Source organism: Galleria mellonella, unplaced genomic scaffold, assembly GCF_026898425.1.
Source record: "Galleria mellonella isolate WM207_F2 unplaced genomic scaffold, CSIRO_AGI_GalMel_v1 utg173, whole genome shotgun sequence".
Classification (NCBI taxonomy): domain Eukaryota; kingdom Metazoa; phylum Arthropoda; class Insecta; order Lepidoptera; family Pyralidae; genus Galleria; species Galleria mellonella.
Genome location: NW_026442016.1, coordinates 6,684,804 through 6,805,917, shown reverse-complemented (window position 1 = coordinate 6,805,917; position 121,114 = coordinate 6,684,804). Strand labels below are relative to the sequence as shown.

The window sequence follows — 121,114 nt, the reverse complement described above, 5'->3', positions numbered from 1 at the left end:
CTGTAATTTGATAATTATATATATGTAATTATATAAACCAGGATATTTTCGGCAGCTTGACATCTAGTAATATAGTTGGATATTTAAAGTCATACAGATTCAAATTGTTAAGTATTTGCGTGCCGGAAATATTTTTCTTGTTCGGAATCTTGACGTACAAAATCAATTCAAAAAAATCAAGCTATTTTTTTTATGCAACTTAGAATGGCAAACAAGCTGACGGCCCACCTGATGGAAAGTGGTAACCGTCGCCTATAGGGGGGAAAGGGATTGTTAGTAATGGGGTTTAATAAACCCATTGCTAGCAATACACTATCAGGTCGACCTCCACGTGGTTCCCCCTGGAAACCATCGTGAACAATTCTTGTTGAATTTGTCACGATGGGCTAACTGACCTGCTTGATCCTCACCTGTCATCCCTCACTGGTGCTCCGCCAACGTATACCGATAGCGCAGGCGGGGTTATCATTCCATTTTCACCCATTACAAAAAAAAAACCGTCGTCTATTGTCATGAGCAGTATCATGGACATAACAGAGTATACTGTTTTGTCCATGTTTTGCCCATGCATTAGGTGTTGTTCCTCCGTTTCCTGTAAATTCACTGCCATATCCCACTTTTCAAATCGAAACACAGCCATGCATGCAAACAAAACTGCTACATGGTAGAAACACGAATGGGAAAGAGGTGTCCAAGCAAACGACTTTTGTACAAAGTCTCTCTCTGGTGACTTATATATAAAATTTACTATACCAACACATAAAATATCACAAATTTAAATAAAATAGTGAACTTTATTCGTTTTTTTTTGTCCATATACATATTATTGACATATTCTTTTATAAATTTATAATTTTATATCTATACTCTAAATTTATATTCTATACTTATTAGTTTTGTTCTTACTATCTGATATATAAACATGTATCAGGTATGTATGATAATATCAGTTCTCATACACAGAGGGTAAATAATAATATTTTCGATTATTTTATTATTTCATAGTTTTTTTAATAAAAAAAAAGTGGAAGTAAGTACAATATTATTTTTATTATTTACACACGCGAACAGTTTCAGGTTTCATTTAATGATACGTTTATTAGTTATCATGATATATAAGTTGAAAAGTTTTTTATTATTTTATACTTGCTATGTAGAGTTTTATTTGGTAACAGTAAGAATTAGATACAATAGTTTTCTATTTGTAAATAATCTTGAATTTTATACTAAGGCACGTGAGATAAGAAAAATTGTCGTAAATTCTTAGAGTACATTCATGTTTTCATAACCGCAAAATGAGGCTAGTCAGAACAAAGATAAGGAAATTCAATTTTAAGAAGTGCCTTCAAAGCATTTCCTGCCCAAACAATCTCATTAGATTTCATTTTCATTTTTGTGTGGCTTCTGTGACTGATATTTTGTAAGTAACCGTTTTTGAATGAACAATATTATTTTCATGTAGGTACGAACATTAAAGACCCGAAACGGTCAGTTTCAGTTCCATAGTAGCCATAAAACCTCTGCTTGAATCCCAATGAGTTCACGGTGCTACAATGAAATTGCTAAACGGTTCTTAAATAAGTTATTTATCGACTCTACTCTCTTAAAAAAAGGACTACGTAAACGTACATATTGGGAAGTTCTTTAATAATATTAGTAGCATTTGTAAATAAGTAAATTGGTTTATTTTTTTTTGTTTAGGTATTGGGTAAGTATTATTATTTCAGCCGTTAACTGTCCACTGCTGAACATAAGCCTTCCCCATAAGCGGAGTATTGGCAGTAGTTGCCACGCTTGTACGACGGGTTGGTAACCACAGCTAGGCTTTTAGAAATATTTTAAGACGGACGCTGCTGCCCGTCCCTCGCCCTCCTTTAGTCGAATCTTACGACATCCACGGGAAAGAAAAGGGATGCCGGAACTACACGGCTTTTGTAATTATTGTAATTGTATTGTAATCATTGTGTAATGAATATATGTAATCTATAAATTAATAAAAAAATGGATCTTTTTTTAATTATCTACTTGTACTTTTATTTTTGAATAAATGGCTCGGGGGGTTTATATATATTTTAATAAAATTTATCATTAAACTATTTATTTAAATTAAATAGTATTCATTAATTAATGCATTAATTGGATCTTATAATAGAAATTTGTTTAATGAAAACAGAGTCGTGGAGAAATTACAAAATGTCTAGAAAATTTGTTATCCAATAAACAATAACGTGAAGACACAATTCGTGTGGATTGTTCACGGATCAAGCATACGAGTGTAATAAATGATAATAGTCTTTGTAGAATATAGTTTTGATGACCTAATTGTTTATTATAATATATTGTCGAAATTTTAATAAATGGTGTCGTTAAAACGATATATATAATATTAAAAATATTTAAATACAAAACTATAGTAATTTACATGTATATTGTGTAATCCTTATTGTTATTTAAAGTATTTCTTGAAAGTCTATTAAAATATTGCCAACCTCTCATCAAAGTCGTGAGTGGCCTATTTTCTAAATCACTTATTGTTCTTACTGCAGATTCATGAAACGTTGGTAACTTTTCTTATAGGATGTCTGATCATGCAGTCAAGGGACTCGTAAAATGAGATTGGCTCAATCGACGGAGGTTTATTGACTTATTAAATCGATCTTTGCGTCGACGAATATTTGTTGTGAATCGTGTGGAGGGATTTCAATTTTGTTTACAAACTAGAAGACTCTTCATGTCTCAAACTAAGGTCTCGAGGTTGTTTGCTTTTATTAAACTTTACTATTTCGTATATTCAACTGCATATTTTAGTTATTGGAAATTTCTGACAAATGTTTACATCCACGGAATCTTTGTCTGTGACTTTTTGCACAGAGTAACGAAACTTTATAAGTGCATGTGTGATAAGTTTTTGATTGGATACAACTGCAAGTAGTACATGGTATAATGACGATCCTATTTATATACCTATGTTATTTATTTTCCTACTGCTGTTAACATATACTATAATACTCTAATTGAAATTGCTCCATTTTTGCTAAGACTGTCCAATTAAATTCACCATCTTCTTCATAGTCTCTCGATATTAGTTTTTAGTGGAGTATTGAAAACATTAGGTATATGCATGTTGCGATATATACTATTAAGAATATAACCATATAATGCTTGTTTATCGATAATGTAATTAGTGGTTGGGATCGTATTGGCTGGAACCTTTTAAAAGCAACATAACTTTTTAACTGCTTGCAGAATTTTAATAGGGTTCAGCTTGATCCGGCAATTTTTCTGTTATATCCGCCCAGGGGACGACCAGTGGCTGTAGTATGTAGCGCATTATTAATTACCGTCTGCCCCAAACATTTAATATTTTACCTGAGAGCAGGATCGTTTCTGACCGCTTGAGCCTTAATTCTCACTTAATTATCCATATTTTGTCGTTTTTAACATTTATCACTAACAGAAACTCATTTTTTTAATTTTAATAATTTTAACTAAATTAGTATATACTTAGGTATATGTATCACTTAGTGATTCTTGTGATTCATGTAAATTAACGTTTGGAAACATACTCAAATGTAGATTAAAACTGATTGATATTTTATTGAATGTTGTGTGAAAGAGGTACAGATATAGATGAAGATATATAAAATAATCTGTATAAAAATTTTGAGTGTCATAAATTATTTAACATGACGTTGTATCTATTAAAAAAAAACTATTTATTGATTTTATTAATCATATAGGAATTTCGAATTAGGTATAATTTAATCGGGATCATATTAGACGCTTTTCAGTTAGTATATGTTAAAATAGCTATATCTATTTAGAAATGGCCGTGTGGTCCGGCGTAGAATAGGCCACCCCTTTCTTTTCCGTGGATTTTGTAAGAAGTGACTAAGCGAACTTAATGGTCGAGGAATGTGCAGCAGCGTCCCTCATAAAACATCTCCAACGTCTAACTGCGGTTGCCAACCCTTCTGCCAAATATGGCAACTACTGGCAAAACCTCTCATTAGAGGGAAGCCTATCACAGTGGACAATTAACAGCTGATATGGTATATCTATTTAAATACATACACACCTGTCGAAGTTACGAGTAGTATCCACTAATTTAGAGTATTTAGAAACGAAAGTAAATTTATAAAGTTTCCTTCTAGTTTAAAGAAAAGAAATGGTACTTGTAATGGTAGATTTAAAATTTTACGTAAACTATATTGAAAAGTTTATTATGATAGTCATATGAAAGTAGTTGTTCAAATGAAAATCATTAGTATATAATGTTTATCGTCAATAACATTCCACGTACAGCTTGACGGTTTATTTACTAATATACATATAGAAATCAGTAAAGGAAAGCTTGGCTTGTCAACAAGTTTTATAATTTTCCGTAGTAAAAAAGTCAGCATATTTTTTTTTAAATGGAATGTATCAATGTTTTTTTTAGTTTTCTTTTAGCGACATATTATATTTTTTTTAAATAAGTACTTAATATATATATTTAATGCTATTAAATATTTTGTGGTAATATGTAGTATACTAGCTACTGGGTGTAGCTTGCACGCGTGGTGTCGTATTTCGTCATTAGTTATATATTATATTTAAAAAAAAATTTGTTTGTTTCATACAATAAAACAGTCGATTTCAATCGTGGCAAAACCAGTTATTTTTATTTAAAAAGTAAATTCCTGAACCGATTTTAATAAAATTTCTGTGGGATCATTCTGGAAGTATAATATTCTTTTAGTAAACAAAGATTTTAGAAATCAGTTTATAGATGACGGACTTATAAGCTAACAGACAAAAAAAATTACAACCGAATTAAAAAAATTCCCCTTTTTCGAATGGATTAAACATACTTCGTTGGGTTATGAAATATATCTGTTCCAAATTTCAGTTCTTTTAGACTTGGTAATTTTGGCTGTGTATTGATAGTCAGGAATAATGATTAACAATATAAGTATAGATAAATACATATGGGCTGTAGATTAAGGATAATATTTGATATGGACATATAAACAAATGGGTATACATTATTAAATATGATTAACATGATAAATAAATCTAAAATTATTAACATGAGATTGCTGAACAAAATGCTTAAAATTTAAGAATAAGAAGAATAATAATTTAAGATAATTTATTATTGATTTTGTCAATTATGTTACTAATATGTATAGAGCAAAAAAAAAAATAGCAGAAATAGACGCATAATGTAGCAATAGTTTACATTGTATATATCGATCTAACTGGAACAGTCTCGAATGCAATATCCGCTTTTAAACGAGTTTTGGTTCAAAAAACTATTCGGTCTAATACACGAGTAAATGCTAGATGCATGTTACGATGTTATAGTTACTTTATTTATAATTTTAGAAGTCGTTAACAACTTGCTTCCAAAATATTTTACGGACATATATGTTCTCTATAGAAATTAAAACTTAAACGTTGACTAACAAAGACACCGCACTACTTCACAGGTTGTTAAGAAAAATTAGTTTTTGTCGTACAATTATGAGGTAGATGTAATATTATGTAGAATACTATAAGATAATAATTCTGATTTAGCACAAGCATCCATACAAGGTATACTATCAGGTTGTTATGTATTATACATATTATTATTTAATATGTATATCGATTATGGTTCAGAAACATTAATTGATAATTTTATGACCGAATCAAACTTTTAATTTCCGTTGTAACATCTTTTACATAACAGTAGAGTTATTGATTTTATATACTGAATGAGACTGTATAGAATAATCCACATATAAAGCATTTGCCATAAAATTGTTACTTCACTGCTGCTATTTAAATCTTTTGGCAACAATTATAATTTTTTATTAGTTTATTAATTTTTTATTTTAGGCTATCGACTCCTTTTTCTTTCCAGGCCGCATAAATAAATTTATCTATCACTTTTATTGTAAATACACAACATGATTAATTTGTTATTACTCTATAATTTTCGAGGACTATCACCAAGCGCTAAGTGGTGTTGGGCTATAAAATAGATGCAAGTCTCTGTAACGTGTAGGTCAGAAAGATCTCTTTTTGCGAAGCTTAGGTTGTATCTACAATATTTGTTGTGCCTTTCTTTGGGGATTAATTATTGGTATATTCGATAAGGTAATTATTTGAGTTATAGTCGTTAATTTTATAAACAAGACCATTATAATAACGCCCAATAATCGACGCAATAACTACAACCCATGTTGGTTATGTTATATCTATAAAATAAAATTATATGTCATTACCAATGTCGTACTACGTACGTGATTTTCGTGAACGTTTTTGGCTCAACATAACCGCATTTTTTTATTGTAAGTAATATTGTGGTGTTGTAAATGTATTTCATATCAGGATATTGAATATACATACATGATTGTGCTTTAGTGTGTGTAAATTGATGGTTAGTATCCTATGTGTTTTTTTTTAATATATAGGTATATTGCTATATTCCATTCAATAATACTTCTTATGATTCTTAGTAATGAAGTTTAATATAAGATGCTTAATCTTGTAAATACATTTACACATTATATAATTGAATAAATTAGAGATTAAATATTAATTTATATTTAATAAAAATATATTATAGTAAATAAAAAATAATGTAAATAATATCATTGCCATTCCAATATTTTTTATACCTGTGACATAAAGTTACCTAGTAATTTTAATAAGGGCATGTTATTGCATTTCCAAACGACGCAATCGTCACGGCAGACAGTAATTGCTAATGAACTTTTACAAGTACTTAAGTATCGGAAGGGGACTGTTTACTGCCTCATTGGTGTTTCTCTTGACGTGTGATCGTAAATTTTTTACGTCACGATTGAATGGTCCACTCGCCCTTAACTAAAACAGGGTATAAACTTTCATGATTCCGCTTTATGGTACCATTCGTGTTCATTTTATAAATGATGTGCTTTAACATTGCCCTTTATCTCTTGTTTTATATTGTTACGCGCTTGTTTAATTGACATTGGTGTCAATAAACACCAATTTATATATCTTCAGTAGACCGAACAATTGATTGTTGAATAACTATGATCCGTCCTAAGAATCTGCCACATTTAATATACAGATTAGTTTGATATACCTATACATCGCCTTTGACGGGCAGGATCTACAAATATACTTTTACCTACATATAATATAGCAAGTGAAACTAATTAGGTGTATGTACATCCTTTAGAATCCTGTGTACATTTCGAGTAAAAAAATAACTTTCAAAGGTGAAAATAAAAAAAATAAAACACATTAATACGATAAACAATATTACAATTTAATATTTTGTTGTGTAAATACTGTTCTTTATAAGAAAAATTAAAACATTTTACTCAAAAAGAGTGAAGAAACCACGTAATAAATACAGTAATAAAAAAAATTAAGGAACATTGAGAACCTCTTGTTTGAAGACACCTAACAATTTCATAGTATGTACCTATATATTACAGATTTACATTGTTCATATATAGCCAGCCATGTTCATATATTACAGTTTAGTAGATGACCTATATGTACTCGTAGCTCATAGAATCAGAACTTTTAGTTCTTATATTTAGATATAAATAGACGTATATTGCAGACACAAAATTCGTTTCATTGGACATCCCTTGGTACACATGTTAAATTGCTAAGATTTATTGAATATACGCCTAAAAAGTATTTATTTAATGGAACGTAGGTATCACGTCTTCGGTTTATTACACGTTCGTTTCGTTATTCGTGACTCGGTGTTCCGATATACGTGTTCGACTGACCGGGTAATGACTGCTCATGCTGACCTATCTGTCGTCCCGAGATTGGAGATGCAGGCATAAATAATACAGTAGTCATCGATTAAATGAAAGATTTATAAAGGAAAAAAATATATAATAAACATATAAAATTATAACTCTTATCTTACTAATAAAATTATAACTGAACGATGTCTATACGTGGAAGATATTAAAAAAAATGGAAGCCAAAACAATAATTTTTCTAAACTTTGTTTGTCTGTATGTTTGTTCCGGCATCATGCAAAAACTACTGCAGCAGAATGAATACGTTTTTCACTGTTAAGTTTCTGAAGTGTAACTTAAAAAGTAGAGTTTTTGATAATGTTTTATTTTGATACACCATCTAGGAGTGATTTATTTCATTGATTTTCTTACTTCTGGAATCCACACGTATGAAGTAGCGGACAAAAGCTAGATATTATATTATGTTTAAATAAACATATTAAACCTATTTAACTTTCTTTGTTATCTGTTATCGCCTTAACAAATAATATAAAATTTGAAATACACGTAGTATTTAAAACGGAAAAGGACCATATTCTTATTTTGTTACTTGAGTCAAATGATATAAATTTTTCACGCGGACAAAGTTGCGAGAAGAAGCTACTAACTATATATAAAAGGAAAAATTTCGTTCAACTTTATATACGAGTAAATTGTAGTATTATAATAACAAACATATAACATTGAAATTGTGAAACTCGTTAACTACTTAGGAATATATAAAATTAGGTACTCGAAATAGGCAAGTGCTATTATTACAAATTACACGTGTCTATAAAATTGCCTTTGCAAACAATCTACATATAAGTTGAATAGTAAATCTTAGAGCTTTTTATTTCTCTCCGTCTTGTGAAAGCCCGTCTTCTCTCGGGCATAAAAGCTGTTTTAAATATTGCGTCCCGATTTACCCCACTAAAGCCTTCTTACACATACATTACTAACCTTACATGAGAATTACTTCAGGGAAATACAACATTTTACATTAGGAAGTGTTTCGCTTTGTATAGTAAAGTCCCATGGGTTTATTTACAAGTATATATGCTATTATATCATATGAATGTTTTAATTCTGTTAATGTATATTACTATACCATTTACGAGATTTGCGATATATAAGACAATTTAAGATTGTACTCTACACAAAAACCGACTTCAATTATAGCAAAACCTACAAAACTACTTTAATCTAAAAATTAAACTACATACAAACAAAATTTTTATGGGCCCAATTTGTAAGTATATCCTTTCAGATAAAAATAAAATCCAAATTGGTTTATAACTGACGAAGTTATAAAGTAACAAATATAAAAACATATAATAATTTATATTGGTTTACAAAAAATTCTGTTTATGGCATGGGTTTAAGGGAGTCGATACAGCAATGTATTAAAGAATCTAATATCCTCACTTTTGCTTCTTAATACATGTATGACAGTATTATGTATGCAAGGAAAAATATTACCACTTTTAAAAAGTTTGTGATTGTACTGATAAAAGCTTATGCAATAATCCTAAATTAATATTGCCAAATGCCGTTTAACTGAAGTTAGTAGTTCTTTCTGTGGGAACTGTTTAAGACTTAGGTACAACAAACTACCAGAGTCTGTTCTGAATTTGTCATAGAAAAATATTTAAATCTTGCATAAAACGCATTCTTTGCATATTATAGGTTTGATAAGTTTATAAATGATAGCAATATATTAAAAAACAATTTTTTTATATTATTTTTTAATTTGCTACCAACATTATTTTTGTTATTATCATACTATTAGAATTGTTAAATTAAGATTGTGTCGCTCTTTTAATTTTGACGTGTGCATACTGTGACTGTTATGTATTCTGAAATTATTTTAATTTGATTTTGACGTGGTTGGGTACCTTAAGTAAGTCATGCTCACTAAAAGGTCCAAACAGATGGTGGCGTGGTGGGTCGGTTATTGAGTTCCCTAAAATATAGTTAATGGTGGTTGGCTCATCTGTTATATAATATTTGTGAAGAAATGTTACCTTTGAGGACTGGCCTACTCTATATATATATATATATATATATATATATATATATATATATATATATATATATATATATATATATATATATATATATATATATATATATATAAAACTGTAGGGTCTCATACTATTTAGTAGTTTATATAATTTTTGAAAAAAAAAAGCAACATCTGAATTTGTTGCCCGTTCTTCTTGGCTGAAATTGCATTCAGAATGAGTGGTAGAATAATGAAAAAATTACTATTCAAAAATGCTTAAATCTATTTAAATAAAAATATTTCTTTCTTTTATACAACCGAATTGAGAACCGTCTTCTTTTTGAAGTAGGTTGAAAATATAAAAAATAGTCATTATTACCATTTTAAATCGTTTTTGGATAGTAATCTAATTCATCTACATGTATATTTCTTGATTTCAGTAGTTAGGTAAATTCCACATTGACTTTACACAATTAAAATGGACTAAAGAGTAATTCAACATAAATAAATTGCATAAAACGAAACAGGGAAAACCTCTCTCAAAATAATAAGAGTTAATTAATACTTGTTTTTATCTGTTTAACAGGTTGTTATGTTATGGTCTGTTTTACGGTGGAATACAATTGTATTAATAATACGAGTAATAAGCAAGGACTTAGTTAATTTCAATTCAATGTTACCTGAGCAATATGATACTAGTTACGTGTCAAGTTTTAGAAATGAATTTACAATGGGTTAACAAACGTTTCTCATCGTCAAACCGCTAACAGTGAATGGCATATTTCAAATCACATATAAAAACGATGCTTTATTCAGGTATGTAATGTACACACATCGAAAAAGCAATATTTATTTAATTATTTATTTATTACGGCAAGTATTTGACTTGGTTATAAAGTTTTATAAACCTATTTTAAAATAATACAACTACATTATTTAGTGAAAGTACTAGTATAATATTATATTATCTATGGTGAAAGTCTAAATAATTACTACATACGAATATCATATTAATCTATCAGTACAGCTAAAAGATGTTAACAGCTAACAGTTTAAAGCTACCTTGGGTAACATATTGGAGTAAACAGTATAAAAAGCAGATAAATTTATTTGAGTCAGTTGGAATTCTTCATCAACACATTTAGGTACGTACCAACAACAATTTAATATAAAAGGCGTCGAAGTGACGCCTACAAAGGGCGATTCGGACGGTTGTGCGTCGAGGCGAAAACAAATTAATTGCTATCGGTTACGTTCAGTGTTGTAATTGCTTTGTACTCGCGCGGGCCAATCGATCAAGTGAGAAAAATTAATTAAAATGCCTGACGAACCCATAGAGAACACCAATAGAATGGCCTGGTCATTTCTTTGAATTCGATTTGGAAAGAAATTAAAAAGAAATACACTCAGTATTTTATGTAATAATTTTCGAATATTTAAATTTGTGCTGCTCAAAAAGCTTATTTATAAATGATATATAAATAAAATGAAATAAAGTTTCTTAACGCGTACTTACCTATTTGAAATTTTAGGTGTTATGTAATGATGCCATCGCTGGCAGACAGTAAAGTTTGTAGTCACTGATTTATTATTCTATAGCTTGTTTACTTTTACTGTATTCTGAGTGTATAATATAGCATTGTTCTGTGGTAAACCAACTTTACGATAAGTATCGTAGGTGTCACTGTCTAGTACTAGAAATCTATATATTTCTTTGCCTAACTGTGTGATATAGAGTCAGTGGCTCGAATATCGAGTTATGTACATAAGCGATTGCTTACCTACGCAAATCACTCGTTGAATATGCAACGACTAGTTTAGGAACTCACTAAGCACATGCTTAGACTATTAAGTTCCTTCGTCTCTATACATTTTCATCTTCATCCTTACCCTTAATCTTGCCGATACCGACACATACGCAAGATTATTTTAAATCTGTATAGAGCATATTATTATAATGTATCTCTATTTGTGAATTTTGGAAATTATTGGCATTATATTGGTATATATATTAGTAAAGTAAGACTCTACGTATTTGGATTTAATATAGTGTTTATAATTCCTTACTTATTTACTAATCACTCTCTCAAGCGACTCTAATACCTTTTCCCGGTAAACACAAAAATCATGTTCGCACAATCTCTACTACTTCCGATACTTGACTATGCCGACGTCTGTTTTTTGGATGTGACTAAGGAGCTTCTAAAGAAGCTGGAACCTTTACAAAATCTAGCTATTAGGTTCATCTTTGACCACGTGTCTGCCTTTCGAAACCAGTTAAAGTGGCTCCCTATCCGACTTCGACGTGATATGCACATCCTTTCTTTCCTTTATACTCAATGACCCCAATTCTCCATTATATTCAAATATCCTCCGCTCCCGGTTTAAATTATTACCACCACCAGTCTATCCTAAACGCTCCTGTCAAGTTTAGTCCAGGATGCTCGAACTCCCTTTGTGTAGGACACATTTTATGGGCAACTCTGTTTCGTATCGAGCTGTCCAATTATGGAACAAACTCCCTTCCAAGAAAACTCACTTTACTCTATTACCTCTTTCAAGAAAAGGCTGAAATCACATTTTCTTTCCCTTGAGTAATTTTTTTTTTCTAATTGAACTGTCAAATCTTAAAATCATTAAACTAAATTTCTAATGTAAGTAATATATTCATTTATTTTAACATTTGTTATAAAAGTAGGTAGGTATTATATGTATTTATAGTGTATGTATTTATGTAATATTTTATTATATATTTTAATATTTTATTTAACTGTATATTGGTTTGTGTATTAATTTGTAGCACTTCAGCTGTCCGCTAACGGAATGCTTTCTTACTGTACTGACTGGAAGAGATTTCTGTCAGAGATAAGTTCACCCTTGTTCACAACATTTATAAATACATTATTTTATATGTAACTTACAAGTGCAATAAAGAATATATATATAATTGGCGGTGGAGTTTATCCATATTACTTATATGTAATTTTATTATTTATTGCAAAAAGTGATTAAGAGGCAATAATAGCAAAACAATGAGGTTTGTAAATTAACCATACAAATCTATTTAATACCAGGCAAACATTGTGCATCTTCCTGCTGCCACCTGTGGGATAAAAACGGTTTATGTGGGAAAAAGAAAAATGGGATTTGACGTTTTTCTGTTCATAAGAATCTGTCTTGGATTTCAGAGAATATTTAAAAAAAAAATAGTCGAATTCATCTATCTAAAACTACTGTTTCCCTTTATGTATGCTTTCTTATATTAACATATTTTTTCCTCAAATTTAAATTACATGTAAAGAGAAGTTGTTTTTTTCGATTTAAATTTCCGATTTAATGAGATGTTCATTGACTGAACATCTGATAAAATCGGAAATTTAAATTGATATACAATTTTTTTTGTTGGTCGGAATTGTGTTGGTAAAACTAAACTAAGTCACTCTTAAAAATACAAATATATAATACTATACCATAGGTGAATTCTACATGCGCAATAATATGAATATTTGCATTTTGTTCTCCTTTCAATTTGAAGCCACGTTAATAACATATGAACTTGAACTTCCTTCTAGTTACCATATAACTTTCGTACTTTGGTGTATAAGCGCAGTTTCAGAACAGGGGTTGTGGAGAGGGAAGTGGGGAGGGGCCAAGGAAAATCCAATTAGTTGGATAAACATCCGATTAAACTATAGGTACACTTGAGATAAGCTCTATTTACTTATTGAAGATTGAATATGTCGATATTATGTTCATGTTTTAATTGTTTTACTCTGATGTTATTTGTTTAACTACGATAGCTTTGAACAACCGACTTTAAAAGGAAGAGATTCTTTATCTTTATTTATATTTATCTTTATTTGACTTTATTTTTTCATATGTATTATAAATTTTGTATCGTATGGTTTATAGTATGGTTACGCGATATATTCGTTAACAATGAATCGAAAATTCTTCTTTAATTTAAAGAGTTTACAATGGGCTTGTTTGCTACGTGACAGAATCTGAAATAAGTACATCCTTAAATGATAATCTTAAATAATTGGTAGTGGAAAATCATTGATTGAAATCATGAGAATAAATATAATTATAATAATAGATTGTTTTGGTGATAATTTAAAAGGGATGCTGCTGCCCATCCCTTGACCATAACATAAAATCCCCTAGTCGTTTCTTACGACACCCATGGGAAAGAAAGGGGTGGCTTATTCTATGCTAGGATCTATATGGCGGTTTGTTATTATTGTTATTATGATTATTAAAAAAATGCGTAAAATTTTTAAATGGGTTTGCTATAGGCCTACCCAGTGATTCCCATATTGGCGAATACATGTCTTCACAACTCCATTATTGCTGTTATATTTTTTAAATATTATTGTAAAAATCAACTGGACAAATATTTGGGTGACAAATTAAAAGAGAGGCAGCTGCAACCACCCTTGTAATATTGTTTTATAAAAAGAGCAAAGCTTATTGTGTGCGCTTTTATTTATTTAAGTATATATGTTTAGTATATGAGGCTCATAAATATGATGAATTAAAAGACTGGTAGTTTGATTATTTATCGAGTTATTTAAAAACATAATTAAGGGAACAAGGAACACCAATCGTTTATTATAACAATCTATTACATTCCACCGTTGGGTATAGATTTCTCTCTATAAGATTAAATACTCGTAAATATAATATGATTAGATTTTTAATAATATGTATTATATATAATAATACATATTATTATTATATGTATATATTTGAAATACTTTTATTTTGTTCCATTTTCTTTAATTAAAATAATTACTATGGGTTAATGTGTCAAAATTACTGTGCAACTACTGCCCTGACTTGGTACCTAGGTACATAGTTTTATTCTCGTAAGTTATTGTCTTGTACTATTATACTTTGTATCATTAGATATTTTCTACGACATCCAAGGGATGGAGAAAACTGACATATTGTTATATAGTATATTATACTACGTGTGAATGGAGGACAACACAACATTTGGTCACTAGAAACTTCTTCTGTTAGACCGCATTCAAAGTCGGGCAGCTCGAATTGTTGACGATCGGCGTCTTACTGTCCGGCTCGACTCACTAAAACTGCGTAGAGATGTTGCATCTCTGTGCATCTTCTACCGAATTTATCATGGGGAGTGCTCTGAAGAATTGTTCGGATTGATACCTGCTGCAGATTTTCACCATCGTATAACCCGCCATAAACTAAAATTTCATCCCAACCATCTGGACGAGTGGCGGTCCTCCACCGTGCGTTTTTCAAGGCACTTTCTCCCACGCACAACCACTCTTTGGAATCAACTTCCAGCAACAGTATTTCCGAACCGATACGACAACATAACCTTCAAGAAAAGAGCATATTCCTTTTCAAAAGGCCGGCAGCACACCTGCAATGCCGTAGGTGTTGTCGGTGACCATGGGCGGCGGTAGTCACTTACCATCAGGTGAGCCGCATGCTCGTTTGCCCCCTGTGTTGTAAAAAAAAAAAAATTAGCACTGTATATTAAACTAACAAAAAATGTATAAAAAATGTATATATAAAAAACACCGACTGATCATGTTGCCAGCAATATGATGACTATGTTCTTATTCCGTTACACATGATTTACACATACGCCCATCAACATAGTCACCGACGTATTGCTCAACCCGTCGATTAAGTCATTTACGTAGAGTCTGAAGAGGTGTGGTGAGGTTAAGTCTCTTTATCTCACCCTACACTTCAGCGTTTAAGGATCAGAAAATTTACTTGCTCACTTGATATTGTGTACTTGATTCAATTCAAGAATATATTGTGTAAAAAATTTCCTCCAAATTGCATCAGCTGTTTAAGCATGATTGCGTAGTAGACATGCAAACATCAATATTAGAAATATATTTACAAATTTTCATATCTATTATAGGGGTAGAAGTAGAATTAGTGGTGAGATTCAATGGATCTTTAAGTTATTGATGAACAACAGTAAGCTTCCTACATCAAATTGATTATATGTTGTATTGTTTACTACTATCATCATTTTCGCCTTAATATATCATCATTATCATCATAATAGCCTTTAACTGTCCACTGCTGAACATAAACCTTCCCTTTGGGAGGATTTGCCAGTAGATGCCACCCTCGGCTGGCGGATTGGCAACCACAAATATATATATATATATATATTTATTTATTTATTTAAAAAATTGCTGTGTGGCCCTGGCATAGAATAGGCCACCTTTCCCGTGGGTGTCGTAAGAGGCAATTAAGGGAACATAATGGTCGAGGGATGGATACTACCTTTTTTAATATCATCAATGCAACTACTGGCAAGCCTTTTCAATAGGGCCTACGTTTAGCAGTGGACAGTTAACAGCTGAACTGGTGACGATGATCATAATGTTAATATGACTTTGTAAAAAAGTCCAATTCGAAAAGAGATTTAAAAGGTGTATTTCTATTTATTTATACTTTTGTATACATTAAAATAAGTCTACAGGGTGGACCTAATACCTGATGGCATTCTCTACTAGTCAACCGTTACGCAAGTCAACTCTCTCAAAACAGAGGAAGTAAATGACGGTGCATAGATTTAAAAAAGTTGCAATTTAAATAAATATTTTGAGAGATAACAACAATTTATTATAAATAAACATACAAACATATAGAATAATATACTTACAAAAAATATACATACATAAATCACATACAATAAATATATAAATTAGTACACAAAATACATATTAAATTAATAAATATATAAATCATAACTATAATAGTCCAGATTGAGGCTTGTTGTGATAAATTGAACTAATGTTCACGAAGGGACTTTTTGAAGAAAAATTTGGTTAGGGACTTTTTAATATCAATAGGCAGTGCATTCCAAAGGTTAATAGCTGATATGAAAAAAGATTGAGAGAAGTTTCAATTTTTGAGGGTTTAAAAGTAAAAAAAAAACTACTTTTTCACAAATTATTGAAAAACAAATAAACGAATTAAAATATTTAAACACTGCATAACATTGTAGCTGAAGTAGTGAAGTAATTTTGCACTTTCAGGTATTTCTTTTAACATTCTAGATAAAAAGTTTTAAGATAGGGTATTTTTACGCACTATAAAGTGCGAGCGAAACACTCCATACGAATTTTCATCAGTCAACATTTTAAAAGTACCGTTACTTTGTCATTTATTAATGAATTAAAAAAAATCTCAGATAGTCATTTATAATGTTTTCATTAAATTTTTTGTCTGTCAAATCTCTGTGTTCTTTATGTAATGTATTATATACCTTCACTATAATATAGTAATAGAAAATGTTTTGATAATGAAATACAAAATGTCACGTAATGTTAGGTAAACTTCTCTTTTTTGAATGAGTGACCTTATCTTTTTAAATGTGAATGACAAAAATTTAATTCAGAATTTGCTTATTACACTTATTTTTAGTTTTTATTTAGTTATTTTGAATAGCGAGAATATATTATTAATTAAATATTTATTACTTATAGAGATGTATTTATTTATATTATGTCGTTGTATTCCTTTTAATAATATTTATATTTGTTAGTTATATATAACTATAGTTACAATGTATGGTGTGTGTAAATATAGTGATTAGAGATAAAGATATATTTATAAATCTTAATCCGAGGTACAAGTACCTATACTAAATCCTTTTTAAAAGCATACCATTCAATACCTGGCAAAGGTATGCGGTGATTGATTATGAATCGCGTATGGATTATTCGAGGCAAAATGGAACATCTCCACTCCGTATCAGATATCCAACTTCATTCTCATGTTATTCTTGTTAGTTGATACATCCGCATGGAATGTAAGACCCTCGTCAGGTTTTACCAAGATGTAATTCAATCTAGGCCTCGCCATCAATCTGTGAGTTCTCACGCATATATTTCTGTTGATTTGACAAATGAGAAGGGTGTGGCGTCTATGCGATGTGGATGAGATACGAAGGCGTTGGACTGGTAAAATATAGGTACCTGTTGGTTTGTGAGTTAGGACCGCACATGTCAATATCGGTGAACGTAGGGTTAAGCTTTATATTCACTAGGGGCTTGTGTTCTGCGCCAGGGACATTCGATAATGTCGAGTAGATATGAAACATCAAATAACCTAATCTACATCTAACGGTTCGGTAGCTTTTAGGTGATTAAAAGACGTAGTTAAACTTGGCTGCCATTGGTGAAGTTAGTCTTTGGCTAATTTTGTCACAGATAGATAGATATATAGTAGCATTCATATATGAAATGAACCTAGCGGTACTTTGAGTTCAGTTTGAGTTAAAATTATATTTAAGTTCATCGCTCCATATATTTGGAGGCAGGGGGCTGTCATAAAATACACAGGGTAAAATCGTTTGCATCGTTTTAGGAGTGTGTTTTATTAGTGAAACTGTAAATTTTTACTAACGAATAATAGGCGAACATCAAAAATCTTGAAGTTAAGACATGTTTTTCTTTTTATTGCTTCAAAAGCAGTCTCGTTGACAAAGAGAAAGATATCTTTTTGTAAATGTTTTAGATAGGTATGTCGTTTGGCATGAATTTGTACTTTTACTAGTCTTGAGTGATGTATTTTATGTTTAGGATGACTGGTTTGTGTTTTTCTTTTATGGTGATAGTTTTATATGTATAAACATGATATGGTTATAATTTGCTATGTGTGCCTCATTAAAATAAAAATAAAAAAAATAAATCATAATCAAATAACCCCCCTCTATTGGCACTAAAAATCTATGGAAAAATGAAACATATGTAAATAATAATATATGATATAAAATGATCTTCTCATTATATTTTTATATGAAATATATACTTTATAATTATTGTTATTTAATTTAGGAATTCCGCCTTAAGTTAAAAACCTGACTGCAAAATAAGTTTGTTTTGGAGGATTCTTTAAAATTCTCATGAAGTTGTAATAGTTAGAATCATCATTTTTTTCTGTAATATTCACATACACTTTTATAAAGTGTAATTATCAAAAAATTTTCGTTTCACAAACTTGGAAGCTAAGAAGGTGAATGTTTTTTCTCATATTTTCGATTATCTATCAATATTATAGAGTATAAAAGTTGATGAAAATTAGTTTTAAAATGTACAATAAAAGATCTTTTATACAATACTTATTACTACTAGTAAGTCTATTTTGAAAAAGAAATTTTTGAGTACCCTTTTTGGAGTTTAGTTTTTATTGCTATATATTTATATTAAATCTATATATATATATATATATATATATATATATATATATATATATATATATATATATATATATATATATATATATATATACACATTAAATCCACTTTTCGTTGTAATTTTATAACTCAAGAACGGGTTCACCTATCCAAACCAAATGTTTAGGCTTTGTTCAGACTATCTAGTAGATGGTTAATGTGAAGTTTGCACAAAATCAGTCGAGTGGTTCTTCATTTATCACATTTGTTGTAACAAATGAATTCAATAAATGGCGGATCATTTTGTTAATGGGGATTTTTGTGTCAAATAAAAAACTATTTTTAAGATGGGGATTGTGCTGTCAAATTGAAACTTTTTTCAGTGTTGAGAGTACAAGCATGTTGTTATGTCATTCATGCGATCATATAATTTTTTTTTATTATTTCACTTTATACGTAGCGAAGCACGTACCGGGCCGCTAGTACTTTATAATAACAATATGTAAAATTGTTCCAAACTTCAAGTTGATAGCATTAGTAGTTATTGAGATATATTGCTATGATAGATGGATGGACGAACTGACGGATTAAGTCGTACCATTAGGGTTCCTTTACGCTTTTACATTAAATACTCGACTCCAATCATATTTTGTTCTACGATATTTACCTACTTTTTTTATTTCAATTAATGATATTTTAAGTCCAAATTTTGGACGGGAATGGAAATCTTTTTTTTTCGTAAATTTATATTATGGGAACGGGCCCTACATTTCATAACGATAACATCGACGAATGTGAGTACTTACTCGTCAGTTCGGAAATCGTCGTTTAATGTACGCTATAGCCCAGAAGTTTTTTCCATCAAATCTAATGGCCGACTTAATTTCGACAAATTATGCGAAAATTTACTTTACTCTAACAAATAGCTTTTTTTTTTAATTAAAGTATATAGTAGTAGGTATATAAAAATGATATACACACTCAAGCGACACTAATCACATTCCTCATAATTTTTATATAATTAATAAATTCGTCTGAGGATTTCTAATCTCAGATGAATTATTAATTATATAAAATTATGAGACTGATGTTTGAGTTTTATTAATAGTCATTTTAGTTAATATATAAGTTCTATAAATTTTAAGTGATAGTAAAATTATTAAAGATATTGCGATAAAGAAAGATATATTATTATTAATAAATATTTCGTTAAATAATATAATCTTTTTAAGCTGCCATCTCCTACCGGAGGTTGGCGATCATTACGGCGATCTTTACTTTGTCTACCGTCATCCTGAAAAGGGACCTAGTGTTCGAAACCACTGTCTTAAATTTTTTAATCATGAGGTTCGGCGTGTTCCCCTGTGTTATAAGCTGCAGAAGATTGTATTTTCTATTCTGCATTATGTGTCCTAGGTACTGACAACTGGGAGAACAACTGAGAGATCGTCAGATAGTCGCTAGATTTTTTGGCACTATCTGTTTTTGGCAGAGCAATGAAAGTGAATTTTAATCAGTCCACTGATATATTTCCTATTTTGTAAAAATTGAAAAGTTGCAATAATATGTTAATAATAACATAATTGATAGGTATATACAAGTGATCCTTACCATATCAGAAACTAAATAATTAACAATCCAAATCGATAATCAAACAGTAAATTTATTTCTTGAATTTCTTTAGTCAAGAACGAATACAAGACTACATTTAGGAAAAGAGAAATTATTTAATTGTTATGCTACATGTGTTTTCAGTTAAATCTAATAATTTTTAAAGTTAAAGAGCGATACACAAGTAAAATTCAAATACGAGAAAATCCGTAAAAAAATTTTTCCTGAATGGCGTTAATCGAGAATCAATTCAAAAGAGAATGTCTCATCGTCACGCTACATGTCCCTTCAGTTGAACCTTTTATCTTTTCAGTAGTAGACAAAAATCCTATATTTTTGTTGCTTAGTGAAATATATGAGTATTCATATATTTAAACAGGTTAGTCACCTAACTGTATAAGAGCAAACACGCGTAAAAACTTCAAACAGTTGCGCCCGAGTTCATAACCTCCCCTGGTCGCAATATACGGGACTCACCCTCATTACCGCGGCCGCCCAGCCGTGGATGATACGAGGGTGAAGGGTTCTGTCTACGTACGAGTATAACCGTAACAACGTTAAAAGTGGCGGGTGCAGTATGCAGTTAACGTCAATACGCCGTTCCCCTACAGTCACTGTTGTATTTCAAATCGCAAACTATCACTGTATATTTATATTACAGTTTAAGGAGTGATAAATACTATATTTATATTTTCTCTTATACTCATAAAATTGGTTTGCATGCATTTCCGAGCATATTGAAAATTAACATCAATCATGCAGAGTTTACAGTCTATTACGGCCATACGGATTAATTCTAATAATCTTTACGTTAGTCGATCGATAGTAATTTTCTAAATCGTAAATAATCCGTTAACATTTTGTTTAAAAAACACATCAGCATCATTATTTTAGCCATTAACTGTCCGCTACTGAACATAAGCCTTTTCCATAAGGAGAGTTTGCCAGTAGTTACCACGTTTGGCAGCCGGATTTGCAATCGCAATTAGGCATTTATATTATTTATATTATATATATCAGATATATCAGATATATTAAGGGAAGCGCTGCTGCCTATCCCTCTAACATTAAGTTCCTTTAGTCGCCTCTTACGATATCCATAGGAAAGGAAGGGGTGGCCTATTCTATGCCGGGAGTACACGGACGTTAAAAAACATATATTTGTTTATAATTGTGATAAAACGAAAGTAATTCACATCAATAGCAAAAATAATTATTAGAATTGGTGAATATACTAATATCACAAGTTAGTACATAAAATAATACCGTTAAACTGAGAAACTCCTTTTTGAAATTGCTTAAAAAGTACGGAACCATCACAATATGAGATCTGTACTACTTAGTCGTATTTTTTCTTTATCAATTAGGTATAAGTAGGTATAACTTTTCTGTTAAAAATTTTATGTGTATGTCGTAAAGTTTGATTGGATGTGACATGACAATTCTTCGAAAGAAACTTTGTGAAGTCTGTTGTCAACACGTGAGGCAACCTTGCTGGAATTATTAAGTTGATATATTTTTGTGTGTCTACACTTATATATACAATTGTATATATTTTAGGTAACTGTGATATTTTATGAACAAAAAAGTTTTGGACTGTTCAGAGTTACAATTTGAATTTATATTATATTATAGAATCTTAATTATCTAAATCAAAGAAAGCCATGTGTATTTTGTATAATAAAAAATCCGGATAATCGACTTTAATGTAAAATCAAACAATAAATAAATTTTATAACATTTTTTATTTGCAAAAGATTTTACATACGTCATTTAGAAAATACGATTTAAAACAATATAAAATTACTACCTATAAAGATAATGGATTACATAATTTTACTAAACATACATTATGTATAAAAATACATAATACGAATAAGTCTGGATAATCGAATTCGGTTAGTCGATGTTCGGCTAAACGAGATCCTACTCCATTATTATTATTGTCGTGTGGTCCCGGCATAGAAAGGGCCACACCTTGTTTCCTTGTGGGTATTGTAAGAGGCGACAGCGTCTTGCCAAAGTGTGGCAACCACTGTCAAAGACCTTCAATAGGGGGAAGTCTATGTTCGGCAATGACAGGTAATGGGATTGACATGATGATGATGATGATGATTACTTATGATAATTAGCCGAAATTATGATGACGATAGTTTCATGACGGAGAACAGAAAATCACTTTTAAATAGAATGGGGTTTAAAAAGTATGACATACTTAATAGATCCTTTTATAATTTAAAACCTCTAACTTTTTCCTTTATCGGGGTTGTTATAATACACGAAAAAAGCTAGTTCTTCAGCTTCTATTCTCCAGCATTATTAGAAGGCAGTTATTAATATTATATGAAATAGCGATGCATGACTCATTTTATTAAACTTCAACTTAATGAAACTCGAGTATTGTTTAGCATGTAAGCACAGTTTATATTTTAATTTTAAAAATAACTTTATACATAATTGACTTATATTTATATTTAATTCGTTAAAATGTTGTAATTGGAACTACGAATTGAAGGATAAAAATAAAATTTACTCGTGTATGAATTATTAGCAAGTCGTATTTTACTTTAATTTACTTAAGGACGGCGAATTTTATCAAGTAATTTATTTAGTTTAGCAAGCAATAGTATCTAATATGAATGTCGTCTAAAAATATGTTAATATCACGATGATGATGATATCAGCCGTTAACTGTCCAATGTTGAACATAGCCCTCTCCTATAAGGGGCGTTTATTCGATAGTTGTCACGTTTGGCATGCGGGTTGGCAACCACAGTTTGACTTTGGTGATGTTTTAAGAGGGACACTGCTGTCTATCCCTCGACCATTAAGTTCCTTTAATTAGTAAAGGGAATCATGTATTAATTGATTAATATTATATTATAATTACTGGAAAATAAAAGACGTATGTCAAAGCAGTAAAAAGGGAATTAGACCCCGTTTTGTAAGTAAATAAATCTGCTAATGTAGGATTTGGAATGTAAAAATTAATAGACAATGAGAAATAGATTTTTTAGAATTTTAATTATTAGGTTAAAATTTTGAAATTATTAAACAAATATTAAATAGAAATATGCCGTTGCTTTTGTTACTCGTATTAGAGGATTTATACAAATCTGCGATAAATAAATGTTTCATGGTAACTACTGGAGTGTCCATTAGTTTATCTGAAATCACTATTGGCCTTACATTAGTGCTGAAATATCGTTCATTAATGGATATAAAATAGGCTGTTTTGTCTAGACTGAGCTATTATTTAGTGTAGTTAAAAACTTTTACAAATTACCTTTTGAGAGGTAGTCTCAAGAATAAACATTTCCATTTATTTATTACGGTTGTTAAAAGTTTGTTTAAAAATTTGTTATGAAAAAAGCTTTGTTCGCAAAAACACACCGTAGTCATGTAAAAGTCAGCTTGCTGGCGTTTCGTGCTGCCGTTAGTTAAAGTTTTATTTGCACGGGCAACGAAAATACGCGACGAGCGGACCGCGTGCCGCGGGGCCTTCCTAATATGTTATTATGTGAAATAAAAGTGGCCACAGCGAGACCGGCTAACTGTACTACATGTATATTGTTACCGCACCACTCGCCTTATCTACGTCTGCATGAGCACAGGGCCCTAATTAAAATATATGGACGCCATTTAAGAATTCTTTCGAATGGAGCCGATATTGCTGCTTTTTAAATGGAAATTTATATGTGTTATTATTGTGATTTATAATTCAACGGTATTCGATCAATTTATGAAATATTCGTATGTAGGTACTCTATAGAGTATTATAACGTTACAGTTTTGTTTGTTATATACTAGTATGTATAATACATTCCATGGAATCAGATTTCAGATCCTCTTATTCATAAAAATGTCAAACGTCTCATAAAACTATTTCAGCTTTTGAAGTGTTTTGACTTTTTCTTTTGCACCAAATTCTTAAGAAAGAAAGTGATAGAACCCTTCAATAGCTGAAATAGGATTGTAAGAGGTTTTAGTTTTTATAAATAACTAGGTGAGAAAATAAATGCATAGGTACACTAAATTACTTTCATGTGATTGGTTTGTTTATATTCGGATTTAAATGGAAATAATAAATAAGTGCAAATTATTAATGTAAAATTTAGTTTTGATACACATTGATTTAAGATATATATTAGATATATAAATTATACCTAATTGCGTATACTATAAAAACTGAATTTTTATCAATAAATTCTAAAGGAATGACTACAAAAATTCTAATTAACTGTAATAATTTCTATATTCAAATAACTGAAAGGGAACTGACAATTGTCAAATTAGAACCTTCTTCTTCTGGCTGTCTCGAAAATGTGCGTGTTTCATAATAGAGTTACTGAAACTATGGAAATACATAATAGGCCGCTTAAATATGTCTGGACTTGACTAGATGTTAAAACAGCAGTATTTTGTTTCTGGTTAATAACATTTGTAAACATTTCCTTTGGCATTGTAGTGCTAACTCAAGTGCGATCCTCCTGTCTACATTTATAATGAGGATTTATTTGATTATAATGTAATGTAACTTAAAATACTTGTATATATTATTTTGTTCCACTGTATTTATTTCTTAATAAATCGGAGCTTTACCAGTGCGGAAAAGGTTATCCCGCTTTCGGGGAAATCCTTTTATAGCGTTCACTTACGTCATCCTTATAAAGAAACTCTGTGTAAAATTTCATAGTTCTAAACCCTGCGATTTCGATTGTGTTTTGATCAGTTTGTTAAAAAAATAATGAGAAAATTATCGTAAATCGGTATTTAACTTTGCTAATGTCAATAAAGGCTACAGTATAGTTATAATAAATAGGTCCCTACCAATAAATTAGAGAACTGAGATTATTGCGAAGTAGCAAATATTGTATACTGTATATACTTTGACACAGTTTAATTTGAGGTATCAACACCGGAGTAAGATATTTTAATTTAATTTTTTTTTTAATTAAATTTTGTAATACACATTACACACACGCATACACAAACATCACTTTCGTGCGCACCTAATAGTAATTCAACTGTAAAATTGTACGTATCTCAGTTAATAATTATTAGCTTAAGAAGAATACAGTACTAAATTTCTTATAGGTATTAAAAAATGAGAAGTTTGAATAATAACACCACCGTAATTAGACGTTGTTACTTAAACAATTTAGATTGTTTTCCACAAAAAAAAAATCAATTGTGGCAAAATCAGTTATTTTGATTTAAATATATAAAATTTATATGGAACTCATCTGTTATATGCTTTCAAATAAAATAAAGAATTTTTCAAACCATTTATAACAAATAAAGTAATGAGGTAATAAAAATATAATTTAAAAACAAATAAATAAGATGGTGAAATAAATTTAATATGTTAAATAAAAAACATAATAAAAATAATAAACATTAAAACAATAATCTCAGTACATTATACATAATGCGTTGGTCTGATTTTTTTAATAATAAACATTATTCTTTTTTAATTTATCCTTCCTTATCAATTATTATTATTATAAATGTGAAAGATTGTAAAAATGTTTATGTTATACAATCACGCTTAAATGATTAAATGGAACCGAATGAACTTTGGGATACCGATGGACTATATTCTGGATTAAAAATTAGCATACAGCCATTACAAAGTAAAGAAATATTAATATTATTATATACAAAAGATTCTATAAAATGATTCGAGAAATAAAAATATTTTCATGTAAAATATACTGTTTTCGTAGCCACGTAGCAACCTCGTGGAGCAAGCTGAGATTGCGCTCGTTGTACTGAATGCTACGAGGAAAATAACGTGGGAATTTAGAATGTGCTATCTGTATTCATATCTAGTATTAACTGGATTCAATATTCGCGATACTTATACAGTTCGGATGTCAAACTGAGACGTTTCAAATAAGGAATGTGTTCGACAGCGCTGTCACGTTCAGATGGCGTGTTCGGGCGCAATTTACTTGGTCGCACCGCCTACTGTAATAACGACTTCCGTACCCCGTCGTGGCGCCTCCTCAAATTGGTCGCTTATCACCAATCTACGGTGTAGAGTAGAATATCAGTTGGGCTGGTCGCAATTTGTCACCGTGCGGCGGTTAGTTGTTTCCTCGTTTACAAATTGTTATACGTCGATTTAACGACACATTTGTGTGCTCATATGACCAAGATCTTTGGTACCTAAATAAAATTATTTTAAAATTATTATAAATTTGATTATATACTATTTTGAGTAGTATTATTTACTTCATGTAGACAATAACTCGTTGCAATTAGTAAACTGCACTTATAGGATTCAGCGGTCGTAAATTACGTTTCACAAAAAAATATACATATTATATTGGCGATTTTAACAAAAAAAATATAATAATATTTTTCTTTGCCATAAATTTCGGTTTAGTATATAACGATTCACGATTGATCAGTTATATATTTACCATTACAAGTTTTATGTACTTATAACTTATGACTTATATTAAAAATTTCGTTTTATTTTTCCGGAACATTTATTTTCGAACTTCCTGGTTTATTACTTTCAGAGATATTATTTCATAGAACTTTGAAATTTATTCCGTGGATTCGTCTGGAAAAAGTAATCCCAGAGGTTGTTATTCGAATACTTAGTTCAAATACTATGTTGCGAATATGAATAAGTAGCAAGAACAAGTTTATATACACATAATATTTTGAAGGCTAATAGCTTGTTTACTTGAGAGAGTTACTTGTACAAAATTATATTTACAAATATTTATTGTGATAAACAGAAAATAATGAATCACACGACGCTTAAAGTTTTTAACTTTATGTACAAATTATGACAAACACTCGACATCTGGTTTTTCATAACACAAGGGTTTTTAGCCAGAGGGCCAGGAAATTGGTGTGTTTATTATTATTTATTTTATTTATGTAACAAATAAATATAATTCAATATACAAAACGGATTTTTACCAAATATAGAAATATATATATTTCTTGGTGGGATGGGACACGTTTTTGAGATATGTCAAGAGATATCGTCAACTTACGAAGCCGCACGTCAACGCTTCAGGTAATGTACCTAAACGGACGGGAGATATTTTTAACGTCTGTCTTTCTACTGGATTGTTGATATTTGGTATTGTAACATAATATTATCTTAAAAAGACTAACAAATTTTGAATATGATTATTCATATCTTCTTTATAATTAACTGCCTGTGTGGTTAATATTATAATATATATTTAGTAAAGTTTAGATTATTTTCCGAAAATGATATAAAACTGAGCTATACTAAATTAGTTATATTTAATATCCATTACCTTTCAATATATACATAAATGCTGCTAAATTAAGAATAATATAAAATTTACCTGTACATAAATTTCAACCTAACAATTATGTATAGATACTTGAGAATGTATAAAATACTAATGATGACTAAGCTGAAAGCCGAGTATACTATCAATCATACAGGACGCGTTAGAGTTCCTTATAATCATGATATCAAATAACAAGGTTTAACGATGACATTTTCTGGTGCTTAATATTTTGTGTTAAGGTATTTTTTGGTTTATTTGTTTTTACCAGTTTAGGTTATTTTGTGATTGTTTTTTATAAATTAACGGTAACTACAAAGACTTATTTTGAATTTAATTAATATTTTGACGTTACTGTAATATTTTAAGTCTCAATTTTGTTACTGTAACTGAGCTGAAAGAATGAATGTGCCTCTAATTGTAGTCGAAGACTTGGGTGGTATATTGGATGCAGCTATTGCCCATTAAGAGGACTGATGAGTGGTCGATATAAGGACTTTTATCTACATCAGATGGACCTTAGGTGAATATTGCTTAAAGTGTTCCTGGGATGGCTTTAGAAAAGGAATGGGTGACTATTACTTGTCCTTTAAAGTGTTACTCGTGAGCAGAGAGAATATTTTAAAATGGCAGTAAAATATATGCTCTTTGTCGTGAGGGTATCAGATGATTGGGTTGATAAAGGCGCATTACATATACATATACCTACTATAAGTTAGAAGATGGAACACTCGTGAGGTTTTGGTTAGTAGAATCCAGCGAAACCTATTGGTCGTTTCCAAGACGAATGAATATTCATGAAAATATCCTCATGGAAAACTGTTTATTGTATATAAAGCTGATGTCATGGTAAAGAGCTTATTATATTATTGTAGTATAAGTTGACATTATAAAATTCTATGCGAAAGATTAGATATTATAAAAATAAAAAATAAAATGTAAAGATGACAAATTTTTTTCAGGAAACTTATAGCTTGGCGGTTCTCGGCAAACTTACGTTAGCTCTTTGCAACAAATATAACAATATACTTTTTTAGTGAAATATTTACGTAATACAAGCCATGAACTTTGTATGGATCGTAAGTTCTACTCTTATAAAGATATATTAAATTAAATATATTTTGCTGGCAATATCATTCTATATATGTTTCCATTGGATTAACTAAGTACTTTTTTTGCTTTCGTTTATTTACTAGTTTATATCTCTATTTATTTCACTCATTTATTAATTTATATATTGAAAAAACAGTGTTCAATGGTTATATAGTTTGATATGTTGCGAGCATCTAAAAGTCTAATTTTATAATTCAGCTAGTTCTGTAAGTATATAAATACATAAAATATAGATATACATCTAAAATGCCTACCTATAAAACATTAATTATTTTAAAATGCATTTACGCTTTGATATCGCAATAATATTTTTATATGATGTACCAAAGAATTATGATCGACTCCCATAAAACCACGATTGACGTATGTAAATTATTGCACGTAATTATTTCTTATACAATTTTAATATTATACAGATATGGTAAAAAATTTTAGGACTACCCAGAATAATGCAAATTACTTAGCAAGTATGTAGGATGCATTATTACAAAGCGTGGGTTAAGTCTATTGTTCTTTAATTTTGTGAAAAAACAATACAAAAACATTGATTGGTAGAACGGATAACTATTATTTAAGCTCCCAAGTGTTATATTTATAAATAAAGGGAAAGATACATTATTATTAGTATCATATCAAATATCTCAAACTATTTAGTCCACTTGAGATAACATATACTATTTGCATGTGTTTGTGAAAAAACAATACAATAACATTGATTGGTAGAACGGATAACTATTATTTAAGCTCTCAAGTCTTATATTTATAAATAAAGGGAAAGATACATTATTATTAGTATCATATCAAATATCTCAAACTATTTAGTCCACTTGAGATAACATATACTATTTGCATGTGTTTGTGAAAAAACAATACAATAACATTGATTGGTAGAACGGATAACTATTATTTAAGCTCTCAAGTCTTATATTTATAAATAAAAAAGATACATTATTATTAGTATCATATCAAATATCTCAAACTATTTAGTCCACTTGAGATAACATATACTATTTGCATGTGTTTGTGAAAAAACAATACAATAACATTGATTGGTAGAACGGATAACTATTATTTAAGCTCTCAAGTCTTATATTTATAAATAAAGGGAAAGATACATTATTATTAGTATCATATCAAATATCTCAAACTATTTAGTCCACTTGAGATAATATATACTATTTGCATGTGTTTGTGAAAAAACAATACAATAACATTGATTGGTAGAACGGATAACTATTATTTAAGCTCTCAAGTCTTATATTTATAAATAAAGGGAAAGATACATTATTATTAGTATCATATCAAATATCTCAAACTATTTAGTCCATTTGAGATAACATATACTATTTGCATGTGTTTGTGAAAAAACAATACAATAACATTGATTGGTAGAACGGATAACTATTATTTAAGCTCTCAAGTCTTATATTTATAAATAAAGGGAAAGATACATTATTATTAGTATCATATCAAACATCTCAAACTATTTAGTCCACTTGAGATAACATATACTATTTGCATGTCTATAAGAATGTTACGTAACATTAAAGAAGAATATTAAAAAGGACTATAATTAAAATGATTTTTAAAATGTTAAAAGGCAAAGTTTCATATTGTTGGGTTAATATAATTTGAATGGTAAACGAGTTTAAGGTACCTGATAGAAAGTAGTTACCGTTATCTATAGACATGAACAGTACCATGGATATCATAGAATACTCTGTGACTTCGGTGGAATGTCATATGTTAGTATTTCTAAGGATTAAGATTTTTATTCTTTTGTATCCTATAAATAAACTTTGTTGTTAATAAAATATAGGCTAAACGAGTATGCAGTTTACCTGATGGTAAGTGACTACCGTCGCCCATGAGCACCTGTAACACCAGAGGTATTGCAGGTGTGCTGCCGGCCTTTTAAAAAGGAATTAGCTCTTTTCTTGAAGGTTATGATGAACTGAAATTGCATTTCGGACTGGTAGGTAAAATCATAAAATACTGACTATTCAAATTATTAAAATTAGATTTTATTTAATTGCTTCAATAAATATTGTAACAATAAACTGTGTCTCTGTGTAACTTTTTCTTATTTTTATTAGGTATTTTAGAATAACCTGTCGAAAGATTCGATCAAATTAGTTCTCACGCAAGCTGTATGTATGGTTAATTAAGCAAATAAGGTTAATTTGAAGGCTGTTTATTTATATTTTATAAATATAAAAAATATGGAACAAATAATTAAATGTCGTAACAACAGTCCGCTTAACTAACGAACTGCTTTCAAAGATTTGTCCGTACATTAAACTCCGTAATATTAAAGTAAACATTCTATATATAGATACGTAATATTTAATTAAGGTATAACGTTTTTATAAATATAGTTTATTTTTATTTGTTATCATAAAAAATGTTTACTATTCAGGAATGAACTAACAATTATTTGAATAATATTATGCAGAATTGTCCTCGCATTTTGTTTTTTAAATGTAAATCATAGGTACATATACACTGTAATGTAATTTATCATAACGTTGTCATGATGTTGTACATTTGTGTATTATAAATTATAATTAATTAAATACACAATCATAACTTAAAGTTACTATTTATACTCTATAATTCCAATCTATACGTACTATTTATATTTATGTGTTTACAATATTAAAATTAAAGAAGAAATTATGATAAATACGTTAATAATACATGTTTATAATTTATTTTTGTTACTTTATTAGGGTCCATATCTCCAAAATAAAAAATAGAACTCTTATAGGATCACTTCGTTGTCCGTCATCCGTCCGTCCATCTGTCTGTCAAGACCTTTTATCTTAGGAACGCGTGGAGGTATCTAGTTGAAATTAATATCATATACAATTCTGTAATTTCTTAAAGCAGTGAAAAAATCGAGCTTCTAAATCGACTTGATCAAAAGATGCGGTCATTTATGTTCTATTTATTTCGGATATTTTGACATTTGCAAAGGGAATCAAAACCTATAAGGTACTTCCCGTTGACCTAGAATCATGAAATTGAAAACAATATCATGTAGCACAAATAAAGGAAAAAATCTGAAAACCGTAAACTTGATGATTTTGTATGGAACCCTCGTTGTGCAAGTCCGATTTGCACTTGACTGGCTTTTTTATGTACTTAATATAGTTGTTTAATATATGATATTGTGAAAATATTAAACCTTTGCACTCTAGTGATATAATAATAGTTCATAACATATGAGATGACTACGAACTCACCGAATTAAAGAATTTGACTCTTCACTATACTGTAGTATGTGTTTAAAATTTTGGTTGTTGTAATATTATACTTAATTATCTATTATTATCATTATATTATGAGGAAAGATCTATGCACAATAGACGACTACCACTCTTCATCTGGTTGGCAGTAAGCTTGTTTGCTATTCTATATTGAGTAAAAAATGCAAGCAAGTTGAGGTACGACAATCATAACAGCAATATCCTCTACCTACCTCAATACGAATCCATCTGGAATTACAATACGTAAGCACATTTTATTAATCAATGTATACAATATATAGTAGTACCAATGTAGATTATAAAATAACAGTATAGAATGTTTAGATAAACGGTTGCATACCGTCATATAGGCAGGTACTAATATTGTTACTTATTTTATCGTTGAACTCTCATTACCAGATAACTAGACTAAGAGAGAGTAATAAATAATCTGATCTTATAGTAAGTAAAATGATAAATAAATAGATATAATAGATAAATAGACTTTCTTTTTTTTTATTCTGAGACAAGAGTTCATAATTAAAAGCAATGTAATATGTACCAAAAAAATATTTAAAGCCAAAGTTACATGCCTACATGGAACATTACATTGTGCCTTAATTAGCCGAAATAATGAAGCAGTTTCGAAATAACCGGTTAAATACCTATTCGATGAAAAAATACTACATTTCAAGGTCGGAAGCATTTGGAAAGTTAAATAGTAATGTTTTGTTGGCATTGGTTAGGCATTGGATTTATGAATTATTAGTTAACTTTATATAATATTCACATGGAAACACAAAATAAAAACATTTTATATTTCGTAATATGTAGGCTTTTGTAACTTAACTACCATGTGAGCATGTAAGCGAGGGAATGTATGATGTCTTTTCTCATGTAGGAAAATACTCAAAAGTTGTAATGTTGGGTGTATTATTAAATCACATGTTTGTGTGTCACGCACGCATGTAGTTATAGACGTCATTCGTCGTCAGTAGCATTTTGTAATATGAAAGTAAAACTTTATCGATCTTCTACTATATAATATAATAACAGAAAATAACAATCATCTTCTAATTCTGCTAATATTATGTGAAATTTTATAGATGTTTTGATGTTAGCTTGTGTGAAATAAAATTTTGGTAAATGAAGTACAAAACTTTTCTAACTAAATAATTTATTTGTTTATAAAACTGGTTTTAGTGTTTATAATAATTTTTAATTCTCCTGTATTAGTACTTATATATATATATATATAAAATTGTTTTTGCAATCGGTAGGGTTTGTTTCCATATTAATATTCTTATGACTAAGAAATAAATTCAAAGAAACATAAAAAAACAATATAAATATCTGACATGTTGAATTTTAAAGTTAAAAGTTATTTAATGCCATTTAATTTAAAAAATAGAAGGGTTAAAGTAAACAGTGTATATTCAAATGTTAAGAACGTATAAACTGTATTTAAAATAGACTTCAAAATCCAATCATGTGCTTGTACAAGATAGCCGTTAATTTATTTTATGTGACTTGCGAAATAAGAGGATGTTCGAAATTCGACTTCGATTTTTTCGATTCATTCTCGATTCGATTTATTTTCGTGTTGGTTCTATATTACTTTTATTATAATCAATATTGTTTTTGTTGACAAACAGAATATTAACTGTGTTTTATGAGATGTTACTGATCTTAAATATTTAAAAGGTTTTTATTATGATTAGATTTTTAATTAAAATAATTGTTTATATGATTATTAATAAAAAAAAGTTCATTAAATAGGGCAAAAGAGGAGGGGAAAGACTGAGGAATAACTACATGGGTCAGATAAAGGAAACACTTGGCGTCATGTTGTATAGGAAGGTCAAAGATATGGCCTGGAATAGAACTGGCTGGAAGAAAATGCATGAATTAGTTACACCGACAAGAGGAAACCCTTAAATGAAAAGAAAGAGAGAGAGACGTTTATAAATCACTATCTTGTACCCTAATTATACCTACTTACCTCTACTGTCTATGTCCTTTTCAATCCTTTACATATAATGCATGCACTGTACATGTATATTAAATTTCATAGTGGTTGGTCAATCTGTTAAGGCGTTAAAAGGTAACAAACAAACTAATCGTAACATTTGATAATGACACTACGAAAATTTTTTGCTTCATTCTTTTATTCACTACCATATTCATGTTTAGTACGAATTTAAATTTTTATTGAGAAATGATTACAGACATTATGTAATAACTTGTTGTTCTCATTATTTCAAAATGTTAAGAAAAAGTTATAAACACTAGACTGGAAATTTTCATAAACGCATATACACTCAAAAATAATTTCAATGTGCTGTGATTTTTTCGTAGGATTTACCAACTTGTATCGTGTCTAGGACTATATTAGTTCGAAAAATAAACTTAACTGTAGTTAGTAGAGAGGTAGTTATAGCTTTATAAAGAAGCATGTACCATTTTGGCTTCGATATGGTGACATTATGTTATTATTAATAATAGCATTTTTTGTAAATGACTCGCTTGCAGTTTATTATCGAATAACTCTACAACATAAATAGCTTTGTTCATTTCCTTGGCAATTCAGTCTGGAAATTATATCCACTTTTACTCCCCCACTAGCGTGACGAGTGTGCACATTCAACCTAGTATTAGAAACGTATAATAAGCAAATATCTAGAGGTTTATGCTCGAAATAATTAAGCGAAATCACTGTAATAACATGAGTAAGTAACGTATGCGTTTGTTTTTACAAATGATACCGAAATTTATACTTTGTTAAATGCTTAAAACGAGTGATTTAATTCTTACTCATTATGATCCTTTTAGTATTTTCATTTGTGCAAGTAGAAGTATACTTTAGATGAAAGGTATATGAAATGTCGTTACAATATTAAATATTAGCTATAATTTTTTTTGCTATTCAGTCGTCCATAAACTATTACCCCTTGTATCTGCGTAAATTTTGGGTAGTCTCTCATTTATCACTTAAACATTTAAAGAGCTTCTGTGTGAGATTTTTTTTATAATAAAATTAGATAAGATATATAATTTAATAATTAGTAATAGGTTGTAGTAGAAATAAAAAATTATTATTATATTAAATATTTTCCTATTTATACCAATTATGTACAAGGTTAACTCATTTTCGTTTGTTAGATACTAATAAAAAAATTCTTTTTTTAAACATTTTTATTTTAAAACTAGTAAAATGAAAAATTAAGAAAAAACAAAAATCTAATTGTTAAATCTGTTTTTGCATATCGAGAAATAGTAAAGTTTATTTTTTATTATTTACATAACTTAAAGCTTATTTTTTTACATAAAACGACATTGCTATCTATCGTAGCCTATGAGCGAATAGGTATATGTCGATCATGTCTAGTTTAGTTTGCGTGCTGTGCATCGGATTGCCAGCTAAAGTTTTTAACAGCCACGTAACAACTCAACTTTATACCATCGGCGTCGGGAACTACCCCACCTTCAGGAGCGTCCCATTTTATAGTTTTCAGAATTACTTATTATTCTCTGGAGGTACGTGCTTGCTTTGTTTATTTAATTATCAATCTTCATTACGTACTTACTTTATAAAAACAACTTCTTTTAATGGAGTGTCACGGGTTTGATTCCTATACTACACAAAAAAATTTAGTCATTAGTTAAAGTGTTTGTTATATGTTATATATGTATTAACAAAAAAAGTAGTAAAACATCTCTAAAAAGTTATCTAGTACTGCTAGCGCAAGTTTTGTTTAGTTTAAGACCATACCAGTATAGTCCTATAAAAATAAATATTAGTATTTATTTAAATAGGAATTTATTTAGAGGGAATATTATTACGAGATGACACCGCTGCATTATACGTATAGTCGTCGTTGATCCTGGCTTACAGCAATTAAAATGATGGCTATGGGATGGTAGCAGGATTATCTCGACATTAAAAATAAAGTTAAAATAATTATGTTTTCATAGACGATAATTCCTGATTTGTTTTATATTAATTAACAATTTTCATGAGGAAAATTTTTAGACAAAGATAACTCTACGTGTGAGAGTGGTCAGAGATATTTGTCAATTGATGTCTGGTAAATGCGACTTACAGCAGACTATTTGTCATTAGGGAATACAGTCATGAGCATGCATTATATATTATATATATTATTGCTGAATTTTATTTTTGTATAAATCAAAATTAGTCAATTTTTAGGGGAGGAAAATGGCTCTAATCAAAACATTGAAAACTGTAAAAAAGTTAGAACTTCAACGACTATATTTCATTTGGGTTGTATACTAAGCGAATGTTCGCTAGGTATTTTCCTTAGAAAATATGCATATTGAAGCGCATGTTTTGCCATTGTTATGATAATAGCAAAAGTGTATCGAATCGTTAGCACAAACGACCGCTCGGTCTATTGTCCGCGACTCTCATGTTTGTTTGGTTATGTCGCTTTCAATCAAATTTCTGATCGAAAGCTTCTAGCCTTAATGTGTTTTATTATTCTAGATATACTCATATTATGCATTTCAAATTAAATTATGAAATTTTATTTGTTATTTTATGTGTTATAAGATTTTTGACAACATGCATTAAAAATAAAGACTTTTTTTTAATCAAGCTTCATAGCTTAATTAAAAAAAAAAAAACTCTTTATTTTGATAATTAGATGACTCTACAGGAAAACAAATAAATTTACATTAAATAAAAAATATTGTAACAATTTTAATAAGTTAAAAAATAGAGTAATTTCAACTTATTGGGTATTCAGCGAATTCTAATTGTTGAAATAAAAATAGGCACTTATAATTTGCTGTTAAAGATTCATATTTACTTTTGTATTTTCTTTCTTAAATTGGAATTGATTAGTAAACATGAGCTATGAATTTTTATTGCGTAATAAGGCTATTAGTATACTGAGGAAAATTTAAGTAGTTTGTGTACTGGAGTCCTATAAAAACATGGTACAAAAGGTTCCTTTAGAGCCTTCATAAAACTAACAATATTGCTACGGTAACAAGACAAGAACGTTTCTCTCGAGCCCATATTCGCAGTGCTATTGTCTCGCTCGGTAGACTTTAGGGGCCTGAGCCGCAGTGTTAGACTGTTCAAACCATTGTTTAGCTTCCTTCACCTGACAAGACGGATTCTACACAAAGGGAAGACTCGTTTCTGCACTTGTGTTTGTTTTTGTTATGCAATTGTAGGTTTTGAGTATGCCACGCGAGGGCGCGCAGATCTCTTCGCTTGTTTGTGAGCTGAAGTGTGAACATTCCTACTATTGTTTTTAATGTAGACTGAAGTATATTCTTAATTTGATTAACAGTTTATTTTTTCGTAACAATTGCAATCGAATAGAGACAATCTGTTTCATGGCAGAAATAAGTATGATCATAAGGTCATCTGCGGATGATTCTGAACAAAGTATTTTTTCCGGTAAATACTACATAGGAACGAAAGCAATATGATGTGATTTAACTTTGGAAATTTAATTTTAGTGTAGCGAAGTCGAAGCATCAATTCTATGTTGTTATGAAAAGACCGATAGTAAGGGATTATGTAAAGCTTTAGAATTTCTACATACGTAAAGATGAAAACAAAATGTTTGTTGCATAGGTCTAAGTGAGGATACGAGTACATTAGAAAGAATCTTGTAAACGTTTCTTATCGAGTAGTTTCGAAAATTGTAATATTACTGTGAGAAGTAAACGACCAAAATAAAGAGTAGTTTATGTTTTTTCATCCAAATATTAAGATGTATGTTATCATTATATTTTGTGATTATTGGTCGAGCCATTAAGGTGCTAAAAAGTAACAAACAAACTCAATTTATCATTTATTATTAGCAAGGATTTTACCAAAACCAACATCACTGATTTATAGTGTAACCAAGTCATAATTCGTGAATATGAACATAATGTTAGAGCCATGGACCACGTATAAAGCGGCGGTCTACGGGAGCGTGCAATTTGCATTTTATGCTTCAACGCGAAACTAACAAAGGCCGGTAAGGAACGGGGAAATAGAAGAATTTTTAGCTTAACTAAAGTATGCGAACATCTTTCTTAGTAGTAAAAAATTTTAAAGACTACCTATACAAAATTATTTTCTTAATTCATGTTTGAATATCATGTATTATAAAATTATTTACTACTTGATGTTTGCGACTTCACTTTCGTGGAATTCGTTTTACAAAGAAAATCAAGATATATGAATAGCAGCGCTAAATGTCAATGAAACTGCGACTAAATGTTATGAGTAAATTTAAAAGACAAAATAAGCTCAATGTAAATATATATATGTTACTGGCAATCCGTATAATTCAGGTATTTTATATTTATCCAGGCAATATATTTATAGAATACCTGGGGCGTTCAGGCAATGCATGAGTATACAATGTTCAAGGATCGTATAAAGTTTATGCTAGTTCATCGGCAAAGTAAATATATATTAAAATTATTGCATGTAAAAATATTTATTTATTCTTAGGTTAGATTATGCTAATAGTTATTTGAAGTATTTACAAGTTATAATAAATTCTATTTTTGACCAACAATTGTAGTCTTTAACCAGTAATATCTAGATGACTTCTTTGCAGTTTTTCCTTTTTTACTTCTTTTAACAATTATAACTTTGATCGTCAATAATAATTAACAACATCTCTTTCTCACTTTCGTCTTTTATACACGTTACCGGCTGAGTAGCAGTACGGAGTTGAATAGAGTACCTGGGCAAAGTGATACACACATATAATGAATAATACACACATCAAAAAAGTCTTAGCAACACATACTATATCAAATTATTAATCAATTATTATAACATTTCTTACCAAGTAGGTAATACCTATGTAAACTTTTTTGATCTAGAGGACATACTGGCTGGTTGTAAAAAAAATCGAGTATCTTTTTTTTTTCACAAATTCAAAAGCGAATGCATTTGTTCAAATTTTATAGCGTTATCTTTGCTTATTAAAATTTAGTATTCTGTATCAATTTTATGATTTAAACAATAATCTGAAAAAAGTTTTGAACTAGTTTGAATTTTGAGACATTTTTTACGTCATGGAGCGATGTCATTTGAAGGCTGATGAAATGCAAAGAGCTGTAGGGATGTTGCAAGTGGAAAGAAGTCAATCTCAGTTATCTCGGTATTTTGATGTCAACAAAAACGTTATTTGCCATTTTCATCAGTGTTACACTAACACAGGAGATCCTGCTGAGCAGCACCCAGGTCAAGAAAGGTGTACAACCACACGGCAAGATCGATACATACAACTGACTGCAAGACGCCAGCCGTACAAAATTCAAGTAGTGTTGTTGTTAGCTGCCAAACTGTGCGAAATTGACTGCATGAGTATGGCCTACGAGCACGACGGCCGATTAGGTGCCCACCGATACGTCACGGGAATCGCGCTCGTCGAAGTGAATGGTGTAGGGAACACATTACATGGACCTGGGAACAATGGGATAAAATTTTATTTTGCGATGAGTCTCGATTTGGTTTCAAGCCTGATACTAGAAAGGTATGAGTGTACCGTCGTCCTGGAAATACTGAAAGACTGAGGTGCGTTCAGGAAGTGCATCCGTACAACGGCTCAACAGTTATGGTATGGGCGGGTATTATGAAGAACAGACGAACTGAGCTCGTTTTTGTAAATGGTAACATGAACGCTGTAAATTACGTTGAAGATGTTCTAAGGCCTTATGTTCGTCCATTCGCACAAACGCTTGGCTCCGATTTCACGTAGATGCACGACAATGCGCGTTCGCAGCTTTGCACACACGGGAGTTTTTTTTTATACCACTGAGGTGGCAAACAAGCATACGGCCCACCTGATGGTAAGCGGTTACCGTAGCCTATGAACGCCTGCAATACCAGAGGTATTACGGCAAAGGAAAACATCCTGGTATTGCCTTGGCCTGCACAATCGCCAGACCTCAATCCCATCGAGCATGCATGGGACATGCTCCAGAAACGTGTTTTAAAGGATTTGGAAGGAGTGACAGATATTAACAGTCTCGTTGATTCTGTGAATAATCGGTGCCAGCAAGTTCTCCATAACAGAGAAGGCTACCTTTTGTATTAATTTATGCAATTTTTGTACAACCAATTAATTTTAGTTTAACTTTAGTTAGGCACCTTATTTTGTACTAAGTACATACAGTACTTACTCGTAATTATTGTTAATTAATTATTAAAAAAAATTTTGTTTAATATAAAAAAAATATTAAAAATAATATAAGTAAGAAAATACTAAGGATTTAATGCGAAAATACGTTATAAAATTGAAATTTGTAAGTGTTGCTTAGACTTTTTTGATGTGTATATTTCATATATTATATAAAAGTTTTAGGTATTTTATACATTGCCTAGGTATTGAAAAAAAAATGGGATTGAACAGATTACCTATGCAGATATTAAATGTGATATTGCCCTTAGAAACATTACACCGTAACAAAATAGCACCACGCGTAAAAATAAGTATGAGGTGTTAAAATGCCGGAAGATAGGGTAAGATAAATTGATCGGTCGATAAGATTGAGTGTAGGAACTCTATCCCCCAGGATTTGGAGTTCACGGAAGCCGCATCCTCATTCAGCTGCGTGCTAACAAACTTGTTTACACTAATGACAGGAAAGTAACTGATGGTTTGTTTATACTTATAAAATTGTTTTGTTAATGTTCGACATATGATTAAGTACAATATACTAAAAACATTTCAGTGGACTTTAAATGGCCTTTATTTATATTATATATATTATATTTGTGTATAATATATATATAATTTTGTATATAATTAATACATTTGAATAATTACCTATATTCAAATATCCAATAAGTAATAGATTATTACATGTAGTTTAATTAAATCTTAACAAGTAGATCATAGTATTAAGAATAACATAAATTATGAGAAAAATCTCTGATAATAAAGTACGTTTCATAAGAATTTATCTAGGTATTCGTAGTACGATAATTAGATATGTTATTATATTATAAGTGAGTATAATAGCGTGGAATAAAGTTTAAGTGGGCTTTTGTTTATATTATATAGATTCCTTAAACAATGAAAAACATGAATAATGTTTAGCTTATTTAGTTTTGTATTGAATAGAACGACGCGTATATGCTTTATTTTATATATTGGGAAAAATTACTGATAGGATATCAGTACGTCTTTCCAATTATCTTAAAAAAAGTATTGTGTACCATTTATTTTATCTATGTTGCTACTAACATTATTATCACAAGACTTTATACCTACTTGGAACATGGTGACCATCTGGCATGTGGCGGACTGCAGTCTTCATGCGCCCGCTCGTAAATCTCAAGACGAATTTACAACGTAGTGATGCACATTTTACGTGTGTACAATCTGTTTTCTTGCACAACAAAAAGTAAAAAGTAAACAGCCAGAGAATTTTTCATTCCATTACATAATTTATTTGTAACGAAAATAAAAGCTAGCAGAGAATTTAAAGCAAAAATGTTGACATGGGCTCATGTAATTATTTTGACAAAACGAAATCCTCCTGATAGCTCTAAACAATAACGTTGCTTGCCTGGAATAACCCAACCATTATATTGTTGCAAATAAATAAAATGTAAATAGCATTACGGTCAGAACAAAGAGTACGGTAATTTGCATAATGCTGTTCACCTTTTAGCCTTTGGACTTGCTTGAAACTGGTCTGGGCTGAAGCCAAACCGACTCCATTTATTGAGCCCATGGAGATTATAAGCTTAATTTTGTTTTAGGGATACATCGTTTTCTTTTGTTTTAATAGGTAAAAAAAAAATTAAACGAATTTTTACTACAAGCATCAGTTGCTGTAGGTAAAAGATTACGTATTTATTTTTTTCGTTAAGTATCTACTTAGTGCTTAAAAAATAATAACAATGGAAACGTGAAAATTATTCCTATTTATTTGGTATGAGCAAATATTCACAGTAAATCCATTACAATAAAAAAATAAAACATGTATGAGTGAGATATTTATTTTAACATTTTATTGTGATAATTTTACTGGAAATTTACACGTGCCAAGCAGATGTAGATTTTATAATATTTATTTACTTTATTATTTTATAATTAAGTAATGAAGTAAATCAATATTATAAATAAATATTTAATTTAAAATAAATTTACACAGATAATACATTTATCCTGGATGTGTATGTGTCTAATTTTAGAATTTTCTATATTTGTTCGAATAAGTTTGAATCCAACATTGTAGGAAGCGAGCTCATTGCAATTTTATGACCAATTAATGTCTTTATATTTTTTTAATTATTATGGTGGCAAACAAGCATTCATCTCTTTTAATGGTAAACAATTACCGTAGCTTATGCTTATAATACCTGTGATGTCACGTGTTACTGATATTCTACTAATATTATAAATTAGCTTTTACCCACGACTTGTCTGCATGACTGGGATGTGCTCAGCAAACAGAATAAAGATAAAAAGATAGTATTAAAGTAATTTGAACCTAAATAGTTAAATTTCACAGTAATCGGTTAGGCGATTAAGGCGTTGTGAGGTAATAAACTTATTTTCACATATATAATATTTGTAATCAGATTATATTCTAACTTAACACACAGTAAATTTTATAAATTGATTTACTATTTATTGAATTATTATATTTATTTACTAGTTGTTATAAGGCAGCCTTTAAACTCTTTAATAAATCTTTCCCCTTCTCCAGACTTAAAATAATATTTAAAGTAAATCCAAATATTTTAATCCTGTTATATTTGGTTTTTGCAATAAAATTTTTGAGGACTGATTATGAATTCAATGCGTTCCACGAAACGTGGCATTGCGGTTGAGTCGCAACTCGCAAGTTGAGTTTTTATTTCTCCGCCATGAATTATGGCCGACAAGAGACTCGTTAAAAAGAACACGATCTAGTATTACCGTTGGCTAGTCGGGCGACGGATAACCCGCTTTATGTGCACTTAAAGCTGGTTCCTAGACTTGTTTCATCCACTTCAGCTTAACGCGTATCTTAATTTAAGCTTGGACGGGTATTTCACGAGCCGCAAATAAAAATTCAAGTATTATCTACGAAATAAACGAAATCGAGGTATAGGTATATAACCTACATTTATTTTAGAGATATACGTTTATGTTGTTCAGTTAATGAATAGGCAGAAACAGAAAGCAATTGATGTTATATATATATATAACATATCCAGACAAAATAATTCTATATATCTATACAAACTAAAGGAGCATGAATGTTGATATGAGTATCGTGAAAAATCCCTGACTTTTTTTGGAGTTAGGATATTATTGTATTTCATTCCTGTATTCAGCAATTTTTTTAAGATGAACGTTATCATGTCCGTATTGTATAGCGTATTATGTACATTTCGTCTTCTCTATAAACCATCACTTATTTTTATTTAGGTACCTACGACTATTTAACCTCTATGTTATTATCTTCTTATGAATTAATGTGTCCAAATTTTTTAAATATTGTATTATTAGCTTTTATCCACGACTTCGTCCGCGTGATCGATGTTTACCGACTGGAACAAAAAGTAGCCTATAACCTTCTTCATGCCATAGTACGCGTATATCAAATTCACATTCACAGTGTTTGGTTAAGTCGTTAAGGCGCTATAAGGTTACAAATAAACAAAGAAAGTCACTTTCATATTTATAATATTAGTACGTATTATTTAACAAACCTTGAACTATGAGACTTGTGAAGAAATTTTATTAATTAATTTGTAGTAGAATTAACTACAGCGACTATTACTATAATGAGGGTGACGTTTCCTAGTGTCAAGAGTTGTTCATGTGTAAAGAATTGCATATAAAGGTATCTTATGTAACTTACCGGATGACGTGTTTACAAACCCTTCGAAGCACACACATCTTATAACTAATGTCTACAATAAAGTATTAAATAAATAAATATTTTCAAAAATTTCTATGCTTACATTGGGATTTTGTCTTGGAATCTCTGGCTTGCAGTAAAGGGTCATTCCACTGAGCTATCATCGCTTAAATATAAACAATGAAAGTTAATAGAAATTGGTGAACATTTTAAAGGACTGTCTTACCGCTGTTGTGTCGTTATAGTCGAATGATACGCCTGGCGAAACATCCGTCGTTGAAAGATTCATTGCCGGCAGAAAGACGAAAAGCGTCGATAAAATGTAGTGGAATCTTATATAATTCAATTTCATTCCCTTATTGCTTTTTCCGATTAAATAGTCTTATAAAAATGTCCCTAAAACTAGGGGAAATTCTTTTAGTTTATTTTCTAATGTATTAACAGATGACAAATTTCAATGATAGCGATCGGACAATTTTAAACAACTGCCTGTCCTTATAAGGAGAGTTTTGCCAGTAGTCGCCACGCTTATCCTAACCAGTTAGTAAGGTTTCATCTGTAACTGACAGCAGTAAGTATCAACGTACGGCCTGAATAGTTGGGATTAGAAACTTCAAATTGTGAATACAGATTCGTTCTTGCGCAGTGAAACTATGATAGAAAGATAATAGATGAATAAATGAATGAGTACACTTTACTTGTATTTTATTTGCATTATACAAATTAAAGAATACGCAGGACAATAAATAAATGTAACGATACAAGTACATAAATTGAAATTATATATATTTTTTTTTATTGTTAGAACCAAGAGCTTTGCCTAGGTTATAATGTTTATGACGCTGTCTAGGTCAAAACAAGTTTGTTTTAACAGTACTAATGTAAAGGGAGTATAAGATACGGTTGGTTTATTAGTTATCATTCTACACGTATTTAAGTAAACTATAATAAGTCACAAAATACTGTGAAGAAAATATAGGTTTATTTATAACTCACCTAAACACATGAGCCCTTAGTTTTGTTACAAGATATTGCCTTTGATAAGGGTCCATACAGTGCACTGGCCGGTCGAAATTATTCACGCAAAAAAACCTTCCTTCTCCGTTATTTAGTTATGCTCGAAACATGGCTCTATTACATGTTAAATAAATATTGTCTGTTCACTGCGGACGCATTATGAAATTATTTATGGTTTGATTAGGTAAGCATATTTAAACTAAGAATGGTTTTTTTTATTATGTAAATTTGTAGTAGTTTAAAAATGGAACTAACAGAAAGTTGCGGGTGAAAACTTCTGAATCGATTAGCGCGTCACAGTTGAGAAACTTGTTCACACTCCGCGATAACTTATAGTTTTGAATAGATACTTTTGTCATTAGAGGGATCGAAGTTAGAATTTACGGATTTCAAAGCTATGAATTGTTTACCCCAATTTTGGTACTTATGAAATAGGGAACAATTTTTAAAACTGTCTAAATTTTAAATGTAACAAGAGGATTTTTACGATGTCAAACGAGGAGAAACTGCCAAATGTTAATTGAAATATAAGTGCTGTAAAATAAGATTTCCACGTTGTTTTCCTTCAAAGCTGTCCCTCAAATCTTTTACTTTTGTTCTGGGGGCATCTGCCCCTTTTCAACTTAAGTTAAACAAATTTTCCGTAACAGACTTTTTCGAGACTCACCTCGAGGATTTGGGAGATCTACGAGGTTTTGTTTTTACCATTTGCTTATTTTTCTTTTTATTATTCTGTTTCTTACAATATTTTCTGTAAAGCGTCTATAAGTCGCTAGAACAAAATTGGCTGGTAGCAATTTCAACAACTTACAGATGTTTTATGTCATATTTAAATAAAAAAAAAATATATATAAATTTAATAACGTAAATATTAAATAATGTAAATGTTATAAGTTATTGTGTCTTATTAATAAATATATTTAGTCATAAGTATTATACAGGTATAAAGTTAAAAGTATTATATATAATTGTATTTTTATACCTTTTTTACATGTAATCTGTGCTCAGATTAATTAGTACCTGAATCTGTGCATAATTTAACTGACAGATAGGATTATTGTACTTTATGTAATTCGTAAATGCAAGTAAATATAATGATATAGTTTCTATTTATTATGATTTCATTGATATGAAGAAGTTTTTAATTAAATTTAATGATCAGTGTATATTGTGTATGTGAGTGCTAGCGACCTAATTTGGGCAACTAATGCGGTTAAGTTTCATATTCACGAAAGTAACTGAAAGGCCCTTTATTTAAAATAAAAAAAAAGTAGTTTTTTATATTACGATGTGAGTTGTCGTCATGTCAATTAATATAAGTTTGTTTATTAAAGAATGAGATTTAAAATATTTAAGTTAGTTTAAATAAAAAAAAAACCTTACATACATTGTGATATAATAGCTATAGATTGGTGGTTCCATACGTTATCTTTTTTATGGTAAAATATGACAACGTGCCTAATAAAACGTATTAGTATTCACCACAAACGCGAGGATTCTCCGCCGTAAGTGTGATGGCCAATGTTTTCGGCGTAACTCATCCACTCCAATATCAGAGAGATTCAGAACGCTAAGTTATTGCTGTAACAATTTCGTATTGGCCTATAAAACCTCACTTTCGCTTTATTTATACGCAGTAAAATGATCAATATTCGATATTGGCTTTGGATACATTTATCTATATGAGTGTTGCGTAGAACTTACTTATGTAAAGTTGTGCTATAGATCCCAAACGCAGGAATACCTGAAGTGTAGTTAAAGAGCACTTTTACTTTTTAAGAAATTTTGTATTAAGGCGCGGTTACATCAAATGAGTAAAGATCACAAGAGCTACAATAGTCTTAAAAATGTTAAAAAACATAAATGCCAAGATAAAACATAAAAATAAACTCTAATCTATTGGATTGTGTGTAATATAATCTGTAGTTTTAGATATTTTATTATAAATGGATTAAAATATACGTCGTGAATTGTCTTTAGTCTGACTTAAAAGCCTAAGTAGATGAGGCAATCGTAAAGAGAAATTTTGTTCATGCACAAAAAACAATTTATTAATATCCTATATTTATATAGACATTAAAATGTCCATCGTCTATGTAGGCCATTTAAGAAATATTACACCACCGTACTTTATAAATATTTTAGATGTAAAATCTATAAATAAATATATCTATGAAAAATACAAAATTAGAACATAAAAATTACAAAATTACAATTTAAAAAAAATGCCCATTATTATTCAATTATAATAACAATATATTCAATTAATTCAATACAAACATATACTAAAATAACTTTTAAAGTAATACGATTTACCAGTTTAATAGTTACAAAATGTAGACAAGCAAGTAAAATTGAAACAACTGTCCGGGAAAACCACAAGAACAACTTACTTTGCACGCTAATACTGCGCTAAATAACTTTATTTAGAAGTCTTAGATTTTACAGATTGTGTAACGACTACGGAACTAGGCACGACTTGCTATACCCTTGACCGTTTTTTACCTAAAAATATTTTCTTTAATATATACGTAATTATTTATTTTACAAATACAACAAGCGCGAAAGTCTGTAAGAATGGACGGATGTTTATACTTATAGACTTTCGCGCTCTTTTAACAGTATTATTCTTTAACGTAATATCTACTCAATGGATTTAAACGACGTTTGTCACTTGGCTATGTTACATCTTAACTTAGCACACAATATATTTTATGTACTGAATTATGTGGGCAAAGCTGTGAGACCCGGCTGTTTTCATATAAAACAAGACTTTAAAGTATACATTTGTTTAATAGAAGGTAACGGAAATATAACAATATATTATTTCTTTTTTTATAAAATGGAAACAACACATTTTGTTCGTGTGAAATTTATTTTCTAAATACCCTTTCGTAGTGAACACCTAACATCGCATAATCAACACGTTTGTAACTTTATAGCTCCAGTCTTGATTTTGTGATCAGTTAGTGAATTGTATTGCTTTTATTAATACATCAAATTTAATTAATGGCTTATCAATAAACTGCCGACAACAACGCCAGTTATATTACCTTTCGCTGTGGGGATATCTCCTTTTCATCCCCAGTTATATTATACATATGGAAGCTTGTAAATGTTTGATGATATTTTATAACATGTATTCTCTCATGTGAAATTTTTATACCTATATTTACTATTACAGTGCTTTGATAATTTAGATTCAATTATTCATTGTAATTTATAGATATTTAACGCGTCATAAAAATCGGTTTTAGTATCATACATCATTGTATTTAAAAAAATGTAATATTGTTTAGTCATACACCCTCATCGTTTTCTGCTGTTTACAAAACATGTTTATATTGTATACTTAACAATAATTATTTCACTATGTACAATTAATATTTAACAATAGAGGATTTGTAGAAAAATCACCACTTGTATTACTTCCGCCAAACAGCTGTGTTTGCGTGGCTATGTTTAGGTTTGAAGGGCCCATCCTTCAAACCTAAATCTATGTGATTTACTATCATATCTCAATATGATAGTAAATTACGAGGTACAAAGATATAATAACTCAATTCTCAAGAACGGCAATACAGAAGATGTATTTTGTATGTCACTTATGTATTCTGTGAAATGAACTTGATTGCTGTGTTATACTCTCAGTTTGTTTGCTATTCAAAGCTGCTAATAAAATAACATGTTTTTTCAATATGTATTTCATGGTTGCAGTAGGTACTCTTACTCGGGTTTTACATTTGCAGCGTATTTCCGGTCAGTGCAGAGCATTCTATCAGGCCTCGTATGAGTTATATTAGGTGAGATAATGATAAAGCCAGGACTCACCTCTGCTCAGCATTAAAACCTCGTTAGCATTAGTACCTACCTTTTACTATTGTTCGGCTTCTAACAGATAGGCGCGTGTCCGGGTAATTATTCATATTATATCGGAAGTAATGTTCAAAGTAAATAATTATATGGGTACGAAAATTTCTGTATAATATTTTAAGTATAAAATAATTGAAAGTATAAACAATTTGTGTAAAGCAAATAATTTATACCTACAAACAATTTTTTTCCTATTTCAAAATGTTGGACTGTGAGATCTAATTTTATGAATGATAATCAACATTAAGAGACATAACTACATTAAATAATCATCCATACCAAAATATAAATTTATTTCAAGAAGTTACTTTTATAACTGTAAGTACTGATATTTATCGGAGTATGTAATCAGAAACAAATCTAGAGTTTGGACTATAAATAAGGGTCATATTTATATAATAAGTTACCCTCAGATTTACCAACTTTAATGTTTCCCTTAGCAAGGGTCATTTTTAATACGGACAGTGCATATGATACAGAGAGAAAAAACATTTTTTTTTATGTTCAGTAAAATTTTGTACTTCATTTTGTTGCTGAATAATTTTTGTTTGTTTTATTATCTGTCTGAAGTGGGCAAAAAATAACAAATAAAACGACAATAAAGCAAATAACAAATTATCGTTAATATCGTTTAATGATATAATTTGGACGGGAATAAGTAAGTTACTTTAAAACTTATATAATTAAAGATTATGTAAAAAAAAATCAACTTTAATTGTTACAATACTTATTTTGATTTAAAATTTAAACTTGAACCGAATTTGATAATATTACTATGGGACTAATCACAGTTGGAAGGAACTATAAGGTAACGAACATAAAAAATACAACCGCATTGAGAGCCTCTTTCTTTAAAGTCGGTTGAAAATAAGAAAAGCATTCTACTAGATACGATAGTTTATGTAGAATAAAACGCAGAATCGTGGACGTTAAATTATTTTTGTATCAAACGCGATGTCAGCAATGGATATAGAGGCGTTGCCTAGTTCGCGTGACTAATGAGTTTTCTTCTATTTCTTATTGTTTTTCAGTTGTTGACCCTACACTATCGACGTTTGTTAGTCGTGAGCCTGTTGTAGGGCTGGTTAATTATACCACTAAAATGATTTATATCAACCGATTGTTATGGTAAAGATTTGTTGAACCTTCAAAATTGGTTTCGGGTTCATGTCAACAGGGTATTTTATGCGTGGCGTTAACTGAAAGCTTAAAATAATTTTTAATATTGTGCTCTAAATCCGATAAGTATAAACCATTAAAAGGGTTAAATGTGTGGCGTGTTCACGTGACCCAAATTAACAGTCTCTCTCTCTCTCTGTGTGTGTGTGTTATAAAGAAAATAAAAATACGACCTAGTTAAAATTGATGAATGTTCACAATAAAGATTTTGTTTATAACGAAGTCTCGATTTTAACGTTTTAATACTGCCTTTAAATCTATATATAATTATATATATATGCATATACATAGATACACACACACACACACACACACACACACACACACATACACACACACACACACATCAGGAATGGCACACATAGGGGGGTATCACGGTAACATACGGGGGTATACGGTCAACAGTATACTCTGTTATGTCCATGGTTCTGCTCATGTCTATAGGCAACGGTTACCACTTTCCATCAGGTGGGCCATCAGCTTGTTTGCCATTCCAACTTGCATAAAAAATACATTTTGCATATATTCATGTATAAAAGCCGAAAGAAATACGAAATATAGAAATATACCAGTGATTTTAACATGCAACAACGAAAAGGTTGCAGCGGCTTCCAGTTACAATCTATACTTTTTCTTCTTTTTTCCAAGTAGTGAAAATAGATTTAGATTTACCCATAGTTTACAGTTATTATTACAATGAAAATATGGTATTAGAATGCATTTCTTTCATTGCATAACATACGAGTAAGTTATGTAGAAGTTATATGTGTTTCGTAACATTAAAGTATGTATACAACTTGTTTGTCCAATTCTTTCTTTAGCATAATACCCTGCGTACAAATGTTAATATAAAGAAAAAATTGAGAATACTCAGTATGAAATGCCCTGTAGTTATCGTCGACTTTACACTTTTCAAGAAGACGTTAAATAATGTAAATGCAGGTAATTTTTTCTTTGTTTTTGAGTCTTGATACGAATATACAAAAAGATATATAATTTTAATTAACTTCTTGTCTCCACCAATTCTTGATTTCTATCAGGTATTTAAAGATTGACTGGAAGAAATCCTTTTTGTGAGATAATCCCGCCTTATTCTCATTCTTTTCTTAAGGATTCTATATCCTATAATTTAAGACTTTACATTTATAGTATAAAAATCTATGATCTGGCGTTATTTATAAGCTATGCATCCTTTTGGGAAAGTACATTCGCTCTTGTAGAAATAAAGAACATATTTTTAAATTTCTATTCTTGATAGAAATTAGTACTGAACTCTAGAATTGGTCGAGCACGATAAATCTCAGAAATTTGCAATGAATGCTGTCTAGATAGCGTTCAATCAACAGAAAAAAAGACTTGATAAAATAAAAACTCATTTCTATGCGACTGCAAAACGGAGAGCTTCTTTTTTATTTAAATATGTTACAGGATATTTTTGACAACTAAGAAATGATTTTGATATTTTTTTTGTAATTAATAGGATTTATAGTAATTTTGTTTTAGCAGATAAAATCTTATTTTTAAAAAGTATTTATTTTCAACCGACTTTAAAAAAAAGAAGGTTCTTAATTAGGTTGCATTTTTTATGTTTGTTATCTCATAACTTCGTCCGTTATAAGCCGATTTGGAAAATTCTTTATCTGAAACAATATACTTATAAACTGATCCTATACTTTTTTATCAAAATTGGTTTTCGAATCACTTAATTTATTTTACTACAATTGAAGTCGATATTTTTGTAGAACACAATTTTAAATTAAGTGTATAATTTTCATATACAGATAGATACCGAAATATTATAATTTTGTTATTTATCTCTAAAAACTAGTCACTTTTTATATACGTAAGTTTCAAAATTCCTTAAGACTTGTGATGCTCATATTTGAAATGACTATTAAAACAACCATTTCGCCTAAGTTTTCCTCTTCCGTTAGGATGTCGAAGTTTTCTTTTGAAGTTTCCTCTCTATACGAGTATAAATATCCACGTAAATGATTTTATGCACGAGCGTAATATAAACATTCTATTGACTAAAGTGTTCAACAAACTCTGATGTTAGCTATCTTTTGGGTGCTTCAAAAGTTTTCTCGTCATTTAGATAAGCACATAATTTATACCAAATCAAAACATGTAGAAGGACTTTTGGGAATTTATGAAAGGCAGGCGTGTAAATATATCTGATTGTAAAACTTTTATGTTACCCTGGTTTCGACTGTCATTTTTACTGACTTCGAAAAGTCTTACTTCGATTGTAGATATGTTTTTATGTTAGACTAATTCTTTTTTAAATTTAGATCGTTTTTTAAAAGTTTGTTACAGTGTAGGTTTCAGTTTTTATATATATATATATATATATATATATATATATATATATATATATATATATATATATATATATATATATATATAGTTATAGATTTCTTTCGCAAATATTATTTTATTAGATATATTGTAGTATTTTGTAACTTTGTTTTGTAGGAAAAGACAGGGGAAGACGAACTTAGAATATATTAGTATATACCTACAAGAAAAGAGGTAATAACTATTTTAAGGCATAACTATTTATAATTTTAACTATATACCTACAACATACATAAAACGCAAAAGTTATTATTAAATTATGGTACTATAATTATGGTACTATAATTATAGTTCTATAAATAATATATATATGTATATTATTAATTTATAAAAATTACGATTTTTCAAGTCACTCAGAAAGTATTGCGAGAAAAAGTTTTTATGTATGTGAGACTGCTAGTTATAATTTATTTAAAAATATGATTACTTATAAGTAAAAATAGGTACGTTCTAAATTCAAAACTTCCCTCCACATTTTTTGCGAGCTAATTGAAATTACCGTATCTCATTGGCAAATGGATTTGCGTCAATAACATTTTCGCGCTATGATGTTTTACGATTTTAAGTGTCACCTGTAACCGGACGAATCGTACGATAACTAAATTTGGCGGATGAAGAAAGAAGTGGTCGCCCTTTGACGGCTGTTACGGAAGAAAACGTGCTAGCAGTGAAAAATTTGATCCAAGACAATAGACAAGTTACATACCAAGAGATTCATATACTGCAGATTGGATCAGGAAGCCTTCACGAGATTCTACACGTGCATCTACGGGTGCGGAGGATAGTTTTACGCTGGGTGCCGCACAACCTCTCCGATGTTCAGAAGCAGGCAAGGGTGGAATGGTGCCATGATATGATAAACAAATTTGAAGCAGGCTCGTTTCGGCGTGTGTACGACATCGTTACAGGTAATGAATCCTGCATTTATCAATACAATTCAGAAACAAAGCGCCAGTCGACGGTTTAGGTTTCAAAACGAATCAACACCTACCACGGTAAAGCGACTTAGAAGCAGGGGGAACATTTTGTTTGCGAGCTTTTTCAAATTGACTGGCTACTTGGTGTCAATTCCTTTACGAAGCCAAAGAAGCATTAACGCCGCATAGTATACTACCAAATGCTTGGCAGAAGTTTTCTCTGTTGTGAGTAACAAGCGGCCAAACACGGGGCTCCGCGGGTTATTGCTCCACCACAATAATGCTCCCGCCCACACCGCAATCAAAACGAGGGACTTCCAAGACAGTACACCGGTCAAAATTCTGGGTCGCCCTCCTTACAACTCTGACCTAGTACTGTGTGACTTCTTCTTATTTCCAAAAATAAAAAATCAGCTCAAAGAGATACAATTTTCTTCGCCGGAAGATGTGCCCTCAGCAGACACCTCGTTTACAGCCTGCTCGAAGGCTGTAAACGAGGTGTCTGCGGCGGATTGGAAAAAGTGTTTCGAAAACTGGTTCAGTCGCATGAAACTTTGTATAGAGGCTGATGGAGAGTACTTTGAAAAGATGTAATAAAAATATATTTATCTATAGAACATTTTTTTTTAGTATCGCAAAACTTTCTGAGTGTTCTACGTATATATATAATTGCTTATTTTGAGTTACAGCCTCTCGTACTTTTGTTATAAAAGTTAAAGTTTCATAGGTTAGCATACCATACTATAGGTATGTTATACTATATGAATTAGTAGCACAGAAGACTATAATAAGAGCCAAGATAAGCTCTGGAATTATTAATGAATTATAGTAAAAAAAAAAAGATTTTTTTTCATTAGAGTCGAGTATAAAACAAATAAATAATATGGGATCTGCTGGCCATTATATGAAATAATGAATTAAGTAATGGAGTGTACTTTGATTACTAAAGATTCACAAATCAACATATAATAACTTTTGCTTTTAAAAACTATAAATATATTGGATTTAATTTATTAAATTATGTTATTTATTTATTAATCTTTAATACATCTAGACAATTACAGTATATTTTTATTTATTTAACTTCATGAAGAACTATTAACTGTTTTGTGTTGATTTACGTGTCTATCATTATAACATATGCACATACATACATAAATATATACGCAAATTCATTCGTACTTTTACGCATACACGTCAGAATACATGCACACACACGCACTTACACACACATACACAATCACACACACGCACACTCATGCACACGCACACACACGCGCGCGTATCCACACACACACATATGCACATGCACACGCACACATGCACACACACACACACACACACGAACACTTTTGTTTTTCCAATATTAACTTTATTGTTCTTTTTTATCTCCTACTATTAATTATTGTTTTTATTTTCATTTTTGAATTGTGTAATTTCAGTGGAATGCATTTTGTTTCATTATTATTTAAACACATATCGGTTGGGGGCCTGGTGATCTGTACTACAGGTCTTAACCTCTTACAGACACCAGCTCCTCACAGCAGAGTTCCATATTATATCCTAAATACCTATGTGTAAATTGAAGTTGTTTGTGAGGAGACATAAATAAATATATTATTATTATTATATTATGTATATAACAAAGGTACACATTAAGAATTAGGTTTGGAGGGAGGTAGTAGCTATTGTTTGAAAGCGAATTTACTTGTGGCAGTTTTTATATCAATGGCTAGAGCGAATGAAAAAAAAAAAAATTTTACAATTACAGTGTATATGGCAGATAGATAGTGATAGATAATGTATAGATAATCGTAGACAGAAATATTAGTAAATATAACTGACAATTAAAGCCTACGTGGCAATGGAGACAGTATACGTATTGGTCATAAATATACAATTTTGTACATTTTTTACAGCAAAATATGTATTAAAAACGTATAAATAAATAATTTCCTCCATGATAATATAAATCATTTTGATGGACAGACAAAATTATCCGACGACGCTAATCTAGATATCGCATGAATAGAATAAACGTATTGACTTCATTGCTTATAATTTATGATATCGAGAGTTAAAGCGCAGTCAAAATTTTATTTAAAGTAATATACATATTGTTTGATATTTTTCCCAACTTCTATGTTATGAATGAGAGTAACACATTCAACTGTATGTTGCAGTAAATGATATTCTTACTACATTTTTCATGGCTGAATTGTGGGAAGAAACAAAATGCATGATATTCTTAACTCCGTCCGGATAAAGTCGAGATAAAAGTAGTGCTTTCATTTTGAATTATGAATGTTTGACCAGGCCATACATATTCCGCTGGGACTATTATAAACGGAACAAGAAGACATGAATTTTACTTGCTTTTTTCGTTAAAATATATTATTTTTAGTTAAGTTGGTATTATGTAAATAAAGTAAACTAATTAAAAATATAATAAATATCAATAATGAACTTTAATGGATAGGTATTTTTTGTTTCTATTCAATCTTTCGTAATTGGATTCCTATTTATTATAGATGTTAATTAGATTCCATTAATAGACCTTTTATCACTTTGCTATTCGGGGTTCACAATTTTCCTATATTGATTTTATTTGAAGTTACAATGTTTGTAAAGTTTTTTTAGACTTGTTTTTATATATAATTGATTGAAAATTAATATTATCATAGGACCTTCTTATATTTCATATTTCTATAGTTCGTGGTGTTACATAAATGATAAAGAAAACAGTTAATAAAATGCCCCTTATTACTTTTCTGGAATATATAAATCATGGGTATAGACATATTATGTATAATTAAGATTTTAGTAAGTAATAAGTAATTATAGGGTACAATTCTTACATTTTTAATACAAATTATGAGTCAGTGACAGCTCACGATGCAGACAGTAAGTTCTAGATTATTATATTTAAAGTATAAACTAATATTTAAACATGAAGTGAGTATTTTTCTATTGTGTGTATGGGTTTAATACTAAAAATAAAGCCATAGTTTTTTTATGTAAAAAATATTCACTTACGTAAAAACTAGATGGCACCATAAAATCCATCTTTGCGCGCTCGGGAACATAACAAGACACGCAGTTTACGACAAGAAAACCATTTGCAGCTCAATCTTCACTTGTTCCTCGGATATGGTAACATTCAGTTGCAGTTACCGACTAAATTGGGCGCTGCCTCCGTTTCAAGGAGTTTCTGTGCTACTAAGGATATGAATTAGAGAAATTCTAGAAGTACCATGAATATATACAACACACTAGTGTTATGTGTATTTGTAATAAATAATTCTATGTCATTAATGTATTCAGATTCATAGGCATGCATAGGAATGGAAAATGACATAGTCTACTTTTTATTCTGTTCAGTTCATGAATATGTTTCGATTACGATCTTCACCCGTGCGAGCTTACTTGTAATTTTAAAGCATAAATTTGGTCAACAATAGCTTTGTTTCATTTAAATATATTTAATATAAATAATTAAAACCCTATAATTATATATGAAAATTTAATAAATTACTAAGAAATAAGAAAAAAAAAACGTATATGAGAAACTAATTGACGAATTGGTTAAAACTTATCAGTTTGATTCAGTAGTTTATGCATGAAATATAGCACTAAACTTTTTTAAGTTAACATTAAGAAAGGAATATTGGTAATTCTTACGAGAAAGGGACTTGCCGGCAAAGCTGCGGGTTACAGATTTAACATAAATTTTTTACATTTTTAAGTCGCATTTAGTTATTTTTATCCGAATACAAGCTGTAGGGTGTGCGACACCCGTGAAATATTTTACGATTCTTGAGACATAAGCCTGTGCGAGGTAGGGCCGAACCTTCACGTATTCGTCCCTATTCGGTGATTTGTAAAGATGTACTAGTGTTGCTACTGAGATATATCTCCGGCTTCGCATTTTATATTTTTCTTTGCCTTTCCGGCAGCTGCCCATCAAGATTGATTGATGTCAATAAATGTGTGAGTGACGACGTTATAACACAAGGCGGTGAAATTGAGTAAGTAATGTGAATAATATTGTGGTTTTAAAGAGATGGGAATTAACGCTATAATAAACGTTTGCCTATATAAATTCAAGTTATCTTGACGTTTAGACGAGGAACGAACTATGCTATTAATTTCCAACATGTAAAACCACCAAATACGTAACGCAAATATTTTAAAGTTAATAATGTAAAAATTAAATCTAAATATATTAGAGTACTGACTATTAATATTATATCTGATATTTGTAACTCTACAATTGTCACTATCATCCTAATTTTCATCATCTCGGGCATTACTTGACCTGCTTTACATGAAAGACTTTAAAATTAATGAAGTCTGTAATAAAATGAAATTTAAAACGCAGACTATTGACTTACTCATACTTATATATCAGCAATAGTCTTGAATGACTAGGCAATTATTGTTAGTAAATACAATTAATTAATTCAGTGAATTTATGTATTATGTTTGTAAATTTGAGCAATACATACCAGGGCTTAATGTCATGGCAATTTCAGTAGCCTTAACACATTTATAAGTTACAAAATTGTATCTCTTGGTATGTAGGAATATACTGTTCATATTAATAATATATGATATTTTTTTATTAATGCAGTTTCACTTCGATACATATACCTAAGTTATCATTTAAATCAGGGTTGTCTAAACCAGTCATGATTTCGGGTTAACACTTTAATTAGAAAGAAAAGAAAAATGTAAATTTTGTTTTTTCCAAACTATTTTAATAAAAGGAAAATTTTCGTATTTGTGGCAGATCAAGAAAATTTCGGAGGCTGCACATATATAATTCCTAGGCTATATGCGGCTCGCAGATCATGCTTTAGATAGCTTTGATTTAGATGATACTTTCAGTCGTTTATTTATATTACGAGTATCATAAAATCGTAATTTCTGATTGAGATTTTAGCAAAATCTCCCAAATGAATCATATGATATAGTCTAAAGCTAAGAAGTATGTAGTATAATAATAAAATCATACTTAGCTTAATCAGTAAATTAAATTACGATCGTTACCTTGGCTAGACAGTGTTTTAAACTAAATGTACAGGAAGTACGTATATTAAAAACTTCTATCGCTCCCCTTTCAAAATGCGTAGGTAGTATGCATTCAAGAAAACGGTAGTGCTATTTCTAAGAATAAAGTTAATTTATTTTGACATTTGTATAGATGGAGGGAACAATACAATTCGTCGATGTTATTTTGAATAAAATATTGTACTCTTGGGTGCATGAATATTGTTTGCGCTTGGCTATAGGTTACTTGAGTTTTTCTCAAGTCTGTACTCAAAATGTTATTGAGCATACGTTATTCCGAGTCTTCTTGCAGTTTTTGAACTAGAGTCATTATTATTTTATCTGTTATTCTGCAAAATCAGAATTCTATAGAGCAGACCACTTCTTCTGGTAAATACTTGCTCTTGAGAAATATTTCTGAATTCATCGGCCGAGACTTGGAGCGTTCTAAATTTTGAGTAGACTTTGACAACACTTCGTTTTTATTAGGAGATAAAAAGACATTTTGATTTAAAACTTTTATAAAAATACTATGTATTTATATATTTTTAAAAACATACAGATTAATATAAAAAAAGTTGTTTGTTTTATCGATATTTAAGTATATATGTACTAAGTATGTAGTCTGTACTATTTCAGTGGGTGGTCTCGGGTTTATTGTCCGGAGGTTTCTCATCAACAAAATAATTAAGATTGAGAGTGTATTGTCGAGGGTAACGTACTATATATTCTTATATATATATTATTATTACTACTCAGAATTACCAAACGTTATTTTCTAAAGGTCATATTTACGATCATTCGTAATATTACCTTATAGAGACAATTTAGGATCGTATCCTTATGCCTCAAACTGATCTGACATTTACAGTGATAATTTCTTGGAAAATTACAGAACTTACAAATACTTGACCAGAGCTCTGTGTGATTTACTTGCTTTCCTAAATAAGTGACTAAGGAATTTCTAGATAAATACATTTTTGCTATCGCTTGCAAGATCAAGACAGTAACAATCAGTGTATTATTATTTCATATGTGCGTTAAAAATAACCATTTATTGATATCTATTGATAAATCTATTTGCAAAAAATTTTTCGTATTTTTTTTTGCCGGTTGTTTAGGAAGGTATCGGTTGTCATGTTTCACCTATTTTTGTTGTATGTTACTAAAACAGTAACACATACAGCTTTGATCACCGCTAAGAAAACCCCATTTGCTGTGACTCCACAGTTCCAAGGCACGTCTCTTAACATCTCTAAAAGCATTGGGATCCTCAGTGTCGACATCTCTAGTTATGTACAATTCTGTGGACACCTCGAAGATAAGGTGAAGCTGATATCCAAAAAACTCGGTGTGCTCAATAGAGCGAAGCATTACTTTACGCCGGATCAGCGATTAATGCTCTACAAATCGCAAATCCGGTCCCACATGGAGTATTGCTGTCACTTGTGGACCAGAGCACCTAAATACCAGCTTGAACCTTTCGACTCGTTTCGACGACGAGCTATGAGAATTGTCGATGATTCCAGGCTCACAAGCGGTATCGAACCCTTAAGTCTTAGGAGAGATTTTGCCTCACACTGCGTGTTCTACCGCCTGTACAATGGATTATGCTCAGAGAAATTGTTCAATATGATACAGCCAATTTCTACCATCGTACGGCGCGCCATCGACAGGGAGTTCATCCTCATGTCCTACAGCCTCAATGGTCGCGTACTGCACGGTTTCAGAGATGTTTCCTCCCACGAACACTCAGGTTGTGGAATGAGCTCCCTGCCGAGGTTTTCCCAAGAGACACATGCATACAGCATGGGGTTCTTCAAAAGGGGGGTAAAGAGGTTTTTTCAGGGTCGGCAACGCACGCGTAATACCTCTGGTATTGCAGGTGTTCATAGGCTACGGTAATTACTTACCATCAGGGGGGCCGTATGCTTGCCACCTCAGTGATATATAAAAAAAGCCTTATTATTACAGTTTCGATTTGTTCGGTAAAAGAGTAATGCAAAATACATAAGCTAACATGTTCCCAAGATTTTTGGGAAATTATGTTTCAGTGAAATGTTTGATTAATAGAAAATTGATTAATCAATAATGGAATAACTACAAGTTATTTAATAAATTAAATATCGATAAGTAATTAATTATATATTTTTCACATTTATGATAAATGTTTTAATATTCAATATTATATCATATTGCTGAGCAATAGAGTAAATACTATTAAAAATAACTTATAATTTTTTTTTAAATATATTATATGTAAACTGTACAAAAAAAAAGTAAAAAAAGAGTTCGTTCCGATTAAGTAGGTACACTTTATTCTAGCTGATAAAACGAAGACTTACTTTAATAGGAGGAATGTAAGATGTAAGAAATATATTAGTCGAACTTTCGTGCAATAGTAGACCGGCCCCGAATACCAAGACAGCACTAAAAATCCAAGATATAAAACGGCTTCTTGCCCATTACTGTAATTGATTCGATAAGACATGGGAAAAGTTTCTATTTGACAAGGGACCCGAGTCTATGAGTAACGCGGAATTCTGGGAAATGGAAAAAGGAAATAGGCTTGCAGTCTTTATTTTGCAAGTAACAGACGTTTTTGGTGCTTCCCATGTGTAAATGGAGACTAATTTATTTACTTTAACTTTATTAACCGTCATTTTGGGATGATAACAGCATATTGTTCACGGAGGAGAGAAAGTAACCGATTAACAACAAATGTGATGCCCGAGTCGGAGACGAGAGCTTTGAACGTACCAAATAGTGGGATTTTTATAAGTTGTTATTGTTAATCGTTCATTTTATCTTACGTTGTAGTAGATTAATAAAAGGTTTGCGTACAGTTTTAAATTTTGTGTGAAGAAAATTGGTATTTTCCGAGGCCTAAAATTGTTAAAGACATTTGATAATATGTAATAAAGTCAGCTTTCTTAATATATTCAAATTATAATTAAAAACGGCCTGTATCCTCAAAATAGTGGCGATCTTACCTCCCTGTATAGTTAAGCTTATATATATATTTTGAGCAAGTTATCTAAGTTCTTCAGTTACTAGATTCTGGACTCCGAATAGGACATAAATATATTCAATAGATGGGTTAGACATACAGGGTGGCCCATAAGTCCTTAGTAATGAAAAAAATTAATTAAAATAAAACTAATTACACTATGAATAATATTTTTATTTGTAAATATAGCTAGAAAAACGGGAATTATTTTTTGCAAATAACGTCGTCCAATCCGTTACAGTCACGGCACTCTTGCAAACCCCTTCTGAAATTGTCGATGACTGCGCGGCACGTCACTGCTGAAATGCTTGCCATTTCTCTGCGGATGTTTTCTTTTAGGTCATTAATTGACCGCGGGTTAGAGTCGTACACTTTAGCCTTAAGGTAGCCCCACAAAAAAAATCCATTGGAGTCAGATCCGGGCTACGTGGTGGCCAGGAAATGTCTCCTCTCTTAGAGATAACTTTGTTTGGAAAAAGTTGACGGATAACGGGCATAGCAGTATTGGAGGTGTGGGAAGTTGCTCCATCCTGTTGAAACCATGTTCGGGCATTAAAGCCTGGAAAGTTTTGCAATTTTTGTGTGAAAAACTCCTCGATCATGGCCACATATCGCTCCGAAGTAACAGTAACAGCACGCCCTCTGCCGTCCTCAAAAAAGTAAGGCCCTATGATGCCATGGGCTGACATAGCGGCCCAAACTGTAACTTTAGGGCTATGTAAGGGCTTCTGGTGCTTAAGTTTTGGATTAATCGGGCTCCAATAGCGGCAATTTTGTTTACTAACATGTCCGTTAATGTGGAAGTGTGCCTCATCAGAGAACATTATGTTATTGAACGAAGTAAACCGATTAAACATTTCATTAGCATAATTCACTCTCTGAATAGCATCAGTTTCTTTTAATTCCAACCAACCACCAACTGAATTTTGTAAGGGTGCATAAGTAAATATTTCTTCAAAATCCGTTGTAACGATGTCATGGATACGTTTAATGCACTGGAACGCTTACGAGTTGACTGTGTAGGATTTTCACGAATAGATTGTGCCACTGTGTCGATGTTTTGTTCCGTACGTGATGTCCTTGGGCGACCCAACCGCGGTTTATCTAACGTCGAACCGGTCTCCTCGAACTTAGCAACCCAATTCTTAATCGTTTGGAGAGCTGGGGTGTCATCAAAGTTGTGTAAACCTTTGTGTTCTCGAAATTTACGCCTCGCAACGGTTGCCGAATTGTTGTTTTGATAAAACTCGCGCACACAAAACGCACGGTCTGCTCCGGTGAAACGCTCCATCGCGACTAAATTCCCAGAAACCGAAGTTACTGCCCCCGCTTCCCCTGCACCGCTCACGCGCGCCATTTTCGTTTAATTCAAATTTTACTTTTCTAAGGACTTTTGGGCCACCCTGTATTTAATAGATGCTTTTGTTTTTTGGCATTAATTAGTTCACAGAACATTTTAAATTACAAATTTTAGGTTTTAAAATAAGTAAGTTGCAAGTATAATGTAATAATGTAATAGTAATGTAAGTATGAGCCGAAGAATGTATTTCACATTTTTTTTTCACATTTTTATCTAATTTGCAGCTAACAGCAATATATAGGTAGAATCAGAGTGATGATCAATTGAAAATTTTCTCTCATAACTATCGTGTACGAGTACATTCAAAAGTTTAACAAACAAACAAGAAATAAGTTGAACCTTGCAAAAAGTAGAAAAGTGCATTAACAGGAAATAGAGTAGACCGAGATATAAGTAAAAAGTGAATATGACAATACACAATAAAACTAATAATATACAAGAAAATGAATGGTACTTATTATAACTTCAAGATATTATCCTACAAATATTTTAAATGATAAAGCTTGTGAAAACTTTTCGTTATTCAATCATATTTATACGAAAGGGTTTTGAATGAAAACTGGTGCACGGGTATTTAAAGAATATTGAGTAATAATTCTTGTCGAATTTGTGACTCTAATATTGAAACAAAAAAAAAATCAACCAAACCGAGACTACATAGTTATACAGAAAATAGAAAGCATTCAAATAAAGAAATTCAATTTTAATAATTTTGTGATGGTTCTTCAAAACATAAGGAAATATTCATACATATTTAATATATATAAATATAAATATATATTTATATATATTAAATCTAAATATATAAAATAGATTATAAATATAAACTTTATAAATATAAATTTTTATTTAGAGTTTAATATTTTTCGGTAAGGCTTAAAAGTTTCTTACCAATTAGATTACAAATTTTGTTTTATTATTTATATATATATCTATTGTTTTTGAATATTGTACATTTGTGAAATACAAACGTTGTAAATAGTTTCTTAAATAAGTGTAGTAAAAAAATACAGTATTTAAAATGTTAGCATGATGTAGCGATTACTATCTAGTGATTGGTGTCTTATGTAATTACTAGCTTTTACCCGTGACATCGTTCGCGCGATTGGGATATGTTTACTGACCGGGATAAAAGGTTCCTATATCTTCTACTATTCCATACAGTACGTGTATACCAATTTTATGGTGACTGGTTTAGCCGTTAAGGTACTATAACGTACCATACAGACAAACTCCCTTTCACATTTATAATATTAGAAAGGATATACCTCGAGGCTTATTCATATTACCGTTTTAACAGTTTGAACATTGAACAAAGAACTAAACGGAGAGCTTGTAATCGAATCTTATATCCAACAATCTGATAGCTTTGCCACGAAGGGTTAGTAACTATATATTTACTGGTACATTGTGAATAAATACAGTTTATTTACTTTTTAAAATATCTTTAGGCTTTTTCTGGATGTCTGCATTTCTAATTTTCATATTGACGGAATTGTTTAAACAGTTTTTATTAAGACTCTAAGATCAGGTCACAAAAGCATTAAAGGTATTAATGGTTTAATGTTATTACGCACTATTCTATTATGTAAGTTATTATTGCGAAGCATTGTTCCATGCTTTACCGAAAAAAAAAAATGGAATAAAATGAGAATAATATTATCGTGTTCTGAAACAGTCCAACAAACCGAGCGTGCTTTAGCGTATCCAGTTTTGTTTTACTACAAGCAAATAACACTCTTTTGTGAAACATACGGAAATGCAGTGAAAATATAAAAATATCACTGGACGGATAGGAGTTGCATCGACCCCCTCGGGCATGGCCCGGACATTGTACGCACTTGCGGCTAAAATTACTGCGATGGCATTTCGGAGGGAAGCAACTGGAATAATTCACTTCTGCCACATCGGAGGGTCGGTTGCTTTTGAATTTTTAATCCTTATTTTTACTCGTGAATGAATACGAATAAAAAATTGCAAAGTATTCTTATAATAATGTATTATTTATACCCTTATTTCACTTTAATCTATTCTTTATCTGTAGCTCTATTATAGTATGTAACCTCGAGTTCATACCTAATAGGTTTCATCTTAAATCTGTATAGTAAATGCCGATTGGGTCGTACAGTTTGCTTATTAAAGTGTTATAGGTAATAGGTTTTATTTGTTGTATTGTAAGCATATATTATTGAACAATGATGGATTTTCGTGATATTCTAATATTAATTATTGCGTGATCTGTAGTTAAAGGTAATAAATAAAATAAAGTAAAGTAATAAAATAAAGTAGTTAAAGATAGATATTAAATAAAATATTAATTAAAGACTAAAGTTCTCGGGGTTACAAATCAACTATTGATTTTTTTCTAAAATTTTATTTCATGTATCTACCATCTAGGACATGTCTAGTACATGTTTGTAATGTCACTATCAGAGTCTTCAGCAACTTGTCTCGTTTCTGCGTTAGATTTATTTACATAGGGTAGTTTTGGTAGATACTTATAGGATATTTGAATAATGTATAAACTCCATATTAAGGGTGAATCTGGACAACATAAATACTCGTTGTCCTACTGAAATAATTTATGATGATTATATTTTCATAAATATACAGTTAACGTAAATATAAAAAAGAGGGATGAGCTATCTATCTATTTAACCAAGTACCTAACCTAATAATAATCTAATAGTATAAATTATGTTTATAAATGTTTGTTTTGCTCAGGCTCCTAATGAAATAACTAAGATTTTATTCTATAAAGAAACTAATTTAAATTTTCATAAAATTAGTTTACGATCATTTTGGCGGATACATTGTGCAAAAAATATAATAAATTGATTACTCTACTATTTTTATAAATTAATTGATAATTACTCAAATCATACATACTAAATATAATAAAATACGCATCGTACCATTTCGTCGCAAAATAAAAAGTAATTGTGCGAATGTGGATTTTCAAAATTTCCTTTTCCAAATTAAAGCCTTTTTCTTTGTTTTTATTTTTTATTTTAAGCATTTATTTTTTTAAACTACAGGATATTATCATATTGCAAAACGCAGCTTTCAATATGCATAGTGCGTGAATAAGAGAGGCCCAATGCGGCCGTAACTTCACGCCCGGCCGCCGCCGGTAACGAGCAGCCACATAAAACAAAATGCCAGCACAGAAGGGATCCTCTAAATTTACTTAAATGCCAAATAAACTGCGAATTGCTTCGCCATTTATGAAAAGACCCTATATTATTATTCCTTTCCACAGTTGGACAATTGCTTGAATTCCTTGTCAAGAAAAACAAAACCTGCGCTAGGGTGTACTTACAAGGTTCATTTGTTTCTTGAAAGTACCATGTAATTGACTAATCAAATGGTTTATAGGTTGTTTTTGGTTTTATATATTTATATCGATAGTCTACCCAGCATTTTGCCTAAAATAATAATAAACAATAACGAGAAGGAGATTTCTGGTCATTATTGATTTGGAAATTATAAAAAAATATATATTCAAATTTGCATAAACAAAATGTGTGTCTCTTTCTGAGTGAGAATATAGTAAAAAGGAATTATTTGCTCTGCAGTTTGAAGGTCGTCTGTATATTGATTTAGCTACGGTATTGACGTAGGTTGGTCAAATTAACGGCAGCATATATAAGTGTCATTAAACTAAAAACAGTGGCATGGTAAACATAAAATGCTTTAAAACATTAGTTTAAGCTAGCTCAAAACTGAGTTATGCGATGATAAATAAACCAAACTGTAAAATATGAAATGGTTAAAGTTTATTTAATGTAAGAGTTAGGTATCTAATATGTCTATATAAAGATTATATTATTACTGTTACTTCAACATTTACGTAGGTTATTTTAATAATGTTTAGCATTTAAGTGTTATTAAATTAAATAAACTACTATTATTGCCAATGAAAAAATAACAAAAATGTTGTAAGAATGTGGCATTATGCGGCTTTGGGGAACATTAGGCCTCTGGAACAAGTGTGGTGGCCGAAGGCTTCAATACTGTTTAAAGCCTTACCCTGCCTATAGCACAGAAAGATGGCTTGTATTTCGCCTATTGGCTTCTCATCCTTATTTAATGAGACAATGTGGTCAGTTTGTTGGGCATCCTACTGGTCAATAATGAGCTTAATAATTATTAACTATCTACGTTATAGAATTTAATGTTAATTTAACCTATTTTAAGGGAACGAAAAGTAATGTGATATCTAATAAATTAATATAATTTTCGATTCGATGCTGAATAAATTTTGATAACTCACTTTTATTTTAATGGGACTTACTTTCATTTTGTTCTAATGTAGAAGAATTTTGTCATTGTTTAAGTTGATGTTTGTTTTATGAAATGAAATTTTAATATAAAGAAAGTAACATCTAAGATAAAAATATTGTTCATAATTTATTATGTATAAATTATAATATGACTTCACAATAAAGTGAATTGGGTGTTCTCATCTCATTTCAGCACACAGTGCTGGAATGCTGTCGTAAGAGGGATGCATAAATCACAAATGTCATAGTTTAATAACGCTTGACAGATTTGAAAGCGTAGCACATTTGGGCAATATGTCACACATATATTCATAGAGCTAGGACTCTATTCTCCATCTTTGACGTCACTTAAATCGTACACTGTAACTGTTTTATTATGTACAAAATGTAGCGTATTTAAAAAATAATCAAGCAATAATTTCAATAGTTAATTAAATAGACAGAAACTGTAATTGATGGTTTATTATGGTTTCTTTCTAATTATACTAAGTACGAGTACTAAAGTCATAGACATAATTTTTATCAACTTTGATATTTTAACATTACTTAATAACGCAATGGTTTAATCTATATATTAATACGTGAAGCAAAAACTTTGTACTCCCTTTTACGAAATTTGCGCGGACGAACGATTATGAAATTTCGCACACTTATAGTTTATATAGAGAAGAAGTGTAGAACGTGATATTTTTTAAATTATGCATAAAAACTACATTAAATCAATTAAAGATAAAAATTACACACACTACCATTTGACGCGCACATGCATATATACTCTTTTGTTTATTGTTAAAGCCTGTGGTCAAATTGAGAACAGAACATTACTGTTTGTTTTTAATTTCATTTGTTTATAGTCTTTCTCAATGTCAAACACATTAAGAATGTATAGTATAGTCTTTGACAATAAAACCGCATCAATGTTCAAATTTATAATTTTTATTAATTATACTCGAATTTCGACCACTGGGCGACCATGAGTTATTATAAAATTGTATGGTATCTTTCTTATATATTGACCAGATAAAAATAATACCACGAAATGTTTTATGTACCAATATATCTTGCAGATAGTTTTCTTAATATTTTTTACTGAAACTTATAATCTAAATTAGTTGTTACTTTTTTAAATTAAGAATTTTAGCCTAAAGATGTAATTTAAAAACTTAAAACAATAGTTAAATTAGGTTTATTAAACATTAATTTTTTTTACAAATAAGAGGACTAAATTCTAAAACTATAAGAATTAGTGAACAAAGCATTTTAAATCAGCTTTTTTGGTTCAGTAGTCCCTAAACTAGATCATTTCCGGAAGGACGAAGACACCGCACACTGTTCACCACTTGACTGGCTCTCTTGAACATTTGTTTACAAAGTTGCTCTTCCAGATAACTACTTATTCATTTAACTCTTTTTGCACCAAATTAAATAATAATGTACAAAACCTTCTAACTGGACTTGAACCCGTGTTGGTCGACAATCCAGTAGAATGCGTTTACCTTTACGCCACTATACATATAATAAGTATAAAAGTATGTAGTAGTAAAATATTTTTGCACATTTTTCTTTAAAGCGTTTTACGCTAAAATCTGACTGAAATAAAACTGATATTTAATAAAACTGCTGCTTATTCAATAAGCATTATCAGCATATAAGGCTGAAGTTCTTTGACAATTAAATTATGTTCCAAAAAAAAAAACGACTTCAGATCATTAGTTATTTTGAACTACTGAAACGATGTTGGTAAAATTTCTATAGGACCAATCCATAAGTATATTTTTTCAGATAAAAAGAATTTTCCAAATCGGTTTACAACTAACGGCGTTATGAGATAACAAACAATAAAGAAAAAAAATACAACCGAATTCAGAACCTCCTTCTTTTTGAAGTTGTTGGAAAATAGTTTGAAATGATAGTTGTTATCAACAATATGTTTGTTTTTGTTGTTGTTTGATATTAAAAAAATGTTTGACATTAAGAAGAAAAGTGTTACATAGAAGATGTAAACTGATCTTTTAATTTATAAATGTGTGATAATGTTAAAGTTTTTCAAACAACAATTAGGCATTTTAAGAAATGTAAAAATAATGTACATAAATCACAGATTAGTTTCAATGGTATATCAATCGCAACCATGGAGCTGTAGACATAAAATATTCTTCATCATGTTCAAATCATGATGTGAAATGATCAAATTTGCATCTGCTATTCAATTTAGGGTATGGTGAGTACTTTATAGACTAAGTAGTCTATAGAGTCTATAGAGTTAGGCCTAATATTGATACCAATATTTGCATTTGTGAAGATAATTTTTCATGTGTAATAAGATGTTGTAAATCTTTCTCATTTTCTTACAATAAATCATGTAGTTTGTAGTCCTTACTACCAATTTGCAAAATCTTTTTCAACTAGTGTTTAATAGATTCCGATTGAAAATTAATATGTTATTATGTACAAGTTATTACCTTAAGCCAGTTATTCAATGAATATTTGGTGAAAGTAAACTGGATCAATGTTTTTACTAATTGTGTTAAGACATTAGACAATTTCTTCTTACTGCTTTATTAAAATAAAGCGGTGTCAGTTTACCAATTATAAACTGGCTGGCGTACTTCATTTAATAGTTTACTATCGTAAATAGACGACGTATGAGATAACGCACTTTCAGAGTAACGCCTTACTCGTATGTAAAATATTGTTCTGTGTTTTTGGTGTCGTAGGATAATAATAATGGTGCAGGTATGGTAAAGAGAGGATGATCTAAACTTAGCTCCCTTAGTTTTTTCATAACCGCGATATAACAATATAATAGTTCTCATATTTCAACTTCAATCAACAAGGCTGACTATATATCATTAAAAACGGTCGAGAGTAGAAAGTGGAGCTTCTATTTGAGAGTTTAAATCTTTACATCCTAATTTATTCGCGATTATTCTGATGTACCTCTGTATGTTAGTTAGAACTAAGCAATGACTTCGGTTCAACTATCCTATTAAAACGTTCCGCTTATCGAAAATCGTTCCACATAAAGAAAATCTTATTATTCATAACAGTGAAATGAGCACAGTCTTACTTGATGTCTTTGTTATGACTTAAGACATTAACATGGCTTCAGTTTTTATCCACACTAACAACACACGTCAGATAGTAGTTATAATTATACATAATACTTATTTCTACCTCAACATAACAATAAAAGATGAAATCTAAACCAAATAACTTGTTGTTATTTGGTTATTATGTTTGTCTCGAGCATTAATTACCATTACATATGTGAGGATTTGCCCTTTGGTGTCCAGAGTTTCTAGGTCGCCTTTGTTATATACAAAGCCTTCTGACGTGGTTCACTGATCACTGAAATAGTTCATAACAATTTTGATATTATTCTTTTATCATATTCTTGATATTTTTATTTTGAAATTTGAAGATTTTATAAAAGATATTATAGAAGGCATTTTATATTTAAACAACTTCAAAAAGTAGGTTCCCAATTTGGTCATATTTGTATAATTATTTTTATGTATAAGTTACAGGATGTCTCCTAATTTTAAACCGATTTCGATAATTATCAAAAACAGTTTACAAATTATTTTATTAAGCCCATGTCTTTATCATGTCGACATTGATTTTTTTTGTGGAGTAAATTCTAACAGAATTAAGGTATTTGAAAATATGAATTTTAGTATTATAAGAAAATTGAATTCGCAATTATTGTAAGCTAAATCAATGTTCATCATTAAAGTGTTATACAACTAAAGTGATCATTAATCATGTTGTTACTATAATAAAATTATTAGTGATTGTAATATTAAACTATAACAGGAATTTGAAACAAGAGTTTGAAAGCGTTTATTTACTGATAGTTATCCATTGAACGTTATCGATTGTTTAATTGATTCTCAAGTAATTGAGTAACTGGAATAATAAATATGTTAGTTTCATCGTTATTTTGAAATATTTTAAAATAGTTATACAGCTGCTGCGCGTTTTACGTTTAAATAAATTTACTGTATCAGCTTATAAAATTGGAGTGTTATTTTTGTAAACTTTTAAAGTATTAAAATTTTATAGACATCGGTTCGTTGTTAATCATTTAAAACCCATTAGGTATATTTTTAAAAATGTACATATTGATGTTTATCAAAAATATCAAATGTGAGTCGTGGAGCGTTACGAATGAGATAGTGGCTTGTTGATATAGTAATTTATTAAATACCTATGTAAGAGTTCAAACGCTGAACTAATCTCGTAAATACTGTTATCAGGTATTAGGTATACGTGCTCATATCCACTTCCATTTCATTTAATTAGTTTCAATAATTTATTTATTAATAGTAATAATTCCGCGACTTTTTCTGCCGGAATTAGACATTATTACTATCCTGTGATTTCATGCAGGATATGTTGTATCTGTTTATCAAGTTTTATTTAAATACACAAAATCCAAATATTTTAACAAACTTCACATCTTAGGTGTAGGATTTACGTAAGCGACTCTTTTCAATTTTTTAGTACCCATTTATACTTGTACATATTCCTCTTACTTTGGGTTAGGCAGAGACCACATATTTGAAATACTTGCAATAAATCCTGTAGAGATATTTATCGATAACGAACAACGAACTTCAAATAGAAGAAAATGGACTAGGTTGGTATGTGTGAGCATAAATATTAATGGTACTTCTAAGGCCGCATATAGGGGGGCCTAGGGGAGTTGCAAGGAAATACCCCACGTTTCGTGGAACTCAATTCTGTTAAAATATAGTAATTCTGTTTTTATATGATTTTATTGCAGACGACGAGGGGGTAAATCTTTATCTTCCATGATTCCAGCGGTAGTGCTCCCATATGTATTGAACAAAAAAATAGAGATTAGTTGGTCCGAAAATATTTTTTTACAATGATTATTTCTTGTTATTTACAATAAATTTATTAAAAAAATAATAAAATAAATACCGACTTGCCGGACATTATTATTACCTGGAAGCAAATAAATTATGAATACCTAGATTTTTAGAATCAACCGATTTATACTTACATGGAAATAGATTTGCTATTAGGAAATTATCATTAATGTACTTAATTTTGAACAGTTAAAAATTATAGAGAAATATTTCAAAGTTTTACTTAAATACATGATATACTCTTTTTATTACAAAAAAGTTTTGTATTATGAATAAAGTAGCTTAGAAATTCTTGAGACCAGAAGGCGCCATACTTATAAGAGTAGTAGTAGGTGTTGTTGTGTAATATGCACTTTTTAAAGGAGCTTTTTGGAAGGTTAATTATTTTATTGACCACATTACAAAAAAATGTTTGGTACAAAAGGCAGATAATATAGCATTCTCTTCAAATTCAAATCATCTTTATTCAAATAGACTTGTTCACAAGCACTTTGAAATCGTCATTTTCTTTTTTAAATCTACTCTATTTTTTTTTAATTCTAGTGAACCTATGGGAAAAAAGAAATATAATTATGCGATGAAAAGCAATCAACCTTATATGTAGCGTACAGTGATAGATCGCAATTAAAAGTGCTTCCCAAAGACAAATATGTTAAGGCATCTTCGACCAATGTATTTCCTTGGTTTACACATCACATGGTTAAACCATTTCAAACAGGTAATCTATAGTTTGTCTCTCACGTCAAAGATATCAATATAATCACAATTTTGTCATAGATCATTGATCAAAGTAACCTTTGTTATTTGAAATACCATATTTTTGACGCTTATTTTTTTATAGGGTATTTAAATTGTGTTATTATGGCGAATCTCTTGCGGAGTCCAAGGGGTCCGAGATTAGACTTTAAGTTCTGAAATGTATAAATGTAACTTTTTTAATTTTTATGACAAGAACATTAAATATTGATAATAAGCATTATGTATTAAAATCAGGTATAATTAATATTAATATGTATATAGTAGTATCTGCTTATTTCTTTAATGGACGATAATGGAATAAGAATCTCGCCTGCGCTTTTTGTATATGCTGTTTGAGGCACCAATGAGAGATGATAGGTGATTATGAAAACGTGCCAGTTGGTCCTAGTTACCAATTTGACAAGAATTAACCACGATATTTTTCAGGGACAACCACGTGGAGATCGATCTGATAGGGTATATGGTTAGCAATGGGTCTATTAGATTCCCGTTACTAAAAATCCATTTACCCCAGTACCTACTTATTATGGTTATGCAGGGTTATCTTTAAGGGTACACCAAGCTGAAACTCAGAGTGCTACTGTTCATGAAAGTAAATAACTTTGCCAAAGAACAAATTACAAATCTCAAAATATTTTTTTTTCCATATAAGACAGTTTAGTAAGAGAAGTTGGAAAAAAGGTTTTCTGATTTTGAGTATTCCTTTTTTTAATTATTCAGTTTCATTGATACAATCATCGAGTTTCGGGTCCATTATGATTAACCATATAGATATTTATTAAACATATAGAATTTACTGCGTGTTCTACCGCTTGTACAATGGATTGAGCTCAGAGGAATTGTTCAATATGATGTCCACAGCCGCTTTCTACCATCGTACGGCATCGTACATCATCGACAGGGAGTTCAACTTCATGTCCTACAGTCTCAATGGTCGCGTACTGCGGGCTTTCAGAGATGTTTCCTCCTACAAACACTCAGGTTGTGGAATGAGCTCCCTGCCGAGGTTTTCCTAAGAGACTACAGCATGGGGTTCTTCAAAAGGGGGGTAAAGAGGTTTCTTCAGGGTCGGCAACGCACGTGTAATACCTCTGGTTTTGCAGGTGTCATAGGCTACGGTAACCACGTAACCGCCATCAGGTGGGCCGTATGCTTGTTTGCCACTTCAGTGGTATAAAAAATATATATATAGATATTTCATATGAAGGTTTATGATAAAATAACTCCGGTAGCTTCATAATTACATGCGATGGGTTAATGATAACACATTTTAAGGTATTTATGAAGTACCGATTTATTGTTATGTTTTAGGATTATTTTTATTAGAGGTACGTTCTGTTAAAATAATACAATATTCACGTCAATATGTGGTTACAATTTTGTGAGGAAGTGGCCCGTTAAGTATTCATTACTTATATCACTTACGGCCACAAGGGCCTGACCGCAAGTACCTCGTGAAACCTTTGAAAATTAACAATGCGCTATGATTAGATTACTATCCATAAAATTCTATTATATACATAAAATTATTAAAAGAAATATGAAGGTGGCTGTTTACAAATATTAGTTATTTATAGGTTTATAAAACGTAAGTTGTATTTAGCTATAATGCTCATTTAACGATAAGATGTAGGGTATCTACAACTTTTTTATTTTGTTTTTATTTATAAAGATATTATGTACTTATATAAAAATTGAGCATATAGTGTAATGTCCGACATATCCCTTTATAGTCCTAATGTATGTTATGGTTTACTCATGTATCATACGAATTCATCTTATATATGTCATATTAAACTTAACAGGATAGGATTAGAGGATACAATCCTCTGCGCTTAATTTATAAGAAAACGTTGTTTGCACATTTTTATTTTTATTACCGACTAGGTTACTATTTTTGTTCATATAATTTTTTTGATTGAGTACTAATAAATCCTTTGTAATCTGGGATTGACATTCGAAATGTTCAGTTTTCATCGCCTTTTATTTAGTCCCACGCCAATAAAGTCATTATTATATCCGTAATACTATGAAAGAAAATGTCAGAATCAGAAGGTTATAAGCTGGGGTTATTTTATGAATCGTACGTTTGCCTGCTACATGCGAGAGAGATAGCAATAGCGAAAAGGGGTGGTGCTATAGGTAGTCGCTGCAAACGGCTTGCTTGCACTAGTTATCTGCGAGCCTTCGCCGAAGGCGGTCGCGTGCGACACCCTAATCGGATGTCGCGTATCAAACTTTTCACGAGATATCGGGAAAATATTACATGTTTCCAAAGTTGACCACCCCCTTAATCACTTTTTTGCGTGTGTCAAATGCAATTCAAATATTGTTTACCGTGTCTTACATTTAAATATTTTTACTTTTACGATTCACCAAAAATAAGTTTTATTATTCCATTACAAGATGATTACTTTTCTATGATAAAACTATGATTATATGATCGCAGTTAAGTGCCGTTATTTATTTTACAAAGGTTATAATACTCAATTTGAGATTTACGTAATCGATACATATATATTGGCGCCCACCATGGGTCTGCGATATATAAAAATATGAAAATATTGACGTTGTTCGTTGAGAAAGTAATTAATTATTACGAATGAGAACGAAATTGTCTATTGTAAACATGTACTTTTGTCACTCGACCCTAATTAAAAGCGGAAAGATATTGCTGGCGTTACTTGTTTTGGATTGGTTGTTGGCGGGCACTACGGATGCTACAGCTCGTAAGTAAATACAATATACAGTTAAATTTATGTTATACTATGGTTTTAGCATTTAAATTTATATAGATACATTACATGATTCTGTATTGTCATATATATATTTAGCGTAATACAAATATATAAATTAACAAATTCAAAATAAGCAATAGAAGGTTGTCCATAATGTGGAGGATAATTATAAGATATTAAAAATAAAATATTTATTTCTATTAAAATAATAAAATCTTTGTAAGTTTTTACCTTAGGTAATTTTAATATATACTCATAATTAAGTACTATCCAGATAACGGAATAATTGACATAATTAATGTGCCTTTCATTTATTTAATATTAAACTTTTTTGATAGAGCTACAGAGATTGAGTAAATATAAGTAGATACTATTTTAGTGTTTTTTAACATGGTAATAATTAAAAATGAATGATTTTATTTATTATTCTAAACATATACAAATTATGTATATCATAAAGACACTTCAATACATACAAGTAAATTTTGGATCTTTGTTATTTAATTAGTCAAGCACTATCATAACACTAATTATGTAGCTGGCGGTATTAAAAATATTTTAACATGTTCTTGAAACTTTTTTTCTTTTATATCGTTAGATACAAAAGAAAAAAAGTTTCATATATAGTATAAGTATAAATTTTAAAACGTTAGATACCTACAGTAAACGTTATAATTATGAAAATTAGACGAGTAAATACTACATTCAGTAGAATATAAATGGATAGTTTGGGAAATTACTTATTAAATTGTAGTTCTCATATGTTAACGACTATTTTTTTTATATTTGAGGCAATTGTAAATAAGCTGGTGACGATCGAAATATATAAATAGCTATCTGTATTTGTATAGCTTACTATCAGTTGTAAACTTATGTTGTGTTTACATCTGATAGTAATGCTTGCATTATTGCATAAAAATCTAAATTTGTTTCGTAAGCACCAACATATTAAATAGTACACGCATACATTAATGCTCTTGAAACTTTTTGCAACAAAATACAGTAGTACTTACCTAAAACGTACGTAAAGTAGTTACAAAAATATTTTTATATAAATAATAAATCAAAACAACAGGTTAGATCGTTAACTGTATTAAGTATGTGTACATAGTATATATCAAAACAACATATCCAAACTTATTTCTAATGGCCTTCACTGTCTGGCAACGTAGATATTGAATCGACTAAACCTAGTGATAGTTATCCATGTTGTGTTATACAGTTTATGCTTATAATTTATTATATACAAACATGATTCGCATAGTGCATTGCGATAGAATGTAACTTAAGTAAGATATAAGTTAATTATGCATCAAATTTAATTAAATTCCCTTCAGTCGTTTAGGCGTGATTAAGTAACAAGTTTTTGTATGTAATCTAGAATAACATAAATTCAATCCAAGTATTAGTAAGTATGGAAAATTTGTTACTTAAATTTTAACATTTTAATACTTTTATAATGATAGGGTCTACGTATTTAAATTTTTTATGATTAAGGAATTAAGTGTTAATATTATATTTGGCTCAAAAAAATCATTCTAAGATATGTATTATTTCATAAACATTTGAAATTAAAATTTACGTTATCAAGGAATTATGCTCCTATTTAGTCGAATAATTTAAAGATATAATATGTAATTATTAATTTTCTTATTTAAAATATTAGGTATAAAATATATTTATATCTAATAAGTACAGGCATTTAACGGGTGAGGGTAGGGAAGGCATTGTTAGGGTATGATTTCCTTTGAAAATCGTCATATAAATATGACATAACTAAATTTTTTTTGCAATGTAGTATATAAATACTATGTAGTATTTATATACTACATTGTGCAATGCAGTATGACAGATAGATAGATAGATATTCTTGATTGTTTCCTCTAAAAGATTACAATAGCAAACTCATTATAGATATAAACAAATTACAAGAAATAATCACACTGAGAAAACAAATGGGTGACCTTATCACTAAAAGCGATCTCTTCCAGACAACCTTTGGATGGAGAGAAGTAATTATAAACAGTTTGAAAATAAATTAATTCATTAAATTAAATAATCGATTTTATAATTTAATTGGTCAAGTTTTAGATTATATAGACAGAATCTCCACACAAATGCCCCGAATATATATATATATATATATACTACATGAACAATTATGTCAATATAGTATTTTATTTATTTGAAGTATTTAAGATTGATTAGAGAAAAATAACTATAAAAATAACTATAATAAATTTATACGCCGGAAACGATAAGACATGTTTGGGATGTTTATTATAATAAAAAAAAAAATACACCAATATTTCAGTTGAAATTGAATTTAAAAAGTACAGGACTTTTAATTTATTTTTAGATTGTGTATTTATAACATAACATTTATAACGACGTTTATAGGTAACACAACTTTCAAAGCTCGTTAGGTCACTTGCCTAATCATCACGTGCAGCCATGTGTAGCATGTTAAGAATATTGCTACTGAAGTAATTGCTCTGTAAAATCACAGCTCTAGTCACAACCAAATTTTTTATAGGCGAGGAAAATATACAATATTCAGTTAGTCAATACTTACTCTAATTTATGTACTAGTAGGTAGTAATTATTAATTAGTATTAAGTATAATGACAAAACATTAATTGTTTTGTCATTGTTTTAACGAAAATATTGACTAGATTTAGACAATAGATTTTTTAAAATCACCTTTAAATATTACTATTTTCAATGCAGTATTGGTGTTAAGTAAGTAAGGGATTAAAAATTGCAAGAAAAGTTAGTTTAGTGTCTAAAAATTATAATTTATTTTCTATAAATATAATTAACTTATTATTGTTATATTTAAAGTAAATAAATTTAAATTTATTAAAATATTTTAATATTACGTAGATAAAGATTTTGTTGTAAAATTTTGTTCATTATTTCATAGCTAGTTTCTGTAAGAAAAATATGAAGTATATTGGGATTAAGTGTATATATTTCATGTTGTGCAAAATGAATGCTTTTATGGCATTTGTTATACTTGGATTATCACTTTTGACGCGCAGTCAATTAGTGTGGGTAGGGACCGTCGGGGCGTGCTCCTAATTTGTCAGTGACAACGTCGGAAATTCAACAAGCCTAGTTTTAACTACAACAATCACGTTAAATATCCCTGACATTCATAAAACAATAAATCAAATTGTGTTGCCCTTGAAATAATTCGATACAATCGAATAACTTCAAGGGTAGGACAATTTGATTTACAAAGTGTTGGTTCGACGACCTTATAGTTGGAAGTATACACTTGTATGTATTTACTCTTATTCATGTAAGGTCTATAAGTGGACCAATTTTACCTCATATTTAACACGCAATGGTTGATTAGTTTATAGTTATTTGAATTCGTTATTTTCTTCTACGTGTTTACTAAATTAACACAAATTGGAAAATTATATACAATAGGTATTAGTGTTTATATAGTGATTTTCATATTATGAAAACATTATTTAGTTAAATTAGTTCCATCAAAGTATGATAATCTTATGTGGTGTAAAATTATAAATTTCAAAGAATAAAATTAAAAAAAAACTTATAAATGAATAATCGCAGAATATAAATTTAATTATATATGAAATCTTAAAATGCATTTAGACTGGGAAGTTTAAGTGCATATCAATATTTTTCCAGGAATATTTTCTTGTTGATATAGTATAAATTAAAAGGGTAAGCAGGTGAATTATATAATTCCAACCTATGTCAGTTTGACCTGAATTTCTTCGTATGCTTAGTTTCGTGAGTCGCGTGCCACAAAACTAATTTAATAAAAACACGGTTTATTAAAGGGTATTTTGGCATTAACGCCTCACCTCGACTCACACACTAGCGTTCTTAAGTTAAGTACCTTATCGAATTACACTTGGAAAGAAACAATGTCGTGCATATTGTTTCTATGAAATCAACAGAATATTACGCAGGAATTTTTGTAATAATAGGTTATCGTGAAGGAAACGAGTCTCGTAAATATGGTATCATTATCATCATTAGTATGAAGGAAATAATTATCATAAATACTCATTAAGTATTCATATAGGTACTTTTCTCTTAAATGTTCGTTATTGGTTCTTCATTATAAAGTATATTTTATTTTTAAAAAAGTACTCTTCCACAAAATGTTATTATTATTTGTCCATTTACGCCCTTTTAAGGCATTATCAAAGGTTTATTTACATTTATTTCTCTCCGTTCAATCAATTGAAATTGATTGATGTTTACTTGTTGGCTGCACACGACAGTGTTACAATGAAATATTGTGAAACAATATTGATAAAAAATAGATAAATAAGTTATGATAAGTTGCAAAACCATATAGGTACATATAGTAAGCATTATTAACAAGAAATATTACCTTTCAATGTACTTACTTGTTTTCAGTTTTCAGATACTACGAGTATAAAACCATGTAAGGTTATAATTATAAAGTTATTTTTATAACCTATATTATTCTTTGAAAGGAAAAATAAAGAGTTTCATACATTCATTTATTTATTAAAAAGTTGTTTAAGATTAAGTAAAGATACGTATATATTTATCGCGATAAATATTTAACGGTAGAAACTGTGATAAATTGAAATAATTTTAAGCATATTTAATATGGAGTTATACATATCAGGAACGGCATTACAGTCGCATTAAGAAGATATATTAGAATACATTAAACGAGAAAATGGTTTTTAAATATGTTTCAATTTTTTTTATTAGTAACTAAAAAAAATATGAATAAATAGGGTCTGTTAAATTATCAGAGATACGTACATATATGACGATTAAGTTTAGCAGTAGCAAACGTTTCGTGAAAATGTAAGGACTTTTCGATAAACGCTTGTTTTTCTACGTGAAGCTTGATCGGATCCTAAATTCTCGTTATTTGCTTTTGTAAATTTTTTCAAAAGTTCTCTGCGTCTTATTCCACTCATGCCCGCCCACAAATCGTTATTTTACCTGCATGGTTATACTCGTATTGTTTTGAAATTAAAGGAGTGGTTATAGTTCTTAGAAATAGAATCAAGAGCAGTATCGTGGGTATCACAATATACGTTGAGATTTAGACGGTTTTCATTTTTATTAGGTTGGCTATCAGCTTATTTGTCTTTCCACAAGTTACATAAAAATTATCATATTACTTATTCATCATCATCACCTATTAATTTTTATTAAATATCATATTTTAGGGTTTCCAACCTCTGGGTCCTTTATGTAATTGGAAGTCCTGAAATAGCTTTATCCAATTTATTCGAATAAGATTAGTTTACCAATTGCAAAATCATGTCATGTCATAATTCACGTTCAAAAGTTTTGACAAATTTTCTGGAGAAAGGAAAATTTAACCAAACTCCAAGAATATCTAAGCATTAATAGGGTTCAGCAGATTTGTGGTTTAAGTGCATGGTTGTATTTATTCAAGAATTTATTTCAGCTGTTAATTAATCACTGCTGAACGTAGGTTTTTTTTTTATTATATCAAGCAAGCACAGTTATTTCAAAAATTTATGACTTCTAAATCATAATATAATAAAGATTTATTTAATTATGGTAGATCAATTACTAAGGTAAGGTATGTCTTAAAAATAATTGTCAAAATGCGGTTCTGATTTACTGAAGTTGTCACGTAATGTATTTACTTACAAAAAATACGGTGAAAACGAGAACGTCCTACTTTCAAAGTCACTTAAATAATTTTGGTTTCGTGGTTGATATCCGAAACAAGACCATATGCCTGTATTTGTGCGTGGCTATAAATCTAATGTTCATTAGGTACTATTTTGTGATTTAGTTTATTTTTGTCCTATACTTGTTTAATCTAGATTGAGAACCTTCTATGCTATAGCTATAGACAGTTTTCTTTGATCTGTTCTTCTAAATCTGACATTTTCAAGAGATATTTTGCCATATATAATAAAGAATTTGGAATATTCAAATCTAAATAAGCATTCTATGTAACATTTATTTACCTAAAATATTTCATCGCTCTGAATTCTTCCGATCCTACGGGATAGTGAAACATTCCCAGTGATGAATGACAATTTGTTTTGAATATACAGAGTCGAAATAGTTTTGTAAAAAATGAACAAATTTAAATTTTTTGTTTCTGTTTCTCTTGTTTTCAAATGCATAAGTTGGGAAATATATATTCGTCAAAAATATAGGAATAACATGATAGTAAACCCTATCGATTGCAAAAAAAATATCAAATTCTGGTCAGACTTTGCATATATAATGCGATAAAGTCGTCGATTGTTTTCTCATTGATATTATTTCTTGTAATTGTTTGTATCTATAATAAGTTTACTATTGTAATCTTTATATATATATATCTTACATTGAACTTACGTACATACGCGCATAAAATATAGTCAAAATGAAAAGCTTCAAATTTTGAATTTGATGTAAAAACATTCTGAAAAAAAACTTAAGGAGAATAGAGCACCTTGAGAAGAAAATTTTTTTTTTATGTTATTCATAATAATTAATTGTAATCTGAGTTTTCTACAGGCCAATTATTGGAGAATCTAAACCCTGAAATGAAATATAAGTATCGTATTTGTATCATTACAGTCACGTTGACCTATTTCCGTTATAGATATGTTTTGCCGGATCCTATTATATGAGCGCTATGAAAAATGCCATGTTGGAGTATAAAAAATAGGAATAAAAACGATGAATAGAGGCAGCTACAATGTCTTTACTCATCATTCTTTTTTTAGTTTTATTAAAACTCCAGCATGAGTAGGAGGCAGTCATAAAATATAACTATAGAAAAGTCCAATTGCCAGAAATAACAACCCAATATTGAATATCTAATCGCAAAAATGAGGAGGACAAGGGATTGGACAAGGGATGAAAAAAGAAGAAGAATAGACACATATTATAATATATATACAGATTTTACATTCTGTACAATCATTTACCGTCATTGGTTGTAAGGTTCGTCATTGGATGCAGAATATGGTCAATATGATCAATTTAAAAGGCCATTCTCCGACATAGCCTATAATGTTTTCGCAAATTTGAATTATTTTGGTAGTCAAGAGCTTTGATTTAACAAACATAAAGAAAATAATAATTGCAATATATCGCACGACAATGCGGACTCGTACATTTTTTGTTTTTTACAAGAATGCATGCTATTTTTAATCTCGTCTAAACTATACAATAATAAACTAACACGCGTAATGCCACTTTAAATTAAATCAACATGAACGTTAACGGCTTTAACTATTTAGTAGTTGATATTAAGCGGTTGATAAGAAAAAAAAATATCATTGTTGCTGTTGTTTTTGATTGATGACAAGAACAATTTGTGGTCGAAGTTTAAACGTATGTAGCTTGGTGGTTTACTTCCTTTTTACTCCATAGCATGTTGTTGAATATAATTCTTACTAATATTAAAAATGCGAAAGCGTGTTTGTTTGTTCGTTACCTCTTAGCATTTTAACTGTTAACGTCACGGGTAGAAGTTAGTAGCATATAAATTAAATTTGAAAAACTAAGTAGCTCTAAATGTTTAACCATACATGGAAACTAAATATGTATTTTAATATACACAAAATTGAATCTGTACAGTCAATTGTATGTACATATTAAGTTTTTGGAAAATATCTCTACCGTATAAGTACCGCTAAGTTTTATTAACGTTCTATTCCTGTAGTATTAGAGTTACAAGGATTGTGTCCTGACAACGCGTCTGTGAAACGTGAGACATCGTAATAGTAGTTGCAGCAGTCACAGCGTAGCATAGCACATAGTATATATTCTTATGGTTATAATCCAGAGTAAAAAGGACCTTGTTTTCAATGCTCCTGAATTATTGATATGATTCCAAGATATTTATTTCCAGAAGATACACAAAATAAAATTAATTATTATACGTATATTACATTATACATTTTCAAATCCTTTTACATATTTTATTTAATGTCTGTACTTAGTTGCGTTGTGGCATATACCTAAGTACGTATAATATTTGTAAATGGCGTATCTTTATAATTTATCTTTTGAACTTCAAAATCAAATTATTCTCAATTCAAAGAAGGATTCAGATACAAGTTATCAAACAATAACACATTCTTAGTATAAATTTGGGCTATGTATGGTATTAAGGACGTATACGTGGCCAGTACAAGATTTATTTAAAAGCTTCTTTATCATAACGTCAAACGAGCGAAGACATGAAGAAGGATTTGGGAATACGCGGGAACTTAGGTCTGAAATAATGCCGGTTTGTTTGAAATAATCCTGTATAGTAAATCATGGAACAAGGTTCTTTAATGAATTGATTAAATTTGTGCTTTTGTTCACAAACAAAAGGGAATTTGCCAGAAGATTAAAGTTTATGTACAATATAAATAAAATAAGTCATGTAAAATTTTTAATTAGTGAATAATTTTTCAAGCTTAACATTTATATATATATATATATATATATATATATATATATATATATATATATATATAATAAATATATATATATATATATATATATATATATATATATATATATATATATATATATATATATATATATATATATATATACTACGATTGGCCCTTTATTTATTTACCTAATTTAATACCAAACAGAAAGTTTTTTACTCATTTCAGTATTATTCTAAAATTGTAAATATGTCTTATTTTTATCTATATACTATCGATAGGGATAGTAAAATTTTTAATAAAGTATAATTTTATTTAAATATTTGCCTTCAATAAACGAAAGGGTACCTGTTTAATGTATAAATCTCTCCTCAAATTTCTTTTTACATATAAATAGGTAGAAAACGCTTATGTTTATATTTATGGGTAATGAATTAATCCCATTTTCCTACAAGTATTATAAATTATAAATGTGAAGGGTTTCTCCCGATCTCGTTTGTTTTTTCAAATCTAATTCTTTTAAAGGCTGTCTCGATGATGATACATAGAAATATTTGTACGAAATATCAGATAGACTTTGTTGCTTTTTCTAAAAGATCAACTTGGACATTTCTCTTCGTATTAGATAATAGATATTTAAGATTAAAAAAAGCTTCAAATTAATATTTAGGATTTTTGCAGACGAACCGGGCTTCAGTGGGCCGATTGCTAATGTCACCGCTCCCCTTGGACGGGAGGCCATTCTAGCATGCACCGTACACAATTTATCAACATATAAGGTAATTGTTTGTATCACTACGTAGTATAAAACAAAGTCGCTGTCGCTGTCTATCCGTCCCTATGTATGCTTAAATCTTTAAAACTACGCAACGGATTTTGAAGTAGTTTTTTAATAGATAGAGTGATTCAAGAGGAAGGTTTATATGTATAATACATGCATAATATAGTAGAGGAATACTGACAAATTTAGAGGTATCTAATGTGATGTCGTAAATAAACACATTTTTTGCGTTTATATTGCAAACGCTAACTGAACTCCACGAGATAGATCAAAATAATGTACTACAGTATTGTACATCTTAAAAAGGTCAATAAAAAAGTCCGCGATGGTATATGTCTATCTCTTAGGGATAAGCGTGGGTTCAGTATTGTATCCGTGCGAAGCCGGCGCGAGTCGCTAGTTTATAATATAAGAAAAATATGACTATTGTAATAGGTCCTATTCCTTTGCTAAAGACTTCAGAGATAATAAAACATGAATCATATGTAATAATATGTGTTTTAATGTTGGCAAGCAGGTCTGTTTTCCTAATAGGAAAACCTTGACGTCACGATGATCAGGTGGTTCGGCATATTATGTTGATTTGAGTTTTCTTTCTCGTCCTTCTGTATTATATAGTTGTATTCATATGTTAGGACGAACCCTACTAGATGTAGTGACGACCTGAAATACATTGTAGGGCATCAATGGATGCAGGTGACTCAGAACGGTTACTTACAGTAATCTATGGGGGAGGTCTATATCCAGCAGTGGACGGATAATGGCTGAAAAATTCATTTGTTACAACAAATGAATTTTTTAATTTAATTACAATTTATAAGCTAAACAATTTGCAAAGTGTAAATATTTATATCAATTCTCTTATCTACACTTCAAAAAACATAAATCTGGAATTTATTATAGCGTTATCTTAATAAACAAAATTATAAAATTATTTCCATGGGTTACAAAAATAGTAAATTACTACTACTTATAATAAAAAAGGATTATTTTTATTAACTTAGGTTATGTAATTATATTATTTTTATCTTTAAGTAATTTTTTAATGACTTGTTTTTGATATTCATAGCACGTAGATGTAAGGTTATGTCATTATATTTTCTATGTATTAGAAAAATAAGAGCACAGAATTTTATATTATATTTTGCATTACTCTTTTACCGAACAAATCGAAACTGTAATAATAAGGCTTTTTTTATATATCACTGAGGTGGCAAGCATACGGCCCACCTGATGGTAAGTGGTTACCGTAGCCTATGAACACCTGCAATACCAGAGGTGTAACGCGTGCGTTGTCGACCCTGAAGAAACCTCTTTACCCCCCTTTTGAAGAACCCCATGCTGTAGTCTCTTGGGAAAACCTCGGCAGCGGGCTCATTCCACAACCTGAGTGTTCGTGGGAGGAAACATCTCTGAAACCGCGCAGTACGCGACCATTGAGACTGTAGGACATGAGGATGAACTCCCCGTCGATGGCGAGCCGTACGATGGTAGAAAGTGGCTGTGGGCATCATATTGAACAATTCCTCTGAGCACAATCCATTGTACAGGCGGTAGAACACGCAGAGTGAGGCAAAATCTCTCCTAAGATTTAAGGGTTCGATACCGCCTGTGAGCCTGGGATCATCGACAATTCTCATAGCTCGTCGTTGCAACGAGTCGAAAGGTTCAAGCTGGTATTTAGGTGCTCCGGCCCGTAAGTGACAGCAATACTCCATGTGGGGCCGGATTTGCGATTTGTACAGCATTAATCGCTGATCCGGCGTGAAGTAATGCTTCGCTCTATTGAGCACACCGAGTTTTTTAGATGCCAGCTTTACCCTATCTTCGAGGTGGCCACGGAACTGTACATCACTAGAGATGTCGACACCAAGGATCCCAATGCTTTTAGAGATGTTAAGAGATTTGCCTTGGAACTGTGGAGCCACAGCAAATGCGGTTTTCAGCAATGTTCATAGTTGTTACTGAATCACAAAAATATAGTTTTAGTTGTCATGTTTTGTAAGTGATATTATGATAATATAGTCTACTTTATGATAATAGCTTGGAAAAATTAAATCTGTAGACCCGTGTCTAACGCGTATCATTTTAAACATTCGTGTCTCATGTAGGTACTTTATGGTGACAACGTGACGGGTGGTGAGTTACATGTCACTCTCCGCATAACAACATTTATGTTGAACCAGTGTAAATTATTTTAAAATGTAAATTTTGTTTATTAAAGTTTATAATATATATTAATAAGCAATTATTTCAATACAAATATATTTATAATAATAATTATATATATTATTATTTAATTATAAGTTAAAGGTACTGTGTGGTTTCCTTTTCCATGGGTGTCGTAAGAGGCAACTAAGGGAAGTTATGGTCAAGGGATGGGCAGCAGCATCTCTTTTAATACATCACCAAAAGCCTAATTTCGGTTGCCAATTCGTCTGCCATGTGTGACAATAACTGAAAAAACCCCTCTAACGGTAAACATCAAAAATGGCCCCCCGCTCCTGGTGGCTCCGCTATTTCGGATCAAGGTATCGGTCACTGGAACGGTAGAGCAAGTGGTGCAAAGAATCCTTAGAAGAGATTCGGCTACCAACAAAAACGATTGGTTAAATATAATACATGAACTTTGAGGACAGATTGAAGATTGCGGATCTAGAAGAAGAGGTGAACCTAGAAAAAGAAGTAAACTAGTTACACTAGGACTTTATAAGATTATCTAAAACTAGAAGATAGGAAGAGGATACGATAATCTTTGAATCGGGTAACTTGTTTTACTACCGGGAGAGTGACCAGCTGTCCCGTGGTGGTGTTGGGTTTATCGTCCGCAATAATGTCGGCAAGAGTGGTAGGTAGGTTTTAAGAGACATTAATTTCTTTAATACACAATACACAGTATTTACGGGGAACTGTAACGCTAAACTGGGCAAAGGAAAGGCGGATATAGGATGGGGAACTTTGGTATCAGGCAATGAAATCCTAGGGGACAGAAATTAGCTCATTTTATGGAGAAAGAACCCCTACTTTTAAAAACAATCACGCAATAAAAGGATCTGGAATAGTCCCGACAAATACATAAAAAATGGGACTTCATCATGACGACTAATCGCCATTTGTTCCGGTTTTAAACCTATTGATCACTGAGAAATAGAACAAAATTTAATAAGCGATTTATCGTCGTGATGAAGTCTATCTCAATTTTTGTGTATCTATCGGGACCAGCCCAGGTCCGTTTTCTGTTTGGTCGCTTTTGGAAAAAGGAGTTCATCATACCTCCTTCTCCATGAAGTCAGCCATGCTGTCCCTTTGGATGTTATTTCGTTTCCCGATACTGTAGTTCCCCCTTTCTCATCTTATCGTTTTTCCTTGTGCCCAGTTTAGCGTTGAAGTCTCCCATTAATACTATTATTGAGTATTAGAGAAATATACGGCTCTTGTAATATCCTCATATATTGTCTCCATCTCATCATCAGAGTGTGTCACGGTCGACGCATATACTTGTATAATCTTCAGTGTATACCTTTTGGTACTTCTGTATATCAGGTATATCACCCTTGCGGACACACTCTTGATCTTTAAGACATTATTGGTGAGGGACTTGCGGACGATGAACCGGACGTCACTATGCGACGGATGGTCGCCCTCTCGGTGGTACTTCAGATAATCTTATGATATCCCAGTATCACTTCTTCCAGCTCCACAATCTTCTCATCAGTCCTCAAAGTTCGTTTCCAGGTCCAAACGTCTTGGCAGATAGCGGAATCTTTGCTAGAGATTCTTAGCACCTCCTGCTCCGCCGTTACTATGACCGTTTTTTTATGGTGTTTACCATTTTTCCAATAGTTGCCACGCTTGGTAGGCGGGTTGGCAACCGCAGTTAAACCCATTTTATGCCAGGACTGACACGGCGAACACATAGAACACATATAACACCACAGTCTTTAAAAATGGTAACGTATGAGAAAGGAGTACCATGTGCATCACAGTGTATTCTGTGAAGATCATAGTATTGTTTATGTTTGTAGGTGATGTCACTTTTTATAAGGTTGGCCGTTTGTTATTCTAAGTTTTATAATATTATGTATAAAAAGTAAAAAAAAAAAAAAACTAAATACATTACATTACATAAAAAGAGCAAAAGGTGTTAGCTTACCAAAATAATTTCAAACAAGTTACAAAATGACTTGTAATCTTCTCAATAAAACTCCGATTCTCTTCCTGTTTGTTAAAGTTAAGTACAGTCTGAATTTCCAAGATCGCTAGCAACCGGCTCTTAAACAACATGTTGAGCGGAGCAAAGTGTATAATCTAAGTAGTTCGAACGTATACAAAGTTGTAGTTTAAGAGTTAGGGAGTCGGCAATGTTGCATTTAAGTCAGATTATGGTTTGCACATATTACAGAGACAAGTATTTACGAACGTAGGTATGTACCAAATTTTAAGGGTCGTAAATTATTTTTTATGGTCAACTTTATAGACATAATTAACGTTATAACGTTAACTTATTTATCAGTTATTTTCATATGTTTTGGAAGTTTTAAGTATTTAATACAGTTTTACAAATTTAATATAATACTTATTCATATTGTTAAAAGTTTAATTTTATATTATCCAAAAATAATAATACTTGTTTTTTTCTTAGTATAAACATACTTACTCGTAGAATACGCATATTTTAATAAAATCTAAAGTAAAAATTGGTATTTATTTTATAATTTGCAATAAAAAATTGAAAAATACTAACGAAACAGCTGTATTGTAGAATTTAAGCCGTGAGGCAGAGGTGGGTGTTTCATTGTGTCTCGGTTTAAGATGGGCTATTACAGTATTAGAGGCACAATGCGTTAGTTCTTGGGAGGGGTAACACATGCACGTGCAGAGTAATGGATGGTGCAGTTTTCTGCGATGTCTTTTGTTCATGTTTAGCATTTTATATTATCTATTAGCTAGTTTGGATTAATTTTTCCTATGTACCATTTTTTATTATTGAACTTTTTATCGTTAAAAAAAAAGATTCTAAAATGCCATTAAAAATGTCTTGTCTTGATCAAATTTTAATAAGGTTAATTATATATAAATACTTTCCTTTTACCACCATTGAAACCATAGCTTCGTAAATAGCTACGAACGAAACGGAATCATAAATATAATTTGATGATAGTATAACAGGCCCTTTTGATAAGTTAATTATAGAGTGTTTCTATTATAAATAGGAAATAATTATATACAGAAGTTATGTGACAATATAAAAAAAATTAAGTTAGTATTTACTTGAAACGCAGTGATTTTTTTATTTATTTATTGTGTATATATGTTGTATAATACAACTGTAGCGTATCTGGTATCTGTAGATTAGATTATAAACAATGTTTATGTGAAATTAAATTCATGAAACTTAATAAAGCATTGCGTGGTTGGTTAAAGTATAGTAACCTCATTGGAATTTCAGGTCCCTTCCGGCTCATAGATAAGAATAGTGGGTCTCAGTTTTAATAAAATTATAATTTGTTATAGGTTGCGTGGTTACGCGTGGATACACAAACCATTCTAACAATTCACACACATGTGATATCGAGGAGTCGCAGAGTTGGCGTGACCCACAGCGATCACAGAGTTTGGTTCTTGCATATTAGGGAGCTGAGAGAGACCGATAGAGGGTGGTACATGTGTCAGATCAACACCGACCCAATGAAGAGTCAACTTGGATATTTGGACGTTGTGGGTAAGAATGTTGTGCAAGCGTCTAAATTGAGAGGCGTCATCATTATTTATATTTCTGACGTTAATTGTTCGTTGCTGAATATGTGTCTCCCTCATAGATTACTAAAAGGCTTTTCTTTTGTTCTGACCCAGCTGTCTCCTTGACTGACTCCCTGCAATACATTTTAGGTAGTTGTATCTAGTGGGAAATTATTCTACATTGTGTTTCACTGACGGGTATGTATAAAATTAATGGAATTAATATATTCGGTTAATTATAAATATTTGCTACTCGCTAACAAATATCTATTTGACATTTAGTTTCGCTTCACAAAAAGTATTATTGTTATTATTATATTTACTGTTATTGTTGGAAAAGCTGTTGGTTTTCCAAATAAATAAATATTGTATATATATATATATATATATATATATATATATATATATATATATATATATATATATATATATATATATATATTGTGACATTAGTTTTTATCGGGTCGTCGGCTCATTTTTTAAATGCAAGTTGTAAAAGAACTTGCACTTTGTACATTAGTTACAATACTATACAATTTTATTGCATAAGTATTGATTTGCTTCAGAATATAATCCTACTTTGTTCATGCAATTTTCTCCCATACGTTCGGTCTCCTATAGTTGAATATTTAAACTGAATACCTCTGTTAGCCTTAGGGTAAAGTGGTTGCTTTGCACACAAGGGTAACATACCGATAGTTCAATCCGTACAAATGTTTAAAGCAATTTTCAAATATTTGACTGGTACTTTGAAAGCCACTGTAAACTATTTGTTCTGTTTATATGGTTAGAGATAGTGCTAGTACAAATAGTAAAAGTTGCGATGTTGCGTAAGTATGTACGTGTACTAAGTTATTTAAACATAGTACTACATTTTAAACAATCACTATTTACCAGAAATGCTCTGCTTGATAATATAAAGTTGGCGAATACGAAATTATATGCAATTCTGTTTATAACTTGCGGTTTTTCTTGCAGGAGTTAGAATGAAAATATGTAGGACATGGTTCATTTGTGAACAAAATTTTAATTCAATTTGTTTAGTATGTATTTTACATTTTATAATATTATTACAAGTTTCACACATTTACAAGTACATATATTTAGAGTATTAATCAATTAAAAAAAAATTGTTTGACTCAGAAACTAGTTCTGAACCTCATTATGACAGTTATATATACTCTCAATATTTCGACTTGATGTTTTTTGATAGATTTATGAACCTTTACAAAATTATAAATCGTCGACATGGAAAATTTAATGTATTTTTCAAGAACAAGTGACATTTTACTATAACAATGTGGGGTTATTTATTCTAGGAAGTAATTTAAATATTGAAACTTAATTTAATTTAATTTTTTTGGCTAATATGCCAAGAAAAGAGGCTAAATATTACAAAAAAATATATATATACCCTTTTCAACGATATGAGAAACACGTGCACACCATATTACAGCCTTTATATTTCTCAGATTTCGTGATGAATCAGTGAGCGAGTGATGTTTTGCTTTTATATTTGGTGCAGAAGACTCTGTTATAGAATAGGCCAACCCGTCTCATCCCGTGGGTGTCGTAAAAGGGGACTATAGGAATAAAAAGCCGGAGTTTCCGGCGTAACCGCGGTATTATTTCGCATGATCTTCAAACAACCTATACAGTTGCCAACGTTCTAAAGTGCCAACTAATGGCCAATACCTATGTACAGTAAATGATGTAATGATATTAATACTTGTACTTTTTTATATTTAAATGAAGTAAAATAATTTTTAATAAATATCTAATTAAGTACTTAGGTGAAACTTAAAATTATCTTTAAATTCTCAAGTACAATCTATGTACTAACTGTATTCAGTTTATTAAAATATATATAATTGAGTTGAATAAGATGAAACAATAATTAACTGCATAAAGTTTTTAAATGAACATGGTAGGGATGTTTTCGAAGTTTGCAGCCACATGTGTGTGTTGTCAGCTCTATAGTGGAAACTCTCGTATGTTATTTTTTACTTAATAAAACACTCTTCTTTACTCTCTATTTCTGTCAGTGACTGACTGATAGACTACATGCAATATAAACCAGAAGGCCTAGAAGCAAGACATCTTATAAAAGAGCTCATTATAATAACGAACGTATAGCGAGTGCTAATAATGATTTTTCTAAAATTGTTATAGGAAGGAAATTTATAATTTACCGCGGGTAAGTCTGTAAACCAAGGATGGTTGAAATAATGATCCTGAAACCCGCCGAAAACAACAATTAATTCTATAAATGTCTTATTTATCTTATATAATACAAGTAACTGTTATAATAGTAATTGTCACGATTTATTGCAACTTTAACTAGGCATATAATTACACTGTAACATTCCAGTTCGAACGTTAGTTAAACTTTACTTAGCTTAAAATAGATTGGGTAACTTGGAATAATTAAATTTGGTCGGTAATGTATTCCAACTTGTGTAATTAACGCAACCAAAAAATATTTATTACAACTATACACTTATAATTAACTATGTATTATTTCATTTGTTCAGGTCCATAAGACTACTTAATTTATATTTTGAACCAATTTTTGTTATTTATTATCTTATATATATATCATAGAAATACTCTTATATCTGTAATCATTAACACTGCCTTTTTATATTTCTGCTCAATACTTGTGCTTGTATAACTGTATAATGGTTTTTTTATTTGAATATACTGAAAATATCTTGGACATAGATAATCTTTGATAATAAGAATCTTTTGTTTTTAATATTCAAAATGTACGTATTTTGTATTGAAGTAATATTAAGTTTCAGTTTTGATTAACAGTTCCTCCCGATATCCTCGATCGAGGCACAAGTACTGACGTCACGGTACGTGAGGGAGAGTCCATAAGTCTTACATGTGCAGCGGTGGGATCTCCACCACCTCAAATAGCCTGGCGAAGGGAACACTCCAAGCCTATAACAGTGTCGGACGGGATACAAGGTATGAATATTTCATATTTCGCACTTCTTTTTAATGTACGTTGCTTGTTAAACATATTTTTCAAATATTTTGTCCAAACAAGTCCTTTTAAAAACATTAAAAAAAGCTTTTATAAAGTATTAAAACTGCTGTCACGAGATAGCGGATTATTTTATAAGAGCTCGTATTCAGAAGTGAAAGTATTCAAAAAGTAAAAATGATATATACTGGATTTAAAATGTTACAATTTTTACGTATGTTTTTTTTATTTAATAAGATAAACATGTATAAATGATAAACATTTGATAGATTCCTAATCTAATTACGTAAGCCATCTTGGGCTGTAAAAATAAATAAGCAAACGTTCCATTTTAATTATAAGAAAATACACCTAATAAATTTGCATTTTCCTTCATGAATTTAAATTAGTGAGCAATGGCAAGAGAGTATCGGTGATCAAAGTAATAAAGTAATCATGTTCGCTGCTGTTTACGAATAAGGGTTCACAGTACTGTTCATAAGGCTTTGAACATTACATATGTACATTAAAAGGATATTTCTTTGTAATAAGTTTAAAAGAAAGATATAAATTAAAACTTTGTTTTTTATAGTATTTTCAATAGTGGGTATCACTATGTAAATTATAAAGTCTAAACCTGTCACTCTTGCATCTTATTAAAGAGAGAGTTACGGGTAAGGGAACAGTAAAACGATAAATCAGTTTACTAATTTTAAAACGAGTTTTGCGTTGCATTTTATAGAAGCTGAAATTTTGCAACAAGTGTTAAATTAAAATATATATATATATATATATATATATATATATATATATATATATATATATATATATATATATATATATATATATATATTACCAATTCGGTAGATACTGAATATTATTTAAAATAATTTTTAAAGTTATTAATAAGGAATTGTATATATAAATATTATATATTACAGTATTTTGAGAATATTTCTCAAATCAATATTTGTCGACTACAAATACGTCTACTAAAATATTTGACATTACTTGTTCAGTCATTAGTTTCACTAAATATCGGAATGATCTTTCCAATTTCTTCTCAGATTTTATGGTCCAAAAAAATCTAACCAATTTTATGGTTACAATTTTTTTTACAGTTAAAAAGTAGCATAGTATATGTGTATGTATATATTGGCAAGAATAGTTTTTATATTTTAACTAGCAGTATTATGATTTAGTCCGGGTGAATCAATACATAAATCATCCTGTACTTAAGTTATGATATTCTATCCGTATACATACGTTTTTCATAATATGTAAATTTTAATCGTTTGTTAAGTAATTAGTAGTAGAATTTTAAGTCTAAATCTATTTTGTAAGGAGTTAAACTTATGGTACTTCTGATATTTTGTCAAGTTATAGTTCATGCCTTGATCTGGATCAAGGCATGATACTACTGGCTGTGATGTGAATAAGTAGGAAATTTGCAAAGCTATTAATTATCGGCAACAAATGTTACCTACCTATCAGGCTTATTAACCGTGGATTAATTTGTGTCTGTACATATGACCCAACTGTTTGCGTGTAGGTCACGTCGATCCCATTGAGTCTGTAAGTACACTGAAATTGATAAATTGATTCATTAACGCTATTTTTAATAAAATATATTTGAAAAAAATATAATTTACCTTCGATATGATATGATAGTTAAATTGATCATTTAATTCTAAGTTCTACTTTTTTACATATACTTTAAAAGACTCAACCAGTTGTTCAACAGACATGTCTATACAGAGACATGCGTTCTGAATGGTCATTTAATTGTTTGAGACATACCAAAGGCATTGGAGCAATGACATGTAGACAGAACAATGCGCCTCAAATTGTAACTAATCTACTGGTGTTCATAGATTATTGATTCTACTATATTCTATCCTATTCAAAGGGCAAGAAAATCATATTGGGATTAATTGTTAGATTTTTATTTACTACTCTAATATATTTTGAATAACGAAGTAAATATATATACAAAATCACTGCATGTAGAAGTGAATTAATCTATGTAAATAATAAACAAGCAGGATTAAAATATGTTGCAATTTTTGTTTATTCTCACAGCGATGCTCTGTATTATTTATTATAAAATGTATTAAATTTGCTTTATTAAGTATCGAACAAGAAAAAAAAATTTGTGAACTTTACATTGCATAAATAGAATAGCTTTCTTTTCTCTTATTTATACAGATAATTGTTCTATTTTCATAAATTAATTATTTAATTTTTATTTCTAATGATACTCGTTGACAACAGAATAAAATATATACTCGTAATGAACCGAACGGCTAATACTAGGCTCCGAGCAGTGATTTATTAATTTATCTGAAGATGCCTCGCGTTGGAGTAAAATACGTGCCGTAAAACGTGCTTGGAAGGAATAGTGATCATAGTTTGATGTGGCTAATATGGACAATTGTAGAACTTTTGATAATAACAATCTTCGAGTGTGGGTAGTCGTACGCATACTAATGCTAGCGGAATAAAAAAATTATAATCAACTAACCAGTAATATAGATACACGAAAAATAACACCTAGTTTAGTAAAACAGAATTTTAGGTAATAAGGAATACGTATGTTTAAATTTTAGTTTGGAGTAATTAGTTACGTTAAGAAAAAAAAAATACGTTTAAAAATTCAATAGAAAAATCTTTTGATTTTTTTTTATATATTTTGACTTTAAATGGCATACAAGCTGATGTCCCAATTGATGTAAAGGGATAACCATCAACTTTACCTTTGCCTTTGTATCTTGTAACTTCATTGTTATGTCCTATCCTCTCAACTAAAACATTGTCATATAAGCACAGCTGCTTGAAGGCATGTACATACCGTTAAACAGCTGGGATAGAGTAGGATAGAGACCCATGCAGATAATTTTTCTATAAAGTCTCTTTATGATTTAACCAGAATTAAAATATTTCAAATATACAAATATCTTTAGTCACCATGTATGTATCCGAGCGTATTTGTAGGTTTACACATGGTTTGCAAGAATAAATGTTTGCGCTTTACCATCTCGTGTTGGTTTTGAGTACATATTACTCATAACCGTAACGGTAAAGAGATATTTATTAATAAATATGGATCATTATTATATTAAATATTGCTAATAAATAAAATTAGCTAATGCATTTTTAAAATGTTATTTAAAATTTACTAACATTACCTATACGTACAAAAAATAAGCTGAAATTTTATGAAATACAGAAATAGATTGCAAATAATTCATCAAACAAACATGACATGTCTTATTTTCGTCTTCCTAACTGAGCAACGTTTGCAGTGACATCGTTGGAAGGCCCGGTTTTAAATATAAGTCGAGTCAATAGGCAGCATGCAGGCGCATATTTATGCATTGCTTCAAATGGAGTGCCGCCAACTGTAAGCAAGAGAATAATACTCACAGTTCAATGTAAGTTATTCATTAAATTTTTATTATATTTATATATATGCATATTACATATTTATTTGCATGTCTAAAACGTCGTAGCATATATATTTCTAATATTTACATCAACTCTTTTAAGTTAATTCCCTCTCATATATACTACGTATTATGAGCACGGCCTGTCAGTTTGATTTCATATATTCTCCTCCATAGCGCTCGTATTTCAGTCCTGTTTATTTTATTTTCAAATTGACAATCAGCTGCTGATTTTTGTGTCTCTATTTCCATTATAAATGCTTTATAAACATCGATAAGCACAAATCAGATTCAATTTTAATGATTTTTGTATATTTGTTAACATTACTGTTTTTACATATGGTATTAAAATTTACCTATAACTATACATTATTTGCATTTTAACAGTTCCACCGGTGATTACTATAAGAAACCAATTGGTTGGTGCCGCGTTAGGAACAGATTTAGTATTAGAATGTGAAACAGAAGCATATCCTAAGCCAGTCAGTTACTGGAGTAGAGAGAACGGGGAAATCGTTCCTGTTGGTAAGTGACATATACAATCCATTATATTTAATACAAGCTGATCCGGCAAACGTTGTTCTGCCGTATTTCTGGATAGAGACACCTTAATTATTTAGCGATATGAAATATACTTTGTGACCTATTTTCATACCTACCAAATATACTTGAAACTTCATAAAAATCGATCGAGCCGTTTCGGAGGAGTTCTACTACAAACACAGTGACACGAGATTTTTATATATAAGATGTATAGTACAATAATGATGTACTTCTAGATATATTACAGCTAGATAAGTTTGTAAACAAAAAGTATAATATTAAAATGGAATATTATAATATTAGCTTTTTGTTGGTGAACTTGTCTAGAATTAACTTGTAAAACTTTCCAAAGTAAAATAATGAATACCCACTTAGAATTTTACATTTGTTAAGAGGAGTTTAGGTTGGATCTATCTTCACCTTATAGTAAATGATATTTAAATTGGGCTACTTTTAATAGAATTTTCTTACTGTAAATTTTTTATGGAAGATAATAAAAAAATAATCAATTATGTGCTATTGGTGTATGCTGGTGGAGTACTAGTATAATAAGTAAGAGAAGTCAATCGGTCCATCATGACGAATTCACCAGGAACTAACCATGATGGTTTTCAGGAGGTATTTCTTACAGGACATTACAAGCAATAGGACCGTTAGTTCTTACTACTAATATTAAAAATGGCTCACAATATTATTATATTATCATTATTTACAACGCAATACTCAGTCTCTTGCGGAGATTTAGATTGTTAGGTGTCCTTAGCGTAAAACGTCAATAATGTTGATACGCATCTCTTGTTAATGCTGACTAATGCAGGGAAAGTTTACAATAAACAAAATAAAAATATCAGGTCTAATCGCAAGTCAACAACGTAATAAAATAGCATCTAAGAATAAAATGCTAATAAAATATATGTAATTAACAATAAGTTAACATGATGTACGTAACTTGTAATAGGAATTAAACACAAATTTTGTTTCTTAAATAAATTTATTATAAATTATAACTTAAACTAAAATCTATTTTTAAATGTTTAGGTGTAGTGCCTTAGTCTATATAAAAAAGTGATTTAAATGATCTACTTATTGGATCTTATTCAATTAATAGCATAATATAGCATAATCGTATTTATAGTGATATGTAAAAAATGAAATACTCTCACCATTCTCCTAAATAAAATAGAATAGCTCGAGTATTAGTATTCGTAAATTATGCTCAAGTAGAACAGCCACTTAGTTGCTAAAATGGGCAGTTAAAATCGTGAGAGGCGTGTACTACCTATATCCTTGTTGTAATTAGGGAGTTACGGGTAAATAATGTGTTTTCCTTACTTTACGATTTTTTTCCCGATTACTGTGCAGATATTGTTTTCCTTTATTTTTGTGGAATAAATAAATGACCTTCAACACATCACAGTGCTTTCTTTTCCAAACTAATTGGTATTGTGTATATGGGTACTGTTAGTGCTTGTGGAGCAAAAATTAACTAAAATTTTATGATATAGGTGCTTGAATTTGCGTAAAAAACTTTTTTTATCCCACAAAGGTGGCAAACAAGCATATAACTCGTCTGATTGTAAAAAGTCACTGTAGCCTATGCCTGCAATACTATGAAAGTCACGTGTACGTTGCCGACCCTGAAGAAACAGCAATATACGCTTTATGAAGAAGTCTATACTGTAGACTTCTAGGGAAAACCTCGGCAGGGAGCTCAAACTTTTGAAATTGCTAAGATGTTAAAATATTTTATCTAATTTTAAGTAAGAAATGTTTATTACATGAATTTGATTCTTTAAATACATTATTTTTAAATATGTAGAAAATATTCTGTTCAATAGATAGACTTATTTATACATATATGTGTTTATACTGTGCGGGATAAAACAACAATCATCGGCAAGTAGAATACTAAACCATCAAGATCATCGTTACTTATGAGTATCAACCATATTCAAATCTTATTGCCATCTACTTTCAATTAAAATATGACTTAATTTACTAACATACATGACATAAGCGTTTTATTATTTTTTGCGTGGATTTTACTATCTTAAACTGAACGTTCCATAAAATTGTCAAGAGCGACGTAATTGTGGCGACAAAACTCACACTATCTTATTGCGAAAGACTAAAGATACGAGTAATATCATAGTTATTACTAGGAATAAATCACACCGTAATCAGTATTCATTTGTTATTTCGGTTTTTGTATTAAAAACAGATTTAAGCTGTTTATTATTTACAGGCTTAGTATAAACCTGAATTAATTAGTTTTGTCTTAGATTGTGATTTTTCAGGACATTCGTATAAGATAGATATTAGAGTTTTGGATTGTATTTGTAACTTTTTTTTTATACAACTTAGAATGGCAAACAAGCTGATGATCCACCTGATGGAAAGTGGTAACCGTCGCCTATAGCATGATCAGTACCATGGACATAATAGAGTATATTGTTTCGCCCATGATACCCCCATTCGTTGCCATTCCTGAGGACTCAGGTATTATTCCTCTGAACCTTGTAAATTTACGCCATATCCCACTCTTTAAAACTAATTATATTTGTGTGTATTATATATAATATATATCTACCTATTTATATATATTTACTTATACTTTTAATTACCAATAAACTGTCAGTTTTCTCATATTGGGTTTGCTAGAAGAAATCTCTTTTGGAGATAAACTCGCCTTTGTGCACTATTATGTTTGTTTTTCCATTTTAATGACCTTTTGTGTACAATTTAAAAAAAAAATAGTAAATTAGAATAGACTTATATTCGATTAGCTTATACAGAATTGCATTACGAAGTCCGAAGTCAGCGATCTCTTTATGTATAGCTCTATATGATAATTATAACTATTCAGAGAACTGATCATCACTTAAGGATATTATGTTGATGCTTATGAAATTGAAGTCTGGCCTGCTCGTTGCAGGTTTATATATATATATATATATATATATATATATATATATATATATATATATATATATATATATATATATATATATATATATATATATATATATATATATTCAAGTATTCATAAAAATAAAAATAAAAGTAAACTTTTGCCATATAATTTTTTAAAAGTTTATGGCCAAGACTCCTACAATTAAGACTTATCTAAAGACACTTCATATATAAAAATCCATTAAGTCATTCAGGCTATACATTGTGTAAAGACGCACACTGACAGCGATGACGGGCATACTCATATTTACCTTCACCCGAAAAGCATTATTTTTTACCCTCCTATCATCGGCAGAAGGGTAAAAAATAGGTGGCTACAAATGGCGTCTCTCCCTATTATGAAGATTAATTACTCCCATTGTCAATAGTGAAGTGCCGCTTACTACATATTAAAACAAATGGACGTGAAATCACAAAAACACTAAAGATATTTATTTCGTTTCTGAAGTTAAATAATTTTCATAAATTTGATAAGAGTAGTTAATAACCGTATTTCTATAATAAAAAACAGGATAATGATTCCCCTTTATTAACATTTTGACCCGCACATGCCAACATATACTTGGAAACGTTACCAAAACGGGGGGGGGGGGGGGATGTTTATTAGTAATGGTGCCGCTAGTTGAGTCGACCTCCATGTGGCCTTTTTTGGAAACTATCGTGGTTAATTTTTAGAGAATTTGTCACGGGCCAATTGATCTGATATCATCAACATCTATCATCATGTGCCTTACCAACATATACCATAAGCGTAAGTATGAGAACTTTTCCATTTTAATGACATGAGTAACTGTCGGCAACCTTTGGTTGTCAGGAAATAGTGGTAGAAATACTAGACGAGAATTAAATGCAGTCCCTTTATGACTATTTTATTTATTTAGGAATAATTTATTTTATTTTTATTTTATTTAGAAATTTATGACTATTTTTTTGTCAAACATTATTGCAGTGATTTATTTTGACAGGAGGTGGTCTAGAGCCGCAGAAAATAGACGGCTCATATCGCTCAGTACTGCGTTTGGCTATCCGAAGAATCACATCTTCCGATTACGGTGCATACAAATGCGTTTCCAAGAATTCGCTGGGAGATACGGAGGGTACCATCAAATTATATCGTGAGTCTACTATTATGATCTCTAATAGAAATAATAATAACTCTTCTCTATGGGGCTTGATTTGGTTAAAAAAAATGTGTTTTAGTCTTAATATACTATTAAAAACCAATGATAAATTTATTTGATTTAGAAAAAAATATTATTATAATTAATTTATATTAGAATTTTGGTATGAGTATTCTTATACAATGTTATTAATTTGCAATTAGAATCTCTAAGCTAGAATTTTATTTATTATTAATTTTTTATTTTTATAAGACGTAAGCGATTGATTTAATTCGATCTAAAATTAACATTTAGCTATAAATGGTTCGATTGCAATAAATATTGTTTTTCAATTACGCAGCGATGCCTTCGCCCGCCGTGGAAAATAAAAATGGTAAGTTTTTTGTGTAATATATACTTAGTATACATGTAATATTACTTCAGAAACATAAATTTAGATAGGGTTCTTAAGCATTTATGTATGTTATTTACAGTAGTTCAGAGGATGAACATAATGGCTGACAAATCATCAGAAAGCACTCCATTCGGTACGCAGGGTAAGTTTCTTATGTATTTTGACTAATCTCTAATTACATTTAATGGTATTTTTTATTTGTTTTGCATGAAATGTTATGAATTTATTCGTAACGTAGGTATCCGTCCAACGACGTACTTATTCTGAATCACGTACTGAAAAAGCTTCACCTTAAAAATTGAGTAGGTTCATTATTATAAATACTTAACCGAAATATGTATTATTATTTTTTAAATATTTTGTAGATACTTGTTTTTGTAAAGGCTGAGTGGGAGGGAATGTTAGCTGTTGTATGCTCATTAAAACTACTTTTGGAAAATTTTATCAATAAAAACTAAATATCTGTGTTTTAGCAAAGTACATTTTTTGTTCTATAAAAATACAAAACAAAAGATTTACTTTGGATACTTTATGTGTAACCTAATTATATAAATGTTTTCAGATTTTAGGCTACAAGATTACAACGGGGCCGTTTCGAAGGATCAGCTCTGTTACGGTTTTTTATTCTCATTAGTCATTTTAATCAAGATAACAACATCATCAATTTAGGGCTGTTCTCTTTGAATAACTTACAAAATAAATTAACTTTACCTTCCCGTACAATCGCTTAGTTGAAAATGTTGCTTTGATGTTCATCTCTCTGTAACGAGTGATAAATGCCGATTTTCAATTGTTTATTGTCACCTAATTTTCCAATCAGCGTCAATGTTACGCTATATATAAATTGTTTATTATCTTTATCTTTTGATAATCTTGTTGTAGGAAGCGTTGGAATATTTTACATGACTTTTTTTATATATTTTTTAATATAATTTAAAATGCTAAACAGACTATCGGCATACATAATAGACAATGTTAACTGTCGTCTAAAGACATGAATAGTACCGAAGATATCCCTTCGATACCCATGTCATAATATATGTGTGACAATTAGGATTGCAATTTGCAATAGTTTTATGTACCTTACCGGTAATAAAGTTGTTCCTACGAAAAACATTGCCAAACCCTAAGTTCCTTTATATTATACTTAACATGGTAACTAATTATTTCTATGTTATTTGATTTTTCAAACATAATTAGTACCTTTGATAAAAGAATAAAGTACACATACGTTATATTGCACAAAATATATATTATATTTTGTGCAATATAACAAAACTACGTGAAGTATTATTATATATTTTGAAATACTGAATTTGAAAGTTTTTGTATTTTAATTCACCAAGACTTCAAATGTAGTTATTTTTTTTTTACATAGTATTAATTTTTAAAGAATAGTATTAAGTAGTTTACTTCTAAATTTAGGTATTTTAGTAACTTTAAATGTTATATAATTGTGATTACATATCGTAAAAATGGATGGATTAAACTAAAGTATTAATATAAATTCTTCATCACTGTCCATAATAATTAAATATTTGATAAATTTATTTTTCTGTTCTTGTATTAATTAGCACTGTCATATTACATATTCATCTCAAATAAGTAGATGTTTTTACATTTCTTATTTATTGTATTTAATGAGATTAAGCGATATTTATAACAATTACACGATACTCGTAGTGGTCAATAAAGTTGATATAAATAAATAGATAATGTCGATGTCGGTTAATCAATACTCACAAAGTATAAAGTAATGATACCGCTTCGTTTTCTCATTGCTGCAATAAGAAATATTCCTCATCAATATAATTTTTCCAGCATTTCACTAAGAACATATTTTCTTTATACTATAGGACATAATACATACATACATATCTCAGTATAGGTCAATAATTAAAATATAAACTTTTGCGTATAGTATGAAATATTTATGTTACAATTTTTTTAATAAAGCCATATAAAGAGAAAAAAGATAAAGATAAGAATATTTCGCATGTAATCCAACGCTTCCCGTTATAATATTAGTGTACGTAATTTTATCTAAATTCAGTATTGATAATAAATATTTATTAACTAATATTAGTTTATGATAAATAAACAGATTCTAAAAATGGAATACACTAATTCAAATATTATATTAAGGTGGTATTCTCTTTGTTACCTATTTCTGACACTGCTGTGTTAGATATGTTGGTGAAAGTTGGTACTTGAAAGTTAGATCCCTGAAGTTTTGTTTATTTATGCGTCTGCGTTCTCAGTTAATAAATATTAATAAGAGCAGAAAGTTATGTTGTGGTTGACAGATAATGAAATAATTAGAGCAGAGTAGTTTACGATAGAATTTCATATAACATGTATGTAAATATTTTCCTTTCTTTAGGCTATTACTTTAGGTATTGTAATTTTATAAATGACTGAGATTGGAAATGTTTAAAATAACAAATATTTTAATTTATACTTGATATTAATTAAAAATAAATATTTAAAAGTTAAAGGTTTAAAAAATTATTTTGCATCAGATATTAATTGAAATGATATGAGGCATGAATTCAGAATATCTGAAAATAAAACATTGTTGTAATACTTGTAAATATGTAAGTATATTATTATAAGGTAAATTATAATAACATGTATTCTGCTACACTGATATTTAAATAATATAGTTTACAATATTTATAGAGTAGTAATTAATAATTTGTAAAATTTAAATAACTCGGTACTGTAGGTAACAAAATATCTATATATAAAAGTACCTACAGATCGAGAAAAAAGAAAGCCATGTATTTTGAAAATATTTCGAATAGCTTAGATGATATACATTCTAAAAATAATTGTATCACAATACGGTATTAGATACTTCTTACCGTACAATTAGTAAAAAATAATATTGGTACTGAAAATTAGACAATTATTAGTAAAAATATACAATTAATTTCATGTAATAAATAAAGTTTAATTTTATCAGATTAATATTGAAAATAAATTATTTATGTAATAAGTAGATATTATTTAAATTTAGATTGCATTTTTGTAACTTGATCTGAACCGACATATCTACATTATATCAATTATAAGACGGATTTAAAGTAAATGTAGACAAATTTATTGTAGAGACCTACAATTATGAGATCGAATGAATTAAAAGTATTAATAAATATAGACTGAGTTGAATGATTAGGCTTGTAAATATAATAATGCTGTGTAATGTGTACCTAAGTTATTTTGTGCTCGTACAAATTGTGAGATATGATTAAACCTGTTGGAGGCAGTCAATTACCAAGCGCATGGCGGGCGAATAACACGATTATAGGCTTATATCGCTTTTGTATTTATTAAATTCTTTCGTTTAGCAAAAAATACATGTAGAGTACGTTAAGAGTGTTTACATCGCCTATAATGCCTGTATTGATAGTCAAATTTTAAATATTAATTTACCTATTTCTCGATAATAATTTAATAAAAATACCTATAGCAAACTAAAACGCGTTAAGATTCTTTTTCAGTCATTCTTGAAATTTTGGAATCTGTAGAATAATTTTCTTAACGAAACATTAACAAAAACTGTCGAAAAATAAACATCGTGAGTCATATTATATTGTAATTACTTATGTCGGCTTTACTCACTTTATAGTCGATATAAATAATTACAACTGTCGAAAACTCCAAAATATTAATCTGTTTCTATATTTTTAGTAACAGATATATTTGCAAATTATCATATAATTAATGTTATTGGGCAATATAAAATTAATATTCAATTTAATCATTTAAAAATAGAACATTGTTTGTTTTTAAAAATTGACTGATCATGAAGATATTCTTATATGTCGGTATAAACACTCTTAATATAAAAAAGATGATAATGATGTAATAAGGGGGCAAAAAATCATGAGTAACGAAAAACATTCACATATAAACGGCCATCCAGGGTAATTAAAGGTTATATTTGTTTCATCCCTTTTCTAATAAATTTAGGGCATTCCTTCATATGTAAATAGTCCTTATACAGTTTTAATTATGGTGGTTTATTTTATAGTATAATACCATAAATACATGTTCATTATTTATTAGCGAAGGAGATGGATACCCAACTGTGACATGTTTCTGTAGAGCTGGTAAAACTAATTCAACTTCGTCTGTCAGAATTCTTAATCAAAACAACGAGTCTTGACATTCGTTTGTTGAAGTTAAATAACTTCACTTCGACAGAAAGAAAAATACAATATCTTTGAAACCTCATATAAGTACTATGTGAATGTCTTAGTGTCAAATATTCAGTTGTACTTGCGGACCACAATGGCTTTCTAACTATTAAATTGATTTAATTTCATGTGTATTATTTCTACTTATTTTTATTTTACATAACTAGATACCCTTTTTGTTTAGGTTGTATGCAGTCAACTAAAAATGGCAGTTGTAAGTGTAAACTAGGTGTATATAAAGAAAAATGATATAACAATTCAGCCTATTATATATAACTATTATTGTAGTTACTTTGTTTATTATATAATATATATATATATATATATATATATATATATATATATATATATATATATATATATATATATATATATATATATATATATATATATATATATATATATATATATATATATATATATATATGTGCTTCACTTACTGTATATTATATTAAACATTTAAGCAAGACTTTTTGAGATTGGTTATTAAAAAATAAGATAGATAAAAAATAATATTAGATAATAATATCTACACGACCAAATAATAAAAACATATTTTTATAACTATTTGTTTCTTTGTATATGTTGTTTCAACACAGATTCATAGCGATACCTAGTGTTTATGTCACTGAACAACTTTTTTAAAGGTTGAAATTATGGCAACAAGTTTATCCTTTGCTGTTTTCACATAGCATATAGGTCAACAGGTGTAACTAAGGTAACAAGTGTAATTTGATGATGTATTCTCGTGCTACTATGCCTCAACGTGTGATAGTGATAGTGTCCTTCGAAATACGATGACCCAAATATTAATTTGAATAATTATAAGGTTTTCAGTTGATTTCGGTCTTAAGATATCTAGACCGCAGTCAAACATTGTCTAACTGAGTTGTCACAATTTATGTATTCTCATATAATATTATATAATCAGGCTAGCCATATGAAACGATGTCGCTGACGTAATCGTAAATCACCAGACTCAACCGCTCTTTAAATAATACCTATGTAAATTTAATCCTATTGAAACTGAAGTAATTACTTTACTCGGTTCAAGTGTTTATTTTGAGAAAAAAATTACATTCTTTAATCTACTCAGCATTCACTGTTAAAAATGGAGTTAATTTTTTATATTCTGAAGATGGTGAATACTCAGCAATTAATTATTTTAATTACAAGGTTTCTAGCATCCAATTTGTGGTTTTCAATTTAGATCAGCACTGATAACAAGCTAGTACTATGGATACTATAAGTGTTCAATTATTAGTTTAATATTCAGGTAATTAGGTAAAAGCGATGGTTGTAATTAGCCGTCGACGTTTCACGTTTCAAAGGAGAGATCAAGACAATCACAATTGCTTAGATATCGTGAGCAGAGAACAATTGACACCGTGTAAAGGTAAGGTAATACGTACGTAAATTAGTAATTACTTGATATTAGAATGTACCCATCGCGATATATACATATAATGTATATGTCTATTACACTGTAGACTGTAGAGATAAGAATGACACGCTATTTCTAAAATGTTTACATTTCAACTACCTAACGGAATATGTTTTAAAATTTTGTCCTTAAAGGTAACCAACTTAAATTTTACGAAAATTAGTAATTAGTGGATTAACTTTCCCTTTTTAAAAAAAGCATGAAAATTTTATTAATTTAGCTGTTCTACGCAACGTTTTCCGCGTATGTAAAGTATTCTATGTTAGGATACATTTGAATTCATTTAGTCGTTTAAATGTGATCGAGGAATAAACATACAAACATTTTTTCAAACTTCCACATTTATAATATTGGTAGAATTAGCGAGCATGTTATGTAATATGAACAACATAACATTTATAGTTGAATATTGAATCTCTCCATTTCAAAGCCTTTTATATTTTAAAATATATTCAAACATTCTTATCCTCGTCTTATCATTTTTATAATGATAAACTATGCTAATTAAAAATAAAATTCTGTTGATCTCTATTTGTTGATATACTTGTATACTTAATACCGAAAACTATACTTATGTTATCATTGGCATTTTGAATTAGTTGAAGTTTAAAGTGAAATTTATGTCCTGTTAAATAGTATTTTGATAATGAATCCCCTGATGAAGAAATACTAGTATTTATTATACAAATAATAAAGAAAACACTGGATTGATTAGTGAATGAAATCTATTCCAAGAAGTAATTTCATCTGTGAAAACATAAGGCACAAGGTCGTTGGGATAGAGTCGTTGGTGAGACAATGTAAGTACTGCAATACTTACTTCGGTAACGATATAAGACAACGAAATTTATTTTTTATGCTTAAGTTGTACTAAAATCTTAATTTTCATTATAAATATGTATAGACATCTATTAACAATGTACACACGTTCCCACGATCGGGTTTAACTGACTGATGAACCTTCCGATGTTTGCGTGTTCGATTTTAAGGTTTGACTGTTTTCTGTATAGTTAGGTATAAATCTCGTATATATTTGCAAAGAATACTTATATATTTTTTAGTACCAGTCAGTTTATTAGATGCCTAGTGCGCATAGTACTAAACTCAGTATGAGTGTACATGGCCCATTTTCAATATGTTCAATGTTATTATTCGTAATTCAGTAATCGTTTGTTAATTTCCTAAGAACAATACTAGTCTGCCTCCTCAATTTAATTAGTTCGTGACTTTTATTAAATATTTGATCTGAAATTTATGATTATAGAATAAAAGATTATGACTAGATATGACACTACAAACAAGTGTGCCTTAAATTATCTAATTGAAGATTTAGTTTTTTATTATACTAAATACCTACCTAATTAGTCAAGACAAAGAAAACGTAAAATACTATAGGATGGGATTATGTTGGCTGTATGGGGTGTAATTCTGAAAATTCGCGTTCGTGTGGCAAAGTGCCCAGAACGTGGAGCGCGAGCTGCATTCCTTCGTTCAATAACAGTGCCATTTATGCCAGAAGCAAAGAAAGATAAACCATAAATTGTACCACTTATTTGAGTCACTTTAATAGAATTGAGACAAAAATAAACCGACCACATCGACAAGGAATATTATGGAATCAAGTTCGCATGATCTCATTATTGAAACGGAAATGGTACTTAATTGAATCAATTTTGCGATATAATTTTATTTTACTCGGTAGGTAAGTCATTATCTATGGTTGCGTTACATTATAGTAGATATATGTAATAGTAATACGTCATATAGTATAACTACTCTCTGCTTCTTTCTCGATCTCACCTCTTTGTAACTAAAATACGACTGCTTGAAGAACGAAAAACTCTGCTCTCCGTACATAAACTCACGTTTGCGTGTACATAAGCATAATTTGTTCATATAGTAGTGACAAGTATCAACTATTAAATTTCTAATGGGAATAACATAAATGGTTTTAAGTGTACAGATACAAATTATTATTTTTAAACTATTGTTATATATAAAACTCTTATATCTAGGAATCTTAGGTATTACCAGGAGGGCTAGGAGGATTGCTATTGGCATCATGACTATTATTTTGTGATTTCTGTGGATCTGTTCAAGTCTATAGGCGACGGTTTTCACTTGACTTCTGGAGGGTGGTCAGTTTTTTTTATCATTGTATGTAGCACATTTACTTCTGATAAATACTACTGTTAGAGTTACAAAACATCCTTATAGATTGAGACGAAAGTTATAAATGTTCTTAAAACCGTCGATTGAAACGATTGTTAAGTATACACATAAACACTTTAATAAAAATGACGAGAATGTAGTACATAATATTCATAAAAATAGAAAGGAGACGATATATTAGCCTTACTATTGTATAGGCTGCATATAATAACCTTACCTTACCTTTTAGAAATAAATTCTGTATATCTCGTTCGACGGAATATTCATTGAGTAAGTACGTTCATTCACTACGTTTTACGTTAATATAATTCTTCGACCAACAAAGAGCCTTTTTTACTGAGTAAAGTCATGACTAAAAATTAGGTGTCCGGCATTTCTTGGATACAATTATTATTTGCTGAAAAAAGAAAAATAGACGATTTGCCTTATTGATAGTTATTAACAAGAAAAAAAATATAGCATCGAATTCTATCTATGATATAGAGTAACATATAAATTCAGAATAGGTACCTGTAGTGGATATTTTTCTATGGGTATGGGGATTATTAATATTATAGTGAGTTGTTACCATAAATTTATCTGACATAAGGAATTAGTGATAGTTCTCAGGAAAGGCAACGCTTGTAGGATCACAGTGTACTCTGTTATGTCCATGGTACTATTTATTGTTTATAGGCGATGGTTATCTCTTTCCATTTGGTGGGCCGTTAGCTTGTTTTCCATTTTATGCCGCATAAAAATTCGATTAAGTCAATTAAATGTGAATAATATGGTATATTATGTTTGATTTTCTAAATTTTATCTTGTTCTATAGACGATTTAAAATAGGATTTAAAATGCAGTAAGGCAGTCAAAACAGCTTTCCTCGAGTTAAACGGCACTACGAGGTCTTCTACTTTACGAAACTATGGTACACCCCAGCTACTTGCCTATCGATCGCTTTGACCTAATGTTTTGCATAAGTTTTATGATGCTTTTGAATTGCGATCGTAAAATGTTTCGAAGGTGTAAGTAATTGTAGACTTCTATATAATAAGACTATTCTATGATACAGCTTTTCAAGAATAATAATCGGGTGTCTTGTCATATTATTATCATAATAATAACTTATTAACTGCCCTATAGGAGGAGATTTTAACCTATTATTGTTACACAGGGTAGGTAAGGTTTTGTTGCGAGTTTTATTTATCTTATATTGATGTATTGTATTTCCTCAATTGCCTTTTACAGAACTCTGATGGGACCGAAAAAGTTTGGTGATTCTGTATTTTATAATTTACTAGCTATTTTCCGCGACTTCGTCTGCATGATCGGAACTACTATCTATCTTGGTCAATCAACATGCATTGATTGATCTATGTTGACCCTATGTGCTTCTCCACTCCATATATAATATACATATGTATACCAAATTTTATTGATTAAAAACCAATATAACAAAGTCACTTTCACATTTTAATAATAATAAAGATTTTAGATATTATATATCAGCCACTTATCACTATTAGTTACTATATTTATTGATGTTTTATATTTGTTACTTCGTATACTTTTTTATAGTTTTCAATAAATAAATATTTTATTAGGAAACAGAATTTATTTGTAGGTCAGCATTAACTTTTTCTTGTTTATTTACATAAATGTTATATAAATATCAAAATAAATGTCGATGTACTCTTAATCATATAAACCTTAGACTTAGTTTAACACACTTACGTACTAAATAATTTTCAATACCATTGATATCAACTACCGATAATAACTACCTTCACATTAATTACGACTGAGTACCTATATAGATATAATAAACAGAACGATTCCTGTATATACAATATAATATATTTAAGTAACAATGAATACTGTCAAGGGAGAGACTATAAATGTAGGCAATAGAACAATATTTTTTGTCTATCAGTTTGTCTGTTACACTTATATGTGTTCTTACAGTTTTTAATCCCTGTTTATACAGGGGTAAATGAGTATTTTCATAGCTACATACTATATACTCGCTAGGAATTACCAAATTTTTCTTGAAATTTAGAAGTCGCCGTTAGAAGTCAATGACCACCTGAATGAACCAGTAGGTGAGGTATTTCATTTATTGCTAATATGTATTTAGTAAATTTTAAGTAACTGTACAAAAGTTTTCTGTATAGGTAAACATTTACATTCTTTTCGTTTTTTTTTGCCACAGATTCATTGCCTGTTTGTATTTCAAAGATAAGTTTTTACTGGATATGTGGACATAATACTATCCTTTAATATGCTAGCGCATAACGAGGGCTTGACAGGGTATATTAAGTATATATTCTGGCAGGTCGACCTCCGCGTGGTCTCCCTGGAAGTCATCATGCTGAATTCCAAGTGTATTAATTACGATGGGCTAACTGACCTGCCTTTTCATTCTCACCTATCATCTCTCACTGATGCCTCGCCAGGCTATACCGATAGCGCAGAGATTCCATTACCATCTATTGAAAAACAAAAAATGGGTAACACTGGTTATGTTATGTTATGTTCTGATATGTCCGGCGTGTTGTTTTTTTTATAGACGACAATAACTCTTTTCATGGAGTTAGATGGTCTGCTAATTCAAACTGTATCAACGAAATTACATAACGAATATAAACGTTCAAAGTCACATGTGATTTAAGACTATTCCAAAAAAAAAAGAACAACTTTAATTTTATTGTTAAAAGTTTCGTAAGTACATATTGAACTTTAATGTAATAACTACCAGTTTAACTTACATGTATCTATTTTAGCCGAGGAAGCTGGACTAGTTAAAGATTAAGTAAGAAACAAACGCTTCCTATTCTGAAGTGATAAGATATTTCTATCTCTATAAAATTAGAATAGAAACATCAAAATCGGTTTAGAATTTGCAATGATATTGTGTAATATGTACACACACAAAGTAAAAAAAAATATATTTGCACCTTTATGAAGTCGGTTGAAAAATAACAGCGCATCGGACGACGGCTAAATCAGAATGTGACCAAATGTGGTTTTGATGTTAGTAAGACCCGCGGGTAACATCATTCACTTAGTTGCGCTAAGTTTGCTAACTTGAACAACTTACTTCTTCCCTGGGGTTGACGGGTCCAATGAATAAATTCACATTGATTATTATACGGGGGTAGGGGAAACTGCACGTAAATTAGATGTATGACAGTTTAGATGTAATTGATCATTTATCTGAGATTATATTGTGAAGTTTTGGATATAGTTCAGTAGTAGGTATTGGATGATGAATTTGCTGTCGTAATTCATTGTTATAATCTTTGACTTTTCAACTATTAAGATTTGTTTTTATTATTAAATATAGTTTTTTTTTTATTATAACATACGAGTATGAAGTCTGTCTCTAAAATTAAAATATATCAAAATATTATACAGTGTTATGGTATTTTTTATAGTAATTTAATACTGTCTATTTTAACCTATTTTAAGCATATACAGCATACATTTATTTAAAAAATACGGTAGGTACATCAAATATTAACATGTGTTTTCATAATATGTAATGTTGTAAAATTAAATTATTTATCAGAAATTTACGAGACACCCAACTCTTAGTTAAATTATAGTAGAAATGTCGTATTTAGGAATATTGGAATCGTCTTAATGAATAGGTTAAAATACTATTCAGGGTCTGATTATAGAGTAAGAAAGAAAAATAAGAATGTTAGTATGCATATTAATAATATTTAACTAATTATTTTTAGTTAAGTAATTATCAATCGATTATTATTATATATAAATTTATACAAACTATATATATATTTCCCCTGATATATTATTATGTAAGTATAATAGATCTAAATACATATATATTTATATATATTTAAGTAAAAGTGCTTCTAATAAAATGCGCTCAAACTTTATATGTGTTATAATAAAATTCTTTATATGCGAAATACAAGGGGAAAACCCGATGTAAACCACTAGCATTGGGATTTCAAATACCCTAATAAAAAAAAAATAAAAAAATCGATTATTATAATATATGATGCTATATTATAGGATGCTCATGAAACAATTCATAACCACATATTATAATCAAGACATCTAAGGATGGTCGTAAATGCGGTTATTAGTTATATGTAATAATGGTTCTAATTACTGATAGTGTTTATTTAACATAGGCTTTTCTCATACATAAGCCTATGTTAGGTTAGGGCGCAATATGAAGTCCTTTGTTATATAATGTGGACTATATATATAATATTATATTGATACAGAGAAAAAAGCTTTTTTCTTACTGTATGTTGTAAACATACTTGATTAATCTTGCTTTTATTATTACAGTATCTCATGGCTTTACTTACGTGAATCAGTATATAATATTTTAAGTTAGGACACAATCAATCTTTTTACCAAATTTCATTCAAATTCGTTCTATAGATTATTTATCAAAGAATAACAACATCTATCTATACATACATCCTTACAAACTTTCGTATTTATAATGGTAATGGGATTTATAATGTTGTTTTTTTTTTATATAATTAAACCTGTATATTATTTTATTTTTATACTTCTCATCTTTAGAAAGTGCTTTTTTTCAACTTTCATAGAAAGTAAAATTTAAGATTAAAAGTAAAATCTTAATCTTTATTTTCCTTATATTCTTAATACACGGTACTTAACGGATTATTTTCTATCTCAACGCTTTTTAAAGCTCTCATTGTTGTATTAAGATTACCATCAATCGCTCGTACAAATCACGTATAGGTAATCTTCTTATATTTGAAAGTGCTGTTTACACGATGAACTTGTATATATATACATATTGATAACGGGTTAGTTTCATAACTCAAGCTCCAGGATTCAGGAAAATATCACAGCTACAAAGCTGCTACGTGGCTTGAATATACAAATGATTATATTATATTACATGATACACATAACTATAATTATTTTGCCTCCATAAAGAGGTTAAGTCATCCTGTTAAGCCATCGTATCACTGTTGAACTGCAATAAAATATATATTCTTAGAAATATAAATATTGTATTACTTACTAGTACTTAAGAGAGCTATGATATTTCAGTCAGGGTTGTCTCTAACAAATATATAGGATCTAAAAGACAGACAGAAGTCCTAAAATGATTATTGGTTATGTCATTTTATAATTAAAAGCGGTGAAAGTTGCGATCACATAAGAGTATTTTATAAAATGGATATTTTTTCAACCTTACAGCGTATAACCTTATACAGAGTGTAGAAAAGTGAAAAGAATTGAGGTGAAATTGTGTAGTACCACGCGAGCACTTCAGTTAATCCTGTTGGGATAACATTTAGCTCATTAAACCAAACCCAGGATTATCAACTTGGAATTGCTCGACCGAGCAATATGAATATTATGGAGTAAAAAGCAATGAAAACTCCGTTTAACCTTCCTGTATTTCACTTCTCATAAAAACTTGGGGTTTCGTGAAATATATTGGTAAAAAAAGGTCTATACGGTCATCATTAAAGTTAAATGGCGTCGCTTTATATTACCGTTGAAGTGTAAAGCGATGAAATTATTTAAGTACGCTTATTAGATTGAATCAATTTGTATTGATGTTGTGTATATTTTTTTTCAATATATTTAGTACCTGTATTGTACTTAAAAATATAATAACAATAACGACCTGACTTTTTATGTAACAGGCGATCCAACCCTAATTTATTCGATATTAAAAGAATGCAACACAACCTTAAATTATTCACAATGGTAAAATGAGAGAAGTTCTTACATTACTGTAATTTATTTGACTTAAGATAAATTCTATTATAGAAGTTGTTTAACAATGTATATAATCTTTGTAGACGAGTTTTACTACATGTGATAGTAAAAACTTATCTTAATAATTTTAAATTTTTTTTTTAACCTTTTCTAATGTTTTCCAATTTTAAAAATTATTAAAGTTATAAATAAATGAATATAGTATTGTGTTTCATTTCTATATGTTGTTAGTAATATAAATATTTACGAATTTTAATTATATTATACATATTGTAAAATTATTGCTTTAAAAACATATAATGTTAGGATATAACCTTTTATTACAGTGTTCAATGAACACTCAATGGCTTGATACGATCACGAGTCAACCGCAATAAATAGAATATGTTAATAAAATTGGATTATTTTGGTACTTCGAAAACGCATTAATATTTTAATAACTAAGTCTGTTTTTTAATTATTCTTTTACGAGTATACCGTTGATGTCGGCAAGTAAGCATACGGCCTGTCTGATGATTATTGTTGTCTTTAGATGTTTGCAATATCAGAAAGACACGTATAGTACGTACACATTGTCAATACTGAAGAAATTATGTTACGCTCTTTCTAAAGAAACCCATGCTGTAGTTTCAAGAGAAATATCTCAGCTGTAAGCTGACTGCATAATCTGAGCATTCATTGCATGACTCCTTTTGAAACTGTATTAATACACGAACAAATTATCATTATTGATATTTAATAAAAATAAATGCAGTATTGTTTTAAGTAGTAATATACAAAATGTTTTACATCAAAACCACAGAACTTAAAATTTCTGAATAAGGTAAGATTTAGTTTGGAAATCATTACACTTTCTAAGTCATTACATATTCATACATATAACTGTTAAAATTAAATTTACATGAAAATTTGCTCAAGCGATAAAAGATTTTGCTTGGTTCTCATACAAATCTTATGCAAATAAACAGAATTTAATTTGAATAAAATTAGTTGATTTTTTTTTTAAAAGTGATGTTTTTTCTTTGAAATTTGGTTTTGTAGTTTAGTTTTATTTATTTTTAATGGAATATGGTATGGTTGATCAAATTTATAGATTCTAGTAATTTTATTAAATTTATTTGGAATTTCAAAATTTTCGGATAAAAGTAAAAGAAATAATTTTAATACAGTAAAAATTAAATTAGAGGCAGGAAAGCTACTTAGATTATAAATAATATGATAAATGAGGATCGGATAACTTTCTAGTGGGTGCTTAACTATCGAGTTGCTTGTCACTAATAACATCAAAAACTACAATCGGTCATTAATTTACCAATAAACAGAAGTTGTGTTCAAGTAAATCGTGCTGAGTGTATCATTTATGTCGACCAAAAGCGAACAATAGGTGGTAATCAATAAGTGCCGGCAGGCGGGCCATTGTGTCCCTAATGTGTGGGAATTAGCTATTTGCCCCGTGACGAAGACAAATTATATCCTTGCTTCGATTAATTACGCAGCTTAACTGTGTTGTCGATATATAAACACCCAGTTCGTGCACAGTGACCATTCAATGCGACGTTACTCCAGTTACGGGATGTGGTGGATGGGTTTGTGAACATAATATATGAGCTGAGAGGAGCTTAGTAAAAGTTTTATATTCACCTTTATAGCTTTGATCTGTACTAATCTTAATAGTATTTGGGCTCAAGTGAAGATGAAAGATCTTTTTTCCGCAGTCAATCGGGTTCTAAATGCCCAGCGGAGATTTTTAAATGTGAATAATGTTTTAACTACCTATAACGTTAAAAATTGTGATAGAAAATTATAATAAAAGTCAAATAAAAGTATATAATTTCCTATATACTAAAGATAAATTTCATTTTTTTTTGTGTTGCTACAACTGATGTGGAAAAAGTGTATTCGAGCAGTCACCTTTTATAGCTAAGTTCTCTTATTATATGAAACAAGGGTTGTAGGGAATTAGCGAGTCGAATTATTAGGCAGATCAATTTAGAAAAGAATATTTTTATAATTTGGTTCGGATTTGATTATTCCAGGATATCTCTCTTATTAAACGTTATCCAGTTTATTCAAAGAGTTTGTTCATCTTGAGCTGATGAAGTTGTAGTATTATTTTCTTGTTATTAAACTATCCATTTCTATAATAATTGATTTTGAATGGTTACTTACCATTACATAAAATATTTTTTTATATACTGCAATAGCAAAATCTCTCAATAGAGAGATTAATTTGTCTCCCTTTTTTAGTTTTTGTATTTAGATAAAAACCATATTGATTTTAAATGATTAAAATAGACTAAAGAGTAATTCAACGCAAATAAATTGCACAAAACAAAACAGGGAAAACCTCTCACAAAATAATAAGGATTAATTAATACTTGTTTTTATCTGCTTAACGGGTTGTTTTGTTATGGTCTGTTTTATGATGAAATACAATTGTATTAATAATAGAATTATAAGTAGGGACTCAGGTAATTTGAATTTGATGTTACTTGAACAATATCGTACCAAGTATCTAATTTTATAAATACATTTACTCTAGGAATAAAAAACCGGTTAAGGTCAAATTGAACTTACACATCGAGGATTTCGTATTTATAAATATTTTATAAATAGGTTTCTATTATTATTTTCTTGATTAAAATTTATTTTAATTTGCAAATATAAAATAAATACCTATACTTAAGACTTATGTTTTTATAATAATATTATTTTTTTCTGATTGTTTTGATTGAAAGAACCGCGTGTTATTTCATTTACCATGTTATTTCTTTTGTAAATTCGTTTCTGAAGGTTGTTGTGTATTATTTACTACATTAGTTGTATTTCGGTCAGCCTATTTCATTTTTGTTTAAAAAAATTTGGAGGTATTTTTTTACATTTTTTATGTAAGCATTGCATTTAGCTTTATAAAAAGAACATAAAAGCGGTTTCGGGATATGCAAATAAAGCCATTTTATATGATAACCTATTTAGATTTCTAGAGCCATTATGAAATTTCGAGCCCCATATCTAAACCTGCTTTCAGAGAAAATAAAAATATTATTTTTTAAATTTTCCTTTCGAAAATAGGGTCGAGAGAAAAAATGTGTAAAATTATTCTATATTTCAAATTTGCAGCAATGTTAATAAAATAGATGTTACTTAAATAGAATACTGTAACAGATGCACGAACAGACAGAAGAAGTCGCATTTTATATCCTATGATTGCCATAGAAAAAGCCTGTGACTAAAATTTCAAATGTTCATTTAAATTCTTAATATTTTCTTCGTCAAAATAAATAAATCAAAAGAACACTAATGAAAGTAACTTTGCGCTGTAGCATGAACATAATTATCGCAAAACGGGGAAAAGTTAGTATCAAGCAGTAAGAGGGTTAAATTACTTTGCACTAAGATATTGAATTTGTAAACTAAACTAGGTTTAGATAAATCTTGATAACGGTTTGAAAGACAGTTTATGTCATATGATGATGACGAGATAGATTGATATAGGAAAAAAATTATGACATATTACGAAGTAATGGCAAATCGTAATATGACGAGCATTATGATCTGAGTTTTAATTGGCCTGCGGCATATCTAGTATGTGGTTTTTGCCAGATTTTTTTAATATAACTTAGCTCAAATAAGCTGACATCCTACCTGATAATCTATGATAAAAATTGATAGTTTCAAAAAGAACATATTATAATAGTAATGCTAATTATATTAAACTGGATTGCACTATTAGGCATACGAGTATAGTCGATGCCATAAAAAAAAAGAAATCTACGTTTTACGCAAATTTGTATACTAAGTTATTTAACTATTTATATATATTGAGAGTATATCAGGACCCCGTTATCGAATTAAGGTGAGCTAACATAAATATCAAAACAATGAACACGATAATGCATTTAAAAATATGCATGAAAGATAGATGCTCCACATTAGCATAAGGAAGCGAACGTGACAACGTCACTTTCCAACATTTATAAAAGAACGTCACTCAAATTACCTGGCTGTTTTCCATAAAATTTATGTTGCTACTGGTAGGTATGTGATTTCGTATGTAAATATTTAAAAAATAATGATTATTCAGAGAACCCAAAAAATAATTGAACGAAGTCTATATATACACACGAAGAGATTTATAAATCCATCTGTTTCTTTGATTTCCAAATATATGGTTAGGTACCTAACTATATGTTTGCTACTTATAAAAAATACAATGTTTGTAAAGTAAGCAAAGATTGTAGTAAGTAATCTTTTCATAAACGTCTTAAAACCTTGTGTCTATATATCTTTACCAATTCAGAATTTAATAATTCTGTGGAAATGGATAGTGACTAAGAGAAGGGGAGTAGAGAGTAAATATAAATAATTTTATATAAATAAAATAAGGTCAATGGTTCATAAAGTTTATATACTTTATGTGCATTATTTATATTTGTCTCTTCTAAGTCCGAGATGTGATAAAAGTTTCCGTGAAATATTGATGTAGTAAATTTATACAGTTTCAGAGAAAAAAGAAGGGTCAAAATATAACACATTGGGTAAATGTTTGACAAAGATCAAAGAATCAAGTATTACGATCAGATATCGATGTTAATAAGTCAATAAAACGTCGCCGGACTGGAAGCAATCTCTTTTTATGAGTCCCGAGACGATAACTGCTACTATTCAGCCTTTGAAAAGTACCTATAAAGTACTAATAGATGTTGATCATACACTACTTTTATAATGTATAATCTTTATTTAATTTTTTGTTGATCTACGCATGTAAATGTGTGTGTCTTTGTGTTGTAACTTACATGTTGATATATGTTTAAATTTTTACTTCATAAATAGTCATTAATAATTAATATTTCTTATAATCTTCTAATACTAAAAATTACTTACATAGGCTGATATAAAAACCATCTCAAACCTTTGAAAATAATAATTAATAATTTGTAAAGGCTTTGTCATGTGAATTGGTAAAAGCTGCAATATCTGACAAGCTTTTTTGTAAATAAATAATTGTAGATCGAACATTATGCAAAGTCATACTGTACTTCTACTACCGCATATAAATAGGTGTGTCAGTTTGAAGGGTGAGGTATGCAATGATATGTAATACTAAACATGAAAGCGTTAGATATTTGTCTTCCATGCATTGTCATTTCTTGTTCTAATGAATGGCATTACACGAGGTGTTATCTGGTCGTTACAATGCATTTCATGATGTTTATATCAGTAGGCGATAGTTATAATATACTACCTTAAGTAGGCGGTTAGCTCGTTTGCTTCTAAAATCGTGTAAAATTTAACTTGAGATTTTATGAGACATTATTAAAATTATATAAAATCTGTTTTCATGTCATTTTCTTAAATTCCTAATTATAAACAGGAGAAATAATTTCTGCTATTTTATGTATACTTATGCGTACGAGGTTTAAATTACGTTCTGTTTTAAGTATATCTTCTTTGATCTATTCTATTTTATTGAACATTTAAAATCGGTCTGTATTATCTTTCGTTTTTAATTAACATTCTTGTGTTCAATAACATAAGTAAACAGAATTGTTTCTCATAATAACTGTCCAATTAATACAGCCTCAAGCAAAGATTACTTCATCTGAATTTTGATTTATAGCTTTAACATTTAACAAGA

At 29.8% G+C, this 121,114-nt stretch overlaps 1 protein-coding gene across 3 annotated transcripts; it reads left to right on the top strand.

Moving 5' to 3' along the window:
• Positions 1-10,399: 10,399 nt before the first annotated feature.
• LOC113515608 (lachesin-like) lies at positions 10,400-106,252 on the top strand. Of its 3 annotated transcripts, none has more exons than XM_052893360.1 (10): positions 10,400-10,590; positions 84,630-84,727; positions 90,244-90,451; positions 93,286-93,444; positions 96,748-96,876; positions 97,276-97,413; positions 101,370-101,519; positions 101,866-101,898; positions 101,999-102,061; positions 102,482-106,252. In XM_052893360.1, the coding sequence occupies exons 1-10, from the start codon at positions 10,548-10,550 to the stop codon at positions 102,586-102,588; spliced, it is 1,128 nt and encodes a 375-aa protein (XP_052749320.1). In that variant the 5' UTR covers positions 10,400-10,547; the 3' UTR covers positions 102,589-106,252. The 3 variants fall into 3 exon arrangements, with proteins under 3 accessions (XP_052749320.1, XP_031768223.1, XP_026755670.2); XM_031912363.2 differs by lacking the exon at positions 10,400-10,590 and adding an exon at positions 74,993-75,531 and having other exon boundaries at positions 101,373-101,519; XM_026899869.3 differs by lacking the exon at positions 10,400-10,590 and adding an exon at positions 74,993-75,531.
• The last annotated feature ends 14,862 nt before the right edge of the window (positions 106,253-121,114 follow it).

What these genes read in the sequence shown, in the direction of transcription:
- LOC113515608 (XM_026899869.3), top strand. Translation starts at nt 75,405, where the DNA reads ATGAGAACGAAATTGTCTATTGTAAACATGTACTTTTGTCACTCGACC. An exon ending in GGGTACCATCAAATTATATC is followed by an intron (nt 101,520 to 101,865) that starts GTGAGTCTACTA and finishes TCAATTACGCAG; the next exon opens with CGATGCCTTCGCCCGCCGTG. An exon ending in CGCCGTGGAAAATAAAAATG is followed by an intron (nt 101,899 to 101,998) that starts GTAAGTTTTTTG and finishes TGTTATTTACAG; the next exon opens with TAGTTCAGAGGATGAACATA.